Source organism: Sebastes fasciatus, chromosome 19, assembly GCF_043250625.1.
Source record: "Sebastes fasciatus isolate fSebFas1 chromosome 19, fSebFas1.pri, whole genome shotgun sequence".
Taxonomy (NCBI): domain Eukaryota; kingdom Metazoa; phylum Chordata; class Actinopteri; order Perciformes; family Sebastidae; genus Sebastes; species Sebastes fasciatus.
This window is the reverse complement of record NC_133813.1, coordinates 23,022,134-23,132,136: the sequence shown is the minus strand read 5'-3', so window position 1 is coordinate 23,132,136 and position 110,003 is coordinate 23,022,134. Positions and strand designations below refer to the sequence as shown.

At 40.7% G+C, this 110,003-nt stretch overlaps 1 protein-coding gene across 2 annotated transcripts; it reads left to right on the top strand.

Moving 5' to 3' along the window:
* Positions 1–3,828: 3,828 nt before the first annotated feature.
* Positions 3,829–108,244, top strand: LOC141757863 (mediator of RNA polymerase II transcription subunit 13-like). 2 transcript variants are annotated; one of them, XM_074618744.1, is made up of 31 exons: positions 3,829–5,244; positions 25,789–26,026; positions 63,210–63,294; positions 69,523–69,606; positions 83,036–83,181; positions 85,073–85,279; positions 85,959–86,123; positions 86,235–86,391; positions 86,492–86,596; positions 87,055–87,702; positions 89,416–89,629; positions 89,711–89,792; positions 89,902–90,023; positions 90,921–90,999; positions 91,107–91,321; positions 93,421–93,593; positions 93,815–94,743; positions 95,002–95,181; positions 95,337–95,566; positions 95,912–96,110; positions 96,218–96,506; positions 97,494–97,746; positions 97,842–98,030; positions 98,143–98,366; positions 98,475–98,617; positions 99,951–100,109; positions 100,406–100,570; positions 102,067–102,230; positions 103,441–103,605; positions 104,740–104,849; positions 106,420–108,244. In XM_074618744.1, the coding sequence occupies exons 1-31, from the start codon at positions 5,173–5,175 to the stop codon at positions 106,550–106,552; spliced, it is 6,324 nt and encodes a 2,107-aa protein (XP_074474845.1). In that variant the 5' UTR covers positions 3,829–5,172; the 3' UTR covers positions 106,553–108,244. The 2 variants fall into 2 exon arrangements, with proteins under 2 accessions (XP_074474845.1, XP_074474844.1); XM_074618743.1 differs by having other exon boundaries at positions 91,104–91,321.
* Positions 108,245–110,003: the final 1,759 nt, after the last annotated feature.

Sequence of the window (110,003 nt, the reverse complement as noted above, 5' to 3'; positions counted from 1 at the left end):
TACATTAACAGAGCCACACATGTTAAACACACACTCACAAAATTGCTCATCCACTCCATCCCGAACAAGACTAAACACATTGTCTAGACAAACACATTATCTTTAATCAGGACAGTAATGCATCTTTTCTCCTCACACACAGATCGAGTCAGTGGGGGCCTGATGAGGGGAAATATGTGGCGTATTGAAATAGATTTATTCAAACTGATAGCATCTCATCCTATCAGCTCCACACCAAGTGTGCCAAACCGTGTGCGAGAGTCTTTTGAAAAGCCTTTAAGGATGTATCGAACAAAAGGGGAGGAAAAAGTCTCCAAATGAGTTCTGGATCATTCCCGGAGCAAAGGGATCAATAACCGCCAGGCTAAGCCCTCGCTCATCCATCTGATTCATATCTCCCCTCCCCTGCTTTTTCACATATAAGAGGAATCGCTGGACTAAAGGCTCCCTCTCTGTGGCAATATGTACCAGCTGTTTCCTCAGATACATAAAGCTGTATGAAGTGACTAATGTCAGAATTGTGCTAAAATCATAATGGATTGGATATGTCAGTGCATGATGATCTTTTCTAGAGATGTATGGCAGCAGAAGAATATACAGTTGTCTATAAATAGCTCTGTTAGAGGTAACATCTCTCTCGTGTAGAAAACCAGCCTATAAATTATAAAACAGAAATCAAACTACTGCCACTATGCATCCGTTGATACACATCACATGATGGTGATGTCTCTCTCTGAGAAAATGTGAAACTCCCAATGCTGCAAGATAAAAAAATACAAATCCTGTGTCATGTATTTACCTGACTATGATGGCTCTTGTGCTTAAATAATAGTTGTTTACTAAAATCCCAATGCTCAATGGAAACCTGGCAGGGAAAATACACTTCTCCTGTCACCGTTTTGTAAATAATTTAGTCTTAAACAGTCTCAGCTAATTCTTCATGCAGTCACACTGACATGCAAAATAAATCCCTGGAAAGAGAGCCTGATCATAGGATAAACGGTTAGGTAATTTTCTCAGAGTGTGAGTATTTTAAAAAAAAAAAAAAAATCATAGCAATTTTATGACTGCAAATGAAAAAGTCCATTCACTTCAATGTGATATTTTTTCTGTGAGGAACAACATGATTGAGGAAATAAAAAGCTTATTGACCGAAACTAACTATTGGATCATTTTAAAGACCTCTAGGGGGATCCATGTGTAGAGGTATGTAGCTATTGGACTATTCATTTCCTGTTTATTCATGACTCAAATTATATTTGCAGTCTGCAGAGTTCAGGAAAACTTCCCTCAAAAGAGAAGTTAACCAGCAAATCCAGTTACATTTGTAGTCCAAGCATATGTAGTACATATTTATGACAAAATAAATAATGGATAATAACACAAATATTTGATGCACTGACTCCTGGATGGCCTCTTCTGTCTAGCTCAGGAAACTGCAGCTGTATTAATAATCTTTTGTTCTTCAGCCTCAAAGGGCGCCACCTGCCATCTCGGAGAACAGAAAGAACAACTGAAGCTTTTATAGATAGTAAACAAAACCTCCAACAATATGTCTATGGAAATATAACAATGCATCACACACAGTAGGAGGTTAGGATATAATCAGCACCATGGCTACCATTGAGGACACTATGGTCAAGTCTCCAGTGTTTCTGAGAATGTTGGGGGTTTAGCAACATTGGAGTACTTTTAGACTCAGTACATCTAAATTTCATTATTTTTAGGCCAACAAAATGAATAAAGAAAGAATTCCTTTAATTTCCTATTATATTCTTGGAAATAACTCTGTAATCTGGTGATTTAACCTAGTTACAGAGAAAATAGGGACAAAATATTCTAGGAAAGGTGAGAATTTAGTTAATGATTTTTTGTTAATGTCAAGATTCAGGATTTTCTTGAAAGACTGCTCCATTTAAACCTGCATTACATGATATTTTCACTTTATAGTGTTTATATGTGGAATGTTTTAGTGAGCAGTTGCCTATTTACACCCCCAGCAGATCCGAAGTAACATTAGCATTCATTTGGAGTTGTGTTTCTGGCCACCCCATGAATGTAAATCCAGTATTCACTCTCCTTTTAGCTCTGTGTTTGGTCTCCACCAACTCCTGAGAAAAATATCTGGCTCTTCAGCTGCTAAATGATCCATACGTTCACCAGCTAGTCGCTAAGTAAAGGATAATGTACAGTGAGCCGGTCATGTTGTGAAAGAACCCCCGACAGGGTGATGCCGCACCCTGAAAGCGCCCTGAAGGGGTTTCTTTCACAACAATGACCCGCTAGCTGCACATTATCCCGCTTATTACACGGCTACTTACATAAGAAATCAACAATTTGACACAAAAACAGTCCGCTAGAGTCCGACATTAGAACTGCGTCCATAGTAACGGTGTGCTTTACATAGCAACGGTCTGCTATAAAGAAATAACAGACCGCAAAACGCCATGATTAACCAATCAGAATTGAGTATAACCGATAACCGACCCTCGTTAACCGATTATTAACCATTAACCAACAAGATTAGTGCATTTCATGCAGCGGTGCGCCAACTGCAGTTTCTTAGCACAACAGACCACTGAGTCTCCAGTTTGCCCGTCTGGGAGCGTTACTGTAGCGGCCACGGTGCTGCGTGTAGTGTCGCGGAGACACGGAAACATGCAGCCACTTTCACAGGATCTTCACCGCATCATTTAGTTTAGTTTAGTTTAGCAGGTTGTCAGCTGTGTGTCTGCCCGGCGTAACTTTAACGAGTTTCCTACAGACCGTGTGTGTGTGGCGGCTGTGAGTGTAGGGTTGTAGGTGGCGTTATAGCTGTGAACATAAGTGTAGCAGTGTGTGTTCAGTTTATTTGTCTGTGAATAAATGCTGCAACTCCTCACCTCGAGCGAGCTCAAGAGACCCAAGCCAACTTCCTGTATCTACTGTAGCAACGCCGGCTCTGACTCTCTTAAGGTGGGCTGTTAAGGCAGACCAGCTTTTTCTCCTTTAAGTGACAAGTCGCTCCTCTGACTTTTGCTCAGTTTTTTAATGATTTATCAATATTTATTTTAACCTTTTAACCGATAGCGTTAATCGGTTAAAATTCTTAAAAGTTGGTTAGCGGTTAAGCGGTTAATTTTTAACATCCCTAATTTGTAAATATGAAAATATTGATTAGCGCAGCTTTAAATAAAACTGGACAGCTTACCCAAAGAATAAAATATGAACAAAACAAATAATAAAATAAAAACCCTGAGTCTTGGAGGAAGGGGTCATCATGACCCCAAGTATCTCTAAAATCTACGGCCCTGGATTAAACCAGTTTGGATAATTAACAGTTAAATTAATGCTTTATTTGAATATTATTCCTATCAATTCGTCATCTATGATATATATATTTTTTCAAATAGCCTAATAAAGTGTTACGATTTGGTGAATTTGGTGAGTGTAAGACTAACCTACATACAGTAGATGCCTCTTATGAAACACATTATGAGCTCAGTAAGTCATTCTGACCTCTATTCTGTCACATCCTCTGTTGTGAGAACACAGTTACATTATGTAACCAATGCATCACACACACAGAGACACTATGAAAAAAAAAAAAAAAATCAATCTTTCTTCAAGCACTTTTTTAATAAACCAAAAAACAGCATCTATAACAACAACAAAAGAGTGTCATAATAATAATAATAATGATAAAGGAAGTGCTGTCTGTCAGGCGTCTCCATCCAGCCAGCCCTCATATCCAAAAGACACTAAACACACAGTATACTGTGTAATCCCAGACTTTGATCACGTGAGCGCAAACTTGGCCAAATGGGAAGGCGAGTCTCGGTAGTACGCTTCCGACCGCCATTACATTACAATGCGTGGTGGGCTGGACGACCGTGCGCGGAGAGAGAGAAAGAAATGCCCGAGCGGCGCTGCGCGTAAAAGGCTCACAGACACACAGAGGGTGAGGATGACACACTCCGGTTACACGCACACTTATTTACCAATATAATAACACGCTCCAGACGCATGAACAACGAGGAAGGAAGCTGCTGCTGCTGCTGCTGAGGAAGAACAAGAAGAAGAAGAAGAAGCCGTGCACACGCTGGAGGATTCAATATAAATCATTTTCTCTCTCGAGAAGGAAGGAAGGAAGGAAGGAAGGAAAGGAAGGAGGAGGATTCGCTTTAAAAATGTCGTGTTGGGTTTATGGAGATCTGCAGACTTTTGCTTGAGCTGTGCATTTAACAAAAAAAAAAGAGAGAGGACGTTTCGTAATGATATAAAAACTGAAAGGAAGGAAGGATTTTTTTTTTCAAACACACAGCAGAAGAAGAAGCCTGCTTGTCGTTTTCCTGGTGGTGGAGTACAAGAAGAGTTGTCTTTGACTCATGATTCAGGTTTTTTTTTTTACATACATATACACGGGGAGACCGCTCCACTTTGTCCGCCCTGCCACGGAGGAGCACCGGGGGCTTTTTTCTCCGGTTTCCTCTCCGTTTAATTGAAGAGCAACAGAGGGATTAAACATTCCTGCTCCTCTGTGCTAGTGTTAGTGTGTTGAGGAGGCAGCAGACTGGGGCTGCATTGTGAGAGAGGAGAAACGGTTGTGGTAAAAGAAAGACAGGCTATAAATAGCTCATGCAATTCTCGAAAACTATCACAAGTGGTGCATCAGCTTGTGGAGCAGACGGAATCCGATATCCTGCATGTAAATGTCTCGGCTTCTTTTAAGTGATTGCTTTTGTGCTGAGTGTTTGGTGCTTTTTTTGGAGAAGTTTTGACTCTTAATTTCGCATTTTTTTGGGGGGGTGGTGGGGCTGGAAGAAAAAGGAGTCGCTTCTTCCCTCATGGATTATTATGCTCATTTAATGATGAAACTAGCAGCGGAAAGACTCGATATGGAAACGGGCTGATCGTCCTCTTGTGAAATGGATATGGAGTCTCTGTGTTTGACATTTGGAATCGCAATGTTTTGATCACGCTTTTGGATTTACATTTTCAACATTATTATTATTATATATCCGCTGGATGCATTCTGCACTTCTTCTGTCTGAATACGCCCAATTCCTCCAGCAGTGTATTCTCCGGACCTCTGGTGAGGCTGCTGCTCGTTTTGTCAGCCCTGCTCGGTGTTTATATACCGATGTAGGATCTCGACATGCCCAGCGCTGACGACCCCAACGGCGGACGATTATGACTACAACGGCGAATTGGGTGGCTAACGGGGCAAGCCTTGAGGACTGCCACTCCAACATCTTCTCTCTGGTACAGTATATATCTACAACCGGCAACCTATAAATCATTGCTCACAGACAGACACACACACGAGCCATGTTGTGATTGACAAGTCATAAGACCCGTGGGCGGCACGCGTAAATGTGTGTCTGCTGTACAAAGGTGAACCAACCAATGGCTGATGTTGTTATTAGGTAATCATTAACGAGGGTTAATGGTGCGAGTAAAAAGCACCATATTTCACCTCCTTTTATAGCAGCCCAGACAGGCTAAAATCAACAAATTATTATGAGTACAACCCCAAAAACATATCTAATAATGCTTAAGATACAATTTTTCATTAAAAAATGAAACCAAAACAAAGTAACCACTTATTTTGGCATGCATTTACAGTTTTTGGAAGGGGATGCACCGATCTAACTTTTTCAGTACCGATGGCAATACCTGGTCTTTGGGTATCAGCCGATACCGATACCAGTGTTTAATTAATAGGCTGTATATGCCTCACTGTGTGGAAGTGACTGGGATCATTCTGTGATGTGTATGGTAACATCAGGCTTCACTTAAACATCCTAACTTTGTAAAACAAAATGTAACAAATTAATCAGCCCAGTCGCGCAGCAGGTTGTGAAATTGAAACAAAATGTGATGTATTGATTCGTGTACATAGACACGAATTTCAAAAAAGATTTTGTGACGGTCAGCACAAAATCAATTCGTATGTAATCTGTGTAATTGTGAAGCAGGAAGTATAAAGAGTGGGCGAAAAACACAGGACTTTCACCCAGAATACCGGTGTTAGTGTCCCGTGTGAAACCAGAAGTCAAAGTTAATTTATTTGCCACGTAACTTCCGTACTTAAGTTACGGCATTTCCGGAGTTATTTTAACCCAAACCACGATCTTTTCCTAAATCTGTCCAAGTCGTTTTTGTAAGGTAACTTCCGTACTTAAGTTACGTCACTTAAATGTTATTTAAACCCTAAACCGCAATCTTTTTCTAAAACTAACAAAGTAGTTTTGTTGCCTAAACCTAACCAAGTTGATCCTTTCCTAAACCTAACTAAGTAGTTTTATTTTGAAAAGAATTGACACGTGAAAAATACGTTGTTGAAAGTCGTCATTTTGTGACTATTTCACGAACTGCCGTGAGACTGTGTTGAATATTTACGTAGATATACATTTGCTGAATTGATATTTATTATTAAAATAATAAATTGTACACCAGCAACTAATTAACAGGAATTACAATTGAACTGTAAACCTTTTTAGCAAATTGGTCAAAACTTAAACAGGAATTAAAATTCCAGTATAAAATGCATATAGTATATAAACATAATCTTGAATTCAATAGATCGGCCCCATTATCACCAATATTTGATCCAGCTATTTGAGTCAGTATTGGCCCGATATCCGGTATCTGGTATCGGTGCATTCCTAGTTTTTGGCATGCCGTTCAGCAGATAAACAATACATAAACACTAATTTTTCCCCATCAAGAGCACAGTGTGCTCTGGCCCTTATCCTCCTCCCCTTTAAATAATCATTTTACTGCTGGAACTCTCTTGCATTGCCAAGCAACAAACTTGGAAAGAAGGCGTACTGCTGCTGCCTCTTGTCAAATATTTCTAAAGCTGATCTGAAGCGAATAATGTGCTGATCTACAAAAATGGCTCACTGGGTTATAAATGGGTAAAATTAGGGATCATTTTTGCATGAATGTGAACTTGAGTTGCACACAAAAGCAAAATTTTTCAGATAAGATTAAGATTTTGACAGACAGCAGCGTGTATCAAGCTCACAGCGGAAACAACACTTTCACACTTATCTGAAAAAGGTGTTTTTTTGGACTCCACAGGCAGTGTTTTTTTTTTTGCAGTAGTCACTGTTTTTTTGAGGGTGGAGGAGATTGAGCAGTGTGTTTTCACAGTTTTCATCCTGCAATCAGCGGAGTTAACTGTCCTACTACAACAGGCAGCCAAGTGGAAAGGCATGCGGTAGACGGGCACAGGCTGCTGAGAACCACAACAACATAGGGGTCCTGAGGGCTTTTTAGGTGATCATGCAGGTTGTCCACCAGTAACAGCAGACGGCCCCCGGTTACACTACCAACGCTAAAGAAACACATGTCACATGCTATGGTTTTTGAGAAAGAAACTTTGTAGTTATCACACAGCTTGCAGACATCTCTAACAAAGCACTGGCAGTTCATCCTTCTCATGTATTTCAGTCGTTTTTGTGACTGTAAGCATGAAGAGATGGATTCAAAATAGCATCTTAAGCTATTCAAAAGCAACCCTCTTTGAATTTCTGTGCACTGGCGCTGACATAAATGCAACAGCGCTCCGGTATCACACGTCTTAAATTCTCTCAGTCTGACGTGCAACAGTCGAAAACAGCGATTACGTCTCTGTCAGCGTCGCAGTCGAGGTTATTCCCTCGTGGAACAAGCTTTCATTCACCCGCCGTGGCGTTGTTGGCCGTCGCGCTGCTGGCCCCTGTGAGCATCCCTTTCAAACCGAGGGAGAAAGAGACCATCCATCAGCTGGCTTGTTGAGAATATTTATGACTGGCTAGTGCCACAGCGGTTGCTCACTGGCAGGGCTCCTACAGGGAAGTCCAAGGCAGAACAAAACGCTAATGACACACCGAGTGTCCTGGTTAGAGGATACGACTGAGACAAAGAGACAGAGAGATGCAGATTGCATCCTGATGTTGAGAATGAGACATTTGTGCATGATGAGCTTAAGAAGTGGAGGCGGAAGTTATTATCAGTGGAATCAGGTGCGAGTGTTGATCCGGCAAAAGACAACTCTGAAAAATATGCATTTTATATGAATAATTGCTGGGTTATTATTTCCTGCCTGCATTTAGACCACGTATTATTTGGTTTAGTGTGGAAACAATTAGTTGAATAATTGATTGGTTGATCAACAAAAAAATTTAACAATATCTTTTATAATCTATTAATAATTAGATTTTTTTTAGAGTTTTTTTTTAAAGTTTTCCATCACAAGAATACAGAAATCTGAATGCTTGAATAGACATGAGTTTAACCACTGCTAGGGTTAAGGGACCAGCTAATATAGGATTTTGTCACGGATCGGGATAAAAAAACTCAAAGTAAGTTGATGGTGGTGAATTTCCATTTTCGAGATAATCGTGAATATCGTCACGAGTGGCTTGAAAAAGTTGTCTAGCTCGCTTTTTTATGGTAGAGAAGTGAAAAATAGAGCCTGATTTAAAAAATACAGGAATTATCATAAAGGAAAGAACAGACACACAATGTTGATATTTTTTATTTATCATTTATTTATGTAAGGGGACCTCGTGATTTATGAATACCTTATTTAAGATCGATTGTTTTTCACTAAGAAAGTATGTTCACTAAAAAAAGGCGTGTGTCCTATCTGTGATGCAATAAAAACATGTTTAACAAAATGTAAGAGAAAGTGATTCCAGTATGTTTTAGTGTCGGGATAATATCGTCAATCACTATTATTTTGGCCAAGATAATCGTGCAATGAAATTTTGTTATCGTCCCACGCCTTGTTGCAACTAACTTGGACATTTAGAGTTCCAAAAATGACACACGAGCTCTAAAGTGAGATATTTCTTAACCTTTTCCTTCAGGTCATGCTGGCGATCTCCTTACATAAAGGTCTCGTGGCTACCCGATGAGCGCTCTGGTCTGACAGCCTGTTAAACAGCATTCCAACATGCACTAACCTCGTCCCCCACACAGATTTACCGCCTGTTACTGCAACCCACATCCATAAAAAGTACCTTTTAGAAAGCATAAGTGCCCATACTGTGGGACTTTATGGGGACGCGGCAGATTACTGTCATGCGCTCTGCGAGGCCGGTGTCACATACTCGAGAGCGCTGCCATCACACACAACCCACAAAACAACTGTCTTGTGTTGCTGGTGATCGTCCATCTGTGACGGAAAGCAAACGAGACCCCTCGTAAGTGGGAGAAAAGATCTGAGTTGGAGAGAGGGAAGGGTGGAGGTGGAGGACGAGAGAAGGAGGAGAGAAACAGGAATGTTTTCATGCGAAGTGAGTGAGCGAGACTGCAGCGAAATCTGTTTTCATTTTAGGAAAGTATTATGACTGATGTGCATTTCCTGACTGCTAGCCTCAGCCTATTTGAGAGAGAAATGGTGAGAGTGAGACAGAGCAAAGGGAGAAAATTAAAGAGGGAGCGATGTAATGAGAGAGAGAGAGAAAACAGTCATGTTTCTGTGTGGACTGGGCCGGTTCTTATGACGCCGACTCGAGCCAGAGAGTCCCAGCCTGAATATGAAATGCAAGGAGACAGTCGAGAGCCTCACGACGCAGAAAGCCTCAGTGTGTGCAGGTGTGTGTGTGTGTGAGCTGTAAACACTGTAAACCATCTAGACTCGGGAGACAAACTTCAAACACCCATCACATTATACACACACATACAAATACACACACCGAGGAAAAAAAATAAACACCCACATGCACACACAAACATATGTATCCCAAATGCAACGCACTAAATCTTCTCACCCACACTCGCATGTTTTATCTCCTTTATTTGTGAATTCATCCTATAGCCCAAGGACGCAGGCGTGTACAAACATATAGGTAGAATGCAGCGCCCTTAATTAAAGGACTTCCTCTGTCCCCTCGACAGAGTGCAACACTGGTAATTAAGTGTCCTCAAGTGGAGGTCTAATGTGATCAACTAAGAGGTGCTCATTAGCCAAACTGTATTCCAATAGAGATCTTGCATGTGTAATAATGATGCTACTGTCTGGTATGGAAATAAAGTGCTAAGAGATGAGGCAGAGGGGGATATCATTAACAGCGGCGTCTTGATTTATGGCAGGTGAGTGGCCGTGCCTTGTAAGAAGAAGCAGGTAATCGGGGACGGTGCCTTTTTAATATAGGCTGTTTGCATTTCCGCGTTATTAATGGTGGTGGATATTGCAAGGATGCTTAGGGATGAGGAAGAGGCAGCGGTTGGATAAAGTGTGTGTCACGATCTGCCGGGCCAAAGAATCGGTCAAGTTTGAGTTTATACTGGGCTGAGTGGGCATCGTTTGTGCTGATACGATACCTGAGTGATGGTACTCATACCGAAATTGTATTTGGTATTTTATTATTTTCGAAAACTTGCTTTTAGAAATCCAGAGTTCTTAAATCTTAAGCTATAGTCTGACCAATAAATCAACGGTAAACTACATGTAATTCTGGCCGATATATTGCAGATATGTTGGTATTGGGGCACATGTTGATAAGTAACAAGACATTGCCGTACAGTAATTTAGAAACAGTGTTGCCATGACATTTTTCCCCCAATAGTTTATTTTTCAACTGTAATATGTCTTGGTCACTATACTTTAATAACCAGATTTAAAGTATTCTTATAAAAAAGTGTATTAATGTTATGGTTATATGTATAAAAATAAATGTATATTTGCCAAAATATCATTATTAGATTTTTTTTATCCACTATCTATCAAGCTATGGCCTAAACACAAGCAAATGTATGGGGATTTTGTCTAAATAAAAATAGTCCACAATTAGCAAAATTTTAATTGAAAGGATAAGGCTGGTGATTTATATAGACTTTGATTTAAAGGTGCTATATGCAATATCCAGAGCATTAATATAGTGGCAAACAACTATTTACTATGTAGAGATATAGAGGAGTAAAGTCTACCTGAGCAGAGAATCGCTCTCCGTCTGTGTGCGTTGTAATCCGAGTTTCTCCACGCTTTTTTGACATCGCCGGGCTGGCTCAACATGCGTGTGAGCGTGCCCTACTGGCTCGCTCACTGCTGCCGCTCTGCACTGCGCTCATACGGCGGTTACAGCTGATGAAGCCATCCCGACAGACGGCATCTTCACAGAAGTGTACTGCCCACCCACCGTCGGGTTTTCCCCCTCAGGTAAACACTGTTAGCTCTGTTAGCACCGTTAGTAGCCGGTATAGCCATCGCCATGTTGAGAGCCGTGGGGAGACAAGAGATATGCTCTTAATTCCTTGATAGAGAACCTTTAAAAAAAGGCTAAAAGGCCAAAATGGTAACATGACATTACATTACAATCATATTTTATGTGGACCATTTGCTTCATGATATGAACTAGCCTGCTGCTAGCCAGCTAGATTAGCTACGCTGCATGGATCTGGCGTTGAATGTTTCGTAACGTTAACTGATAAACTAATTTGCAAACCGCGAACTAGCCAGTTTACCAGCCCGGTCAGCCCCGGGTGTCTGGATGAATTAGCTGACATTATCCACTCAACACAGTAGGCTATTTTGCTACGTGAGCTACACACTGGTGGCGCTGTAGGAGAGCTGAAGAGAGGCGAGGCACTCGGGAGCACGCATAAACGTCGGCAAAGCCGTCCTGAGTCCTTTACGTAGAAATCAGATCAGTTATAGGCAACTGAGAAAGTCGGGGGAAGGTCTCAGTTTTACGGTACCTTACAATCCGTTCATGTAGTACATCTTGAGCTATCTTAAGGATGACATCATTGAAGCGATGCCAGCATCCTCTTACACAAGGAGAGGATCCGTCCAGGTTTCCCAGGCTTCACCCCCAGTCTTCTGCTGCGTGCCCTATGGAGCAGCTCCATCTGGTTGCTTCTCACTCAACAGTCAGCCCTCTACGCCCAACCTGTGCTTTTGGCTCCGCTCGCTTGCAGTTTTGACAGCTAGCACTGGCTTCACCTTGAGACTGTGTGTGGCGCCTCCCACTAATCTGCCCCTGTCACTGCTGTGGGAATCCCTTGTCATCGCAATAGGACTCAACGCGGCGGTGGCCCACCTGTGTGAACATGGCATTCTTTATGTCAGACACATACAGGCTCCTCAAAATAGTTTGCTGCCATAACAAAATGACTTGTGAACAAGGATCGCTCGCTGTTTTTTACTACACATCTCTTTTTCTATCAGAGCGTAGTCGTGGATCTTATCTGAGCAGTAGGCTTGTCTGGGTTCTGCCACAGAGGTGAAGAACGGTTCAAAGACAGGACAGGGAGGGAGGGAACCACCGCTGGTCCCGGAGCTGGAAATGGGACGGGATGGGCAGGAGTATTTTGGAGCACGGTGGCTTGAGTGTGAAATATGTAAGCCCTGCAGTGCCAGCTGTGTTCTATTCTTAGCGCCCGCTGGTGTTCCTGCATGTGTGCAGGGCGACAGCAGGCTGAGTGGGAACGGAGGATTGGTAGGAATGGGCAGTAGCTGGTGCCACCAAGTGCTTGTGATTGCTGGAAAGTCAGCCAGTTAGCTGGCATACGGACCGATAGACCGCTAGATAGATAGATTTAACCGCATCATTGTGACAGTGTTGTTGCTACTGTTTTTTTACTATGCTGAATTTCTGATGATCATTTATGTTTTATGCTGCAAAGAAAACCATCTTACAAGGATACATTTATTAATTATTGAGTCTTTGGTCATTTCAACCAGTTTTCAGTAGAACTGGTTTCAAGAATTTTCTAGAAATCAGAAACAAGATTATTTGGACTGGAAACAGTTGAAATTATCTTTTTTTTTTTTTTCACTGGTTCTTAGAAAATAAGATTTTTAGAACTCAGTGATAGAGAAAATCCCTTTTTGAAAGAACAAAATGAAAATGCAAAATATTTGTTGCCGATTTTTCACGTTCAAACCTTTCACACCAAGGCCGACACAAATATTTGCGTTCCATGCATTCTACTGAAAATTAAAGTTTTGCACCGTCACACAATCATCGATGCATATTAAGCACTGGTGACGGGCTCGTTATTATTCCAAGTGTTCAGTTCTGTGTAAGAAAGTTACATGTGGTCGCATTTTCTATGAAGCATGTTATTGTAATGAGTGGAAATGCTGAGCTTATTGCGCTGGTTTTCATCAGTCATGACCGGACTGGATCATACGTAGCCTATATATGTTTATTATTAAGTGATACATGGCGTTTAATACAAGGCTTAATGGTCAGTTTATAATGGTCAGCTTACCTTTGGGGCTCCATGGATTTCTCAAGGAAACACAGTGAGTTCATATGCTTCCATTACTGGTAATAACAACAATAGGCTGATAATAATAATAATAAGGCTGTACCGGATAGTTTGAAGCATCGAAGCTTCAATCATAATTTTGCATTGTAATTATGATTACTAATATCTTATAGAAACATTGCGTGAGATAATCCACCTTGTCTCTCCCTCACACACAGAGAGAGCGACTTGCCGGCTGGCTCGCACCTGTAACGGGGCGGTCTAGCAGCAATCTGCTCCATCCGTAAACATTATTATGACATTGACGTCCAAGACAATCTGTTGATCCTGTGATTAAAAGTCATTAGTTCATTGGACGGTTTGTTTTCACAAAAATTCGCAGAAATCGAAACAGCTGCAGAAAAAAAAGTTCAGTGTGGCTCATATATGATAAATGGGTTAAAATGTTTAAATTGATGTGTGATTTATTCGCACAAATTATTCATTTATTGATGATTTGTAAGGTTTGAGACTTTTACAATGTGTGCAGTATGTAAAGAAACGTAGCTGGGAATTATAGCTGTTAAATAAATACAGTAAAAAGTACAATATTTGCCCCCTAAATGAAGTGTAGTAGAAGTATTAAGCAGCATAACATGGAAATACTCCGGTAGAGTACATCAGAATTGTTGAGTAAATAATTATTTTCCATCACTGCTGTTGGTTAGTTGTTCTGTGTCATGCAGTGAGGCACATTTCCCCCTAAACGCTGGCGTTCCTCCCCTACGGATTAACACCACGTTCCTCCAAACTATTACATTCTGGACGTGTGTTGCTGCAGTCTGAGGTCTGAGGCCTGATGTCTGATGGGTAGATAAATTCCAGAAACAGATAAAACTTGTTTTCGATGATGCTGCCGCTGCTCTCTGTGCCATCGCAAGATCAGTTTGCAATCTCCTCACCTGTCTGCAGACACCTTAACAAAGAGAATTTCTTTAAAGGGAGATACTGACCTGCTTGTAACTGGGCAAATATTCTCTGCAAAGCCAGACAGCTTTGCCAATATCATGGTTGGCTGGGATTCAATTGCAGTTAAAGCACACTTAGGTTAAAGGGTGTCTTTTTTAGAGCTGCAAAACAAGGAGGAGAGAGAAAACATTAACGTTGGCTGCTGTGCTGTTGCAAATTCTAATTATCACGTGTTCACGTTCCATTGAGAGATTATCTGCGACCAATCAGACGGGTACTTGATGAGAACAAACACATTATGTGCAGACTGTTGATTCACAGCCGTTTGTGGTGCATTGATTCTCCCCCGCGCTGCCAAAACGGCGCTCTCTCTCATCTTGAATTAGGCAGACACCCATGATTTTTCAGATGCTAATGAAAATTTGTACAGCTCAATTTCAGTCCTGGCTTGCCTCACAGAATCAAATGGACTTTTGCGGTGTGAAAGTGAGACACAAAGGGTTTGATTATTTACCAGGCATGACTGAGTGAGCACGGAGCCGCTGGGCTAAGTGTTTAGGCAGGGTGGCGTTGGCACAGATATGAACATGCCATGCTACCATTGTATCTGTTGTGAATGGACAGGAGAGGAGGACTTGAGTGGGATTACATAAGTGTGTGTTTGTGTTGAGCGTGATAGCAGAAGTGCAGTGGACTTCTACTGGTAAAAGCTCTGATTGGCCGCCACTCCCACTTCGTAAGCAAACAACAGATTACAAACAGCAGCCAGGTGAGCTGCAGGTTGAAACCTGTTCAGGTGTGACATACGGTGAAGTTAATGGCTTGCCTGCGTCCTGCACACACACACACACACACACACAGACAGATGCATTGATGCTTTCCAGTTTTCCCGCCTTTATATTTAGTTTATCTGGTGTGTAATGAAACATGCAGAAGTCATGCTGATTTATGCAGGGCTATCATTTTATCTGAAATGGTATCCCATGTGGAAAAAATCAATGCAGGAAATTACAAGCCAAATTAGATATTTTTCATACCGCTTATGCCCCATTTGCCCAATTTCAGGAACAATCAGACTATTAACTACTTGTAGGCATTTCAGAAGCCTCCATGCAGTGCTAATTGTACAACGACTGCGTTGCATTCTCTCTCGCTAAAGAAACTCACTTGCTGAATTCCTATAGATGTTGTATGTTGCCTAGCAACTGTTTTTACTTTTCCTCTCTTGTCTTCTATTTTTCCTTCTTTGTTATTCTCATCTTTTCTGTCTTTGTCTGTGTCTTTTTTCGCTCACTTCTCCCTCCCCGTGGCTTGTCACGGTTGATTAAGTTACGCCAGAGACACTAGTAAAGCAGAGACTGGTTTATTTATTTGCACGTTAATAATTTAGGCTAAGCAGGGGCCACTGCTTTAGCCTGTCCCATAGCGCTCTAAAAGCTGCCTGACGCTGCAGCTTTGTGTTGTTTTATTTGCCAAATGGCTGGGGATCTTGTCAGCCCTCTCAGATGCTGCAGTGCACTGCACACAATGTCTCGCCGGCCTTATTGGTCTTCCGCCGCTGTCGCCCGCCGCCCCTCTTTGTGTCAGGTGAGAAGTCATGGCTTGATGGAGGCTTTCTGCGGCGTGATTGGCAGGTCTATCCGTCACTCAGCCCTGGGGACTGTTGCTGCTCTAATTAGGTCGCTTGGCTTGCTCACCTCCCAGGGCTGGATGCTACGGCACAACACAGATCAAATGACGGTGCCTTGTTTTGTAGGGACTTGTAAAGGTGGCGGCAGAAGGCAGAGGAAAAGCATCTGTTTAGTGTCCGCGGCCCCAGAGGCCTTCTTTCTACACCTGTTTGGTGCTTTTGTGTCGCTGCCGCTCCCCGACAAGTGCAGTAATGTGCATCGCTCTTCATTTGCGGTGTAAAATGCCAGAGGGGAGCGCGACTCCTTGTGGGTTAATTTGATTTCAGCGGGTTAATTGATGAAGGGGGAGTCGTTGCCTGTTCTGATTCCTGCCACCGGCTCCTCTAACTGGTGACTTCTCACTGCTGACTTAGCAGCACAGCCACCTTCACTGTCTTTGTTCATAGTTGCTTTTTGCACTTGATTGCTTCCACGTGCCAGCTCTGATGCATTCAAGAAATAGTGTCATTAAAGTTGGTTATTTAATCATTTAATAATAATAATAATAATAATAAACTTAATTTGTATGGCACTTTTCATTCAAGAAATGTAGCTCAAAGTGCTTCACATGAAAATGAACATTAAAAACATATTAAAAACATTAAGATGGAAAATAACAGCAGAAAAAAACATGATAAAAGTTAATAGAAATAAGAATTTAAAACGAGTTTGCTGTTAAAAATTGTCCAAAATTACTGTTGTCTTTTTTTGTAGATCAGCAGTAACATCTGTGACGAATACATTTCATTTCCTCTGACTGCTTCATAATAAAAGCTGCCATGTGAGAGAGAGAGAGAGAGAGAGAACAGGAAACAGTGAGGCAGATATCAATGAGATAAAATTACAAACATTACTGGATTACATACAGTATATCATTTGAATTGACCGTGTAAATGGCGGACTCCGCCACTAACAATGAAAACCACTGAATAGAGAGGCAAATACAGAATGTCAATACATTTGTTAGGGCTACAACTAACAATTATTTTCATTATCGATTATTTTCTAGAATAATCAAGTAATCGTTTGGTCTATAAAATGTCATAAAATAGCGAAAAAATGTCTATCCCTGTTTCTCAAAGGCCAAGGTGACTTGTTTGGTCAGTCTAAAACCCATTGAAACCCAGGTATTCAGTTTAATATATAAAACAGAGAAAAGCATGAAATCTCCATATTTGAGAGGCTGAAAACAGCATTTAATTGGCTATCATTTTTCTGTTAATCGACTAATCATTGCAGCTCTAATATCGGTGAAAAATGCAGACCATAAATATCAAAAAGGAGAGGAGTTTGATTTCATGAAAATCTAAAGGATTATAACTTTAAACTAAAGTGTTTCTGCTTAAACCTCAAACAAGTTGCATTGGGTCTGTAAGAAATAATTCAATTCTACCCTGTTCTTTGACATTGAATGAAAGAGAGGTGGATAGTGTTGCGTGTGTCTGGTAAAGACCGCGAGTCTTATCGAAAGACTCGCAGGCATCACAAGCGATCCGAACACACCCCAAATATTGGCAGCTTGTCAAGTGTCTAAACTGATTTGACGTTGACGAGAAAGCTATGCCACTCTGACAGAATAAGTGTTTCACTTGTGCCAGAGTAGGTAAAACTGCTGATACAAGCTGTCTCTCAATTGCCTAAAGTGCCTCCTTTGTCAGACTATCAAGACTGTGAGGCTCTTACACCGTTGTGAGATTCCCAAAGAAGTGGCATCTCTCTTAGATGACGTTCTCATACGCTTTCTGTCAGCTGTGATGGAGCGCTGGGATGAAAATGTTCACATCAGCTACAACTCGGATAGAGAAGTGTCCTTAATAAAGCACAAACATCTGCATATGACCAGACTAAATATTGTTTTACTTCTTCCGTAAACATATTGAATCATTTCTCTTTTAGTTAGCTTCATGTATATATTGAATTATTGTTAAAAGTCATTTGTCACGAAGGTGAAAGGAAGCACTCTACGAGTACAGAGTCATGTTTAACACTTTGAACTATGCTATAGAAATGGTACACCAGTGCCTACATTTTGCTTATGTGATGTCATTTCTTGGAGTATCTTCAAATGCTTCATATCTCTAAAATCTGTACAACCTAAGCTACAAAGTTATGTAAGTCAATAAACTATTATAATTGATAAAAGTGTTGAAATTGTGTCATAAATAAAAAAAAAAAATAAAAAAATAAAAAGTTTTTTCATAAAATATTACTAAATAAACACACAAAACATGTTGATCCAAAAGATTTCTAAATGTAGAAACTAGGGCTGTCAATTGATTCAAATATTTTATCGCATGATTGTCCATGATTAATTGTGATTAATCATCACATTTTTTAATCTGTTCAAAATGTACCTTAAAGGGAGAAATGTCAAGTATTTAATACTGTTATCAACATGGGAGTGGGAAAATATGCTGCTTTATGCAAATGTATGTATAGATTTATTATTGGAAATCAATCAGCAACAGAAAACCATGACATATATTGTCTAGAAACCCTCACAGGTACTGCATTTAGCATAAAAAATCTGCTCAAATCATAACTAGGCAAACTGCAGCCCAACAGGCAACAAAAGCTGTCAGTGTGTCAGTGTGTCAGTTTGCTGACTTGTCTATGACTTGCCCCAAACTGCATGTGATCATCATAAAGCGGGCATGTCTGTAAAGGGGAGACTCGTGGCTACCCATAGAACCCATTTTCATTCACATATCTGGAGGTCAGAGGTCAAGGGACCCCTTTGAGAATGGCCACGACAGTTTTTTCCTCACCAAAATTTAGCACCAGCTCTAGCTTTAAAACTGAGCCCTGTACAACCTCCGGAAGATCTAATGCGTTAATGCGTAAAGTTAAAACAAATTTGAGTTAACACGTTATCAGAGACAAGATCAAGACAGAGGCGGTAGCTTTCTATTGCAAAAAGAATGAATGCTTTAGCTGGTATGGTTTTTGTTTTACATTGATTTAAAAAGGATCATCCGTTTTGAAAAGGGTTAAATATGCTGTCACTACATGCCTCTGTACGTCCCAGGCAGCTGCGAAGCCTCGCTTGTGTGGAAAAAGTCCAACACAAACACGCATTCAGCTGCATGTTGGGAAGTTTAAGAGGTCCGTTCAAAAGGTCCCACAAGTTTTTTTGAGAAAGAACAGGAGGAGCGAAAATATTTTCAGTCTGCAGAAGCTTTCCCGTAAAGTGCATGTCGAGTGTGTTTTCCTCTCCGCTCTGCTATCTAAGAAGCGGAGGTTTCCTCTGCATTGTAAAGCTTCTGGGCTTCAAACAATATGCAGTATATACAGTATATCATACGTATGTTGTCGCTGCCTTTTAGACCTGCAGTATGACAAACCCTTTTGATTCCCTTTTCTGTCAAAGTCACATCCAGTTCTTTCTGTTTCAGCACATGTACGCCACAGATTAAAGTTCTGACTTCCATATTTCCCCTTGATTACAAGCACATGTCTGCTGCACTGAGGCTGACCTCTGGTTGGGATACAGATTATGTTCTCTGAGCCGGGGCTCAGTTCACCTTATAGTCAGGAAATTATCTTCAACTCTCTTGTTTTTTAGTTTAGGTTCATATTTGAAATCAATGTTCAAAGAATAAGAAAGGCATGTAAAGTAATAGAGAATCCACCTCACTGCCAGAAACGGAAAAAAAGGGTATTTTAATAGAATCTTCCACCTCCTCTGTGCTAACACGAAAATATTCAGGAAACATAAGGTTGGCTGTTATCTTTTCCCTCTGTTTACCAGACAAAAAAGACATAAAGAGAGGAATAACACAAAGGCGAGAGGGAGAGCGTGAGATACTCCTGGGTGTATTCAATAGGCATCCGTGACAGTGAGAGAGTGCTGAGAGATGAGAGGGAGAGTGGAGACAAGAAAGATAATAGAGGTGAGAGCGAGGTCAAAGCTTTGGTCCGTCTTAGCAATGGGAGGAAAAGCTCTTGTTTTTGGTCCTGCACTCAATCAGAAATTGAACCAGCTAACCAACAGAACAAGGGGGGCTTGGAGGAGCGTGGGCTTTATTGACAGCGAAACAAAATCCGTCGTCTTTTTCCTTCACCTCTTCACCTTTTTACCCCTGTGGTAGTTTTTTTTAAAAGAGACGGAGACTTCTTCTGCCTAGAATAATCATTTGATTTGCTTTTTTCGTGCTTTGAAGGGTGGCGAGGAATTTTCTGCTTTGGGTATATATATATATATTTGCTGTGCTCTTTACCGACCCATCTTGATGAACGTAGCTATAAAGTCACTCTCCCATCAAACACAGAATCATCATCACTGCCTATGACACAAAAATACACTTGTGTCAAGTGCATTTTTCTCAGATTAATGAGAGTAAAATCCCATTTGCCTAAAGGCCTTTAAACACCGGGGGCGTGACGAATAAACAACACGAAAATGTGAAATACTCGAATATTTTATGTCTAGGGCTTTTATTGTGAAAGGTAAGAACAGAAGGAGTGGATCTGGTCTGTGCTGCCTTTGTCAAGATTAAAAGGAGTAATAAAGTTTGCCATCGTGGTTTGAACTACGGGGCCTCCGTATTGTTGTTTCAGAAATATAGGTACAACTCAACCCGTTCCGCACAACCTGATTAGTTGATGCCTTTATTTGCGGTGCGAAAGCTCAGAAAATCAACCTCGTGCCGGAAAAAAGCTGCGTCACTTTTTCGCACATATATTGATGTGCGAGTTAATTGCACAACAAAAACGCCGCCGGAGTGTACAGGCCTTAACCCTCTCCATTATAACATGTAAAAGCAATTTTGCTGCATTTCCCACCTAAAACACCACTTCTAAGGCCAAAGCATGCTGTCATTTATCCTCTGATTGGTGCACACTAAATCTATTATAGCTAAATAATCTATTAAAGGCTGCACTTCAGCAACTTTCACCCCTGATTCTTTTATTAATAACAATGAAAGAACATAAAAAAAATATATTAAAGGTTGTTTTTATTTGTGTGGGTCACAGGATATTTCTCACAACACCTGATTTGTCCCCAAAGTTGCAGAGATGATAGCTTGACACGCTAGACAGGCTTTTGTTGCTTTCTCTTATAATGTGTTACAAGTGATAATTTATTCATACAACATAAAATTTTTTTAGCACTGCGTCTCCACAGACTCCAAACATGTGGATGCATACAGGACAGAAAAACACACAGATAGGCAGATCTTGGCTGTCATCACTGACAAATAACTGGACATCAGCCGGAAAATATGTCTGCCTCCTGATGCATGTCAGTGTCTTTGAGCACTTCTGGTCTGCGCATCATCACAGCTGCTGTGCGTGACGTCTGTGTGTGTGTGTGCAGGCATGTGTTTGGATCTGCCTGGGAGCATGTGACTGTAGCCCTGTTCCTCTCTTCCTGCAACTGTGCCACAGCTAATCCTCCACAGGAGTTCAGCACGGTGTTAGGTTAGTGCTTTACACATGGCCAACAAATACACAGCACCTGTGTTTGAAAGATGTAGTGCGGCCTCTGGCCATTTAGCGCAATACTTCACCTGAAAATACAACTTGTTATTGGAGAAATATTAAGACCTCAAGCCATATTTCTGCACTAGAAAGTGAACAGACTTAGCCTTAAAGCCCCCCTCCACTCAAACATGTGTTTTGGTTATTATTACTGCACTTGACTGTTTGACCTTCACTGTGCAGAATTATGTGTGTGCAGTTTGAGAATGAACTTTTCATTGAAGTAGGAGACATTATAGTCCAGCAGTCAAACACTTTTAAACACAGATATTTGCATACAGTATTCATGGATTCTGGATTATTCAATGAGGGAGAAAGAGTAGCTGTAACTGAATGAATTTTGCTCACGGCATGGTTAAAAAAAAAAAGGATGTCAATGTCGGTAGGTTGGTTGGTCAGTCCGAGACTGTGGTCCAGACTGAAATAAACCAACAACTATCGGGTGGGTTGCTGTGACTCATGGTCCCCAGAGGATGAAGCCTACTAACTACGTTGGTGTCCTGACTTTTTCCTCTAGCACATTATGTGGCTTCGAGTGAAATGTCTCGACAATTATTGGATGGATTGCCATGAGATTTGGTGCCCACATTCAGGTCACCATCAGGATGAATTGTAATAACTCTTGTGATCATTAGGTCAAAATGTTCAATTTGCCCAAAACCTTCGTGTATGACTAAATACCTGCAAAATTAACGACATTCCCATCAGTTTCAGGCTACATCCACACTAATATGTTTCACAATACATTATAATACATTTTAAAACGAAAACGTTCTCCGTCCGCGTCAAGGGCTGTCCACCATCCATACTACCACGCCTGAAAATGCATAATCACATGACCATTCACGTCATCGTTTGTCTGGTTGTACTTAGCTCCACCCGCTCGTGTCACTTCTGGTTGCAAAAAAAACAAGATGGCGACAACCAAAATGCCGCACTCGAGGCTTCAAAACGGCAGTCAACGAACCAATGAGTGACGTCATGGTGACTGCGTCCTCTTCTTATACACAGTCTATGGCTATACAGCAGCATGCTAGCATTGTCATTGTCATGTTAGCATTTAGCTCAAAGCACCCTTGTGCCTGAGTACAGCCTCACAGAGCTGGTAGCATGGCTGTACACTTGTTAACCTTTTCTTGGGAAAAAAAGGATATTGGACTCAAATTATTATTCCAAGCCGAGTATTTTTATATGTTAAAAACATGTCTGGGGGGGATCTTTAACAATCAGTTCACCAGAGAGCATGTGTTGCATTATAAAACCAACAACTGGTACGCCTTTTATTGTGAATACATTTTTTTGACATTTCACTTCTCCTCGCCTCCTCGTCTCCGCTCCCGATTCGGTAGCGGCAGACAGCTGTGTCAAACAGCGGAGGAACTTTTGACATTGACTGGGAGTGACGAGGCAGTGCAAGCAGATGTCTCCCTCTTTGCTTTGGGAGAAACAGCATCCTTGACCTTGTCATGGCTAATTTTAGGGCTCGGCTTATCACAACGCCAATGTTTATATCTCCCATTACACACACTGTCATTACAGGAGGGACATGCTTGTAATTACGGGTGCATACTGCAGTCAGGATGTTCCTGGGGGTCATGGGCATACCTCGGTGCACACTCGCTTATAAGATGCTGCAGTGTGTGTTTTTAGTACATGCACAGATTTCCTCAAAAGCATGGTTTTGGTTGGACTCATCAAAGCGGTGGAGCCTCCTTTTCTTCATCCACTCAAAGACACTGCAGGCTTTAATTCTCTTTATCCTTTTCTACCTGTCCCCGTGTTAAAAATGGGTCAGTATTTTTTTTCTTCTCTCAGCTGGTCTTGGATGTCTTGGCGCCTGCGCCAGTGTGCCAAACATGATCCTCACAGCTGGGTGAACACAGGAGAGGAGGGCAGTGTGACACACTGAGAGATTCCCCCCCACCCCCCCCTTGCCTGCCAAATCTCTGTCCTGTTCAACAATGCCTTTTTGTGCGCTCGGCTCATTCATGCAGAAATACAAACACACGGACACAAACAAACATGAAAAAGAGTTTCCAAAGCACACATGAGCATCACAGCGCCACGGACGTGTGTGTGTGTGTGTATGTTTGCATACGTATGCTCATTTACAAAATGTAAAATGATGGAAGTGGAGGCTCTTTCACTGGCTCATCACTAAATGTATCATGGCAGAGAGCAAACATAAACACTTATCATCCCATTAGATTGAGTGGAGAAGATGTCAGTTGTTGGGCCAGGCTCCAACCATTGACCCCAATTCTATTTCCTCTCCTCATGTCTCTGTAGCTCCCCTCTATATTTCAATGCTGTCTCTCCTGTGGTAGTTCATTCCCTGCGTTTCACTCAAGGCCGTCCTTTATGTCTCGCCGTCACTCTCCGCCTCTTCTCTCCTGGCACACTTTTATCGTATCTTTACAGCACCGACGGCAGCGAGCGAAGGTGTCAGTTAAATAAGGTAATAACAGCACAACAACAGGGAGACGTTAAATGTGCTAAAACATTTACACAAGGATCATAGCTGCGTAAACAGGAAGCCGGTGAAAATATAACATAATTGGGCCGAGAGACTGTGCAGTTATTGATTGAATCAACATTGTCTGATGCTCTCTTTCATGTGAAAGAAATCCATGTAGACTGAAGTACAGCACTCCAAGGTTAACACAACAGCAATAAGGCTGCTATCGCATTATGGATTTATACATAATGGTTGTTTTATTCCGTCTACTGGATGTGAGATAAATGTTAGACAGTGAGATATGAACATGCTTCTTGAATAACAATTATTACCTGATACAATTTCATATGGTTTATTATTTTCAGTATCGATTAATCTGCTGATTATTGTCTTGGTTAATCAATTGATTGTTTGTAGGGGTGGGAATCACCAGAGGCCCCACGGTATGATATCACGATACTTAAAGGACTAGTGTGTAGCATTTAGGGGGATCTATTGGCAGACATGGAATATAATATTAATAAGTATGTTTTCATAGTGTATAATCACCTAAAACTAAAAATCATTATGTTTTCGTTACCTTAGAATGAGCTGTTTATATCTACATATGGAGCGGGTCCTTTTCACCATGTTTCTACAGTAGCCCAGGATGGACAAACCAAACTCGGTTAACTTTTCCTGCTTGGGCCGGAGTCGATGATGTTACTCGCTGCCGCCGCCCTCTCTCTCTTGCTTCACCACTCACTTCCCACGCACACACGCACACACACTCTACTCTTACAACAGCTGGCTCTAGAGAGGGCCATTCGTGTTTTCCGCTTCGGCCACTGTAGAAATCCTAAATGCTTGGCACACGGGAGAAGTTGTAATCTGCAACCTTATGGCTAGATACGGCCAGATTCTACACACTGTTCCTTTAAGTCACGGTACGATCTTATTGTGATTTTTAAATGTAAGTTGGCTTGAGGTTTGTAGCATTTATTCACCGCCAAATAAACTGTACACACACTGCTACAGCTACGTTCACAGCTATGACGCCACTGACAACTCCACACTCACTGCCTCCACACACACACTCGGTCTGTCGGACACTCGCTAAAGTGACGCCGGGCAGACAGAGTAGCTCACAACCTTGCAGCTAAACTAAATAATGCAGTGGAGACTTACTGGGACGATACACGCGGCATCGTGGCTGCCGGACGGGTGAACTGGGGACTCAGTTGTCTGTTTTGCACATACACTGCAGCTGGTGATAAGTGATGGATTGAACCTGTTTGTGCATCGGCTTTTCATTGCAGCTGAGCGGCTTGTTAAGCACTAAAAATAGCACCGCTGCATCCGACACACTACACTTGTCGGTTAACAGTTAATAATCGGTTAACGAGGGTCGGTTAGAAAAAAAAATCTAAATTAGCATCCCTAGTTGGTACCAATTGATTCCTAAGGTTTTCTAGTTCCTTATGATACCAGTAGCTTTAAGACTGAGCCCGCTACAAATTTTGGCAGACCGTCGGATTGTTAGGAGGTTAATAGTTTATATAATAAAAGATTAATACTTGACGTCCATGTATCGACACAATATTGCCACGCTAAATATCGTGATACTATACTGTATCGATTTTTTTTCTCCACCTTGAATTGTCTGGTCTGTAAAATGTCACAAAATAGAGAAAAATGCCCAAGATAACGACTTCAAGTATTACATCAACAGTGCAAAACCTGTTTACAGTGATATAAAACAGAGAAAAGAAGCACTTTGGAGAAGCTTGAATGAGAGAATATTTGGTGTTTTGCTTGAAAAATGACTTAAATCATGAATTATCAAAATGATTGCAGGTTCATTTTTCTGTTGATTGACTTGTCAATGAATCAACTAATTGTTCCAGCATTTACATTACATTTAACCATGTTTGGACTGAAGAGTGAAATTACTTTATTAGTCACTGTACATAATAACAATGCTGTATATTATAATTTAAGTTTGTTAAATTGACAGCTTTAATCATTACTCTTTCTCTCCTCCTGCAGGCGGAGTTGACGGGCATTAAATGGCGTTGCTACAGCTTCCGCGGCAGCGGGGAGTACGGGCCTGTGATTTCGGCCCCGGCCCAGGACGACCCGGTCCTGCGCAGCTTCATGCGCTGCGTGCAGGCCAACCTGCTGTGCGTGTGGCGACGCAAAATCAAGCCCGACGCCAAGGAGCTGTGGATCTTCTGGTGGGGTGAAGAGCCCAACCTCTCCGATGTCATCCATCACGAGCTGGAAGGTGAGAAAGAGGAAGAGCTTCTCTAAATAATTTTTTACATCCCGTCGGTCTTCACTCCAGCTCCCGTTTATGCTCTGAAATTTTAGGTTGGAGGCTTGTGCAGACTGTTTAATTTTATGGTTGCTTTTTATTATGTTGCGTTGGATTATATAGACTGGAGAGTGATTACATGGAATACAGTCGTCTTGCGGTTTGTGTGAATTGGATGTAAAAACTGACTGAGAAGTAGTGTGTGTTGAACACGATGAACATGAATTTGAGTTGTACGAGTGTCAAATAAACTGTAGTTTTATGTTGAGGCATAACGCCTGTATGTTATACAGGAGCTGCGGTGTCTGACACGGAGCAGCGTTCAGTATTATGTAGATTCAAGCTGTTTAGTCGGCTGCAGATTCAAGCTGCATGCTGTTTGTTTAAGACGTGTAGGGTGCATTGATCTAGTCCTATATTTGAGCCTCATATAGCACACAATGTGTTTACTTTGCAACTCAAGTGTTTATATGCTGCTTCAGGACTATCACTATGATGAAGCACGCAGCTATAGGAGGAGATTTTTTCTCGCCAGTATTTACAGTGCGTGTGTGTGAATGTGTGGTTGTGTTAGTGAAAATTACACCGAGATATCTCACTTGAGAGAGTGCTACTGTCAGCACTATTGTCCCCTATTTATAGAAACATTTTCATTATCTCACTGCGCACGTGTGTGGAAGTCTAACATATCGACTAAGCCTCTGGAAGACAGGGAGAGGAGGAAACGGGAGAGGGATTATATTGGGTTTGGTTTAGCAGAACAACAGTCAGGAGGAGGAAAAAAAGAGCAGAAATATTGGATGGAGAGGTTGAAGAGATAGTGAGAATTTCAGTCCTCAGTTACCTTTTAAAGCTGACTTGATGTGAAAAGGCCTCACAGGCACTGCAGTAGATATCTGACAGATGTTCGCACTGCTGTTGGGGGGGGGAGCCCGTTACTCAGACTGCACAAGATACGGTCTACATTTCAATTGAGTTTTGTTTGCATCCCCAACAGGAGCTAAGATAACTTCCTCACCTCCTCAAAACACCCAAACACCCAAACTATGTCTCCAATCATCTAATAGCAAACATCATCCAACGCTGATATGATATGGCCTTTTTGATCATTTCATTTTGTAGTGCTCATTGATCTTAAAAGAAACGTGGAGGATGATAGCGATCACAAAAACACACAGTGTGGTGAGTACAGCAAACACTGTATCAGTGTTCACAAGCCACATAACAAGTATGTAGCAGTGTGAAAAATGTTACCTCATCAATTTGCAAGCGGTTAGCCTAAACCATCAATTATGACTCCCTAATGAAGTTAATAATAATCTTGGCCTATTTAATTAGATTTTACAGCTATTGGTTACATGAAGATGTCCCCGGTTTAAGGATTTGGATGTGGTGCAACGGTTCAAAAAGCCCACAGTTTGTTTTGTATTGCGGTTTTTGGGTCACGGTTTTGGTTTTGGTTTCGGTTTGGTTTATTTTGCACATTAGGGAGAAGAAAACCATAACCATTTCTAATGTGTTTGAACTCCCAAATATATAAATAGATTGATTGATAGTAATGAATGATAGTTCTATATTATATGAAGCCAAAACACTGATTTTATACAAGAAATAATCGAATTTGGTATCGAGAATTGTGGAATTTCACTGGCACAGTATTGGTATGGACTACTAAATTTCTGGTCTCATGACATCCCTGGTGTGGAGGCACTCTAGAGCAGGATTACTAACAGATACACACACACCCACACACACATGCTGCATACAATTATGATAATAATCTTTATACTCCTGTTGTAAATTCTCACAGGTTTCCCTCTACAATCCCTATTAAGCACTGAAAATAGCACTGTGGGTGTGAGAAGGAGTTGATAATTGTTATATAAAGTGAAGCTGGATTTCCTCCAAATTAGAATCAGTTGTAACACAGGGAATATCAGTGTTTTTTACCGAGTCTTAAAGAGCTCCACACCTGAATCTCTATATTCACTGTGGGAATGTTTTATGTGTTAGATTTCTCTCCCTCATGTCGCCTCGACTTCCTCCTCTCTCATCAGTCTGTTCCTCGTGTGATTTCTCCCTCCCTCTCTGTCTGTTCAGCGCTCTGCCTGTTCTCTGTTACATGAAAACATCTACTGACGTGAGCTAAGTAACCTCAGATGCTGTTTATAAAAGCAGACATTTGATATTAAAGCTTAAATCTTCAGTTTGAATGGAGTGTTTATACAATGTGGAAAATTGTTTATACGTCACAAAAATATTTGCAATTATTTATTGGGACAAATTGTTCAGTTTTAAGCGGTATTATGGCGTTCAGATTCACTTGGCTCTTGCTCGGTCCAGATATGTTCATCTGGTGGGACTGCAGTAAAGAGAAATTTACTCAAGTACTGTACTAGTGTACAATTTTGAGGTACTTGTACTTGAATATTTCCATTTTATGGAACTTTTTACTTCTACTTCCCTACATTTCAGAGGGAAATATGGTACTTTTCACTTCAAAACATTTATTTAATGGCTATAGTTAGGCTTTTTTGCTTAGAGTGATGTCATTTCTTGGAGTATCTTCAAATGCTTCATATCAGTAAAATATGTACAACCTAAAATAAAAGATTATGTCCGTCAATAAACTATAATAATTGATAAAAACATTGAAATTGTGTCATAAATACAAAAGTCTGACATGGTTTTTCATACAATTTTACTAAATAAACACACAGGATTTCTAAATGTAGAAATATGAACAAAATATTTCTTAGCACTCCAAAGGTCATTTGAATTATGCAATTTTTTTTGTTATTTTTGAGATATGCTCATTTTAATGAGCAGATCAAATGCAAAGGCATTTTGTTAGTTTCATTACGCTCTGCATGTCACGTAACATAATGACATCATCACGAGCGCACAGCATGATGACCTCGAGTAAACCGCTCCACCCAAGACACATTTCCCTTTTAAACTTCTCACGTGGTTTGATTTAAATAATTTATTTTAAATGCAGGAGTTTTACTTGTATTCATGTTTTTACACTGTGGCATTGGTACTTTTACTTAAGTATATGGTCTGAGCACTTCTCCCACCCCTGGTTGCTCTTCGATTTTGGTTGAAAATGGTTCAGAGGTTACAATGGGAAGTTACATTCACATTGAAAAAGTCTGTTAAATACAGAAGTAGACTCACTACAATAGTGTAAAGTAATAAGTCAGACTTCCTCAATCCCCATTCGACAATATATACAATCTATCCACATAACAATCTGAATCATTGGCTATTCATTGTTATCTGTTGATCTAATCAAACCAACTGCGGTTATTGCTAATACATGTCAGATTCATATAAGAAATAGGTGTTTTTATTCTTACTCATTCATTCAGAAATGCTGATTTACACACATTTGACTGAACAGCCAAAGCTGTCAGCTTGTCAGGCACATTTAGCGTGAATAATCAGCAGGTTAATTATATTTTGAGTCATATAGGAAATATGAAATCATTGTGAATTGCCATGTTTTGGCTGGCTAGACGGCTCAGAGTGTTGTCTGCCAGCAGAGCAGTGAATTCTCAGAAGGTGTGTTTGCCATATAATGGTGAAGAAGAGGATGTTGCCTAACATCTCTTACACAACATAAGAAAAAGACAGACTATAATTTTATAGTCAATGCCAGCTTAAAAAAAAAAAGAACTGCTTTAATTGCAATTTCTGATAAGTAAAAACGCACATTAAAAGTGGCAAAACACCACTGAACACCAGCTCAGAAAAGTCCCCTCATTAAACCGTTGTTTATGTTTTTTAAAAGTAAATTAATGTAGAAAAATACAACCTCATTATATTTACACAACATTCATTAGTTTCCAGTTTACCCGCTGGCAGCTATTCGACAGATATGAATAATATAAATTGTGTTGTGACCTGTGAAACTGAGAGGAGTCTCACATTTACACACAGAGGCTGCGCTCCAACAGGTGGGATTAGGGGCACATTAAATTGAGCTGGCAGAGAGAGAGGGTGCAGAGTGATTTAGAAATAATCTGAATAGAAGTTGAGAGGACAAATTGAAAGTGCTGACGGGTAACAAGAACATACAATGAAAAGCCTTCACCGCGGGAGTGTCCTAAAAAGAAGATATCAATGCCCAAAAAATATGTGTTACACTGTTATTTAAAAATAATACATTTGAAATTGTAGCATAGTAATGTAATCATTTAATTTTCCTATGTCGTACTTAAAGCTATAACCGTTTAAAGACCTCCTGCGGTCGTTTGACGCGAAGCGAAGGCTTCTGTCTTTCCCGTCATCACGTTGTATGCTCGTGATGACGCCATTACGTCATGTGCGGTACAAGGCGTGTCGAAACGTGCGGTGGTGCCCGAGTATTGCCCTGTAATGGCCGCGGGTGATCGTTGTTTGCATGATCCTGTTTAAATCGATGTAAAATAGAAACCACAATAGCTAGAGAATTCATTTGTTTTGCAGCAGAAAGCGAAGGCTTCTGTCTTTCGTGTCATCACGTTGTACGCTCCTGATGACGTCATTATGTCACATTACGTGCGGAACGTTGTGAAACTATCAAAACAACTTTGCACTCAATCTGGTACAAAAAATGGGCATATCTCAAAAACTTAAAAATGTCCATAGTTCAAATAACTTGTGGAGTGTAAGAAATATGTTGTTCATGTTTCTACATTTAGAAATCTTTTGGATCATTATGTTTTGTGTGTTTATTTAGGAACATTTTATGTAAAAAAACATGTTAGATTTTTGTGCTTTTATTTTTTTATGACACAGTTTCAATACTTTTATCAATTATTATAGTTTATTTATTGACATAACCTTTAAGCTTAGGTTGTACAGATTTTGGGGATATAAAGCATTTTAAGATACTCCAAGAAATGACGTCACAATAAGCAAAAATACCAATGTAGGCACTGGCGGACCATTTTTACTGCAGAGTTCAAAGGGTTAAAATGCTATCAGGAGTTTATCTTGCTCTGTGGTTGAGAACTCTTTAGGTGTCACTCACAAATCCCAAATCTTATAAATGTTGGACAACCACCTTTTAAAGACTTTCCCAATTTGAGGGAAAACTGTCATTCAGATTTTGAGATATTATAAATGAGCTCTTATTAGGTCACACATTAAGGCTATATACAGTGAGGAAGCGTGCTTGGTAGACACTAAACTAGCTATCAGTGCTGCTAGAAGATAACAACATGAAATGCAAAGATATGTTTTGTTGGTTATTATTCATGCAAACATGATGATATGATTGCACAGTTGGACAGGATAAGTGCTTCACCTCTTTCTATTTGCTTGGCCGCTGCGGGCAGCTACTACAAGCACATCCTAATCAAGGCAAAGACCTCTCCTGCTCTGTGTGTCCTGCTAACTACCCGGCTTTCATTGGCATCAAGTGGCCCATTTGATCTTTGGCTGACTCCCCTGAGTTAATTTGATTTAAGTATCACAAACGCTGCCGCAAGTAGAGGAAATAGCCAGAACGGAATCTGATGCAAAAACCTTCTGGTTATGGTGTCTGTGGTGATGGAGAAGCCATGAATCCTACAGTGTGACTGGAGTGTAGAACTGTTCTAGTCTAAATAAATCATGCCTTTGAGATGGTGCCAGCAGCATGAGCAGCTATGATCTAGTGTTACCTCTCTGCTCCTCTCTCACTGTACTCCAGCACTCTCTGATATTGTCTTTGGTTCAATGATAAGTGTTTGAGCACACTGTGGCTTGCTTTCTTTGGCCTGTGTGTGTGGGTTAAGTACAGTTTGAGAGGAAACGGGATTAATGTGTTGAGTCGTCAGCATGTTGCCAGCACAGCCAGAGACAGAGTGACACGAGTCATTAATATGAATGCACGCACATACATGAGCATGTATGCAAGCTGTCATGCACAGACACATACAGTACTCACACAATGGTTAATGAATGACTGACCACACGATCTGGACCTTGTGATTATCCGGCAGAAGCGTCACATGCTCTGTGGCTTTGGATCTACTAACACGGCAACTGCATTTATGTAATTATCGACAGTAATGAGCTTTACTGAAACCACGACATTTAACTCAAAGTGTCATTTATCACGTTTCTATGACTGCTATCATGTATGAAAGAAGCAGGGCTCGACATTGATCGTTGCCAGTTGGCCATTGGCAAGCAATTTGAGAAATTGGCAACCAATTCTTGGCCTTTGGTTGCCATCAGTGGCAACCACTTTTTAATGATTAAAACATAGGGACAGCAAACAGCAAAACACACACCCCAAAATAAATACAGTCTTAATAGTTGTTGCATCAGTGATATTTAAATATTGCTGTTACAGCCAGAACCAGACAACGCTTCTCATCCATTGGTGCGTTTACCCGCGTGCACTCAGGCATCTCTTTTAGAGACAATGGCGAAGCAAGTAAAGTTATTTGACTGTGGGGTGAAAAGTTCAACCCTGTCTCCCACAAAATTACGTTACCATACAACTATTTCTGCAGTTTTAAACATGTGGTTAACGTAAATTGAAACAAATCAAAAACAAAAACACTACTTATTTAGCTTCAGGAAACAAAACTACTGTGTTAGGTTTAGTAAACCAACATGATGGTTTGGCTTAAAATGACTACGACATTGAAGCAAAACTAAAACACAACAAAACTACTTGGAGCTCGAAGCAACACGAGCGGGCAGGTCAACGACATAATGAACACACTTCTGTTACGTCATGTAAACAAACCACGTACATATCATATTGAGCTAGATTTAAAAAAAACACACAAATGGCAAACGGAGCGGATCAAAACGAGGGTTCTTTCTGAAATATTGTAGTGACGGCTCATATATCCCATAGTTTCCATAATTGTCTCTTTGTGCCGTGTGTTCGTGTTTTATTTGAACCATTAGTGAGGTGGCTGTTATATTTTTTGACAGGTAGCTGGTAATAAAGTTTCACTAGTAAAAGCTACGCATACACAGTAACTACGAAAGTCAATGCTTGTGCTAAAAGTGTCAATAATCAAGTTAATATCTTCATTTACATCCAGGACAATTGACCCGGTTTTCTCGGCTCATTTAATTTAAACTAATCGGCCGTTCCTCGTCCAAGTTGTGGCGCTCTCAATGTGAGTGACAGGAAAAAATAGGAACAGGGTGTCCGACAGAAGTTCAGACAAAACGTCGCGCCGCGCTGTGCAGCGCCGTGTTGCTCGCAGCCAGTTAGGACACTCCAATAGAAAACAATGTAATCAAGCCCAAGTACATGTCCTAGTTGTTTCCTAAATGCAAAACTATCACTGTTTTGTGCTTTATTTTGCATTTGCAGTGTTAAGTCCTTCCATTACCAAACTGTATGACTCAATTTTACTTATAGCCTAGCTGTAAAAGTATTTAAGTTTAGTTTTTTTGTCAGGAGAGAATTCAGCTGAGTGGGCACAGTGACCTTTTTGGACGGGCCTGGACCCCCAAAGCCCGCCCCTAACGCCGACGCTGAAGCCATGACAGTGAGCCAACATATCTTATAGATGAGCTCTGGCACTGATCCACATTAGGAATGTGCATTCCAAGCACAAATGCTATTAGATAATCACTGGGAACTAGTCGATTACTTATTTCGAAAATATTCCCCCCCCCGGAAATCGAAAATCATGACCCATCCCTAATCCACATAGACATCTTACACCTGTGCTTTTCCTGCTATGACATGTCAAAATATTTGCCATGAAAAAACCCCCCAATAAAAATAGTTTAGAGGGTTAGTCAGTAGGTTTTAAGAGATGCTTTAGGTCACTGTGGCGATGGAGCATGAACCTGTAAGAGTGCCTGCAGACAGCAGCGGTGGTTCAAATTAAGGTGTTTCTGATCTGAGAAACAAATGACTAAAACATGTGTCTGAGTCGTGTCCGGTATGAACAGCTGGCTGCATACAGACACACAGTCAGCAGCCACATCTCACTGATCAAAGACGGGAACAAATGATAGCTCACTCAGCCTTCAAAGTACAGATATAATTTATTGCTTTTAAATGTAATAGTGCTATTACCTAAATGTTACCAACATTTAGGTTTGTTTTTTGTTTGTAGGTAATCTGTTGTACCAAATGGAAATTTGATGATAAAGCTGTAGCATAGATGTGTCTGAGTCTGAAATAAGGAAGGCAGTTGCTAACAAATCCTGTAGCCTCAACGTTATCTGATAATAAATGGAAAGTACCAAAAAAAGCCTAATGAGATGTGCTGGTATAATGTGCCATCTGGGATGCATGAAGGTGTCTTATGGGATTTCTGGGGCATAAAATTAGGGTTTTCTGTTTTTATTAGAACTTTTCTTTAATATAAAAAAACTCATGTAAATTGAATAGATACATACAAATTATAATTATGTATCTGAGTTAGTTTTGCAGGGTAAACACTGTAGTTTTACTGATTGTTACTTGAGGGAGTCAAGTCAGTGTCTTTTTATATCACAAAGCAGACCAAACATTATGTTGGAAAGGAACATAAAGTCCTGGTTTTAATGGATCTAGTCCAAAGAACTCCAAATATTTTTCAGTAAAAAAGAGGTTGTAATAAGTCTAAATAAATCTATCTTTACTGGTTGTATCAATGGAAATGTACCAGCTGACAAAATTGGAGGGAATTTGGTTGGAAAAGCCTAATAAGGTATTTTATTACCCCTTCTCGGAAATCCCACTGTGATGGTAAACTCCCCAGCTTACTGGAGAAATTGTGGAAATCTAAATGCACATCATTACCATGTTTTCTGGGATTGTCCCGTCATTCAAGACTTTTGGAGAGAGATTCATGATATTTACAAGATATTTTCAGATTTCATGTTCCCCTGGAGAATAAGACTTTATTTTTTGGACTTGTGCCTCAAGAATGGCTGAAAAAAGACAGATATTTATTGAATAGATTGCTGGTAGCTGGTAAAAAGGCTCTTCACAGGCTATCACAGGAGATCCCAATTCTAAATACATGGATGGACATTACAATGGACATTTACAAAATGGAGAGGATAACAGCATATGTTAACCATAAATTGGAATTATTTGTGTCACGCTGGGAGAACTGGGTTAACTATGTAACACCCCACAGGCCAGATTTTATTTTTGTTAATTTATAGTTGTATGATAATGAAAAGATCACTCCCTATTTGGTCATAGTTTTTACTATCTTGTTTTTCTATGTATCATGAATCTTAAAATACGGCACTTTAGACAGACATAGGTGGGTGATGTATGTATACAGGATCTGTAACTTATTTTATGGAAATATGTCTGTTGCAAAGTGTCAACAGAACTATAATTAAAAAAAAAAGAAAAAAAAGAAATCTATCTCTAAACCTAGAACGACTTGCACATCTTCCAGGATTAGTATTTTATTCATTTGATTTTGTCATGACTACTTTGTGGTATCCGGTGAATATTCTTTCATCTCGATTTGACATGCAAGTGTAATATGTTGTATAGGAGGTGCACCGGGATTGCCATTTAATGTAACTCCATTGTATGTTTTTTTAAGAATAAGCACTATATCTAAAAGCAGTAACTTAAAAAATCAATATGAATCAAGAATTAAATGTTAATTATGTGTTGGGTGATATCCGATATATTCATCCAATCGCCCAACCCGAATGTGAATGAAATATCTCTGTTGGAAAAATTTCATTTTCTTCATTACCTCCTATTTTTTCTCCGTTATGCTTCATCTGTTTACTTCCAAATCATCGAACTTAGCCTGCAGAGAGGAGATTTCTGTTTTCAGTGCTCATCACCTCCGCAGGCGTCCCGCAGGGTTCACTCCTGGGCCTCCGCCTCTTCTCTTTCTAGACTCCAGTCTTTGGCTCTCGCTTCACATCTCATAGCTTTCTCTGCTGCTTCCCGAGACCAGCAACACTCTACCTTTTACTTTCTATCCTCTGACAGCTGGGAGTTTGACACATGGGGACTGGTAGAGTTTCATCTCAGCCGAGCAGTGTTCATCTGTTCTTCCCTTCCCGACACCTCCAGTCGAATGCTTGTCCACCACCTTTAGCTCAACCTTGACAAGAGTGTGCTGCTGTTTTTCTTTGGCAAAAACCTGTGCAAGGTCCTTCCTGTCAATACTGACAACACTGCAGTGACTTGGATAACAAACTGCTGTGTGAGCCCCACATCATAGCCATGATTTCAACCTAACACATCTCCCAAATGAGACAACCACATTACAGTCCTCAGTCCCTGTGTCTCATCCAGCTGCAGTCAGTGTCCTCAGTGTCCCCGCATTTCTCCTGTCACATTGCTCCTACTATATACATACTGCCTTTAAAAACAAACCTCATACTGTACTTTCAGGTCATGACCTAGACTTCTGTCCACGCTCTCTGTTCTGCTACAATTGTCCAATTATTTATCCCTCTCCCTGCAATGGCCTTGCTGTCTCCTTTCTTCCCTGTGGAGGAATGACTTTCCCACCTGAGTTAGATGAGCATGAGTCATTACCTTGTTTCCATCACAACTTCAAAACCCATATCTGAGTCATATCTCAATCTTTGCTTGCTTCCAAAATGGTCCAGTTTTTTTTTTAAAACCTATTACCACTGCTTCGTCCAGTCCTCCTTTCAGGATTTCTGGAGATTAATATATTATCAAAATTTAAGGAAGTGATGTATGCTGTAGTAATTAGGGCTGGGCGATATGGCCAAAATCTTCTGTCACGATATAGGTCATTTCATATCGCGATAACAATATACAGTATATCACGATATAGCATCTTTTCTTGTAATTCAAAAATAGGCTTCACCATGTGGTTACAGACTATAGTCTACCTCTGTGTGAATTAAATACGTCGCAAATGAAAAGTCCTGAGTATTTTCTCATTTTTATAAGAACTTTAATGCAAAATGAACGCACAGCCTCAAAAAATTGCATTAGGGCTGTCAATTGATTAAAATATTGAAACGCGATTAATCGCATGATTTCCATAGTCACATTTTTCCCATCTTTTCAAAATACCACGGCTGTGTTTGATTTTGAGATTTGTCAAGTCTTTAATACTCTTATCAACATGGAAGTGGGTAAATATGCTGCCTTATGCAAATGTATGTATATATTTATTATTGGAAATCAATTAACAACACAAAACAATGACAAATATTGTCCAGAAACCCTCACAGGTACTGCATTTAGCATTAAAAAATATGCTCAAATCATAACATGGTAAACTGCAGCCCAACAGGCAACAACAGCTGTCAGTGTGTCAGTGTGCTGACTTGCCCCAAACTGCATGTTATTATCATTAAGTGGGCATGTCTGCATACTCGTGGGTACCCATAGAACCCATTTACATTCACATATCTCGAGGTCGGAGGTCAAGGGACCCCTTTGAAAATGGCCATGCCAGTTTTTCCGCGCCAAAATTTAGCGTAAGTTTGTAGCGTTATTTAGCCTCCTTCAAGACAACTTAGTATGACATGGTTGAGCCAGCTAGCACCTAAAAATTGCAAGTTGCGTTAATGCATTAAAGAAATTAGTGGCATTAAAAGAATTTGCATTCATGTGTTATTATCACGTTAAATTTAACAGCCCTAATTTCCATATATACACCGTTTGTTAATCACATTGAACTGAGTGGTAATATTAAGTGTGATGTAAAAACAGAACTGCAATCTTCAAATAATATTCCCTCAAAATATTTCACATCAGATTTTCTGAGTAATTTGAGTTAGTATGTGCTTGTTATTATCACCTTAGACAACGTAATTATGTATCACGATATCTGGATATATGATTTCATCATGATATGATGCCATTGAAAGATAATAAATCATCGTATTGAATTATCGCCCAGCCCTAGTTGTAATGATTAGATGCTCAATTTAATATGCACTGTTTTCCATTCCCAGTGTACAGAAATGTGTAAAAAATATCCTCAAAGCTTTCAGTAAATTTGCAGATGCCTTTATCATAAATAAGGACTCAGTAATAAGTGTTACATTCCCTTACAGTGAGTCGCAGTGTGACTTATTTATTTCCAATAACTCCACTGTTGCACTCATCACAAATGACTCTGAATGAAAAGCATCAGCTAGATCACTAAAATGGAAATGTCAGTTTTGTTTGTCAGCCCACAAATATGCTCAACTCCCAACGAGACAAGAGCACTATAATAGGATTGATCATGGATTTGCCGAAGAGGAGTGTGTGGGTGTAGCGTTATCTAGTTAGGGCTATCTACAGCGGAAACACTACAGGGCTGATGACTTTGATAACACCATAGGCGGTGCTCCTGTGTGCCACCAAAACAGCGTGTGGTCAAGGTGAATGCAGGAGCAGTAGGAAGCGTTAGAGGGCCATTCACTTAACGCTGCGTAGCAGGTGTTGGCGTATTTTTCTGTGTTGTATGATCAGTATAATTTCATCCGAGGTTGCTGAAATGTTCATCTCGTGCATCTCAATCAGACCCGTGTCACATGGTATTTAAGATACATGTGCTGCCCTCATATTAACGCTCCCAATGGACATATATATGCTTCTTTTTTTTTTTAACCAAGAGTCAGCCTTCCACCACCCTGAGTTTTTCCTTTTCTTTCTTGAAACTGTAGTAAAGCTGAGAGGAATACAAAGTAGGGGAAATCCAGCAGAAAAAGATTGTGACTGGAATCAATCCTAGCTGGGGGTGAATGTTGTTCCAGAGACGGGAGTCTTAACCACACTGTCTCAGAGAAATTATGTGCATACTTAATTCAAAAATGAAGCTAAAAAAAACGACTAACTAAAAAGCACGGGGATGCGAGGCAGTAGACGGATGATTTAACACCACTCTTTTTAATAAACTACCAAATCACTCACCTGTAGAGCACTTTCTTTGTCATTATGTTATACTTAAAAAAATGACTTTCAGCATCAATCAGTGTATTTCTGCCGTCGTCACCAGTCAAAATGAGAGCAAGCGAGATAGGGGCTGAATTAAAAACCTGGGTCGTGCATATCCATTATCAGCTCAGTGGTTGGCTGGTGCAACAAAGATATGTGACCAACAAGTGGATTAGAGCAGCAATGCTTATGAGAAAATAATCAGAGATAATGGAATTAACAGAACAGAGAGAGAGAGAGAGAGAGAGAATTGGACATGACTTCAGGCACTGGGTTTAAACAAAACAAAACAAAAGAAATCTGCCAAATATGTAGGGGAGCGTCTCAGACTGTCTGTCTTCTGTGTTAGAAAGCTGCAGCTGGGTGCTGTGCCCTTCATAAACAGAGCTGGTTGCCATATTTTGTGGAGCTGGAGGGTTTGTGGGGAGTGTGTGTATACACACCGTGACAGGTCTCTCTGTGTGTGTGTTTGTAGCTCGACTGTGACTGTTATCATTCCTTGTGTGTGTCCGTAATTGGCCAAGTGTGTGAGTGTGGGCTGGCAGAGGTCGCAAGGTAATTGTCCTGTGAAAAAACGGTTGCCAAATGTGTGTATGTGTAGCAGAGCGCAGGAAGGAGGGCTAACCTCTGCCTCCATCTGTCCACGTCTGGCTGTGAACTCATAATCTGGCCTGTGGAGACAAACCCTCTTCACCACTCGCCACCTGCTTCAGAAATACAGGTTAGGTTGAGGTTATTACTGTTATGGATCCGCTGGCGAGGACGCTCGGTTAGTAATGTGCCGCACATAATTTGCTGTTTATTTAAGGGGGCCTCTTTATAATTTAAAAACTGGATCACAACCAGCACGTAGCTTCAAGTTTCATTCATTCACTGAATTCCTAACACGAGGAGCATTTCGTGTATTTTATTGAGGAAAGTGTTTGTTGTTTACACCAGTGTTTGATTTGTTCTAATTATGTGCACCTGACACTGCTTACCTGTTTAAAAGAGTCAGTCACTCAGAAAGACATGTTATTATCCTGCATTACAAAAGAATAAAGATACAGCAGATGTAAACTTCAAAAGATTTTTTTTTTTTTTTAACCGGTTTACCATCAGTTGGAACCAGATAAGATAGAAGTATTTAATTCAAGAAGGGTATTTAAACATTTACATCCTCTTCAATTAAAGCATTAAAAAGTCTGTCTCATTAAACGACTAGTTTGACATTTTGGAAAAGACACTTACTGAAGTGTAAACACGATTTACGGGGGGAGGGGTGTTAAGTGCTGAACTATTTCTTGTTTCCGGTTGCCTGGCAACCTCGCGGTGATGACAAAACTCTAGGAAGTCAATGCACCCTGCCAAGAAATTGTGCGGCACATAACCCCCTGTGAACCATTTTTTCACTTAGGTTTTTGTGCAGATTAAACAAACGAGATATAACTACTGCCAGACCTATGCATCAGCCAATATTAGCTTATTCCAGATATATTGGTAACGCTGTACACGTTTGGATGATGAGTAACAAGAAATTGAAACACTGAAAATGCCACATTAGCTTTGGGGGTAATTTAGAAACAGTGTCACCATTCCATACAGTAGTTTGGTGCCCAGAGAGCAGCGGCAACTGTAAAGTCAGTCTGTATCTTGGTCACAATTGATTAAAAACAACAAATCTAAGGGATCCGTATCAACATTATTTGTCAGTGTTATGTGTTTATATAAAACAACAACCATCGGCTAGGGCTGTGCAATTATTCAAATTACAATTATAATTTTGGCTTCCAACGATTATGAAAACGACATAATCAACATAAAACATTTATTGTGTGGCATTCCGTTTGGCAATGACACTCTCATTTTGTCTTGTGTTATAAATCCAGCGCACCCCTTTCCTTTACAGCGGTGCACTTTCGCCCCGCTCGGCGGGTCAGGGACGGCTGACGCTCGGCAGCGACAGTGTGGGAGGATCCCCTCGTGGGAACTCTCCCCGACGCTGGCTGGCCCTCCCCGGGGGGTATTTCCTCTGTAGTGGTGCGGCGCAACCGGCTCTAGACCGGCTTGGAAAGGCCTGGGGTAAAGGTGGCGCTTTACAGCACCCCTCGACCGGACCTCGCCGCTTAGAGCTCGGACGGAGCTCCCTGCTTGCATGTCAACTGGGGCGTACTGACTTCAATGCAGCGATGTTGGCAAACCCATCCGACCCCGTCTTGAAACACGGACCCCGTCTCGTTTACCGTGCTGTTTTCAGGGTGTGACTTTTTTTTGATGTCATGACCATTTATATCTATACAACCGATGTGTTAAAGGGACTATTTGTAACTTTCAGAAATGCTTGTTAACAGCGACACCTGTGGCCGTTAAGTCAACGAAAGTCAGCGTCGGGCTCGCGCTTGCTCGCTCTACATAGACATGAACGAGCATCGCTCAAAACAGTGGGGCGACACACGTCAGCTAAAACCACAATATCACTCTATATTTCAGCTGCTTGGCAGTAATGTTAGCTGACCAGACGAAGGTCTCTCCATGAATCACTGCTGATCCTAGTGTTGGCTTTTCCCGCTTCAGCGGTTTTGGTGCTTCTGTGTAGTTTGTGTTGGAGTCCGAATCTGAACAGTGTAGCCACACACGAGTGCGCATATGCGAGCGCGCATGGGACACCGACCCGGGTTACTTATACGTGTAAGAAGTTACAAACAGTCCCTTTTAATGATGACATTTTTTACAAGAGCACGAAGTTCTTCATAGATTTAGCCTCTTAATTTTGCTCTCAAAGTGCACCAGGTTGATGCATTTACAAAATGTTCTTTAAAAATGCACGATGTTTCCAAAGTCGATGAGTAATATTGTTAAATAATCATGATCTCAGTATTGACAAAAATAATCGTGATAATGATTTTTGCCATAATCGCGCAGCCCTATTATCGGCCGATAGATCAGAACAGCAGCAGCCCCAAAGTCCAGCATGTGCCGGGTTCTAACATGTTAATCAGTGAGTTTTAATGCTGTTGGTAGGATAATTTATCTTTGGTTTCATTCTGATTCTAGTTTTTATGCTAAGCCAAGCTAACTGTGCTCATAATGAGAGTGGCATTGATTTTCTCATCTAACTCATTAAGAAGGCAAATAAACATGATCCAAAATGTCAAACTATTCCTTTTAATGTGCTGTTTTTTTTATTTTTCAAGTGCAAGTTTTCATAGCAGCAATTTATAGCAACCTCCTCATACAGTGACACGTATTTGCACCTATCCACCTGACAGCACTATCATATCCAGTCAGAGCAGTACTACCACAATCTTCTACTTACGGCCCTCCTTGAATCACTGATGGATTAAGTGTTTTGCTGAAGTGCATCTCAGCAGCGGTTGTTAAGTGAATGGAGGCCGGTGTCCATTTCACCTCCCTGATTATCGCAGCCAGGACTCAAACCGGTGAATGTGTGCCGACTCTTCTACTGTGAGTTTTGTAACCAACTGATCATTTTGATGATGACACTGAGCAGCTGAATATACTGTGTAGTGTGAAATCTAACCTTTAAGGTTATACCGGGGGCTGAAACGTCCACAGGGCCATCATAATATGTACAATTTTTAAGATCTGGGAAGTAGTTGGGAGTTATGATGTGTTTTACGATCCCCTCGTCTCTCCCCCTTTACTTCTCTTTGTTATTTCCCCGCCTCGTTCTTCTTCTGTCTCCACCCCACCACCTACCCAACCATTGTTACTGATAGCATCATAATGATGCCTTACAAACGGCAAATTAACAAGTGAAGAGGAGAATCAAGTGAGATTGTCGCAGGCTTGGGGTGCTTAGCATTGTGCCAATATGATCCCTGCGTGCACGGCAGAGATGATGTGCAAAACACGTTGAAACCAGGATGCATGTTGAATACCGTCAGACAGAGCAGGTGCCAGCGAGCAGAGAGGGGAAGTGTGTCTCTGACCTGATAATGTGGCTGAAAGAAGTCTTTTTAAGGTTATGACTTGTAGTCATAAAGCGGTGAATAGGAACTGCATGAAAGGCGTTAAAGATTAACAAGACAAGGGCCACGCGGGTCAATTAGGGTGAAATAAAACAGGAAGGAAGTGAATAAAAGAGAGACAGTGAAAGTGAAAGACACCTCTGTGAATGTGAAACGGTATTTTTTTATGGGGTCGTCTCAAAGGGAAATATTCACCGTTGAGAACGGCAACATATTTTTACACATATTCATCACCACTTGCCTTTTACATAGATGCAGTAATACTGTGTGATTGTACTGCGTGTTGCACTGAAGTGTGTCCCTTTACTGATAAAATAAAGAGCACACCCCAGGTTTCAACCTTTTTATTGAATCAGCTGAACCTTGATTTAAATAGAGAAATCTTTTTTAAATAAAAAAAAAAATAAAAAATCCCAGTCCTGATCTGAAATGACTCCCAAGCCCCTTTTTTCTGCGTCAACAAGTTTATCTTGGCATTCATTCTTTCCACTGACGCCCGCCTCTTCCAGCCCTCTCTCCATCCCCCCCCCCCCCCCTCTCCTGCTGCTGCTCCTCCTCTTTTCAGGCTTTGTTGTGCTTTATTTTTTCCTCTCCTCCCTTGTTTTTGGGGTTGCTCTCTGTGATGTTAGGGTGGCGAATGTCTGCGAGCACGCTCAGTTCCTTGGCAAATAAAAGGTGGGGGTGTACGCTTGCCAATCAAGGCCTACTGCTTCTCTTTATTCCTTCAGGGTTTGTCTTATAGGAGCAGAAGCAAAAACTCAAACAGAGGGAATGAATAATTAGCCTCCCAATTTTTTTCCTTGAATCGGGAACTAGGTCGCCCGGCTGACACATGTCTCAATAGGGAACAACCTCGCTGAAAGGGGGAGATCTATGGAGGTTATAAGCGCCCCATAAAGGAATGCTGCTTCACCTACTGAGAGGGACACAGAGTCAGAGAGGCAAAGAGAGAAGACACAAGCTTTTGACTTTTTTTTTTTTCCCCTGTCTGGCTTTGGCTGGTGAAAAAGTGAGTCACATGTGGAAAGCGGCGATTCCATGATAGCTTTAAAAAAAAAAAAAAAAACATGAGCAAGAAAAAAGAGGGGAGGAGGGGCGGGAAGAAGAAGAAGAGGAGGGAGGGAGGAAGGGGGTAGGACAAGGGAGAGATACATGTAGGGAGAGGGAGAAAGGGAGGGGAGAGTGTGTATGACGGGAATTCATGCTTCAAAAAGAAGAAAAAAAGTGGTTTGTTTGGAGGGAGAGAAGAACATCTGCGATTTCTCTTTAGGCAGTTAGATATGCAGTTGGTTTGTTGTTTCTTTTTTGGTTCCTTATTTGCAATCCTGCCAGCAAAAAAAAACACTTATTTTGAAAATTGGTCGCTTCACACCTCCAGTTCACATCTCAAATCTGTGAGAAAGGATCAGTCTGTTCTTCAGGCTGTGACTGGGTGGACACATGTACAGTATGCTGCCACAGATTTACTTGCAACGAAGAAAGAAAAAAAAAGTGAGGGAAAAAAACTTTTCCTCTGACTTTGCCTGGACAGACGGGGGCAGATATACATGTAGAGAGGAGGGAAAGTGAGCTAGGAAACAAGGAATGAAGGCTGAGAGCTGAGGAAAAAATTGCCTCAGTCATGTTTACTTGTCTGTAAATTTGTGGGGCAAGGACGGTAGAATCTCTGATTTCCTTCCCGCCGCCTCCTCCTCTTCTTCTTCTCTCCACCCCCTTGTGGGTTGTCAGGGCGTGGTGGCCTGTGACCTCCTGACCCTCTGCACCGTGTTTGTGTGTGTGTGTGTGTGTGTGTGTGAGAGAGAGAGAGAGAGAGAGAGAGATGAGTTGGTAGGGGTGAAGTTTCCCAGCTGCACCGAGAAGGGGTGGGGGTGTACGTTTTTTTTCCTTCGCAAGCTTTCGGTTTTGAAAGAAAAGCCACAAACTGAAAGAATGAGAGCTTTGTGTGTGTTTGTGTGTGTGTGTGTGTCTTAGAGAGAGAGAGAGAGAGAGAGAGTGACACAGAAAGAGATGGAGGGACTAAAAGAGAGTAGGAGTGTAGAAGAAGTAGACGGAGAAAGAAGAGAGGCCGTGAGGGAATTAGGAAGTGAAGGGGAATCGGTGAAAATGGTGAAAAAGTTGAGGGGTGGGGCAAACTGTGAGATGGAGGGTGGAGGGTGGAAGGTGGAGGAGGGAGAGAGGGAGGGAGGGAGGGAGAGTATGACATTTCTATTTAGCGTTCAAGAAGATCAACATTAGTGCTAATATAGAATTCAGGTTTATGAGAAAACAAACAGACTCTGTTTATGTACTTTCTCTTCTGTTTGCCTCTGCTGCTGTTTCATGCTGAAGTTAGAAAGAAGGACTCGTGTTCCTCAGTCTTTAATCGGATGATTTTGGAACCACAATAAACAGAAACGTGCTGCTCAACTCTGACTTTGATGGTGGATGGTTAATGTTTGAGATACTGTATAGATCGTGGGCCAATATTGCCTACGGTTACACACTTCTATTTCACATTTACATTCCAAGTGCAAGTACATTTTATTTATTTATCTGACAACTCTTGCCCAAATAATCTATGAGCAATAAAAAAAGCATACTGATAGTGAGGAGTTCAGAGTGGATCAGACCAAAGCACCCTTCTGTGGTAACAGTAAGATAATACTGTACAGTATATATAGGCAAATATTTCTTATTTCATATGTGGTGTTTTCTTGGTCAGAATTAAAGGGATAGTTTGGGTGTTTTGAGGTGTTGTTGTATGAGGTACTTTTCCATAGTCAAGTCTTTTCATAGTGTATATAGTGCTACAGGAATGAGTCCTCAATGCCGGAAATGAGCTAGCATTTTAGCACTTCCGGTTCCCTCTTCTGGAAGTTAATGGGTTGTTTTTTTTAAATGGGTTTTAAGTTAGATGCCTGAAATAAGGTCTGTGGTTAACACAAGCTGAAGAGATTTTAACATTTTGTTCTAAGACATAAAATACGTCAGTAAATATCCAAGTCGTGATTTTTTAAATTTTACGTGCCTTAAAAAAGGCTGTTGCTAACAAGTGGCTGAATGAGACTACTAAACGTCATCACGCCGACTCATCCGCCTTTACAGCCTCGTTGTGTATACTAGCGCTCATGCGACCGTGGTGTAGTTCGTTTATAGCCTAACGTTAGCTTTTTACTTCTGGCGATTGCATTCACACTTTAAAAATCATAAAAGTGGTGTTGTGAAGATTATCTTGCTGAAAAAAACGTGTAAGTATCATAAATGTGTGTTTGCCACTCGGCTTATTTTCTGCAATAATCCAAAACTCAATAGAAAAATCCCATTGGCTTTTTGTCGAGGGAACCAGGGCGATGCTAACTTCCTGGACGGCCTACAAAAATACGTCATCCCTGGAGCACTCTATAGCTTCAGTAGATGACGGTTGGCTCGCCCCTAGTTTGGAGAAACAGACAGGAGTACCAGCAAGGAAGCAAAGCAACGTACCGCTGTGGACGGGGCCGGCAGTAAAATATATTTTAGCCACCTAAAAAAAAAGGCCCACCTAAAAACAGCTCAATATCAGTACGCTATATTAACAATATTTTCTCTGGTTTACCTTACCATGAGACAGCTATTCAGGCTATATTTCCGACGAGGAACTGAAGGTGTTATCTAGGCTCTCGCGAAAGCAACCAAACTCCATTAAAAAAAACAGTAATTTTACCCTGCATAACATGGGAGTTGCTGGAGTTATTGTGTGACTTTGGTTAGGTGAGGAAAAAAAACATCCCCGTCGGAAAGGGCTGTCTGACGGCGAGATAAAGTGGTGAAAATATTCTAAATATAGCGTACACATAAACTGATATACATTTTTTAGGTGGCTAAAATATGTTTTGCTGCCGGCCCTGTCCACAGCATTACGTTGCTTTGCTCCAGTGTCGGTACTACTGTCTGTTTCTCCAAACTGTGGGAGTGCCGACCATCATCTACTGTAGGTAATACACTGACTATGGATAAGAACCTCATACAACCACACTTCAAAACACCCAAACTATCCCTTTAAGGGTCTAAAGACAGCAGGTATCATACTGTATGTCGTAGAGGTTATAAAGCCCTTTGAGGCTTTATAATGGAATTTTTTATTCTGTGCTACATGTATAAAATTCGCTTGTATCATGCGATAATGTGCAGCATTAGTTAACTATGCAGTAGTTTAGTTGAATATAGCAGTTATAAAGTGTCTGGGAAAAAAACATCAAAAACAAAAGAATGCTTTGAGCTACAAAAACAAGAACAAACAAAAAAAACATGTTTTTGTTTATATAGATAGATAAGAATAGCACTCCTGCACATCTTATTTCAGTCTGACTCTGAAAGTTTGCCTCAGGACATAAGCATTATGTTGTGCAGACTAAAGCCAAATTTGTTTAACACCAGAGATGACTCAAAAATGAAGCTATATATATGTATATTTTTAAATAAACGATTGAGGATTAAATGGAATGAATGCTGTTGTTGTTTCCTTCCATCCTCCTTTTTGAAGACGAGCCAGCTGCCTTTGATATCTGCAGTTTGTGAGGCCTCTCAGCCGGCGTCAAGTGACTACAACGGCCAAATTGATTTTCTCCCCTGGCGTTTTTATCAGCAGCATAGAAATGCTGATTTTGTGCTGCAGTACCCACACAATCAATGTCTCCACAATAACCAGCCATTCTCCAATGGGGACTTCAGCTGTTTGTTAAAACAATTAGCAATCATGAAAATGATTATTATTTTCTTATACGGAAAGACACATTCAGTCACGGTCTTAGAGTACTTATAAACACAGACCAGAATAGCGAATAAACTTGTAGTTGTTTGGATTATTCAGTGAAGTTTGTTACTGTTTTGACTTCTGTTCTATTGGTCCACTATTGTAACCAGCTGGGATTAAAAATCACAGCTCAGCGATGCCACTGAAATGAATTCCCACACTCTTTTTTTACGATGGGCCGCTCTTTCATCATCAGTATCTGTTTATCCTTAATCCTCTATAACCACATTTCAGCCTCAAATGGCAGAGAAGCCTGAAGAATTTTGTCATAAAAAACCCCCGGATAATGAGACCTTGTGAGGCCAAAAGCAGAAATGATCATTTCTGAGTTTGAAGCAAGATTCCCACACAACCCCGTGGAAACTACTTAGGTTTTTTTTTTTCCCTTTTGAATAAGACACATCTTCAGCTACAATGCTAGGTAACATTTATATTACACAATCGTAATTATGTACAAAATGATATATACAAACTCAAGTGTGGTTAAATAAGAAAGTGATTACGGAGAAAACTGAATCAACAATTAATTCTTAAGTATTTGATGTGTAGTAAATTGTGTGTTGAACATTATGACCATACAACCCAACTTCACGGGAAGGCGTATATAAATTAGTAAGGGTGTAAATCACCAGTTTAATCACGATACGATGTTTGCCACGATACGATTTTGATTCAATTCAGAAGCCTGCGATCGATATGAGACGACATCATATGCCCATTTAACCCAATAAGTTACATTTATATCAACTCACAAAAAGCAACTTAAATATGTTTTGACAATTTGATTACTGGGCTCTTCCACATATTAAAATGAAAAACAATTCATTCTTTTTAATAAAACGGATAAAAATAGACCTGTTGTTCACTATAAAGGGCCACGTTTCTCATGTTTAAGCACTGGTTGGATGTTTAGGAAGGATTTGCACTTGGACAGAAATGGTGACACACACATGCCATGGGACTTTCAAAATAAAAGCATCTTAAAGATGACGATATATATCGTTGTTTTTCTCTTTGCATTGATGTTCAATGATCAACAATTCAATATTGTTGCAACCCTAATAGATAGCATGACATTACAAGGACATTCTGCGTGTCATGAGGACACATTTTAGGCTTTGTACGGCACACAACAAACTATGGTAACATCGGCAGTTAGGTTTAGGCAACAAAACCACTTAGTTTAAGAAAAACATCATGGTTGGGCTTGAAATAAGTATGTAAACTAATTGAAACAAATACGGAAACAACGTAACGGAAGTATGGAAAACACATCACAAACGTCACTAAGAAACACATCACTAACTTAACTTACAAAAAAAACACCGGTCTCCTGGTTGAAAGTCCTGTGTTTGTTGGACCCATCCACCTCCACCTCCATCTCCCACTAAACAGTCTTTCTCACTTTTTATTCTACGTCACTAGCTCTGAGCGTAGCATATTCCCACGGAAGCATTTACATTGCAGTCAGTACAGACTACATGCCGCACAAATGACACACCAAAAGCAAAAATGGCGTTCTCATTGCACGCTAAATGCCTTGCGAATTATTGTGTCATTCATACGTCCTTTTTTTTGTGACCGGGCTGGAACCACAACAGGTAGCATTCTGGTAAATTATTGGCTTTTGATTTCTACAGCTTCCTCATCAATTAAAGGCATTTTTTGTTATATTAGTTGAAATTTTCATTACATCTCGACAACAATCAATAAATCAAATGCTCTGACAAAAAAAAAAGAAAAAAATCTGGTATCCGTTGCAGGACTGTAAAAAACCTGTCCAATCATTTCATTCAGGCCGAAAGTAGTGATTGGACGGACTACCTAACCTGCCTGCGTGCAAGGGTGTCACCGGAGTCTTCCACAAGCTGCTAGCTTGACAGCTGCGAGTACAAACAAAGGCCATGTTTGTTGTTTATGTTCATAATGATCATTTTGGGGGGAGTGGCTTTGGAGGGAGGCCTGAAGTGACGGACTGTCAGTGTTGCAGACTTTGCAACTTTGTCTCTTTTGGAGCTGCTACTTTCATTGGAAAAGAGCTGGCAACGCAGCTCGTTTTTTCGGTGGGATCCTTTTTAAAAAAATCCAGTGTGCTCTTGCTAGTTTCTCAAGATTGCCCACCCTGCCTTTAAGCCTCTATGTGGCTACTAGATATTAAGGACATGTGTGATGATTGGCTGATTTTTAATTGCTCTCTGAAGCGCTTTGCAAGACTTCACTGATAAATGTATCCTCATACTGTAAGTGCTCTAAGGACCAGACTAGGGACCGACACAGACGCTGACATGAATGAGCTGCAGCCTGGAAAGAGAGGAGAGCTCTCCATCTATCGCTCATCCCTGAGAGAGAGACAGAGAGAGAGAGAGAGAGTTTGGCTGTCAATCTCTCTCCCTCTCTCTCTCCTCTCCCCTCTAGTGGCAGTTAGGAAGCCCTGTGGAGTCCCGCTAAGCCTCTCAATAGCTGCCCTGCCTCCCACCTCGAGGCCCATTCACTTCTAATGAGGTGCTCAAGTATCTGTGGCTTAACATGAGGGTCAACACCACAGAAATGGGCCCTTTTTACACCACTGTGGCTCCTCCGCTATGGCAAAAGTGATTAATGATATCATGCTTTTATATTCTAATCTGCTAGTGTTTCATTTTAATGTGCATCGGGTTGTCATTTTTTTGCGCACCAGACAATTTCTTCATTAATATTAATCGTGTTTCTCTGTTGCTCGCTTACATGATGTTATACTTACATTATTCAGAATATTTACATATATTAAATCATAAAGTTGTACTTTAAAATCAAACTGTTTTTCTTTTTACCGCGGCGCTGTAATTGCCTGTATGTTTGGCTCGTGCGTGGCACTACTCCGCTTGACACTTGACACGTTATTTTGACAGTTGAATGAATGGGAATTCATAGGAAGCGTCACTTCACTCCACCTGAACAACACTCAAACTATCAAGGCCTCGAACAGACCTCATGCACTAGAGGTGTTGTTGCAGACAACAAACAAAAGCCACTTTTAGTTGCAGTCACTCTCCAGTCTCCCACTTCACAAAGGCTTCCTCCGGAGCGACGAGTCAAACGCGTTGTTTTTGATCATTCGTCAATAACCTCCACTGATGTGGCGCGTTGGTGTGAACTGAGGCTGTGTGGTTACACTGCCGGAGAAAAGGGTGTAATAGTCCACCTTCCTTTAATGACATGGATAGTTCTAGTTGTTTAGAAGGAGATGAAACAACATATAAAAAGAAAAAGTGAGAAGAAAAGAGGAGGAGGAGGTGTCATGGTTTCAGGTCTATATTTGATATTTTCCAGCAGCATAGATTTGTGAATTAGTGCCACCGGCTTTCTGCCGTACGGCCTGAGTCTTTGTGTATGTATTCATCCCTTCGACACTTACTTTGTCTTCAATCAGCATCTAAAGGAAGAAGGATGTTCGCCATTTCCGAGTGCCTCTCTATGACTCATATGTGGTTAATCGGTCGTCTGGCTGTTGTTCTCTCATGAGCCAAGTTTCCATTCAAGTTGACAGCGAATTTCAAACAAATTACCAAGAAATCAGCAAAGGAAAACGCAAAAGAATTCATGTTTCCATTCACAACTGTCGTGCAGGAGTTTGGTGCATCGTGATAAGCGGCTGACGTCACTAATTCTCCAGTCGGATGCCATTAAACCGTTGTTGAAGAAGAGGGCAACAGGGGAGTGGCGTTCGTGACAGTCAGATCTACCAAACAATGGAAAACATGACGGAAAATATGGCGTGTAATTGAGGAATTTCCACACAGATGTTTTTATCGATACACCAACTTTTCCACTCAAGCCAGGTGTAAAAATTTAGTTGCGATCAGAGCTGCAACAATTAATCCATGAGTTAAATTCATCGGCAACTATTTTGATAATCAATTAATCGGTTTGAGTCATTTTTTAAGAAGAAAAAGTCAAAATTCCAGCTTCTTAGATGTGAATATTTTCTGGTTTCTTTACTCCTCTATGACAGTTAACTGAAAATCTTTGAGTTGTGGACAAAACAAGACATTTGAGGACGTCATCTTGGGCTTTGGGAAACACTGATCGACATTTTTTATACCATTATCTGACGTTTTATAAAACAAGCAACTAATTGATTAATTGAGAAAATTGACAATGAAAAAATTGCAGCCCTAGTTGCGATATTTTGACTTCACGTACTTATTGCAGTTCCTACACGAACGTGAAGAGAAGGGTGGGCGTAAAAAGTTCCCAGTGAAAAAAAAAAAGCCTAAATGGGTGTAAATGGAGCCAGGAAAACGGTCACACAGACCACCACTGCTCTTGCTCAGAAACATCTGCTTACATTAATAGCAAACTGTAAATACAAGTCATCCTCACCACACTCAGCTATGTAAACAGAAATAAACAGTTGCTGTTACTTCCTGTGGATTCAGACAAACTGAGCCGGATTAATTCTGAGAGGAAACAGCAGACTGCCGAAGCAAAATCGGGATGAGATGATGAATTCATAATGCCGTTTGAGAGCCATAAAACTCAAAAAATGTGAGAGGAATACACATTCCTTATACTATCTTATTGGTTAAAGATGACATGGTCAGCAAATAAATCCATAACAGTTGAGATTCAGACAAACACCTGCACATCTTAAAGGACTTAAAGGAATACTCTAACATTTTGGGAAATAAGCTTTTTTTGCTGTCTTGATCAATATTAATTCAATCTTGTTCAGCAGAGAAATTGATGCTTACAGAGTTAATTTGATCTATTTTTACTTTTAATTCGGCGCTGAAATCCAAGAGGCCGGTTGTGATCACGTGAGGCCGCAGAGACAAAATGTGTTTTCTCGACAATGTGTGCAAAACAGCTCAGACACCACGTCCCCCATTCATTTATTTATTTCCCAGTGACTTATGGGAAAACACTTGGCACTTAGCATCCATCCATCCGCAGCATCCCAAGCATCAAAAGATTTGTGTGTGGTTTGTGCTGGATTGAATGAGCTAAGTGACTGTCACATTATGTAAGGTTGTAGGATAATTCTGTTGGCTTTTCTCTGCACAGTTTTTGATTGTCTGTCGGGGCACACACGCACACGCACCAACACACTCCTTTTTCTCACTGTCAGCATCATACAGGGCCCATTTTTATTTCCATACCTTTTCTGTCATGACCTTTTTTCTTCATTCTTTGTTCTATTTTTGTCCTCCATTGTTTCTATTTCTGTTTTCCCTTCTCTTTCACACCAACTATCCCCCTCTCTCCATGTACTCCAAACCTCTAAACACACATTCACACACATTTTTATAGTAGGTTATATCAGAGAGTAATCTCATTTTGCTCATGATGTCGGTATCATAGCCCCGGCTAGATCCTCTCCACTCACCCTAATTACACCATTGCCTCTGCATTAATACGGTAAATATCCCGTAAATTATTAACGACACTGTCAACATGCTTTTACTAATGAATCACACAGAGTATCACTCCAAATCAGTAGCACCGGACTGAGTGGGGAGATGCTAACTAAATACATTAAGGAGCTTATGTGTGGTTTCTGTTTACCAAATTAAAAATAAATGAAAAGCTGACAAAAGTACAGAAAGAAAGTTTTTAATCTCTAACAATTGGAACAGCACATATTGAATGTGAACATAGTGATATCTGCTGCCTGTCTTGTTGGCTTGAGCTGTAAGCAGCTGGTGTTTTCTTGTGTGAACATGATGCATTTAGTGTTTCTTCGTTGTTGTTTTTTCCTCTTTATTTCCTGCATGCCCGGTGATGATTGCCTCCCTTTTGAGGTTGCAAAATGTGCCACTTCGTCTGTGAAATAGATCCCTGTTTGCACACGGAGAGGCTGACTCTTCTGAGAATTACACCTAGTCACTTTATACCTCCATCTTTCTGCCTCTTTGTGTATACTTTCTGTTCAATCTCCTGTTAATCTTGCTATTTGACACAAGCAGACAACACATACAGTATAGCACTCACTTTATGTTGCATCTCTTCTCATCAGTATGCCGTATGTGTGCCAGCAGCAGAGATGCTTTAGGCTGCTAGTATTCACACCAGGTCATCGCTGGCAGCATTGTGTGACATGCTGTGGAGCAATAATATCAGAACCCGTGTGAATCAGTGCGACTTTAAGTTGTGACATGATTATATTCTGTGCATATTGTTACGTCTGCAAATTCAGATTTTTGTTCTGCAAACCGGCGAGATGTAAGCTTTCTACAACATGTGCTTGCAAAGTTCCTCTTTTTTCTCTCTCATTCAAGTCAAATTCCCCCGTCGTCAGAGCCAGCGATACGAAACAAAAGCGCTGTGAATTCTGTGAAGTGACGAGGGGAAGTTGTGTAAGGGAATATTGAGAGGAGCCGCTGTGTGTAGACATGGCCTGGGTCGGTGCCAGCCACCCGTTCTTACCCTGCACTTTGACCTCAGCTCGGGAGAGGTGGGGCTTTTCTGGCTGCAACTTGACTCCTCTGGTCCGAGCGGTCTGTCGGTGGTGGGGGGGGATGATCAAAAAGCAATAGGATTGATCCAATACTCAAACAGGAAATGTCACCAAACACTCAAATAGCGGGCATATACAGTTGTTTTTGTGTGCTAGTGTGTTTATATGAATACATTCGCTCATGGCACAACATTCACACCCTGGTCCCTTCTCCTGCCTCTCTGCCTGACTCACTCCCACAACTATGCGAGCAACTCCAGCTCAGTCACCTAATTGATTCCAGACTTTCCCCTCATCCCTTCACTCGCTCTGAGCCTCCTCCTCCTCCTCCTCCTCCTCCTCGCTGTCACTGCTCCTCGTTCTGTCCGTCTTTCTGGGCTTTCTGGGTCTCAGTGCCTGCCATGTGTGTATTTAACTTATTGCTATTACATATACAGTACGTACTCATGATAGAATGCATGTAGTATGTTTGTGCATGCGGGCTCCTCTCTGTAATTGTTAGGGCTGGGACGATATGCTTAATCTCCAAATACTATCACGATACTAGGGTGCAGATTTGATATGTATTGCGATTTTTAACTTTTTTAACACCATAGATCATGGGAAAAAGTTGAATCATACACTTCAAAGGACTTTTACTTTGGAAAATATCTAAATTAATACAGTAACAATTTAGATTTTCAGCATGTTTGTAGTCAGAGATGTCCTGAAGTCAAATATATCAGTCATTGTCAGGAATTATGGAGCAATGTGTTTTCATTGCACCACAAGCATTCAGAAATGTAGCTATTTCAGGGTACAAATGTGGGACTTTTACTTTGAAATTGATAAGTTTTCTGTACAAATTTTCCTCACAAATTAGTGGTATCTTCTTTTTAATTTATAAGGGACATGTACTACTTTATACTTCTGGTGAATATAATCCAATCAATCTTATTTTCATATATGTATTCTATATATATCCTTTGTTAACAGCCTATTTTTGAAAACCGGACGTAGTCACACGTGTGTACTTACACTGACTTAACCAAGTCTGTCTTTAGCTCTCCCGTCAGCTCTGTTCTCTTTATACATCCATGGTCAGCTCCGTCGGGGCCGTTTGAATGCATTTGTGTTACATACTTTGGATTTAAAATGTGAGGGTGCAGGTTGTATCTACGCAGATCCCCTGATTTACCATCATTAGGTGAGATGAATGGATAAGAGAGCCAGGTTTGTATGCCTGCACCTGAGGGAGGACTAACTGGATTTTACTGTCAACATTTCTGACTTTTACCAGAAGCTGTAAATCCAGTCTGTGTCCAGGTTGAAATAAAAGGCAGTGTGAGTCATTGTGCGTCTTCCAGTTTAAAAGGTTGTAAAGATTTGTAATCAGTTTAATTCGAAAGCCTGCAGAGTTTCCCGGTAACTGCCCTCTGGATTCTGCAAAGTGGTGGCGGTGTGTTTAGAGGCAGGGCTGTTGTGTTGAGTCGGCAGGTGTCGCTGAGAAGTTTAGGAAATTATGTCACTAGAGCATGTGGGTGACTGTCAAATGGACAGGGGTGTTTGCTGTTTAATGATCAGAAGAGCAGTTAGAAATAAAGCAAGAAAGAAAATATGTCCCTTTGTAACCTTCCATCTCAGAGCCTATTACATTTGATGCATTATAAATCCAACAAGCATATTAAATACCCTCTTTCGTTGAGAACATATTATGTACAGTACTGTATGTGTGAAGCTTACAGTAAGGCAGTGGAGACTCTGCACGGACATGGTTGAGCATACACATCAGTATGCACAATTCAAACAGTATGGTCAATGGTGGGTTGTACAAATACACAGTATTTACATACCGATGGATAAAAGGCACAGTGAGGCGCCATATCCTTATGCTACTGCTGTCAGATGCTACTCGATGGTTAGTTGACCTCACCTGATCCTGTAACTTGTTCTTTCATAATTTTTCACAGCAGCCAGCTTGAAGCTCATGTGACTGAAAGCAGAAAAACACAGGAGCAATAACAGGCCGCCTGTAGAGCTGCTAGTTCTCAACCCTTTCAGGCTGTTCTCATACACCGCTCGTAGCTATATACCTACAAAAAGTAATGCACCGTAATTCTTTTATATCCCACGAAATCAATTTGTATGTAATCCACATAATAGTGAACCAGGAAGAATAAATAGTGACAAACGCTGCATAGGGAGGAGGTCAGGGTGGATGGGTTGGTCAGGAAACACTGGACTTTCACCCAGGAGACAGGTGTTCATATCCCATCTGAAACCAGAAGTCAATGTTGATATCTTTTTATTAGATATTTATTAGATATTTCGTCACATAACTTCTGTACTTAAGTTACGCCACTTCCAGTATTATTTTAACCTAAACCATGATCTTTTCCTAGTAGTTTTGTTGCCTAAACCTAACCAAGTCGATCTTTTTCTAAACCTAGCCAAGTAGTTTTATTGCCTAAACTGAACTAAGTTGATCTTTTACTTAACCTTATTAAGTAGTTTTTGTCACAAAACTTCCATAATTAAGTTACGCCTCTTCTGGAGTTATTTTAACCCAAATCATGATCTTTTCCTAAACCTAACTAAGTAGCTTTGTCGCCTAAACCGAACTAAGTTCATATTTTCCTAAACCTAAGTAGTTTTGTTGCCTAAACCAAACTAAGTCCATCTTTTACTAAACCTAAGTAGTTTTGTTGCCTAATCCTAACTAAGTCAATCTTTTACTAAACCTAACTAAATAGTTTTGTTGCCTAATCCTAACTAAGTCAATCTTTTCCTAAACCTAAGAAGTTTTGTTTGCCTAAACCGAACTAAGTCGATCTTTTACTAAACCTATCCAAGTAGTTTTGTTTTGAAAAGACAGGAGTGGAAATTGAGACGTGCGTCACGTGTTGCTGGACATTCGCAGGAAAACACAAAAAATTAACAATAACTTTTCGTAAGAAATCATATTTTTGTATGTTGTATGAGAATACATTGACCGTTTAACACAGAAACACAGTAGTTTGCAGGTTAACTTTCTACCTAAACTCCACAGCTGCTGATCTACACAGCTCCACGCAGTCAGACACTCATGCTGTTTCAAGTTGATGTTTAACAGAAATTGTCAAAGTTGAACAAATTGCATAGCTTTTAAAGTACAAGCTGCTTTGATCTCATAATCGTTCAATAATTAGTTTGGCTAATGTCTGGACGGAGACTGCGCGTAAGTTCCATGGAAATGTTCTGTATGTCTGATGACACAACTTATTTTTCGACACAGACGTTGAAGCATTCAGTTATGGTAGCAATTATGGAGTAATGGGGCCTTGCTTCACCCCAGAAGATAATAAACAGGGCTGTTACAGTTTGGATTTAATCAACAGTGGAAGTTGTGTCTAACATGAGAAAAATCTGTTTATTTTATACCCGTGGTAGGATGTAACTGGTCGGCTGTAGCTCAGGTCAGCGGGCTCTCTTGACTGCACTTGTACCAGCATGGCTTCAGAAGGTGATGCTCAAAGTCTATTAGCCGAATGGTCCATTTGTAGACGGTGACGGCTCCTGAACAACAATGATATTTTAAGAGCAGCATCCCATAATGAGTTGGCTAAAGGAGCACAGACGGATACGCTGATGTAAGAAATGGTGAATGACAGGAAGATCTTTCCCGCTGAACTTTCACCAAAGCGTCTTGTGGCCAAAAAAGAATGCCCTTTCCACCGAAAAAGATTCATGAACTGATGAACTTAAAAGTATGTGATCTACGGGAACTGTTCAACAATGTTTGCCTCATTTCAAACTAGAACTACAGCCAAAAAAAACTAAATTGAAAGCAGATTTGTTACAGTAAGTGGAAATGGAGTAAAGTCCCTGAATAACTTCCTGCAGTGGAAACCGGGTCGTACTGTCAATGTGTTTTGTTCCCTTTTCTCTACATGAATGAATTTAGAATATATCCATGTTCTGTTTGTAGCTCAGCTGGCCGAGCTGCATTAACTGTGGCTCGGTGCCAGGATAATACGGCATATTATTGCCATATTAACAGCCAGCACAAAGACAGTGAACTGCTGTAAGTAATCTCCTCTGGGCTCCTCGGTTCTCCCCGCACACTTTTCTTTGTGTTATTCTGACGTCCATGTGAGTGTTATGTGGGAAATTGGCCCTGTTAGTCGGTTTATCACACCGATACCTGCCCTTGGTGGGAATTTCCCCTTTATGTGGGGAATGCGACGGAGTCAAAAGATGCAAAAAAAAAAAATCAGAATCGCCAAGTAATAACAATGGAGGGAAGGAAGGAGGGATTGACATGTAGTGAACTGTAACATTAAATCCAAATTGAAAACCTGCGGTGTACGATAGCCTTGTTAATCAATATTGATGACTTAAACATGATTTTTCTTTGTGCTGATTTAAAGCTCACTGGCCTGCTCTCTGTTTTTGAAACAGTCAGCTTTTTATGGCCTTGTAATTGGCAATATTGCATGGATACACAGACGTCATGTATCGATCTTTTATTATATAAACTATTAATATTGCAAATATAATGTCGACTCTGATACAAACGGTTCAGTTTGTCAGGTGCCCGATGCAACATTTATGTTTTTATGACAGTTCTGGTCAGTCTGTCTGCTTGACTGACAATCACATTTTGCTGCAATAAAAATGATTAAAGTGAGATGATATAGAGTGAAAACTGTATCTTATTATATAAAACAGATGTTGAGAAACGGCATAATTTGCAGTCGAAAAAAGTAATAAATCACAATATATATTATCGTAATACTCTACATATCACAAAATGTTTAAAAGATTGTATCGTGACTTAATAAGTATCGCGATAATGTCGTATCGTGCAGGCGTCTGGTGATTCCCTCTCCTAGAAGATGTGATATTGAGATAATGTTCTGATGATTCAGTATTAATTTTGCCCTTATCGCCCACTTCCACAGACTAATCATTATTATTATCATCATCCTCACCCCTCTCTCCCTGTCCATCTGTGCAGCCTTGTCATCTCTCTCTCTCTCTCTCTCTCTCTCTCTCTCTCTCTCTCTCTCTTATTAGTAAAAACGTAAGCATACTAAGGCAGGTTGCTATGCACCAGCAGCACTACATGCATTACATACCCATACACACACACACACACACACACACACACAGCAAACAGAGATGCTCAGACATGCAGCAGGGCAGCTAATTAGTAAAGTGGCATTGAGGTTTGTGTGAAATCACACACACATACAGACAATGTCACATACACACACACGTATCGCCCATGAGCTCATAGTCTGCACACTGCAGAGACACCACTGGACGCCAATACTGCTGGTGCTATTGATCCAAGACAAATGAATGAATGAGGGAGAGAGAGAGAGAGAGAGAGAGATAGAGAGAGAGAGAGGAAGGAAATGTGTGGAGAGGGGTCATCGTGTTCGAGACAAGAGCGTTGTCACACCTCAAATCCCGCCTTCCCCCCCCCCTCGGATCAATACCAGCTTTGTGTTTGTTAGCACGGTGTTGTAGTGGTGAGTGGTCACTCCCTCTAGTGGTGTGAGACCAACACAGTCAGGGGGGGACGCGAAAGAAGAAGAGTTGAACACACTGGGAAACGAGAGAGGGACAAAACAAGAGTGAGATGGAAAGATAGCATTAGATAGAGAGAAAGAAAGAGAGGTGGAACTATAGAGAGTGGTAGTGGCGACCCAGTTCCATCACTGCTTGTTTGTGTTTGGGTTGGCACGGGGATGGGGGGGAGGAAGGTTGGGTGAAATAAACATGCATTTGTGAGGACGTTACCTCACTGTACACATACACATATATACTTTATATAGCACTCACTCACTCACACACACACACACACACACACACACACACACACACACATACATGCAAAGTCAGGCCCAGAGCTTGCATGTGCTCTATAAGGCACTTTGGGACCCAATTCTCACACACGCTGCATGCATTAAGATGAACACGTTCATAACGGCAATGACAATGTTGATGCCAGATGTTGCTCTCACACTGATATGTTCATAGATCTGCACGGGCACAAACACACTGTGACCATTCATGTATGTACATACACCGTTTTTGGACCGTTTCGAATAAACTGCAGCAAACTATTTCAATTATTTTTTGCCACATCAGCCCCAGACATTTTTATCGGTGGAGTTTTATTTTAGGGTTATAAATGTCAAATCGGTTCACATTAGACATTTTACAGTTTAATTAGGGCTCGTAATTTTAAAGATTCAGTAGATTTATTAGAGTTTATTTTGGTGAAAATCAATAAAATAAATCAATAATACAAAAAGGGGGTAAAAATTTAATTTTAATATTTATTAAATTAAATTTTTTTAAATATTTATTTATTATTTGCAACACACACTGTTGCTTAACTGTTGTTGTTATTATTATTATTATTTATTATTTATTATATATATTCATGTATATATATATTTCCAAACATACATAATCAATCAGCAAAAAAAGATAATATATACATAAACACATAGTCACACAGACAAGTAGAGGTACATGTTAGTCTATAGCCAATCTATATTGTAATTTTATTTGAATGAGAATCAGTTGCGGAAGAGTACACAGTTTTAGGGATTTCATATATATCAGAAATGGCTGCCATGTCTTACGAAATCGACCTGTAGAGCCTTATTATTATTATTATTATTATTATTCATAAAATATATATTTTTACTTACTGGTTTGGTGCATAATCATTTGTGTTTTCTCCCAATTTTTTCATCATTTTTCATATGCTTTTGGCTTCAAATCTGGGTGAAAATCTTTTTCTTTTTTAATGAATCTGCTTCTTTTAAAAAGCTAGCTTTTTATCAGTGAAAATCAGTAAAAAACAAAAAAAATGATGAGCTTTCAGTTTAATCAAATTGAGGCTGATTACATCCAGTCCCTTTAAGATCTTTCAAGCATGATGCAGTTCCCTTTACTGTAGCTCAGACTCTGATGAATGATGGATCACGATGCTTTAAAGCCCTATTGCACTTAGCTGTGCATTTAGTGTCTACAGCGCACTTTTCCCCTGGGCCATCTGTGTTCTTCCTCTGATTAACAGGCAGTAAAAACTCTAAACATGGTGGACTGACTGTTGATGAAATGACAGTTTCATGGTGTTTCCGCCTCACGCGCTCCCTACAGAACATCACTCTTTAATGTATCCGATAATTGTTTTATTTCACACTCCATTTTCTATATTTATAATTTTGTGTATAAAGGTTGCGTATGCATGCGCGTGCGGATGCCTGACCTTGTTTGCTTGCGAGAGTGATTTGTCACACCGTGTGTTGATATGGTGCAGTGAGCTGGCTCTCTGACAGCTACAATATAAACAGGAGCGTCTAATGTGGATTGCATGTTTTCTCAGGCATCTAAGCATGTGCCGCTACCGCTGTTGGGATTTGTAAAACACATTGTACCTGCTCGTGTAGGAGCTCCATATCTCATGCAGGAATTAGGGTGGAAAAGTTACATTTAAGTCCATTTCTCTGGGGTGCGTGGTTCAGATTTGTTGACTTACGGGTGGGAGGATGCGAGGGGTTTGTGACAGTTTCGGGAGTTATAGGGGGGTCAAGAGCCTGCAGTGGAGCCGGTCATGACGAGAGTAAATGAAGATGGGTTGTGGGAGGATTGGCAGAGTGGGGGAAGAAGAAAAAAAAAGTTGGGGGGGGGGGGGGGTGTTGAAGAGGGAGGGAGAGATGTAGAGACAGTGAGAGCTAATGAGCTGGATTTGCTGGAGACTTGGCATTCTGCTCGTGGTGCTCGCTCTATCTTTCTGGCTAGAGCGAGCTTCCTGTCTGAGCCCTGAAGCAGGAGTAAATGAGGGGTGGGCGGGTGGGGAGGGAGGGGGGGGGGGGGGGAGGAAGGTGGGGGTGGTGGAGGGGTGTTGGAAGCAATAGAACAGAGGAAGGAGGAGAAGGAGGAGGGTGAGGGGCGGGAGGGACCAGTGTTGAAATTGAATGCCAGGGCGCCATGTTCTCACCGCCAGCGTTTCCATGGTTACAGGGTAATTCTGGCGAGTAAGGAAATTTCATTCACTCTGGTATGAAGAAGAAGAAGAAGAAGAAAAAAAACAGGAGCGAAATATCAACAAAGCAACAGAGAAAGGAATACACACACACACACACACACACAAAAAAAAAGAGGGAAAAGAAAGAGGAGGAAAGAGAAACCTCTACTGGGGTTTCTGCCACCCATCCCCCAGGCGATCTGCCTCTGCTTCTGTCTCTCATTGCCTTTTTTTTTTCTTGTGTATTTCTGTGATGCTTGGTTTGTTTGCCACCACCCTATAAGCAAACACAACACCCACCCACAATCCTCCAGTTCTTCCAGGAGCCCTGCAGGTATATGGCAAAGAACAAAGAGAAACACTGTTAACCGGCAACTGTGTGTGTGTGTGTGTGTGTGTGTATGTTAGTGTGTTCTTTTTGGGAGGATGGCAATGGGGGTTGGTGTCGGCGTAAGGTCGGTGGGGGTTAAAGAAATCAGGAGGGCGCTCAATTGTTCGCAACACATTTGACACATGTGAACTGGCCGCTGAACACAGAGGCAGCTGATTTTGACCACGTTTTGTCTTCAGCTGCTTCAATTTCACAGCAAAAAAAACAAAACGGGTTGAGTTCAAACTCGGTGTGCATGTACGAACCTGAGCACGCAAGCATGTGTGTCATCCTGCTGCACATACTCTCACTCGCCAGCTAACTGCTGTTGACAACTGCATGGGGTTCGACTGGGCTGTCGCCGCAGCCAACCCGACAGCTGTACAGCCAAGCACCCTCTCTCTACACACACACACACACACACACACACACACACACACACACACACACACACACACACACACACACACACACACACACACACACACACAACTTCATCTTCAGTGTAATTTCAGATATGATGTGCAGGTTTTCTCATCAGCACATGCAGCATGTTTTGACAGAGTGGGCCATAAACACATGCAGTTAAACGCTGAATCATGTGTTGTTTATTATCCTCAAGCTGGTGCTCGCAGATGTTTCGCCGTCACACAAAATATCATTACTTTTCTTTTATTATCCAGATAATAAAAATAGCGAGATTTATAATTTTGGTGGTTATTTTCTCTCCCTGTCTTTCAGTGGCTGAGGAGGGTCTGTGGGAGTGCGGGCTGTCCTACGAGTGCAGGACCCTCCTGTTCAAGGCCATTCACAACCTGCTGGAAAGGTAAGGAAGCACCTCATTAGCTGCACAGCGAGAAGCTGCTGAACGTTGTAGATAGAATATGAAAACATGTTGCATGACATATATTTTATCAAGTGTATAACTTGCAGCATTATGAAGTTTTTGCACAATTTGTTACTGCAAAGTGACCCTACATTTAACATTTATAAGCAGCATATAATTATAGTTTGTAACACTAGGGCTGCAACTAACGATTATTTTCATTGTTGATTAATTTATTGATTATTTTCTCGATTAATTGATTAGTTGTTTGGTCTATAAAATGGTGAAAAGTGTCGATCAGTGTTTCCCAAAGCCCAAGATGACGTCCTCAAGTGTCTTGTTTTGTCCACAACTCAAAGATGTTCAGTTTACTGTCATAGAGGAGTAAAGAAACCAGAACATATTAACATTTAAGAAGCTGAAATCAGAGAAATCTGACCTTTTTTTCTGAAATAAATTACTCGAATCGATTATCAAAATAGCTGGCGATTAATTTAATAGTTGACAACTAATCGATTAATCACCGCAGCTCTATAAAACTCAATATAATGTAGTTGTAAGCAGATATAAGTGTTTATTATTTTATATTTGTCATAACTCCTCCTGTGGACACCCCACAAAGTGGAGGCTGGTGTATAAACAGATACTGAGTGACAATATAAGAAAATACAGTTGCAATTATATCAAACATGCATTGTAATTATAATTGTTGACATTAATAAACACTTAAAATGTCCTTACATCTGCATACAGCTGCATACTATGGTGGTACACACCATTTATTAAAGTTTTTAGGGCTATAGTGTTTATATAGAGCTCATACATGCTAAATAAGGAAGTTAAAATAATTATTTATTACATTTTCTGTACTTTATAAATAGTATAATTAACATAAATATTCAACATTTTCTTTAACATACTCAGTAAATGAAATTAGCACTCTAAATGTAATTTCTTTCTCTTAAATGAACAAGAATGACTTCTTGAATTAGGAAACAAAAACCACCGATCAATAGAACTTTGTGTCGCGTTGATCGACAGTTTCAGTTTTTCTTCCAGCAGCTTCACCTTAATGAAATTATAATCTGAGCGCTGAATCACTTGCTCAAGTACCCAAAGCTCTCCTTTCTGAGTCAGAGCCATCTGTTAAATGAAGCAGCACATATTTGCTCTCTATTAAGTTAAGCATCAGTGATCATCATAGGGGGCAGGTTGAATTAACCTTCCTATTACCTTGAAGCTAACTCCTTTTATAGCTCACTATTTCAACACCGGACGGATCATTTCCACTTTCTCTTTCATATTGCACAGACAAAATTCACCTCTGTCGCTGACTGTATTATTATTATTGTTATTATTATTTTATTATTTGAATTAACAGAGTCTTAATCAAACATTACTAATAAAGCAATTGTGAATTTTTCGATAAAACAAGCAGAGAAAAATAACACTTACAAAACACTAATGTTAAGAACTACATTACAAAGTACAATGAGTCAAACTTTATGTCCAAACTTGTGTTGAATTCGTCAGTCGAAGCTCCACAGACAAGACTTCCTATTGACATTCATTATTTTTGACATTTTCAGTAAAAGATTGGAATAAAAAATAAATTATCCTCAACGCTTTACTCAATGCGGAGGTTTATATGAAAGACTAAAGTCGTGCTTGTTTCCCATTTGGAGTTTGAATTGGGACGCAAACAAGAGATATAAATCAGTAAAATTACCTTTAACTCTATACACTTGCCACACTATAAGATATAATTAGATGGGAGAAAAACAAGGGTATTACTTTGCCGATAGGTTAGGCCAATAAGTGTGCTGAAAGCTGCAGTTCGACTCAATTTTTGACAGTTACCGTGGCCAGAAAATGAACAGATCAATCAAGTGTGATAGCTTGAGACACCTGTCAATCAAACACACATGTTCCCAAACATATTTCTCTTCAAATGTGCTCTTATCAATATTTTTATACTAACAATGGGTTAGATGATGTGTAATGTGAAAGGAGTTCATAGTGGCAAATTCACAGAGAATTATCTCCCAACTGTGCAGTTCCCCTACGCTCTGCGGCAGAGTATTAATAATAAATTCAACACTGATTGTTGTGAAACATTATTTTGGTGTTGCCCACAGACAGGCACTGTTAGCCCAAATGAATTATGGCTGTTGTGTTGTTTTTTTGTTTTTTTAAAGCTGTGCATAGTAGTGCCGCAAATTGATAAACAACTACGCATAGCGGCAATGCATAGCTACGACGTTGTTGAATTAAAACATTTACGGTGGGAAATTAAACCATCCATTGCTGACATGGAGCCCGGTGTCCCGGGACCTGGTGAACATCCAGACAAAAAAGCAAAAAACGTTATCGCAGGCGTGTGGGAAGGGAAATACCTGTGAATCATTGCTGCCTTACGAAATCCAAACTAAGCGTTTTGCCAAGTCTGCAGGAAAGAATAATACTATTATTACTACTACTGTTCGTTAACACTGAATGTAATGTACTGGAGGCCACTCCCACCCCCAACTCCTCTTCATTCTCACCCTACTCTGCAGAGTATGTCGGTGTCATTCAGCTCCTTGTCTTGGTTTTATGGCAAACAACTCTACTGTTTTGTTTCAGTGTAACTGCTCTTATCAGCTTCATTTCCCCCCACACACTCAGCTGACAAACCCACCACACACTACAGACAAAGTTGCTGGTGAACAGTCGAGCATTTAACAGCGAAACAGACAGATAGTGTATTTCCCTCAGGAGTCGGTAGAAACCAAAAACAGAGGTATAAAGGAAAACTCGAGATGGATGCAAATGTTGCTCTGTGTCTGCTGGATAAGTAAACAGGCAGTTGTTTGCTGACGTGTCCGTCATCTCAACTTTATATGGTGATAATATGTCAACACATTCAGGTTAAAAACTTAATATTCACTTTGATAGATGAGTATACATAACTAGACATGCCGGCGTAGAAGAAGCAAAATTGGCTTTTTAACTCTTTGAACTCTGCAATAGAAATGGTCCGCCAGTGACTACGTTATTTTTGCTTATTGTGATGTCATTTCTTGGAGTATCTTAAAATGCTTCATATCTCTAAAATCTGTATAACCTAAGATAAATAATAACCATAATAGTTGATACAAGTATTGTCATAAATAAAAAGAACATTTTGATCCAAAATATTTCTACAGTTTTCGGAGTTTTAGAGAATTGGAGAAACAAAGATTTGGATTTATGCAAATTTTTTATGAGCAGATCGAGTGCAAAAGCGTTTATGTTCTGCACCTCATGTATTGTGATGATGTCATCATGAGCGTACAACATGAACACAGGAAAGACAGAAGCTTTAACTTTCTGCTGCAAAAAGAGTGAATGCTCTAGCTATTATGGTATTCATTTTAGATCGATTTAAAAAGGATCGTTCAAACAACGATCTCCCGCGGCCTTCTGGCAGGAGGTCTGTTTTTAAAGGGTTTAGAGCCTAATGTTAAGAGCCTAAGTTGGGTGTATCCTATTGGCTTCATTATCATCAAGAGTATGGCTCTTGAGTATGAGCCTTCTTTTTGAGCCAGCATTTGAAGGAGCTGTATCTGGAGGCTTTTCAGCATTAGCTTCAGCATTTACTCACATTAGTTGCTCCATGGATATAATGCTTTACTCTTTTACAGTGTATTTTTTGTAAGGGCTCCAGTGAAGTGACCGTGCACAGGGATGCACTGATCCGATACACCACATTGGTATCGGGGCCAATACTGACCTTATTAAGCGGTCTGGTATCGGCCATGATGTAACCAATCTACTATAAACACAGTTTCTGTGTTAATGTTATTCTAAAATGAATTGTTTGGGGTCGATAAGACTGTACCAAAGATGGTAGAGCTGGAGGCTGAAAGCTTTGGATAGCTCAGCCTGGCTGAGTGCAGAGGAGTCCATAAAATCATTTTGTAATTCCTTGACCGGGGTCAGAGGATCCAGCAGGGAATTCACTGGCACCTGCACACAGAGACGAGTCAAAGTTGCGAAAGCGCTGAGGTTTGTCTCTGAAAGGAGGCCGACACGAGGTGAAGAAGTGCACAGATGGTGGGATAGCCAAATAGGGAGCATGATGACTGAACCGTTTGATGTGATCAAAAAGGAAAGGGTTTTTGGAAAGCTATGTGTAAAAGTGCACACCACTTTCAGGGGGGAAAGCAGATTAGCAGAAGATTACCTTTTCCTTTTCCTGTACGCTTAAACTGCACATCTCGAACACTGCTCAGATGTTGCTGAGGGACGGCCCCCTGCTGCAGTTTATGTAAAACTATAAAATGTAGAGCTGCAGCGATTTATCGAGAAGTTGTCAACTATTAAATTAACCGCTGACTATTTTGATAATCGGTTTGAGTAATTTTTAGGGGGGAAAAAAGTCAAAATTCTCTGATTCCAGCTTCTTAAATGTGAATATTTTCTGGTTTCTTTACTCCTCTATGAGAGTAAACTGAATACCTTTGAGTTGTGGATAAAACAAGACATTTGAGGACGTCATCTTGGGCTTTGGGAAACACTGATCAACATTTTTCACCATATTCTGTCATTTTATAAACCAAACAACTAATCGATTAATCAGAAAATAATCAAGAGATTAATCGACAGTGAAAAAATTGTTAGTTGTAGTCCTAAGAAAATGCATTTCCTGCATGTGAATGCTGAACACTAAAATAAAAGGCAAAGCATTGCTGAAAATGCAGAAATGTGAAATGACTTGTCTAAAAACTGTTAAAGCTCAAATGCATTGCATTGCACAGCTGAAAAATCTGGGAGTTGAAATGTAAAACTGTCAGAGTTGGAAGCTGAACCGCATAACCTAAAGAAGCTAAGAGCTGAAATACACAAGAAAAGCTGGAAGCTGTTTTATTGTCTGTTGTAGTAGTAGAAGTAGTATAGGCTTATTTTTTTGCGCTAGATGGAAAGATTTAAAACAATGATTAAAGTTATGCAAAGTCAACTTATTATAAAAAATAGAGCTGTCAAAGTTAACATGATAATACTGCGTTAACGCCACTAATTTCTTTAACGCATTTATACAACATGCAAATTTTAGGTTGTTAAAAGACTTGTTTTAAAGATAGAGTGAATATACTGGCATCATATGAAACTAAAAACCTAAGGAATCCATTGGTACCAACCATGTCATACTAGCTTATTGTGAAGGAGGTTAAATAACGCTCCAAACTTAGACTACATTTTTTTGAGGAAAAACTGGCATGGCCATTTTCAAAGGGGTCCCTTGACCTCTGACCCCAAGATATGTGAATGTAAATGGGTTCTATGGGTACCCACGAGTCTCCCCTTTACAGACATGCCCACTTTATGATAATCACATGCAGTTTGGGGGCAAGTCATAGTCAAGTGAGCACACTGACACACTGACAGCTGTTGTTGCCTGTTGGGCTGCAGTTTGCCATGTTATGATTTGAGCATATTTTTTATGCTAAATGCAGTACCTGTGAGGGTTTCTGTACAATATTTGTCATTGTTTTGTGTTGTTAATTGATTTCCAGTAATAAATATATACATACATTTGCATAAAGCAGCATATTTGCACACTCCCTTGTTGATAAGAGTATTAAATACTTGACAAATCTCCCTTTAAGATGCATTTTGAACAGATATAAAAAATTGATTAATTTGTGATTAATCGCGATTAACTATGGGCAATAATGCGATTAATTGCAATTAAAAATGCTATAAAATAAATCTTTATTGTTCACCAGGGTGGAAATGTGTCTTTGTCCAAACACAGGAAACAACAACAACAAAACAAAACAAAACAGACAAGCAGTTAGTAAAAAGAAATGCATAGACAGGTCATGTTACACATTGAAACAGTTCATGTCTGTGGCTTAGATCTGCTCAATCACTTTGTTGAGTTATATTTTAATCGATCGACAGGCCCTAATAAAAACACAATCAGTTTCTACTCATATACCTGAACGCTAAGGCCGGATGTTGTGGAAGCCGTCACTGAGGAACAGTCTGTAATGTAATGAAATCCTATACAACACCACCAGAAGCATAAAAAACACACCATTGACTTGATACAAAACCTCTCTAAGCCTCTCAAGAATACTACTCGTTACATGATTCATATTATGGAAGTGCATTATACAAGATGTTAAACCATTTTTCCGCCTCTCCTTTTTTCCTTGTCTAATGAATAATTTTCTTTCTCTCCTTCTCTTTATTCTCTAGATGTTTGATGGATAAGGGGTTTGTGAGGATTGGGAAGTGGTTCTTCAAGCCACATGAACTGGAAGAAAAGTCTTTGGGCAACAGGTAAGAACTCTCAACGCCTCATTGAGATATTATCGTTGGACTTTTTCAGCATGTTTCTGTGTGCCACGGGGTTTCATGTAGTCTGTGAGATATATACACCACAGAAGTCCATGTGTGTGTGACACAGCGAGGCAGTGTGAATGGCTTTCATGTGATTCAGTATTTGTCCCCTCCTTGATGTTCCAGCGGCTGGCTCATGGTGTGAGACTATTAAAAACCAGGACAGTGAGTGGTGGCGAGAGGTGAGAGCCGAGCTGAGTCGAGCTCTCGCAGCTCTCTCTGGGTGAGGGGAGGGTGGTTGTGTGTGTGTGTGTGTGTGTGTGTGTGTCAGTGTCACGCTGTGTAAGTGTGTAGCAATGTGGGAGACAGACAGAGAAACTGAAACATAGTAAAAAAAAAAAAGAGGGGTGGGTGTGATGACAGTTGCTCAACTTGTTGCTTCAGCCTTTCTAGTCTGCCCACTTCAGCTTCTTCTGCTGGTGAGGATGCAACAAACATTCCTTACATCTCTAACATAGCGGTGTTTAAATGCTAAGCATTCAAGTAGGAAACCACTTAGCTGTCAAATTGCTCATTTTAGAAATCTGTTCGCTTAGAGGCAGCAGACACAAAAATCCTTTTATTTCTATTTACTTTGTGGTTTTTGAACTGGAAAGCCGCAAATTGCATTGTCATTCAAATGTGGTGCAAATTAAGAGATGCACAGGAAACTCTCGCTCTGGAAAGTTGCTGACTCGAGTGCAGTCTGCTGCGATGCGCTGTAGCAAACTTTAGCTGCTCTCAGAGCAGGTGGCGGTCCCTCAGTGAGGCACGGCGCGTGACATCTCAGGAGAGCGCGCGTGTCACTCGTGTTGCACAGTGTTTTGGAAAAAATACTGCGAAGAGGAAGCCTGACATGACTGTGAATTTTTTGTTGTACCTAAAAGCACTCTGGTGGTTAAATATACTGCACATACAGGCGACAAATTAAAGGGGAAAAAAGCGGAATGAATGAACATAATGAATGCATGTGCTTCCATGCGGGGCACGAGAGGTCGCTGAATGGTTTGATGAGAGTGGAAAAGGATGTGAATCGAATGAGCACTTTACACTTAACACTCAACATGGACACCAAACTTCTCGCATTGTATTTCTAATGCACATTCTCTGCACATGTAGTGGGTACGTTATCCTGTTTGACAAGTGGAAGTTGATCATTAATTACCTCATTGGGTAACACTTTACATTAAGGTGTTGTAATAAACATTAGTTAATAGGTAATAAGTCCTTATATTATGCTTATCAACATTAATATGTGTTAATAAAACTATAAGTGTTAATAATGGCATTATATACATGTTTATTGTTAAATTATAAGACATTTATAAGCATTTAATAAGAAACTTGTTAAGAGCTCATAGACTGCTGAAGAACGTAAATAAACATCAGAAACATCTTGTACTGTTTAGCTGTAAAATTAGTTTTACAGCTAAACAGTACACTACAAGATGTTTCTGAAAACATTTGAGGTAATAAATAGGCATTACAGTAACAGAATATTGATTCATATTTGATCAGTGCTGCCTAGTTTGACCGTTTGATCAGAGCTCGGCTCTGATTGGTTGTTTTCCTCCGGTCTGTGAAATCTTGTAGATGCCATTAGGAGCACCGGAGGACACAGAGGCACATGATCTTTTCAGATTAACCTTAAAGTTTTATAAAAATAACTTTTTTTTAATCATATTTGCTCCATTTTGTACCCGCTGCAGCTTTAAAGCTTTACTGACCACTTTTCGTTGCTTTATTAAGATTAATACATACTTTATTCCGCATTTATTAACAGTTAATTATGCACTTATTAACAGTTTTGCATGTACCGGATCTAAAGCGAGAACAATGCTTGTCAAGGTTATTAAGTCGGATCCTTAATATAAAGTGTTACCTTTGAAAAGGCTTTGCTTGGAAGAGAAACAATATTATAAACCAACATTGCAAGCTACCAAATAGTATAGATAGAGAGTCACTGCAGGATCAGTAAATAACAATTGTGTGGGAAGTAGGAAGGTGTGAAGACTGCGTGCACACAAACATATGTTGAAATCCTCTCTCTGAAATTACGCTCAGCGTTTTGGTGTTTGAGTGCAGAGATTTACATGTGCGAGTGTCTCCTTTGTCCATCATGTTATTCCTCTTGGTTTTTTGACAGCTCTATATGAATATGTTGTCAGCTGGTACGCCCCCTGCTGAGCCATTCCTGACTTGTTCTGTCTGTGAATTATTGAACATCCTGAAAAGGAGAGACAGAGAGAGAGACACATTCTTGAGCACAAACAAATACAAATCTTATGTAGATGTCTGCAGCAGTATAGCCGCGCCGTTTCATGCCTGCACTCTGCGGGTGTTGCGTGCATCCCATGAAGTGAACCATGGCATTTTTGTCTTTCCACATGTCTCCACACATGCAAAACACACATGCTGTCCTGAATGCCCACACATACACACACACCATCCCTCGTTCCCAGAATAGCAATGTTGCCCCACAATTGACAGTGTGAGCCCCGAGGACCCCTGCAGATCCCTGGCCGTCAGTGTTTTCATGCCATGAGGGAACATTGCTCAGTTAGGCATACACTGACCTCCTGCCTCAGCTGTAACCAGCTCCTTTGTCTCTTCTTCACTCCCACACTGTGCCTCTTATCCCCAACAGGGGGCGCTTTGGTGCTAACATGCCATGCCGTGCCCCCTTACCCGTGCCAACTCCTGTGCCTTGGCGCCGCCACCTTTTGTCAGGCTTATCTGGTGTTTATCTCGTATGTGTCCCCGGGGCACGGCGAGGATTGGCACATCCAGGACACTTCCAAACCACCCTCCTCCTCCTCCTCCTCCTCCTCCTCTCTCAGCACAACACTCATGCTCTCTTTGTGTCTGAATGGGAGGAAAGCACTCTGGGTTGGTAACGGATTGCATCAGACGCTGAGGGGAGCAAGAGAGAGAGTTACAGAGAGAGAGAGGAAGAGCGGGGAGGAGGCTCGGTGTGTGTGTGGTGGGGAGGTGGGGATCAGAGAAGATGGGGGGTCGTAAATTAATCATCACTATAGACGGCTGAATGGATGTATTAGGGTCTGTCTCTCTCATTAGTTCAGTCAATTCTATGCATGCCAAGTACACTACACAGTGTATTTGTTAATCTAGGTGCTTTCATTCGCATTAATGGCCATATACTCATGCATAAATAATGTTCATATTTTATAGTGTAATAGAGCTGTCCTCTGGTGCTAGACCACCAAACAGAAACAAGTTGCTCTCTTTTTAAAAATCACAGAAATCCTTACCTGACCTGAGGATGAGCTTTTTTTTAATACAAGTGCTCTCCTCTTTTCTCCTCTCCTCTCCTCTGTTCTCATCTCCTCTTTTCTTTTCTCCTCTCCTCTCCTCTCCTCTCCTCTCCTCTCCTCTCCTCTCCTCTCCTCTCCTCTCCTCTCCTCTCCTCTCCTCTCCTCTCCTCTCCTCTCCTCTCCTCTCCTCTGTTCTCATCTCCTCTTTTCTTTTCTCCTCTCCTCTCCTCTCCTCTTTTCTCATCTCCTCTCCTCTTTTCTCGTCTCCTTTCCTCTTCTTTCCTCTCCTCTCTTCTTCTTTCATCTTTTCTCCCCCTCCCCTCCTCTCCTCTCCTCTCCTCTCTTCCTCCCCGGGGACCAATGACATTGAGATATTAGCCATCTCCTAGGCAACAAACATTTGGTGTTAGGCCACATCACAAGGTCACAGCATCTCCAGCTAAACAAAACAACAACAACAAAAATATATATATATGAAAAACATACTTATCACCCCAGCTCCACATCTTACCCACACTCTACCGGGCACGCATCTCCGATTATAGACCTGTGTGATATTTTTACTGATGCCAAGATTGTTTATTTGTTTGCACAATTAAAATGGCATGGTAAATGGATATGTGCTGGAGAGGAAGGAAGCCAGAGGGGTTTTGTACAAAGTCCTCCCTAATGTGAAAGAAAATTAAATTTAATCAAGTTAAATCATAAACAGACAGACGGGAAGAAACAACAAGAATAATGAGCGAGTAAAAAAAACAAAAACAATATATAATTGGTATGTTTGGTTAAATCTTTCCCCGGTGCTTTCAAAGGCTTAAAAAAAACTTCTGAGAGAAAGAAAGTCACGTGCTTCTGCCAAAACAGGTCATATGCAACGCGATGCTAATGCATTACAGTTTTTCTCAATTGTTTACACACAAATACTGGTACTTGACACACAATGACCACAACATGTAACTCATGCACCAACCCCCTGAACCAATTCTGCTAAACTACAAGCACAATTCCTGCTTTACACTCAAATTGCAGTTCTAAAACACACTTTTTTCAAAACACTACACACAATTCTCTGCATTTGGCACAATTTTCATGAAGAAAATCTCATTTTCACAAGGAACACACTGTCATTCAAAATTCTAAAGTCAATTGCCCTACTATGCACACTGACTCATCACATGGGCAAACACCTGTCACACAGTGTAACAATTAGCAATCAGTTGATGCTTTTCATGGCTGGATTTGACATGCTAAGCGATATTTCCCCCGCTGCTTGGCCAGGGAAAACATTGCTTGTGATGTGGATGAGGTGCTGTGGCCAGACCGAAACAGAAGAGAGGATGCAGCATAGTTTTTTTTCCTGTTTTTTTTCCTGTAACTGTATACAGTAAATTCTTCTGTTGTTTTGTATGTAGACCACTGTATGTGCAACTTTGTGTTGGTTGGGATGTACACTGTTTACATTGTTTTTGTGGGGAAAATAAAATATATTTGTTACCGTGTATTTGTGTATTCTGAGTATAAAAACAATATTCTAAAATATTTTACAACACACTTATGTAAGTACTGTCTGTAGTAAGTGTAACACTGAACAAAAAAAAGGCCTGAGTCATTATGATGAATGGAGAAGAAGTGTTTTCCATTCATCATAGTGTTTTACATTGAGCACATCAGTGTTCAACTGGTTCTTATAAATGTCTATTCATATGATGGTGTGTGTGTGTCATTTGAAAACAAAATACCATTTTGAGAAGAAATTACATTGTTTTGAATGTAAAGTTTAATTTTGCAGGAGAATTGAGGGGTTTTGCCCATTGTGTGTGTGTTTTTTTTGATTTATGTGTAGAGTTCTGAGAGTATGAGGCATGCTTTCAGAAAATGTGTGTAAACAATCGAGAAAAACTGTAATAGTTTGGTAGATTTAACAAGAATTAAAATGTAAGGCCTTTAAGGCTTGCATAAATACTTGTTATGGATAGTTAGTTAAAAGTTAGCTTCTTTTTTTTTTTACGTTTATCACAAAAAAAGGATTATTACCTTAAAATAGTTGATGGGTGAATGATGTAAGATCCCAGATGTGTTGTATGGTCTGAAGACTCAGGGGCCAGCTGATCATCATGAGTGGCTGATGGATAGATGGAAGCTGTCCGACCGACCGGCAGACAGATGGATAACTGATTGAATGACTGGTGGACTGACTAAAATACTCTGGGACTGGCTTATAAACACCAGTTGTGAAGAAAGCTCTAATAAAAGTTAAAGGGTTTGGGAGCGTCGGGATTTAGAGAGAGTGTTGAATGAGGAATTCTTAATTAGTTTTTCAATTCTTCAGTCAGTAAATACTTTTTAGTAGCACCATTAAGGAGGAGACATCCCCTTCATTGTTCCTCTTGCTCTTTAGTATTCCACCGACCATTTGCAATCAACTGCTTATGCAAACATTAAGCCTAGAAACTCCATTCAAACTTCAAGACGTTGATGTTTATAAAGGAAGTTAATGGAGTAACATAATTCTTTCAGAACTCTTCCTATGACCATTTATTTGCTGAAACGTTCTGGCTCCTTCAGTAAAATTATTCAGCATCATTTCAGGTGTTCTTGAAATCTTAAAGATTAGATTTATGGTTTCTGCAGAGCGATAGGAAGGTAAATCAAAGACACTGCTATGTAAGTAGGGCTGTCCAAAATACAATTTTTTTGGCTCTGGAGCTTTGGTAGTAATCAACAGCAAATATTCAAAGCTTTGGCTGGGTAGGGGAAGGGGACGCAAGGGACCGGCGTGACCCAAGGAGCGCTTAACCTCTCGGTTAGTAGGCAGCACGGACTCATGTCATTAAAGGTCCCATATCATGCTCATTTTCAGGTTCATACTTGTATTTTGTGTTTCTAATAGAACATGTTTACATGCTGCAATGTTAAAAAAAAACTTTATTTTCCTCATACTGTCTGCCTGAATATATCTGTAGTTACCTTCTGTCTTAAACGCTCCGTTTTAATGCATTTCAACGAATTGCAATGGAATTGCAATGGAATTGCGTTGCTAGGCAACAGTTTGGGTCCATGTTGACTTCCTGTCAGCTGATGTTATTTACGTACACTGCAACAGGAAATAAACTGGGACACATTTAGAATGTTTACGTTTAAAACCGTGTAATGGTCTAAATATTGTATATTTGTGACGTCACAAATGGACAGATATCCTAACGGCTTGTTTCAAACGCACAATTTCTGAATAAGGGCTGTGTGTATTTCTCCGTATATTGAGCGTTTTGATAGTTTAACAGTATTTATAAAACACTTAAACCTGCTTTATAATATAAAAGACCTTTTAAAGAGGGACCTTTAAAGCAGCACAATTCCTCTGTCACACTATCAGAGGCTTCCCCCACACTTGCTTTTTCGAACAAAAATGTGTCATGATGATGAGTCCGCACACGCTTCTGTCCGCGCTCAGTGTCTTGCTGGCCCTCTCCCCCTAAAAGCTGCTGTGTCCGCGCTAAGAATCTCCTCTCCTCATCCTCCTGTGTTCGAGTGTAGGCGTACCTCAAAGTCACGTTTTGCTGGCCCTCTCCCCCTAAATGACAGCGTTTTGAGGCTGCTATCTCCACGCATGACTCTCACCGCCGATCCCGGCATTGCCCGGCTGCAAGCCTATATGCGTTATGCAGACTTCCGAGGCTTCCTCTCGGCCCTTTCGGTCGGAGCCTCGCATGGGGTTTCGCGGCGACATAAGGACAACGATGAGGGCTGTTGGCTCGTCTCCATGACGTGACTCGTTGTGAAAGACTCAACCAGACATTTGTCTGTTCTCGGCTGAGATGGACGGCATAGCACTGCAACACGTGTCTTTCGGGTTTGATTAAAGCTTCAGTAGGCGACAATTTTTTGCCGTCATTGGGCAAAAATTCCATAATAACCTCTCAGCATATTGTAATACTTCTGCACCTCATCATGGCTCTGTTTTCAGGCTTTAAAAAAATCTAGCCCCGTGATGGAAGACATTGACCAATCACAGGTCATTTCAGAGAGAGAGCGTTCCTATTGGCTGTGCTCCGGCCATGTGACTGCTGCTTGGTATTTCCTCAAGAGATCTCAACATTGCTGCCGGGTCACAAACTTTCTCATTTTACAGCTAAAGCATGCACTACAAGATGATTCTGAAAACATTTGAGGTGAGGAATAGGCATTACAGTAACAGAATATTGATTCATATTTGATCAGCGCTGCCTAGTTTGACCGTTTGGTCGGAGTTCACTAGTGATTGCCTCATGGCTCTCATAGACGGAAGCTGGACGGCAGACTCCTGCTCGGCTCTGATTCTTTTTCAGATTACCTGTCTCGTGTACTACTGTCAGGATATAGCGACCGTTTTATAACAATAACTTTTTTTTAATCATATTTGCTCCAATCTCGCCTCCTTCAGCTTTAAAGGCATTCTTTTTTAAGGATTCTGTTATTCTACAGTATTGTTGTTTGTAAAGTTATTTGTTATTGAATAAGAAGCATTTTCCAAAAGTTTTGGTGTGTTTCATGCATACATGTTTGTAATCCCGAGGCGTTAAAAACACAACAATAACAAATATGCAAATACCAGAATTGAAAATCAACAGCTTACCCAATGAACAAATAGTCAAATATTCAGCTCCAGCCCATATGTATGTAAGTGATAATACAATGTAGGTGTGCAGTTGTTTGTTACTATCATATCTGCTTGAGTTGCTAGAAAAAAGGATTTCATAGAGAAGTCAGTGGAAAGTCCACTGTAAATAGACACAGCAGCAGAGATCTATGCAGACTCATTGATTGACTACATGCACTGTGAGCAATAGAAATATTAAAGTACTACAGGGGAATGAGACAGCAGATGATGTCATGTTTATTTCAGTGGCATTTAAGTCATTTTTTGTGCTTCCAAGATAAAAGTTCAGGAGTGCTGTCCTTTCATTCACCCTCATTAAATATTTGGATTACTGAAATATTTGCATTTTCTCCTTTGAAATGTGTTGTTCTACACGCGTCCTGGGCCTCCCTGGAGACAGAAAACACGTGATGCACTATCCCCCAGATTTCTAATATTACCAGGTAAAACCACTGGCAGTGAGAGAGAAGGAAGAGAAAAAAACCCACATAGATCAATAGAGAGGATGGTGATACATCACAGCAGCAGCCTACCAACAGATCCTTTTCCTCTTTTTTTAATTAGGGCTGCAGATATGAAGGTAAAAGCCTGGGTATATCTCAAAGTATTCACAGTCCTTCTCTTCTCTTTTTCAGGACTAACAAGAAATCTCATCCGTGATAAGACTGGTATTTTTCTCTGAGCTTCTTCTCGTGCCCGTAGAGGGGGCGATGAGTGTGCACAGTTTGTGTCCTTGAGCACCTTTTCATTGTGAATCCATAATATACATAGTTTGGAGCAAGTGTTTGAGCACAAACATTGTGATAGCAACACTGGCTAAAACCACCCACTGGGGGCCACTGAATAATACATCAAGCCGACTGCATCCCCCCTCTTATGCTGGCGTTAATACCGGCGTGTCATGCAGGAACATATGCACACACACCTGCATTAGCCTGAGAGGATCGGTCGGATGTGTTTGCGTGGAATAAACTCATTGTGCCGGCCGGCGCGGTGGAAGGACTTTTTTAGAGCATGTGTGTAACATGCTGCTCACAAGAGCTTACAAGAGGGTAAACATCCTCCACGTCGGTCCACCAGAGCTGTGTTGACACTCTGAGATGTGTTCAGAATGAGCAGGAAGGTTTCGGCAGCTATAAGGACGGAGATAACTCACAATAGTGCTGCTGTGGTGGCAGACAGAGCATTTAAGGTGCAGATTAAGGAGGTTAATCCCACAGATTTGAGAGAATCTTAAGAAAATGCTGCTCAGTGCAGATGACTGTTAACGATATCTAAACACAGTTATCACATCATGGGCTTTAGATGCTGGAGAAAAAAAAAGCTTTGTGTTCACGTTTTACCGTTTATTGCTTTCTATCTAATCTTGTTTTATTTTTTCTCCCTCTGGGTTAGACATGAGAGAGCGTTCCCGCAAACCAGAGATAACCATTGCTATTTTGTGTGCCGTGTGTGATTGTACACACAGATGCATGTGTGTCAAGTCCATGATGCATGTCGGACATTAACCAGCTCCCCTGCTGCCTGGCTGGTGGCGCCGTGACGGGGTGAAAAGACACATGTTGTCACATGAACCCAACACTGTCGCTTTCCCTTTTTTTTTCTTTTTCAGTGGGCATTCAAACGTACGTGTGATGCACACATGTGCGTCCACATGTTGTTGCGATAACTGTGGGATTAGGTGCGTGCATTTGTGCTTCATTTGCACACGTGATAGCCTATATTTCTTTTTTCTTTTTTTTGTACATGCCTTACATATGAAATCAAATAAAATAGATACACACACACACACACGGACAACGATGTGTGTGTGTGTTCTCTGTCTCTACATTCCCTGATTGATTTCACCATAAAACTGTGCTCAGTAGCCACCCATTAAAACTCTGATCTCATCGATATGTGTGCAGCAATTGTAATGCGTGGCACTGAATTATTCACCTCCTCCTCTTTCTCTCACACTCGTTTTGCTCTCACTCCTCATTTTTACACTGTATCTTTCTCTCCTTGTCCTCCTAATATCCTCTCTGTCCTCCTATTTTCCCCTCTTCGTCTCTTGTTCATGCATTTCCTTAATTGTTCCACCTCTAGTGCTGCTCACTCTGTCTCCATCTTCTTCTTTCTTTCTACCCTGCTCTTCCTCCTCTCTCTCTCTCTCTCTCTCTCTCTCAGTTCTTTTCCTCAACCCCCTTCCCTCTCTCTCTCTCTCTCTCTCTCTCTCCATCTCCTCTCTCTATATCTCTCCAGTACTGTCAGCCCTGAGGCGAGTCTCAGCCATCACTCCTCTTCATTTATTAATACCTGTACTCATACAGCCCAGCACACACAGCTGCCTCACATCTCTGTCCACTGTCCACACACACACACACACACACACACGCTTGCCGAGTGCACAAATGTCCCCCGAGGATGCAAGAAGCCCAGTGTGTCCACACACTCACACCCGCTTACTGTGCAGAAAAATGCCCTTTGTAAAAGGACAGGGAGCATCAATCTCCCAGCTGCGTCAGCCTACAGTTTGATGCTCTTTTTGTACTTCTGCGTTTCCCTGACTCACATTTAATTGCACTTTATTGCAGCTATAATAGATTTTAAGTCATAATTGTTGCACATTAGTTAACGGTTGCACTGATTGCTTGTATAGTTTATATCAATCATAATTGTGTACCAAACTGAACTTTCCCTTTGTACACAATATTTAATGACTTTTCATCAGTAGCCTTTTTTTTGGGGATTCTCTTTGTAATGTATCAGGTGGATTTAATTGAGAGCACAAAGGTGAACAGGGTAATTCCAGCTGAAATATCAAAAGTATCCAGCCACTAATTGTGTTGGATCGCTGTTGCGAATGAGAGACAACGATACAAAGAGTGAACAGATGATTTCCAACAGCGCTTCACCGCCATTTGGCCAGAGCTGCCGTTTTTTACGAGGGGTCTTGAGGGAGCCGTGTTTCTGTGCACACATCAGTCCCGATCAGTGCACACACATCTCATAAAAATATATAATAACAATATAAACAGAGTTATCAACACAAGAGGGAAATAAATTCTAATGGATGCTTCATTTCACAGCCTTATTTAATCTACACAGTGCAGCCACAACAGAAATAGTGACATAGTGAAATACATACATTTATCAATCAATCAGCTATGTGGAAAAAACTTAAAAAGACTTGTTTTTCATGCACTGGTCAATTTTAAGATTTTGGGCTATTTTGCTTCTATAACATGTCTTCTTTCAGACTAGTGGAAAGAAAAATGACACATTTAGGTGTTTATTTTACTACTTTGTTTATTTGAGTCTGTAGATTTCTCCTAAATTCACCAAACGTTAGTATTAGATAATTCCTCATTTGAATATTTAAACATAACATTTCAGAAAACTTGTAATAAAAAAATAAATAAATCTATTAGTTAAAATTATTACCCTATTCACCTGTAGTCTCTCCAAAGTATATGGTATTTTACAATTCATATCTTTAAAGGTCATTTTCTCAAAATGAGGTTTTTCCCAAAACTCTGGGCCAGAAATCTCCACTTCAGTAGCACTTCCACGCACCAAAATTTCCAGTTCTAAAGGTTTTTGCAGAGGGGTTTGTTCATATATCAATCACAGCCTGATTTATATAATATTTTATTTTAAAAAAATGGCGACATTTTCTTTTTTTTATGGCTGTTGACAGTATTTTCTGATTTATGGAGTGATAAAAACAGATATCCAAAATTCCCTCTGTAAAAACCTCTGACACTAATGTGTCAACAAAATGAAACAAGAATTTTGACCCTGGCTTTATCCAACGTTCAGATTTCTGCTCTGGAAATATATGCAAATTAGCACATATTTCTTAAGATAATGCCTAATTTGCGTATTTAACTATAGAATTTCAGAAAACTTGCAGTACATACAATCAATATCTTAATGTAAATAATCAACTGGGGAAGTTTCATGATAATATCTATTAGTTAATTTTTACATAATCACCTGTAGTGTCTCCCCTTAAGAGCCCTTAGCCGTGTCTCAACACGGAGACGATTTATGTTTTTCAATAGATTAGAATATAATTTAAATATTCTAAATTTAAATATCTTAAATGTAAATTGTGACTATGCATATGTGCATGTCAGTGAGCTGCACTGGTGGTACTCTTGACTTGCAGCTGTTCCCCTGAGTGTCTCCATGCAGCTATATATAGCTCTTCATATGGTGTAATGATGCACTGAGGACAAGGTTGGAGGGCGGTGACATTGAAAGCATTTTGACTCATGCGTTGTACAGATGTGAATTGAGGAGATGATAGACTATTGCTGTGTGTGAGAGAGAAAGAGAGAGAGAGAGAGAGAGAGAGAGAGAGAGAGTGCGTGCCTTTAGGTGTCACAGGCTAGTGTATGCATATGTAATGTATGTGCATTAGCTCTGCTCTTCCTCCTGTGATTGTGCATTACTGTGTCCAAACCACCTGTTATGAGGGCATGTTTTTCCTCCAGGAATGTTTATGAAGCAGAGAAATTGGCCTCTTCTCTCTTAGGGTGCACTCGGCGCCATCTGGAGGCCTCCACGGTCAACGCCACAAGATGTTTGGCTCCCTCCAGACCGTGTTTAGTTCTGCCCATGAGTGACTGTGGCGTGGAACTGGACACTTTATTGAATTTGATGAACCATTACAGCTCGAATGGAGGTCCAGCTCCCTCGGGGGGAAAAGGAGATGTTGCATAGGAAGCAGGGCAATCACAAGGACATCAGAGTACCTGCTGACTTAATTGTCAGTCTTGATATATATAAACCAAGGTGCTAAGGAGCTTTATAGATTAAAAATATACATCAGCGAAGCCGTCCTGGTAGTTAATGATGTCCAGCCCGCCCACTGGTATGTAGATTGCAATAAGGCCCCAACAATTACTCCTCTGTGATTAAAAAAAAAAAGGGAGCAATGCATGATGAACTATGCCCGGGTTGTGTAATAAAGAGAGCGCTGCATATGTAAACATGCAGTCACCACAATCAGTCACAAGCAAATGAGGATTTATACCTGCAATAAGGAGCCCGTGTGGGAAATGATGAAGATGATCAATGTAGGTAGAGCTCAGCGAGGCTTTTTACAAAGACACATTCTGAGTGTTGTTCTCCAAATTGCTGTTTGGAGAAAAGCACTCATCATCTGTCACGCCGCTGCCCGAAAGACCGGCATATTCATGTTTGTGCATTTGTTTTCCAATAGATGTGATTTATGGGTTTGTTTAATCTCAAGTTTAACGCAATTAAATGTAAATTTGATTCAATTTAAATCTCAATTCGATCCATTGTGAAGGTAAATGTACATGTAATTAAATCGGACAATGAGATTCTGTTTTATAGTGCTAACTCCAATTGATTAACTTTTTCATGGTGTGAAAGATCTTTCTATGTAAACACACACACTGAAGATAAACACCGCCACGTCTGTGGTCCCACTATCTAAACCATTACTGTCTTCTGTCCCCAGCGAACACCTATCATGCTCCTTCTCCTTCTTCCTCCACGGGGACAGCAACGTGTGCACGAGTGTGGAGATCGCCCAGCACCAGCCGGCATACCACGTCACGGAGCACCACGTCTGCCTTGCGCAGACCTCCATCACACCTGTACAAGGTAATAAAAAAAAAACATTTTTTTCTTTTTTTTCTTATTGATTATGTAGGCAGAACAAACGAAAATGATGTTCAGTAAGCATGCACTGCAATGAAGTACAACCAGAAATGTGTTATATCACTTATGGCTGAGCAATATATCAATATTATTATATCAATATCGTGATATGAGACTAGATATCGTCTTTGATTTTGGATATTTAATATGGAATAAGTGTTTTCTTTACCTGTTTTTGAAGGTAAGGTACATCAAAGTGATGTCATTTCATGAACCTACCCGACTGATCAAGCTGTTCTATTATTTGCCTTTACCCACTTAGTCATTATATCCACGTTACTGATGATTATTTATCAAAAATCTCATTGTGTAAATATTTTGTGAAAGCTCCAATAGTCAACTCTACACTATCGTTGCAATATCGATATTGAGGTATTTGGTAAAAAAAAATGTTTTCCCATATCGCCCAGCCCTTATATTATTGATGAACATGTTCAATACAGCGTGCCATATTTTACAAAACATGATGTGCAATTATCAAATTAGCAGTAGTGGAAGTTGTATTCAGATCCATACTTTAGTAAAAGTATATTATATAAATACTCCCATCATAAGGGTGTCGCGATATGCCGGTATAATACATATATGATAATATCGTGGATCCAGCGCCTCTTAAATAATTTTATATATACAGTTGTGGTTACAGACTCTCTGTCCACCTCCCTATACCTGTAGATTTGGTGTAATTAATTTGCAAAAAAAGAGACAAAACACACAATAAAAACAAAGATAAAGATGAATTTGACTATTAGCATTATTTATTTAATATCGTATAGCGTGAATTCTTTTGGCCATGAGAATCTGATATCATGACTGCCCTGCTCCATTACCAGTGGAAGTCTTGCATTGAAAAACTTAAAGTTAAAGTAGTATTAACAAACCATACTTAAAGTATCAAAAATAAAAGTAATCGATGGAGAGAAATTGCCCATGTGAATGGTATACTTATCATATACTGATGTATTAATGTGTAAGTAGAAGTTTACTGTTGTAGTTAGTCAAGGTTATTAGTGACTAAAGATAAATGTACTGGAGTAAAAAGTACATTATTTCGCTCTGAATTGCAGTATAAAATAGACTGAAATGGAAATATTTAAGTACTTAAAAATGATACTTAATTTCAGTACTGGTGCAAATGTATTATGACATTCCACTGAAAAACTGTAGTTAAGTTCCTGATTTTATGGAGATTATATAAGCTTATCTCATACTTGGTCACTTCGTTATTGACTAAACTAATGATAGATCAAAAATAAATACTGCCAATCATATGATTAAATGAAATGAGATTATGTGCAACCTTCTACAAACTCATTGTATTTACTAGTCACCTCCTCAGTATGTGTCTTTGCTGTGCAATATAATGAAATACAGCAAAATGAATGAAATAATTTAAGATTGCTGATTACGAATGTTGCAACGGTTCAACATGGGTTCAGTTTGTATTGCGTTTTTTTTTGGTTCACGGTTTTGGCTCGGTTTGTTTTGCACATTAGGGAGAAGAAAATCATAACCATTTCCAATGTGTTTGAACTTTAAAATATATAAATAGATTGATTTATTGATAGTAAGGAATGAAATTTCTATATGAAGCCAAAACACTGATTTTATACATGAAATAAGGCCGGCTACTTGATGGACAAGTAGGCCTACAGTATGTTCAGATAATTGTCTCTTCTATGTCTCTGGCAACTCATCAAATAATTAGCAGGCCTGTATTTAATAGTGGTTCAACAAGCCCACAGTTCAGTTTGTACAGTCATTGAACGTTTTTGTTTTTTTTACAGTTCTGTTTTGCATCCCTACTGAATCTATCTGTTTTATATGTCTGTAGTGGTCCTGAGTCCGTACGGTCTGAGCGGCACTCTGACAGGTCAGGCCTACAAGATGAGTGACCCAGCGGCGCGGAAGCTGATGGAGGAGTGGAGCTACTTCTACCCCGTGGTACTTCCTCAGAAAGAGGGAAGTGGAGAAAAGGAAAAAGAGGAAGCAAGCCAGGCCTACGATCGCAACTGTCACGCGGCAGTGGAGGTCATCGTAGGTATGGAAACAGTCGACGTGTTTGTTGGATTTATAAGAGTGTGGAACCCCGCGTCTCCGTGTAGACTCCCAGGCAGTTTATAAGTGGATGGGGTGCTGTTGAAGTGCACTTTGGCTGCAATGATCCTCACAGTGTTTTATCACATCACAGGGTGGAAAAGGGGAAATGACTGGAAGGGGAGGAGGGAGCAGGAAAGACAGAAAGGAAAGATAGGGAAGCCCCGGGGAGTTACTCTAACAGCTTTGTCTAATCAGTCTGATCCCACAGCGTTGGTTTGACCTGATTATAATCAAAACTCCTATTGGATACCAGTTTACATCCAAGAAGGAAATCTGCCTGGTCTTTGCTGCCTTAAAATGATAGTGAAGAAGTGAGTGTGAGGGGATTTAACATGATATGTTTTATATGAGCAGTGAAAGTGTGTGATTACATTAATGGATAAGGAGCAAGTTCATTGCATATAGTGTGTAGACACTTATATCCTTCAGCAAAATATGATATGAATGATAGGTTGGTGAACGTTAAGACTTTTTTAAGCACAAGAATTCTTACGTATATAAAAAAACTAGCTGTTTTAACTGACTCCAACAAATTGTGCTCAATAAAGCTTGCCTTTTAAAAATGAGAAACGGTCCCATTGTTTCAGTGAATAATGCCCTTCTCCTTTTCGTCTTCGTAGGTGGAGTAAGGATGACCTACCCAGCTGCTTTAGTGCTGATAGCCCAGGGAGACCTACCAGTAGAGCAGTCTCCACCTGTTCTTGCAGCTCAGGGCCTCAGCAGGGAGCCAAACCACTGCAGCGTGCCGCTCACACCGCCGACGTCGCCGCAGCAGCCCTGCTCAGGTAACAAAAACACACGCAGACGCACCTTCCTGCAGGATATAACATTGTGCATACGTACATCTAATTGCTCTCCTGCTTTATGACATCTGCTCCACCCTTTATCTTTTTCAGCGGACAGCGGCTTCGTGACCTCCATCTCCAGCGTCGCCACGCCAGACAGCAGCATGGGAGTCGCCAGCATCAGCCCGAAGCATTCTGGGAAGAAGCTAACCTGTCAGGTAGTCCACCAGGCCTGGAGGGAGTGCTATCTCAACCAGCCGCAACACGTGTAAGTTTCAACCGTCGCTTGAGTTTGTTTCATCCGTTTGGTGTAATTATTACGGAGGCGCAGTTGACGTGGCCCTCACGGATCTGTGTGTTCCCCGCAGACCGAATCCGCCAACTGACGTGACGCCTAAGAAGGAAGTGCCAAACGGAGTAACCATGTGGGACTTCAACGATCTGGGAGCGAGAGCGTCCTGCAGCTGCTCCAGGTACCACAGAGCTGCACCCAAGCTGTTCAATATCAGCATTATATTTTTTATATGGACAGTATCTGAGCTTTGTGTTCATGTTTATTACATACGACATATTTATATTTAAAACCTTTTGCAAGATGGATGCTCCAATTATACTATAAAGTCTGAAAAAATTAAAAGTCTATCCTAGATTCTGATTTTGTTAGTAAAATACTGTAATTAATGCAATTCTAAGTGTCAGATCACAGACTAAACTTTAATAAAACCAAAGACTAATACTGTTCAGCAGATGAGTCTTTTAAAATCTCAAAAAGAAGGGAATAAAAGCAAAATGGGGACATTTGGAGACTCAAAGACTCTCGTTATTGTAACATTAAATCAACATCTCTGTAATAATTACATTAAAACAGGTTATTTAGGGGTTTTTCATTAGTTTTTGTTTTCTTTTTTTAACCTCCTTGACTTTGTTGCAGGTTGAAGCAGCAGAAGTTGAATCTGACCGCCACGTCCACTGCCAACCCCCAGACTAGTGCCAACCCCTCTCAGTCCTCTGGCCCGTCATTATACCCTCCATCCCTGCCCAAACACAAGACCAGCGACAAGACAGAAAAGGCTGACAAACAGTCCAAGAGGCCGGCCACGATCCCCTTCCACCACCGTCTGTCTGTCACACAGGAGACCTCTCTGGAGCAGGACTCACCAGGAGGGCCCCAGCTTGGGGGTCTTGTGGCTCTGGAGCAACCGTTGGAGCCTCTGTCGAGCTGCAAGTATCCCAAACCCCTCTCCAATGGCAGAAAAGCCCCCGAGTCCCTTCTCCATTCGCCAATGTCTCCACTGCCTCCCACGCTCAGCCCACACCCCCGAGTGCAGGACCCAGAGGTCCTGGATGGGCCTGTGGACATGCATGTCTGTCAGGACGGGACTTTGGGGATGGGGTTGATTACCAGCGAGACAGCTGTGTACGCAGCCCTGCTGAGGCAGAGGGAGAACGGGGCCGGCTGGTGGAGAGGCTTCAGGACTCCCAGGACTGATAAGACTGACTACAGACCCTGTGAACTCCCTAGTGATAAATTAGAAGAGGTGAAGACAGAGACGGCCACTGAGGGAATTCCGCTAAAGAGGTAAGGGAGAGACTCAACAGCAGGGTTTTGCAAAACCTTAGGTGCAGTTGGGAGAGGAAGAGCAGTGAGTAGCTATGAATAAAGAGATTATTGGCTTCTGGATGCGTTGGACAGGGCTACCTGAACCACAATCATAAGATGGGTTTCCACCAAGAAGTTCCTGATCATTTTAGTCCCGGGACTTTTTTCCGATGAAAACTAAAAGGTTCCTCCAGCCCACTGTTGTTTGCGTCAGTTGTCAGTTCAGTGTGTCCGCCTGTTTCATCTAAAATACGCGTTTGAAAAAGATAAACGTTAGATTTCTTCTCACTGCAACATTATTTACTGCTGCATAAAATTTACTGCTGCACGTTGGATGTAATGAATGAAATGCAGAGGAGGAAAATGAAACGAAGTGTCTCCACAGTAAATCATCTGTCATGTTTGATGGTTATTTATTTGCGCTTTAGAACGTAACGGCCATGGAACAATCAGAAAATAACTTTTCTCTCTCTCGTTCACAGCACTGCTGCGCTGTCTGTCTCTTCTACCGCTCACCCTCTCGGCTCGCTTGCGTGATATCTCTTTTTTAAAATGCATCGGGAAGCCGACAGCAAAGTCTGACTTTACATTTAATATTATCAAACAAAGAGAAATGCTTTCCCCTCGTCTTAAAATGGTCCTAAATTGATGCCAGAATACTTCCTTGTTTATGAATGAAGCAGTAGAGTTGAAGCAGCGGTGCTGTGTGTGTGTGTGTGTGTGTGTGTGTGTGTGTGTGTGTGTGTGTGTGTGTGTGTGTGTGTGTGTGTGTGTGTGTGTGTGTGTGTGTGTGTGTGTGTGTGTGTTTCACCAATCAGTGATGGTCATCCCTGCAAACTCCACCCCGAAAGTTCCTGTACTTTCAGAAAGTACTACCCTCCCAACAAGGGCTTTTGTTACCCCCAAAAAATGCAACTTAAAGAGGACCTATTATGCTTGTGTGCTCTTTCCTTTTGTGTGTTGTATAATTTGTAGTTTTTTGTGCATGTAAAAGGTCTGTAAAGTTACAAAGCCCAAAGTCCACGCCAAAGGGATTTACTGTCCCCCGACAGAAACGCTGCTCCTGAACTGCCTGAAACGCCTCGCTTGAAGTCCCGCCTTTTCTTCCGTAATGTGTTGATGTCACTAAGTAACACATTTACATAACAGCTACTCTGGCACGCCCTCAAACAAAGCTAGTTAGAGCGGAGCTGGAGCGGAGTCCGAAAAGTTTGGTCCTGCTGATCAATCACAATAGTGGACTGGCTGACCAATCAGAGCAGACTGGGCTTTTTGGGAGGTGGGGAGGGTCAAGAGCTCAAACAGCAGCAGGTGCTGCAGGTGCTGCAGCACAGCCGTTATGAGAAAAGTAAAGCGTTTTTTGAGCATTAAAACATGTAAACATGTTCTAGTAGAAATCCAAAATACAAGTATACACTTGAAAATGAGCATAATAGGTCCTCTTTAATTTAGACCCTGGACCCTGCGGTCGAACCGTAATGAGTTCCTCAAAAGATTCCTGGTTCCGGGGGAAAGTTTCTGCGGTTGAAAGGGGGCTATACTAAACACACAGCATCAACAATATAAACTGGGGTATTTAGCACCTTTGTCAGGTGAGATTAGATACGAGGCCACAAAAGAAAGAAAGAAAGTAAGAACAAATTAACTACAACTACACATTATTTGCATTTGTCTTCTCCTTGTCTCCACCAGACTATACACACAGACTCAAAAGAGGTTTAAAATCTCAGAGGAGAGGCTGCGGGACCACATTGACGCTCTGGGCCTGTTCCAGCAGCCGGGCGTGGAGGCACTGCGGGAGCCCGGGGACGATCCATACGACTTCAAGGAAGGAGACATTGAGTACACTTTCTCCTCTTCCAAGAGGTTAAAGGGTCAGGGACGAGAACCCAGCAAGAAGGCCAAGGTAGGACGCTGTTCAAAAACACAATGTAGTGATGGTTAAGATTCTGAAAAATGATTCTTATTTTTCTTCTAATTCATTCAGCAGGGAGAAGAAATCACCAGCAATGGAGCACTGCCTGATGGAAACGATGCCATGTCCATTTTTAACTCGGCTCCAAAATCAGGTGGGACGTCAGCCGCCACCACCAACATCATACTGTACATAATCTACAGTAAACTGAGTTCAGTGAACGTTTTCGAGCCATTGTCCTAAAGTTGTTTGTGTTGTTTCAGATGAATCGAGTCAGGATGACGCAGCTGCCAAAGCCAACCCTTCTCTGACCCGGGAAAAAGATCTGGTGGTCAACATCTCTGATCTAGACAACATATTTGATGAAGATGAGGAAGAGTTGGGGGTGAGGCATCATGGTTTTTCGTACTATATTCTGACATATATGTTGTTTTTTTAACAAACGGCATGTAAGATACATTGTCTGATTATAATAACCATCATTAATAAATAGTAAATTGATTAAACTATAGTCATTTTACTGTTAACGAACAATGAAATTATAATGATGTTTACTAATTATTAGTAATGCAATAATTTGTTATTTTAACAGTTTATTGTTGTACACATTGTAACATTTTAAATACCATATTAAGTATTTGTTAATGATTATGAAAGGATTTGTAAACCTTTAAGAAATGGTTTGCAAAACATCTATAAACATTACATAGATAGATATTTGTAACACTTAGTTAATGGTTAATAAATACGTTGCAAAGCATCTATAAACATTATTTAGATAGATAGTTAACACTGTCAATGGTTAATAATCGGTTTCTGGTCCATCTATCTATGTAATGTACAAATCAATTGGTAATCATTAACAAATACTTAATATAGCATATAACATAACGTGTGCAACAATAAACTGTTAATTAATAGTTTACTAATGTAATCAGAATGTAATTGTTATCGTCTCTTATCTGTTAACCAATTATTTCATATTAAATAAACTAATGATAAAATAACAGAAAGTATGGCATTACTAATAATTAGTAAATATGATTAATTATGATTTCATTGTTAGCAGTAAAATAGTTAAAAACTATCAATTTACCATTTATAAATGATGGTTATTATAAAGTGTTACCTTGCAGGGTTTAGTGGAAGCACAGGCAGTGACATTCTCTCATTATCCATTATGTTTTATGCTTCATTATTCTGAAGCTGAACATAATGTATTAATTAAAGCTGATCCTCTAATATTATGTGTAATAATTTGTAGACTGTTTCCCCCAACCAGCACTCCACCAAGCTGCCGGTATCGACCGAAGATCGCCCTCTGGGGAAAGAAGGCAGAGTTGCGGTACCTTATCCATCAAGTGAGTCACTGCGATGTGGTGAAAATACATTTCTATACTAAATACAGTTTTTATGTATAGTCCCATTACACCTGTTCTCTTTCTCCATTCCTGTCTCCTTTCAGCAGTAGCAGACCTCCAGAGGATGTTTCCCACGCCACCCTCTTTAGAGCAGCACCCAGCCTTCTCTCCCATCATGACGTATCGCGACACCCCGAGCCAAGAGCCCCCTGCGCCCAGCGGAGCGGCCGACCACCTGCTGCCTTTGGCCTCCGCCCACTTCACTGAATACAGGATGGAGATTGAGGAGGGCATGGCCAGTCCCAGACAGGACGATATCAAGGTGAGGAGAGGTGGATCGATCCCCCTATTAAGCTTTGTGCGTCATGCGTTAAAGGAGCTCGAGGAGATTATAGGGAATAGGGACTAGGGCTGGTTAATTACTTTCATAAATTACTTTAAAACTCCCATCAAGATGAAGTCAATACAAGGACTTGTTGACTGTCAGCTCCTGAGCAGCTGGTCAGGCTCACACATCATGTCGGAATTGTTTCACTGATACCTGTAGCTCGCTAATTAGCTATCTCTGTCTTGTGAGACAGACATCTGTACTGACTGCAGCTGGGAAACGCTAATTATAGTAGAATGCACTTAGTGACTACTATTAGGTGCATCTGCTTGTCAACACAAACAAACAACAATCAAGTATTAGTTAGTGCAGCTCAATACGTAAAACACACAAACAGGATTGAAAGGTTTAATTTAGCGTTTTAGAATCGATTGGATCCAAGTAAATTAATGACAACAGAGTGTTAGATGCTCCAGATGTAGTAGATTTTCATTGGATTGAACCACAGTTTCCATTGTTTATAGAGTGTGATGTGGTATATAATCAAACATGTATTCAGCGCTAGTCGGTGTGGGGAATATCACCTTGTAAATGAGACGGGTCAGAGGGGAGAGCGGGCACATGATCACAAAAACTGGACACTTGAAGAGTCTATAAATGTTGGTATAGATCTTGTTTTCTTTTGTGATATGTTGATGTTAAAGCTAAAATATGTCATAAAATGTTTAAACCTATGGATAATGTGAGTGGAATATCTCCTTGGAACATATTGGGCTCCTTAATTTATTTATTTAGTATATAATTTGACAGAATACCTTAGCACTATGATGGGAAAAACCAAACCAATAAGGACTTTATACTACTGGCAAGTATTACCTGTGTAGCCAAAGCCTGATTGGTTTATTCCTCTGTGCCATAGACCTCCATTGTTGGCCAAAGACTGTTAGAAATACATCAATGAGCTACATTGATGCACTGGGTTACATGTCCCTTGAACATGGGCACTGTAGTTTGTTTTGAGTCAATCCTACATACACTGTACTGCTGTTTTAAATACACTGGTGTACTTGGTGTGTTTCCCGAAAAGGTGATCTCAGTCTGCTTCCAAGCGGACTCTGGTGCGGTTTGTTTGTGGTGTGAAAGTAAACGAACCAATCGCAGGATTTTATGATTGCAGATATGTGATTTTAGCATGATAGACTACTAATAAATCCATCTGCTGATTGTAGAATCTCTTCAGGAAGCGACCTATATTTAAGGCCGTGTATATGAGCACGTCAGCGTGTGTGCTTTCCCTAATTAATAGGTCAAAAGCTGTTAAAACGGGAGCGCTTGTATCTGACTCTGTGTACTTTGTCAGTTAAAAAAGTGTATGACAGCGATCCCACAGTACGCCGATCATGCGTGTGTCCGTGCGCTCCCCAGCGTTCAGACTATGCGTTCGCACCAGTCATCTGGGGAATTCGCAGGATGACAATCACCAAAACAGTCCAATCAATGCCTGTCAGGCCTAGGAATAACTTCATGTTTACTCCTCTGGTTCGTTTGTAAAAAGTCAGTGCGAACAGGAACCGGACCAGATTCAATTTTAAGATTTATGTCTTCAGTAGGAATGAACGGGCCAGGGGCTGAGAGCACTTCATTGTTGTTTTTGGTCTTTTCATGTGATGTAAGAAAAATATAGAATATTGCCTGCGGTATCCTTTAAGACCATGACAGTGACTTTAGTTTATTCAAACGGCTTCTATAGTCCAGAGATGTGAATCCAACACAGTGCTTACAGTTACCTGATACTTTAATATACTGTAATACGGCTGCTTAGTGCATATCAAATACAGTGAAATTGCATCTCTCTAGGTTAAACCAAATAACATTGTGTTAGATTACACATGGCTTGCTCTAGCACAATATATAACCTGCTAACTAAAGTACCTTCATTCTTGTCAGGCATGCTTACCAGATAGATATGTCAACCACATCTTGTAATTTCAGAGAAAATAATCACCAAATGATAGACTCCCTCTTCTACTTCTTTTTTGTCTGTGTTACTAAATGATTAACTTCTATTTTACCATCATATCTTCTCTATCCAGCCACAAATAGGCTCCTCCATGTTTGCTCCACTCTCCTGCCTACCCAGCCAGATTCTACCACAACTCAAGATCCCGGATCAGTGCTACTATCGTCCATCCTGGGCCCTCTTGCCCAAAATGGAGCATTTCCCGGTCATGCATCCTCAGAATGCTTTCATCAGAGACGGATACACGTGAGTAGACAGCTTTTGTGACTAAGAGATCTTTGATTATTTAAAAAAACAATGTTGTGCAGGAGTATGTGGTTTCTGAAGGATGAATAAGTGAGACTTTTTAGCCTCACTAGTAAGAGTGCCTGTTTGGATGGAAGGAGCTGCTGCCAGACAACTAAAGTCATCGTGTTTTTCTGTCTTGACTATTAGTTTTTGTTTTCTTCAATGTGTGTGTTTTCCAGAAACGTGCCCAGTGTCAACGCCCTCACGGACCAGGAGTACGGCCAGATGAGCGGCACCACTGCTTCTGTGGGCACCTCTGCTGGCATCCTCCCATCTCCTGCCACTCCCCGCTTCTCTGTGCCAACTCCGCGAACCCCTCGCACGCCCCGGGGTATCAACGCCGCAAGCTCTGGGCAGGGCTCAGTGAAGCAGGACGGTACTGAGCTCAGCTCGCCGGCCTCCACGCCCTCCACCAGCCTCCCTCTCAGCTCCGTAGAGCCCCACGCTCGGCCGGGACCCTCCCTGCCCGAGGCCCACAGCCTGTACGCCATCCTCCTGCTCTCGGACTCCGTCCTCAACGTCTTCAAGGATCGCAACTTTGACAGCTGCTGTATCTGCGCCTGCAATATGAATGTCAAAGGAGCAGATGTGGGGGTGTATATCCCTGATTCTACTTGTGAAGATCAGTACCGCTGTATGTGTGGCTTCAGCGCCATCGTGAACAGGCGGCTGGCCCACGGCACGGGCCTCTTCCTGGAGGACGAGCTGGATATTTACGGTCGGACTTCTGAAGTAGGCCGGGCGGCCGAGAGGAGGCTGGCTCTTTGCCGGCGGGACCCAACTATGGGTGACCCCAGGGCCAAGCGGCCGCAAGACGCCGCCCCCACCTCTCCGTTAGTCATGATCCTCCTGCAGGAGCACTGCTCCCAGCCCATTTCCTCCCTGGCGTCACTGCATGTCCCCCTCAGCTGTTCCTGCCACGGCCGCAAGGGGGCACTGCTCCAAAGCTGGATGTCTGAAAAGCAGTGGGCCGACGGGAGTGATGCCTGTGTGGACTGTTACAACGCCTTGGAGCAGGGGCTGCAGTATGTGGACAACTCCACAGGAGGGAAAGTAGATCCAGCTGTTGTCAGAAGTACAGCTCTTCACTCCTGGCCTCACACAAATGGTGAGAAGGGCTTTGACAAATATGCAATGTACAAATAGCTGAATGCATCCTTGGGATAACAGTAACCCTTAAATAAAATCCTAATTTACAGCTCTTTGGTATTATTATTTTCATGTATATCTAGCTGCCTTTCTAAACTATGTATTGATGTGTATTATGTGTGTTCATCTGTTTCTTTTGTGTATAGACTCATGTTAACATGTGTGCATCTGTTCATGTATCCTTTTTGTGTCCGTGTGTGTCTGCCAATCTCCACAGTGGTGGACATGAACATGTTGTCGTCCCAGGATATGGTTCGTATGCTGCTGTCTCTGCAGCCTTTCCTACAGGATGCTATCCAGAAGAAGAGATCAGGACGGACCTGGGAAAACATCCAGCATGTTCAAGGTCCACTCACCTGGCAGCAGTTCCATAAGATGGCTGGGAGAGGTTCCTACGGTGAGTCAATGCGTTTCTTCATATTTATGCAGAACACAAATCCCCCGTCTTAGTTTTTACTGTATGTTACCCGTAATACTACAAATCTCTGACGTGATCGTGTGGAATGCACAGAAAAAGTCATCTAAAAATGTGACTCTTTCTATTCGTCTAAGGTTCGGAGGAGTCACCAGAGCCCTTGCCCATCCCTCCGGTGTTACTGGGCTATGACCGGGAGAGAGACTTCTTGGCATTGTCCCCCTTGGCGTTACCTTTCTGGGAGAAGTTGCTGCTGGAGCCTTACGGGGGGCAGCGAGACGTGGCGTATGTGGTGCTGTGTCCCAATAGCCCCTCTCTGCTGGCTGCAGCCCAGGCCTTCTTCCAGGAGCTCAGCGCCGTTTATGAGGTAAGAGATTGGACTCCGAATCATAAGTATCGTACAATTTCAACACATATGCTAATATAGAGTGTTATTTTTGGGGGGGTAGATATATTTTATTGATTTTGAAAGTTTTTATCAAACAAGAGTAGAACATACAAAACATACAGTATATATTTGACTTACATTTCAATTCATTTACTCAACCCCTAACTACAAAGAGGCACCATTCAACAAATACGTTAACAAATTGAAGTCCTCATTTAAAAGGATCAGACGTCTCGCAAGGAGTGTAGTGAAAGCTATTACTACGTAGGCTTTTATAAAGGTTTCTAATGAGAGAATGACAAGTAGCCTTGACTCTGTTTCCAGACGTGCCGCCTGGGGAAGCATCGCCCTCTGGCCAAGGTGTCCAGGGATGGCGTTGTGCGTGTGGGGGAAGAAGTGGAGCCAGAGAAGCTGGAGGAGCTGGATGTGGACCAGTGGGTGACTGGGCCCTGGACTGGACAGCAGCACGCCGACAACCTCAGCAAACTTAAACTCTACGCTTACGCCTGCAAGCAGCAGCTTGGTGAGAACATTGAAACGGACTAATCTAATCTGATAAATAAAATATCATCCAGGCACTTCTATTGCACTCTATTCTATTTTTAAATCCTGCTTTTTTCGTTTTTGCAGGTCCCCAGCTGTCAGCCCTGCCTTTGGACAGCAGTCTTCTGTTGCCTCCAAACGTCCAGCCTCCCTCGAACCCCACATCCTCATCCCAGCCTGCCTCTTCTGGGCAGCCTCAAGCCTGGGGCCCCGATGGCGAACATGCCCCCGGGGCCGTGAGTTCAGGAAACGCTTCGACCCCGACTGCAGCAACCTCAAACCAGACGGGGGAGACAACCCAAGGAGCACCCACCGACTCTAAGGGGCCTTCCAGTGCCACACCACCAGCCAACACACCAGCAGAAATCCCTGAACTGTAAGACCCAAATTATTGAGGAAATGGCTTCATCTCTATGACGGCCTGTTAGGGCCATTGTAGGTTAAAAAAAGATTAAATAAATTACGGAGCCGGGGGAGGGAGGTAATATACTGAGAAAAAAAATTGGAATTTCCGAGATTAAAGTCATACATTTACAAGAAAAAAACTTGGATATTCTCTTAGATTCTAAAGTCGTAAATTTATGAGAAAAAACTAGTGTGTGAGTATTGAGTACAAAACCGTGCTAATGGAAAATAGTGTGGTACTTTTGTTTAGGAACCACATCGCTTCACTTTGCAAGGTTGGATCAACCTCATACTCTTGCCACCGTTAAACACTGCGGTAAAATGAGCCGCACAGTGCAAAATATATTGTTCTTATTATGTATTGTAGCGGACTCTCCATTCATCCATTCTCTGTTTATACGGGGCCAGGTCACAGGGGCAGCAGACTAAACACGGTACTCTAGACATCCCTCTCCACAGCAAACTCTAAGGACATAATTCACCATAATCTGTGGTTCAACACAATAACTTGTTATGTTCCTTTGCTGTGTTGTTTTCCCTTCACAGACAAGTGTCATTGTGTAACTATGGTAACGCAGTGTGTTCAGTGTCTTCTCAAAAGTTGTTTTTTAGCGTTAGCTGTTCTGAAATAAAAGACACACACCTTTGTGTAGTCAAAGATAGAAGTAATTTGTCTCTACTTTCCGGTAACTTCTATAATATTAGTACTTATGATCATAAAAGAACATGAAAGAAAACGCCTTGCTCAGTTTTCCGAGTTTTTTGCTGGTAAATTTATGTCCTTATAATCTCGCAAATTTGTGAGTTTTTTTCTTGTAAATTTGCCACTTTAATCTCAGAGAATATCCAAGATCTTTTTTTCTCCTAAATTTACGACTTTTATCTCGGAAATTCTGCGATTTTTCACATTATTATAGTAATTACAGTCCAACTTCTTTCTTCTCTTGCTCTCTTCCAGCACTGCTGAGCAGTCTAGGATCGGCATCCCCACTGAGGCCGACTCAACGGACGGCCTCGCCAACCCACCAGCTATCGTTATTTACATCGTGGATGCTTTTCTTAGCTCGAGTGGAGCGAGAAACGAAGGGGGAGAGGAAGAAGAGGGTGAAGAGGTGGAGGCCAGTAGCATTTGGCTACTAGGACTTCTTCGCTGCTACACAGAGATGCTGCAGACTTTGCCTGAGTCGATGAGACCTGCGCTGGTGCTACAGGTAGGAAAACTCACAGATTTACACTGGACAGAATTCACTCTTGATCTACAGTATTCACTCATCTTTTCTTTACATCTTAATGTATCTTACTTTAGGTGGTGCCGTGCCAGTACCTTCTCCAGCCGGCCAGTGGTGAGAGCCATTTCTACCTGCAGCATCTGCGCTCCCTGTCCTTCTCCTGTTACTCCCAATGCAGACGTCTGATGCCCCAACAAACCCACATCAAGTCCCTGACTGGCTTTGGACCAGTTTCCACCGTCAATTCTGTACTTAAGGGTCCAGAGGTAGGCATGAAAATGAAGCAACTTTTGTCATATTATACTCTGTAAATGAGTGTAATATACTTGCCTATATTAATCCACTTTTCTTTCTTGAAATCTGAATGTCCTCCTGCAGCATCCCAGCCCCATGCAGCTGTACACTCCCCCCTTCATCCTCAGTCCGGCTCGTCCCAAGCAGCCAGAACAGGGGGAGATCTGGGCAGAGATCCCTCCCAAATACAACGTGCTCTTTGTTGGATACTGCTTATCACATGACCAGCGCTGGATCCTGGTGTCCTGCACCGACCAGCAGGGGGAGCTCCTGGAGACCAGCATTATCAACATCGATGTACCCAACAGGTGTGGAGAAGTGGTTTTGTTTTTAATTGTTCTGCTTTAGTTTGTGAGAGATAACGCTCTGGTCTCTCTCTACGTATTTCATCGTTTCATGTTTTTTTTTCCCCTCAGAGCGCGACGCCCCAAGGTCTCAGCCAGGAAGATGGGACTACAGAAGCTGTGGGAATGGTGTATTGGCATCATCCAGATGACCTCACTGCCATGGAGGATTGTGATTGGTCGATTAGGCAGGCTGGGGCACGGGGAGCTAAAAGGTGAGTGACCTCCGTTTAGAAGAAACCAAGCTCTAATGAATACAACTTACTTGCAAGTCATGTTCAGAGTTCAAAGTATCATTTTGTTTCTTTTATTCTAATGTGGATAAAACATTACTTTATAATCACTTTGTTTCCCAGAATGCATATACTGACAAATATAAACAAGTTCATTTAGAAACATGTTTCTGCTTTAAGCAAAGACAAAGCAGTAAGTTCGGCCATTTATTCAGCATGAAATGGGACTTACATTATCTATTCTGACCAGAAACATCATTACATGTGACTGAAATCCTATCTTATCTCCGTTTAGGTTGACATTTCTGATATTTTGGTATTACAGAAACATCCTGTTTCATAACATAGCATTTAGGAAAAAAATCGTATCTTAAGATAGGAATTTAGCTTTAACAGAACTGTCCTAACTTAATTTAGGGTTTTTCCAAGTTAGGAATCCTAAGTTAGGATGACATAGACCCTGTCCTACATTCAAAATAACTGCCAAAAATGGCAGCAGTACTGTTATTAGGTCTGTATAATATTGAAGATGGGGCTTCAAATTCTTTAAATTTCCTGGACCATATAGTATTAATGGATATATATATCGACCACCTAGACGATTTATTTTGAATTTGATTGATGTCCGGCTCTGGAGAGGGTTAATTGAGAAGAAGAAATCTTCCCGAAAAGGTGGGGTTTCCTCTCCTCCACCGACATGATAGTGCCTGCGACTTATCTCAGCTAAAATTGAACGCCCGTCTCTTTTTTGTCCGTGATTGCAAGCTAGCCAGTGACAAGATAGAGCCATTGATATTAAAGCTTGGCCATCTCAATTAGTTCACCGGTACATTCTAATCAAAGACACAGGCATATCAGATTAAAAAAATGTATAGTTTATTTTTGTTTTTTTAATTTATATAATTTATAGTATAGTCTTTCTTAAGTTAAGATAAGATAAGATACATTTAGGAATTGCTTCTGTAATAGGAAGATGGGATTTTGAAACTTAAGTTAAGATAGGACAAGCAGTTAGGATATTTTTCTCTAATGAGGCCCATTCCCTAATATCTATTTATAGTACATACACTCCTACACAGGTGCAAACGCATACTTGTAAACATCTTTTAAATTGTTAATACATTTTCTATCACTTATGTTCTATCTTTTTATAATTCTCATTTTATTTATTTTCCCTCAAGAATTTTGTTAAGAGATGAAATTAGTTGAAGAATGATAAAATAATTTTTATTATCCTAAATATCCCTGCTTTTATCTTGTTTTCTCTCTCGTACATGCACCTCCCAAACTCTCGCTCTCTCTCTCTTTCACTCAGACTGGAGCTCGCTTCTCGGGGAGCATTCCCTCCATTCAATCGGGCGCCAGCTGAAGGAAGCTTGTCGTATGTGTGGGATCTCAGCTGCTGACTCCCCCAGTATCCTCAGTGCCTGCCTGGTCGCCATGGAGCCACAGGGCTCCTTTGTGATCATGCCTGGTTAGTAGCCTGTGACATAATGATGGTGATGGTTATGGTTATGGTGATAATGATATTGGATATTGCAGTACACTAGAATTATATTGTTTAGTTTACAAAAATGAAAGTAACAGTGACAAAATATATTAGTAAAAACACAGATTAGGTACAAAAACGTGCTACATATTTGTGCAGATAAGAAAAACTTTAAATGAGCTAGAACATGAAATAATTCACAGCTAATTTAAATGCAATATTTTTTGCAAAACCTCATGAAAATAGACATGTCTCCTCTGCTGTTCTCTCTCCGTGTACAGATGCAGTCACCATGGGCTCAGTGTTTGGCCGCAGCACCGCTCTGAACTTGCAGACCTCGCAGCTGAACACACCTCAGGACGCTTCCTGTACACACATCCTCGTCTTCCCAACGTCTGCCACCACCCAGCTGGCACCCAGCTCCTACCCCACTGAGGACAATAATGGTAACAACGACGAGCAGGATAACAGACATACTGTTAATATTTATTTATTTTATTCCATTTGTGCATTTACAGACAAGGTGTCGCCACTCCAGAACAATGACAATGTGTATATATTAGGGCTGTCAAAGTTAACGCGATAATAACGCGTTAATGTAAATTAGAATAAAATTCATATGAAACTAGAAAACCTGAGGAATCCATTGGTACCAACCATGTCATACTAGCTTGTTGCAAAGGAGGTTAAATAACGCTCCAAATTTATACAAAATTTTGGCGAGGAAAAGCTGGCATGGCCATTTTCAAAGGGGTCCCTTGACCTCTGACCTCAAGATATGTGAAGGGAAATGGGTTCCACAGGTACCCACGAGTCTCCCCTTTAAAGACATGCCCACTTTATGATGATTACATGCAGTTTGGGGCAAGTCATAATCAAGTCAGCACACTGACACACTGACAGCTGTTGTTGCCTGTTGGGCTGCAGTTTGCCATGTTATGATTTGAGCATATTTTTTAATGCTAAATGCAATACCTGTGAGGGTTTCTGGACAATATTTGTCATTGTTTGGTGTTGTTAATAGATTTCCAATAATAAATATATACATACATTTGCATAAAGCAGCATATTTGCCCACTCCCATGTTGATAAGAGTATTAAATACTTGACAAATCTCCCTTTAGGATACATTTCCAACAGATAAAAAATGTGCGATTAATTTGCAATTAATCGAGGTTAACTATGGACAATCATGCAATTAAATATTTTAATTGATTAACAGCCCTAATTTTATTCCATTTGTGCATTAACAGACAAGGTGTTGCCACTCCAGAACAAAGACAAATGTGTATATATATGTAAAACAAACAAAAACAAAACAAAACCGGCAAAAATACAAATTCAAACATGACCTAAACCAAGCTCCCGCTCCACCCACCCAATTTTTAACAGGTATTGATGTACAACATGAAAATGCATCATTATGTATGTATGGGAAAAAGAAAAAAAAAAGTGTATAGAGAAAAAAGTTAAAGGAAGTTGAGTTTTTAATTCACTTGCTCAGGTGTTTGGTTTTTGTGAACTACAGTGATTTGTTCCATTGAGAGATGTCCTGCCAACAAATGGAGCCATTGTGATGATGTTATTTTGTGCCTGTATTTCCAGTTGAGCAATATTGTCTTTTTGGCAATGGTCATTTACAAGATTACTGATAATGTCTTGAGACTTGGGTAAACTAAACCCTTGTTTAAAATGGTTTAAATATATTATTTTGCACCAACAGGTGGCATCTTTGTGCTAAAACATCTCTCCCCACAGTCACAAATATCTTGTGCAAAACATGATGAAGTTCCGTTGTGCCTTGTACTAAAGACTTTGTTAGAATAATAATTGTGTTGGTTTGGAAATGACCCCAAACTGGAGATGTGTCATTGTTAATTACCAAAGTTGAAATTGCTGTGTTGACATAATTTTTATCTCTTCTTTTTTTTTTTCCCCTCAGACGACATGTTCGATCTGCCCTTTCCCGATGAGCTGGAGAACGACATTGGCCACGACATGATGCTGATCACAGGGAACCTCCACCCTTCCCCCAACACCTCTCCCGTGCCCTCGCCGGGCTCTCCGTCCGGGATGGGAATGGGATCACATTTCCAGCACACCAAGGTGAGTTAGTGGAAAAAGAATTCATCCTACAGCGGCTCGAGCTGTAGCAAATGACACCCTCTTACAACGGAAGACACTGTCATGGCCTTACATGTGAAAAAAAGCATATTTACAGTACACATTACTACTTAAACATTGTTTTTGAAGACTCTGCTCTGACTCTGCACAGGAAGGAAGAGAAGTACAGGGTGTGATCAGACCTGATCGTGTTACTTTATAATAAAATAAATACATATAATAACTTCACTTTGATCTCTCGACTTAATCAAGCTGGCAACCTTGAAAAACCTATACAAAACGGTTATTATATATGAACTATAGAGTATTTTGTATACTATATAATAAGCTTTTTAATTGCTATGTACAACTGTTTATTAAATAAATGTTTTATTGGAACTATAATGCATACCTCTTCAGGTTCAGATTTGATTTTGCACTTTGAAGCATGGGAACTTCTTTTTCTGCCGTCTTTGCTGACTGACACTCGACACTTCACATTATCAAGCACAAATCAGAATTACGGTTTTGCCAAGTATAATAGATGCGTAGGAATTTGTCTCGGAGGCACAGGAGAAGAGACATGTTGACAACCTATATTACGGAACATTTCATACGTTACTGACAAACTGTGGGAACATCGTGTAGCTGTACAATAACACAGTAGAGGTTAAACTAAGTGTTAGCTGTGTGTGTCATAATTGACCCCGCAGGCAAACAAAAAAAATGCAAATATGTATGTTGATCTTTTGCAAAAACCTTCTTATCAGCTAATAAAAGTGTCCTCAAATGCTGTTGCTCGAGCTGAATATATATAACTTAAAGTGTCCTCTTCAAGGATTGCATGCTCTAACCTAGAAATATCCGACGTGATATAAAGTGATTCTGCGTTCAAGCACAGCTCAAAACATGGGAAACTAAATAATAAGCATGTTGTATAGAGATCGTTGAACTACAGTACATCTGCAGGAAATCTCTTTTAATGCGACATAAATATGCAGTATGATAAACCTTTGTAACCAGTTTGGTCTGTACTCTTTTCATGCTTTCATTACCGTGAAAATTACCTGCTTTTATTCTTGTTAAAGGAAGAACAACCCACTCATGTCGTTGAAAAGGCTCATAATTTTTGAGATGCAGATGGATGAATGAAATGAAAGGATCATAATAAAGGATTGTAATTAATAACTGACCTTCTCCTGTGTGTGTATAGAACCAGGGAGAGCGCTTGATGTCCAGGGACAGTCCACCAGAGGAGCTGAAGCAGCAGCCGCTGGCTCTGGGCTACTACGTCTCCACGGCACAAGCAAATGGACTTCCTCACTGGTTCTGGGCCTCCTGCCCTCAGGCTGAGAGCCAGTGTCCACTCTTCCTCAAGGTATCTAAACACCGCTGTGTGTATCATGTTTTGCCTCGCAGATACATGAATGTTACAAGCCTGTGTTAACGTGCGGTACCAGCAGGGGGCAACAAAAAGCCACTGATTTAGGTTCAGACAAAAAAACAAAACACTTAGTTAGGTTAAGGGAAAACGTCATGGTTGAGCTTAAAATAAGTACGTAAACTAAGTTAAAACACATACAGGAACAACGTAACGTCAGTACAGAAGACACGTCACAAATGTCACTAACGTAACAGTACATGTCCACAGGGGCGTTTTTTATCACGAGCGATCGCCTAGCTTCCCAGCATTGGACGCTTGATGGGCTGCCACTAAACACGAGACACTCTGCACCTGATTGGATGAATGTTTTGCCTCGAGGGCTGCTGCTTCCAGCTTTCAAACCAGAACCAACATGGCGACGCATTTGGAAACTTAAACTCTTATATTCTGAAAATAGTTCACCGAAATGTGTTCCTGAAAACATTTCGTTGCTGAATCTGTCCTTATTTTGGATCGACAACGCTTAGTTTAAAAGTTTCTCGGGAGTTTCCAGAGGCGGCGAGTTGCGTCGGAAGCCCCTGATTTGCATAAAGTAGCCCAGATCTCGACTTTATGCAAATGAGGAGCGGCCGACGTGACGCCCCGTCTCTCGAATCGCGCCGCCAGAATGCACTGAACGGCTGCTTACATAGACAATGAATGGGAATCGTGGAAAGGACGGAGGCTGTGGACGCGTACCGTAATTTATAAAACAAAACACGGGTCTTGAACACGGGTTGTGTGTGTTTGTCAGACCCATCCACCCACCCACCATAAGTGGTCTTTCTCACTTTATATACTGCATAACTAGCTCTGAAGTTAGACTTCCCGTGACACTGACGAGCTTTCTTCCGGTGGCCAGGCGGGTCTACTAAACGCTTTGCTGTGAGACCGGGCTGGTGTGTGAGAGACAAAAGCCAGTAATAAAAATAACAAAGCTTATTTTATTTGAGAGAAAACCCCACAGAGAAAGAAGAATGTGTGCAGATGTTATTTTAATAGCGTGATTAAACATTACAGATGCTTACAGCTGCATGCAGATGCATGCTTCAACAGTTGACATCATGCCCTTTTGTTTCTTTACTTCAGGCCTCTCTCCACCACCACATCTCCATCGCCCAGACAGATGAGCTGGTGTCAGACAAGACGAAGAGGACCCCTCACCCCTTAGACTCAAAGACCACCTCTGATGTGCTCAGGTAAATACAGAACACATGTCGTCCCATCACATTTCTTTATCATCTGCTGTACAGAAAGCAGATACCGAAGGGTGAGTATAAAACAGACCGGAGCCTTCAAAGTCTGAGGCCAGTGGTCTTATTCAAGTAGGTGATATAAATCTATGTATTTAATATCTGTTCTTTATAAGTAAGTGTTACATTTTCATTAAGTAATATTAATGATCTCATTGTTAAAGGTGCTCTATACGATATCCAGAGCATTAATATAGCAGCAAACAACTACTTGCTATGTAAAGACATAGTGGAGTAAGCCACCGGCTCAGCTGTCGCCATGTTGAGAACCTCGCAGAGGCAATAGATATGCTCCCAATTCCGCATTTAGTACCTTTTACAACAAGTTGTGTTAAAGTTATTTATCAGTAAATATGAACAGCGTGTTATTTGTATACTATGCATCACAACTGATAAGAGATGATAATAGTGGTTTCAGATGATATTACAACTTTTATTTATTGTTATAATTGTCTTGATTAAATTTAAACATATCATTAATAAATGATTAATGATAAAGATATTGTCAAAATAAGAAATCTAATATTTTCAAGTGCCATTATATGCTACAAAATGGTGATTTTGGGTGAAAAACTGATTTCAGTGGATACTTTTATGATTAAGGGAATCAAGGAGGATTGATGGATAATGGCTAAACATTTCAAATATATAGGGGAAACTGCTTATAGTGATCACGGTTACAGTGATCAATCGCTTATGTGGATCTAAAATCTTGGGACAGAATCATTCCTTTACAAACACTGTTTAAATAATTCGCTTATAGTGATCAAGTAGTCCGCTTACAGTGTTCGTTTTGGGTCTTTTCCTACATGACAACATCTGGAAAAACATTTTAAAACTACGTTAGACTAACGTTAATTTAATTAAAAAAAAAAAAATTAACTTTACTTCCTTGATACTTTGCCTCAAGGACTGTCTGATTTTCCGGCTGGATGCACATTGATATCGTGACAGGAAAAGGAAAGTCATCTCTGAATGAAGAAAATTTTCAGCTTGCCAAGAAATAGCAAAGCGCTCCGTTTTATTTACTTTGTATTCATGTAATAAATATACAAATGTCAATTAGATGGTAATCTGCATGACGAATGATGCACATCAACAAAGATCCCGGACAGACTTGCTCACTATAAGCGGTTTCCACTGTATATGATTTAAAGGTACAGTGTGTAGGATTTGGCGGCATCTAGCGGTGAGGTTGCAGATTGCAACCAACTGAAACTTCTCCCGTGTGCCAAGCGTGTTGGAGAACTACGGCGCTAAAGCGTGAAAATGCAAATGGCCTTATTATCTAGAGCCAGTGCTTGGTTTGTCCGTTCTGGGCTGCAGTAGAAACATGGCTCATTTTAAAGTGAAGAAAACATTCTTATTTTCAGGTGAAGAAAAGAAAACATACGTATTATTATTATATTCCATTTCTGCCAATAAATCCCTCTAAATGCTACAAACTGTTCCTTTAAATATTTTTTAAAAAGTCTGAAATTGTTGATAAAACTGTATCTTTTTCATACAAACACAGGTTTGTATTGGAGCAGTACAACGCCCTCTCCTGGCTGACGTGTACCCCCGCCACCCAAGACCGCCAGTCCTGCCTGCCCGTCCACTTGGCGGTACTGATCCAAATGTACAACGCCATCCTGAACATGCTTTAGCAGCTGTGTGAGACTTCAAGGACACCTCTAGGGGGACTTCACTTCCTCTGTGCCTACGCTTCCTCCTTCTGGGCACCAGAGAGCACCAGAGCTCTTCTGTTGTTTCGGGTAGACGTGGATTTAGTGGCTCAATAAAAGGACGGGGCAAGTCAGACTCTCCCATGCCTGGAATGTAATTAATAAGAAGAGTGAAACGCTCCGAACAATAACTCCCACTCGCTTAACCGCGACACCCTGCAAACCCAGTACAGTTTGTACCTTCACGACTGGTCCTGTGTCAGTTACGGTGCTTTCTGAGGGGGAAAACGGATGGATCTATCCAACTATGCCCATTTTATTGACATATCACAATGATCAAAATAGCATTACGTCCCACTCGGGCTTCACCTCTTAGTGGCATTTCGAAGAAGCGTCTGACATTTCCAGATTCTCTTTACACCTTCACCTGTGAAAAGGGACGTCTGTGCAGGGCCACACAACTCCATACTGTACAACCAGCAAAGTGGCATGACAACACAAACACATGGCTTTGTTACATCAATGATGCTTTTACATTTTTTTGTATAGAACCGCACCGTTGAGCTTCTTGGGGACTTGCAGTCGGTCGATGAAACTTTTACTCTGAAACGGTCCTCGATTACTCCAAAGGGGGGAGCATTTGATAACGGCACTTTTTCCTCACCTTCCAAAGTGTTGTAGATATGAACACGATGGAAAAAATATTTGACCAGTTAAAGACAGAAGTGTTGTTTATAAATGTAAGACATACATTTGCAAAGAATTGAGACTTATTTTTAATATTTAAAGCAAGAAAATGAGAAACAAGGCCTTTTTTTCCCAATTGACTGTTAATTGTCTTGGGATCTGAAATAAAAAATTGTCATTTTAATGCAATTGTAAAGATGCCATATTTATACAAATTATATCATGTCATAGAATTTGATATCTATATATATATATGTGTATATACATAAATATATATTACCTCTTCCAAGCAGGCACTTAATGATAAGGGTGATGGACACAACCATCTCTTTAGAAGTGGACACAGTATGAACATTTATCATTTCTTTTTTATTTTCTACAGATACTGAACATTTTACCTTTTTATTTAATGAGTTTAAGTTAAACTAATTGATGCAGGAGATACAGTATACTCTATATTTATAAAGTGTTGCTCTTCTGCTAAAAAAACTTGAAATAGGCAATAGAAGACCATGGTATTTGAACATTGCAAGGTTATTAAATATTTAAGAACGATGCTTTATTTGATTGGCTCTCCTAAATGATGTCAAGCGAACTATTAGAAATGCCTGTCTCTCCAGCTTCACTCAGTCTGCTCTTTGTTAGCATGTTTGTATATACACTTTTCAGCTGTGTTTTTTTATTTTCTTAAAGCTGTACATTTCATGCTGGTTGGTTTACTTTCAAGTGATTCATATCAAAGTATTTTTTTTGCTGTGAGCTTTTTTTTTTTTTTGATATACAGTATACAGTACAAAAGTCATTTAATTACAGCCAAGAGGTTGAAATTGCCAAGTAAGTGTACACACATGTACAGACGAGGGCAAGTTTGCAAAAAAAGTTGTTACATCTGTCATCACTTTGAATATCAAACAGATCCACTTTAGTGGGAGAGATCTGTTACTTTTACACTCTTTTTTAGTAAATTATTAAAACTCTTGAAAATGACATTGTGTTCAATGTTCTCTTTTAATGCAAAAGACTGTAAACCACAGACTTATTTGGTTACAGTTTATTTGGGGTAATCCAATACTGATAATCAGCTAGGGAAATGTAACAAAATATATTTACTCAAAATATGCTTTTTACTGCGCCACATTTATCTGACAGCTTCTAGTTAATGTTCAGATTAAAATGTGTTTCAAATCCAGTGGGGCAACCTCCGGGTCTGAAAAGTGAAGCAATTGTGGAAGTGCCTTAAACTTGCATTCTTTCTAACAGCCAGCAGGGGGCGACTCCTCTGGTTGCAAAAAGAAGTCTGATTGTATAGAAGTCTATGAGAAAATGAGCCTACTTCTCACTTGATTTATTCCCTCAGAAAACACTGTAAACATGAGTTTATGGTCTCAATCGCTAGTTTCAAGTCTTCTTCAATACAGCATGATGTTCATTTAGTAAATTATGGTCCCATTTAGAGTCAAATAGACCATAAAGCAAGGGATGCTTTAGGGTGTGGCTACCTTGTGATTGACAGGTCGCTACCACGGCGTTGTCCAGTCTGAGAGTTGTCTGTGTTTTTGTCTTATAACTTTAAAGCTTTCACAGTGTGTTTTCAGTTCATCAGAGTTAATTGTAACATTTTGGTCGCCTGAAAATGAGTCGTGGCTAGAAGGTGACATGTTAGGCATTGACCTTGAGTAGTTAAGTTTAGGATAGGTCGTCGGGTGAGTGTTTGCAAATTTTCGCAGGTTAGACACAACCATAAAAATGTCTTATTCAGCATTTGGTTGTACTTAGCTCCACCCTCTCATGTCACTTCTGGTTGCAAAAAAACGATATGGCAACGACCAGAAACCAAGATGGCCGCGGTCAAAAACCAAGATGACGACAGACAAAAAACAAGATGGCGACGGCCAGAATCCCGAACTCGAGGCTTCAAAACGGCAGTCCACAAACCAACGGGTGAGATCACGGTGACTACGTCCACTTCTTATATTCAGCCTACATGTATGTTCAACACATATGATGATCTTATAAAATATGATGCAATCCTATAGATTAAACAACGCAGAAAAATATGAAGTAGTTAAACTTTGTTTGATGGACAATACTTCTGTACTCTTACATTTTGAATTTACTTGTAAAGGAGTATTAGTATAGTGAGGTATTGCTACTTTTACTTAAGCAAAGTACATACAGTATATTAAAAGGCCAATAAAAAGTATTAGAAACACACACACACACAGATCAGATGTCAGTTGAATATTTATTTTGAGTTCTTTCTCTTGATATTTTTCCTTAATTAAATATATGATGTATATCTGTTTTAGAAACGGTAAAAGCTGGAGCACGGCAGGTCAAAGATGACATGAGGTGAACGCAGTGAGCAGTTGAACCAATCATATTGCAACACAGGGTGTGAAAAGGAAGCCCTTTATTACACTGTGCCGTCAGGAGGTGTGAATCATTGTTTTCACACATCTACCTTCCATATTACAACATGCCCAGGGATTATACCTAAGGCTCTGCCATAAAAGCAAGCTTTACTTCTGTTATTGTGAGTAAGACGTTGGCTGTGGAGATGAGACGATACCGTGACCTTTTGAAGAAGAGCGATGTTTACGGACTAGTCCTTTGGATCAACTGAATATAATGAAGGACAGAGTGATTACTGTATCACCCAGCTGTTGTCTGTCCTGTTCAACAAGACAGTCAAGTTTTATAAGATGTGTTCGACCCACCTATGCAAATAAGAGCTGATTAGATT

Excerpts from the sequence above, each read along its gene's own strand:
- LOC141757863 (XM_074618743.1), top strand. The coding sequence starts at position 5,173 with ATGACTACAACGGCGAATTGGGTGGCTAACGGGGCAAGCCTTGAGGAC. Across the intron at positions 86,392-86,491 it reads CTCAACCAGCCGCAACACGT|ACCGAATCCGCCAACTGACG; the intron begins GTAAGTTTCAAC and ends TGTTCCCCGCAG. Across the intron at positions 94,744-95,001 it reads CTCCTGGCCTCACACAAATG|TGGTGGACATGAACATGTTG; the intron begins GTGAGAAGGGCT and ends CAATCTCCACAG.